Below are 144,179 nucleotides of genomic sequence, written 5' to 3'. Positions count from 1 at the left end.
AAGGTCTGGGTTTTTCAGTCTTTCTACTTTTCTGCCTTTAGTCTTGGGAGTTTGCTGTTCCACTGTTATATCTCCATGGCTACTGAAGTCACAAAGAAAACATCCTAGTATAATGAAACTAAATTTGGGAGACAATAATGTCATTAATTTAGACATCATGAGTTTATTGTTGGTGGGACACACAGAGTCCCACCAACAATATGTAATGAAATAGTAATTATGTAATGAAATAGTTCTAAATGTCAGGGGAATGGATAGGTCTGTATATCACTGTGGCAACAGTGACGTCATGCTCTCTGAGGCTGCCACCCTAAATAAACACTCCTTTCCACCTAGAGCTACTTTAGTGCTTCATGTTCATAGAAACTTATCTCCAACTTTGACTGTAAATGCTGGCATCTCTGTCTTATAGAGAATGCTCCCAAGCCTGCTGATGTTACTTAAAATAGTTTTTGGTGAGGCTCCTCTGGAAACACATACCTTGTTTGTGACAATTTCAGAGACTCATTTTAAGTCATCCTTGGTGAAGGATCAAAAGGAACTTTTCAAATTCCAGTATGCCATGCTCAAACTCTGCCCTCAAGCTGCCCTGACCAAGCTCATGAGCTTTTACCAGCTTCAGCTGTTAAATATCGTGAGGCTGAGTTACAACAATGGCATGCAGCTGTTGGCTTTATATGAGCTGGAGAAGTTCTCTTACAGATGAAAGATTTTCCATTTCCAACTTGGACACAATATAAGTTCACTCAAGCAATTCAATTGTTGATGGTTGGCCTGAGGTGTGTTACTGGCCCTCAAGACCCGGTTACACCTCTCCTTGTTTCGTAAACTTGCCTAAGACATATCTGATTGGTTGATTAAATAGGGCAGGGCAGAAAGGTGTAGGTGTGAATAAAGCTCACTGGCTTTGAACGGAGATAGTCACGGGAAAGAGATGGACAAGAAGGGAGGAGGAAGGAGGACTCCATGATGGGTTAGTGTGGAAAAGAAACCATGCAAGCCAAAAGAAAGAATTCCAATAATGGTACAGAAAGGCCCAGATGAAGAATAAAAGCAAGTACCATGGGATTATATATGGAAAGCAGACCAGATGGAGAGGATTTAGGAGGATGGCACATAGATGGAGGCTGGGAGATGGGTGGTGAGGATATTGAGACAGTGTAAGGAAAATATCTGCCTGGCCCAAGGCAAATAAGGCAATTCTAAATCTAGCAGTTGTCTGTGTCTTATTTGTGATAGCAGGTTAAATAACACCACCGTGATAATCATAGGGCTGATAATAAACATTATATAGCCCAACGTTTTAAAATTACTACAACAACCAATAAAAGGCAATTTCCACTAAGGTGTCACTCAGAAACCCAGGCTGATGCTGTCTTCAGTATGTGAGCACCACTCAGAAACCTAGAGTGATACCATCTTTAGTGTGTGCCTCACTCAGGAATCGAACCTAACACTTGACAAGGTCTCTGCAGGTGTCAAGGCAGGCAGGAAAGCAATCCACAAAGATGTGAAAGTGAAAACTTGTTTCCTCACCCTTGGATCAAACTTTGGGGAGTGTGATGCCAGGCAGTTTAATTTCAGCACACTTAAATATAATAAAATTTTGGATAAAGTTTCCAGGCAACAATCATTCCCATTCCAGGTTTCTAGGCAACAATCATTCCAGGTTCATAATAAAGCTTAATGTGTGACTACATAAAATCTCCTTTACAAAGTACATGTGACAAGGAAGGTGGGTTCTATAGCTTAAGGACCTAGGATGTGGTGTAGTCTCTGACAGAGGTAACACAGAGATCAGTGGGCTGTAGAATATTGTGACTTCTCCACTAAGGATCGGTTCTGTTAACTGGGGGTTAAAGAGCAAGGTCTAGGGAGGTGGAGTCCAGAAATCATTCTGGAGGATTTTGCTATAGCAAAAGATCACCAGGTCATTAGCAATATCTACTATTAGCTTTATGGATGGAATCTGGTATTTATTTTATTTCTTATATTGAGGAGATCCCTGTTGGCCCTCCTGCTCAGATGGAAAGGTGTGCTGGGACTCAGAAGCCCAGGAACTGCACAGCCCTGAGGGGAGAAGGTATCCCACTGGAAAGGCATCCTGAGACACGGGTGCCCAGGAACCACACAGATTGAGAGGAAGCCTCCTCAGCAGAGGTGTTGCAGTTCCCAGGGAAGGTATCCCGAGCTGGGCTCAACTCTACTCCACTTCTTCCCTTCCTTGCTTTTTTGCTTCTTCTGATGAGAGGGTCACACCAAACAGCAAATCTCATAAAATTATTGGGAGAAATGAATCCAGGGTTTAGAGAGACAAATCCAGGTGCGGCTGCCTCTGTGCCAAGAAGACAGCCAGGAACTGAAACAGTAGGTAGGGCTTATATAGGATTTCTTGGGGAAGGGGGGCGGAGCCTTCTAGGGGGAAGTTTTCCAGGGTAAGGATTGGTGGGATCTCAAGTCCTGAGCTTGGGGGACCTCAGGGATTGGTGGGATTTTTCTTGTAGGGTGGGGTCTGGGCACTCTCCCACATTGAGCCTGGGAATGACAATTACAACTGTTAGAAAATAACAGGGCGGTTAGGGAAACTGGGGGGCGGGGCCTGGCTGCCGGAACTAAGGACCTGTTCACTTTCCTGCCTTGAGGGTTTACAAAGTTTACAAAGGGAGTTCTTGGCAGGGAAGGCTTTTCCTGCCACTTGAGTGGGCATGAATAGCCAACAGTGAGCAAACTAGATTGACCTTGAGAATGTGAGTGGCCATCCAAACAGCCGAAGGCCTGAAGAGACTAAGACTCATCCTTCCATGAATAAGAAGTCATTCTGTTGGGCTCCACATGGGACATCTGTCTTTTCCTGCCTCGGAGGCAAACTGAAATATTAATTCTTCTTGGGTCTCAAGATGGTTAAACTTTCAGACCTCATGCTCCCAGATCCCCTAGCTCTCCTGTGTGCTGAACTGATGCTGTGAACTGTCCGCTTCTGTAAGTGTGAGTTGAGTCTTTATAATGCATATGTGTGACTATGTGTGTACAGACATGTATGGATGTTCACGTGTGTCCACAGATACATACCCTGATGGTTCTGTGTCTTTGCAACACTCTAGCTAGCTCATTGGCAAACAGAAGGGTAACGCAATTTCAACATCCCCTAATCACAAATTCGATTTTATTTATATTGTTCCATAGCATCCCTTTTAGTATTTTTTCTAGAAATGAACGTAATATATCTCCAAATATATAAGAATTGGGCGTGGTTTCTAAAAATATTGCAGTTTTAGTGACTAATTGATCTCTAGCGGATCATAGAGAGCACAGAACGAACATGCTGAGATTTTTCACAGTGGACAAGACACCCCCATGCAAGAAAAGCAAACAAGAAACAGAAAGAAGGCCACCATTTAAAGTCAATCAGTTCTGGAGGAAACGCGTGGCTGCCGAAGCTGAAGCTTCGTTGTTGGTTAGAGGCCCACCCAGTAAGTGGGGCCTATGCTTAAGTCTGTCGTATGCTTTGATCCAAATTACTAATTACCAGTGAACAAGTGTGAAAAGGAGAGACAGTCATGTTTTCCAGCTTGACACAGAAACCACCAAAGGATGGAAACAGGAATTATTATATGATCTGTTGTGTAAAATATGTCAGGACATACAGATAGACGTGCCTGGACGCTTACTACTATTCACTATGCAAGGAACAGAATGAGAAATTAAATTTTAAAACAGTTGACAGGAGAAGGAAAAGTGAAAATGGACACCGGACATAAAGAACTAAAACCAAAGGCAAATCGGCTTAAAACCTCCCAGCATGCCCTGGGGCGGAGGGCGGCACTGCCTTGTCTGAGTGCTGATCTCTTTGGGAATTCCCTGCTGGCTTCTCCTGACTGTGAGAGCCGTCAGTCAGAAGCTGAAAATGGTGATGATGAAAGTAAACCGTACTTCAGCTTCAGGACATCCGGGAGGTAGAGATGCAGTTCTTTTTCACTTAAAGAACAAAATCCGCCTGCTCCGTGGGAATGCTGACTGCCTTTCTCCCACCCCGCGGGACTTATTTTACGCAGCAGCGCGGAGCGACAATGCCCAAGTCTAGTTTCTACCTTTTATTTAGTTTCTTCGAGGAAAGCCAAACAAACAAAACCGCACATGCTGATCATTTGTCAGAAACTGAATTTCTACCTGTGTGTCCCTTCTGTTCCTTAGAAAGCAGGGTGGTTTTTTGTTTTGTATATCCAGTCCTTTCTTTTGAGAGATGCAGTGGCTTTGTTGTCTAGAGCTGTGTCATTAAACAGTGCTGCACGAGACAAACACACAGATACGGTGTATTATACGCACGAAACCCAAAGAAGGTAAAAGTAAACTTAACTTTTCAAGGAAAACATAGATATATAACATCAGATACTAAGAAGAAAAAAAAAGTAATTGATAAGGCATCTCTGTAGTTTGGGGTTGGAATTTGAGGCAAGGCAGCCAGAGATAGTAATAGTGAGCATGAGTTAAAAATACAAATAAATAAATAAATAAAATGACAGGAATGATGCATATGGATTGCTATGGGAAGACTGACGTAGGTAGGGAGAAGGCAGCAAGCGGGAAAGCTCCGAGGCAGATGAGTATAGGGCAGGCCAGAGTAATATCGAGAACACTAGAGCGACCACCGCCAAAGGAGCAAGGGGTTGAGGGGAGAAAAACTGAGGAAAAAGAAGTGATTGGCTAAGGACCTCAAGAGCCCATGTTACTGCTAGAATAAACTCAAGCTTTGCTCCAACTAAAGTGAAAACCCATCAGGAGTGCCAACAGGAAAGTGAAACTACAGGGCTATCCTTAATTTGGTTGTTAGCACATGAAGTAAGTGTTTTCCTTACAGAATTTTCATAGATACTCTCTATTTTACTTGATCTTTTTTTCTTCTTCCCTCTCCATCTCCCTCTCTTCTTCGCTTCCGTTAGATTATTGAAGAGGCAGCGGGTGGAGACACAGAAGGCAGAAAGGGGTGTGGTCTAACCTTAAGCACCAAGGGAGCATTTGGTCAACCGCGTGTGAGGATGGCCAAACCGCCTACACAGGAAGATGGGATGAGGCCCTTTACAGGACAGGAAGTAACTTCTGTGGTACGCAAGGGAAGCTGGGAAGGGTAGTCTTTCAGCAAAACACAGGGAATCAAAACATAGCTCTCCCCTCAAAAGGAATACAAAATTGTTTATTATGTATCCAAATATGAGTGACCATGGCCTGGAAAGACAGATTTAAATTATTCCAAATGCCATATTATAATTTGATAATAGTTTCATAAAATTTTTAGAGAAATAAAGATATTCACAAAACATACTTTTCAAATATTCTGGTGGAAACATCATGCAGATGGGCTTCGGCTGCATGAGAAATCTCTGATCTAAGGATTGGATGTTATCTGACGATATTCTTAGCTTTGGTTAATGGAAACTAGGGGAGCTGATGTCCTACAGAGAGGTGGGCAATTTACATGGTTAAAATATCTCAAGATATTTGACCTAGCTCTGCAGAATTTCAACATCTGCACAGTCACTGAAGTTCTATTCCATCAATCAGCTTGCACAAATGTACAATGTCAGTCTGGTTTCTTTCTGGGAACTTTAGTTTACATATACATGCACACACACAGACAAACAGACAAACAGACACACCCACACACATTAAAATTTAGGATTGGAATCTCTATGTGTGGTTATCTTTCTGGTCTGGCTTGGTGACTTCCACTTTCTTCCATCTATTTTTTGGCAAATCTCATGATTTCATTTTTCTTACAGCCAAATAAAACTCTGTTGTGCATACGTGCCACATTTTTCATAATGCATTCATGTACTGATGGACATCTAGGGTTATTCCATTTCTTAGCTATCAGAAACAGTTCAGCAAGAAATATAGCATGCAAGTGTCCCTGTAGTAGGGTTGGCAGGGAACAAAGGAAGCTTCTTGCAGGTTTTGTAGCGATAGAAAGAATTTAAAACAGAGTCAAAGGGAAATTCAAGGTCAATTAGGTTGGAATTCGGGAGGAAAACAACAGGGTAGGGAAGCTGGAGAGCCTAGCAGCTGGCAGCAGGAGGAGGATGGCTATGTGGAAGAGAAGAGATTTGCTTTTAATATCAGAGGACCAGAAAGCAGACAGCTAAGCAGCAGAAGTTTATGAGCAGCTGCACAGGAGTGACTTCAGAGAGAAATAATGCTGAGTGTAAGGTAAACAGGCTCAGGGTTTTGGTAAATATCATAAAAGGAAGATAGAAAAATGGCAAGGAAAATGAGCTTTCCCGAGGCAGCCCAAGTAGCAAAGGGTCTACAGGGTCTGTAAGCAACTGTGCAAAGAGAGGGGCTCCGGGGCATCTACAAATGGCACAGTTGTCACTTCTCATGTCCTCCTAAGATGTCTTCAGGTACTTAATGCTTCTTGGCTGTTCTGGAATGGGCAATTTTAGTCTCTAGGTGATTGACAGGCCCATTAGTTAATTACGGTCTGTGATGCCTAGAATTCTGTCCCATAGGTGATGAGGATTGTCACCTGTGAACTCAAAAGAAAGAGCATGCAACCAGCTACTTATTAGAAAGTGATAGAGCCTCCTACTGGTTGGGAAGTAAAAGAGGTTCTGAGAGGAGACGCTTTCTTAGCAAGAACTATGTTTTTTTTTGTTTTGTTTTGTTTTTTGTTTTTTGTTTTGTTTTTTTGTTTTTTGTTTTTTCAATGCAGTTTATTCAGGAACCTTGAACAATCATCTGACCCTGGGGAAAGCCAGCCCACAGCTTAAATAGCCGCTGGGTAGCCAACCCCAGCATGCCACGTGGGCAATGCAGATAGGTCCACATACATGGAAGCAAGCCAGATCCTCAGCCTTAGCCAAATGTGGAGTTGTTCGTGACAGAGAGCACTCACCATCGGGAAGGTGGAAGGCAGAAACCAGCTCCATCTTTAAGGCACGGCATTCCGCAGCTCTCTACAGTTCCCCCTTTTTGTTTTAGACGCATCAGGCAAGAGTAGAGGTCTGATCTCTGATATTAGAAATAAATTGGGACTTTGTACTGATGTTCATTTAGGTGTCATCCACCCAAAGAGCATCAGACCCTTCCGATACCTTTTTCTCAGAGGCGGGACCTGGGGCATCAACCCGCATGCAATCAGACATGCTCTTCTCTGGATCCAAAGCGGCTGACCCTGAGTGCAGTGCTTAGCCTCGCATCTTGAGCGTAACATTTTAGCTTTTTATGGTAGCCAACCATGCTTGGGGAGACTGTCCTGCTTCAATGGCTGTAAAGGCCGGAATGGTCATGGCTGCATTACGCTGTTGTGAGACTCTAATCTTGCATATATACCACAGGCAAACCAAGGAGACCAACACCAGAAGGCCTGCTAACGCTCCCATGCCCGCCCATTCCTTCAGATGATTCATGGCTGCAGCAATCCATGATGATAATCCTGTGGCTAGTCCTGCGTCCACTCTGGTAGAATTTACTGTGACAATGGCCACTCTCAGCTGCTCCATCGTAGTATCGAATTCTCCAGTCCAATTACCTAAAATATAGCTCGACAATTGTTTAGACAGATTTGCAGCACAGGAAAAATTCTCATGTTGTATGCTAGTGACTCAAAGTCCAGCATACTTTCATTGACAGCCAAGTTGAGCGATTTGCCATAGGGTATCAATTTGCTCCTGCACGAGGTCAATCCTCTGATTGAACACCATCAAGCCTCCTTTTAGTTGAGCATTAATTCTTTTTTGTACATCTAAGGCATGAGCTACATTGGCTAAAAGGTTATTCAGGGTCTGAGCAGTCTGCACAGTATGACTCCTGGCTAATGTCGCGGTGGTAGCTCCAACAGCCGCCAATGAGATGGCAGTAACAATGGCGGCTGTAGTTCCAAGATCCCTTTTCTGTCTGAAGAGAGTCATAGCATGAGGGGCATCAACGGGCACAGGCACCCAGCGAGGCATGCGAGTAACCAGCTAGTAAATTTACTAGCATTCCAGCATTGGGCAAAAAAGCAAGTATCATTACCACAATTACTTGGCTCTATCTGGCCAATAATGAATAAAAATGGGGGATATAGACAAACAGGTGTGGGCTTATAGGAAATATTATGAGAAGCCTTAACCCCCTCGTTGGAACATCCTGCGTCAGTTCTAGAACTAGCAGTGGTGGTGTCCAAGGTCTGAGTAGGTTCAGGAGACCATTGCCCCCAGGGACGAGACGTGCTCCATGCCAATTGACTAACTCCATGTTTTCCTCCACTTTCGAAAGTCATTTAAGGTTCTTAAATTATTTTTTCCCTTTTTTAAAATTTTTCATCAATTACACTTTATTCATTCTGCATCCCCCCATAAGCCCCTCCCTACTCCCCTCCCAACCCCACCCTCCCTCCTCCCTCTGCATGCATGCCACTCCCCAAGTCCACTGATAGGGGAGGTTCTCCTCTCCTTTCTGATCTTAGTCCATCAGTTCACATTAAAAGTGGCTGCATTGTCCTCTATTATGGCCTGGTAAGGCTGCTCCCCCTCAGGAGGAGGTGACTAAAGAGCAGGCCAGTCAGTTCATGTCAGAGGCAGTCCTTCTTCACATTACTATGTAACCCAATTGGACTCTGAACTGCCCTGGGCTACATCTGTGCAGGGGTTCTGGGTTATCTCTATGAATAGTCCTTGGTTGGAGTATGAGTCTCTAGGAAGTTCCCTGTGTTCAAATTTTCTTGTTCTGTTGCTCTCCTTGTGGAGACCCTGTCCTCTCCAGCTCTTACTATTTCCCAGTTCTTACATAAAATTCCATTCACTCTGCCCAACAGTTGCCCATCAGGCTCAGCATCTGCTTTGATAGTCTGTAGGGCAGAGGCTTTCAGAGGCCCTCTGTGGTAGGTTCCTAGGTTGTTTCCTGTTTTCTTTTTCTTCTGATGTCCATCCTCTTTGCCTTTCCGGATGGGGATTGGACATTTTAGTTAGGGTCCTCTCTCTTGCTTAGTTTATTTAGATGCACAGGTTTTAGTGGGTTTGTCCTATGTTGTATGTCTATATGAGTGAGTATATACCATGTGTGTCTTTTTGCTTCTGGGACAACTCCATCAGGATGATCCTTTCCAGATCCCACCATTTACCTGCAAATTTCATGATTTCCTTATTTTTCATTGCTGAGTAATATTCCATTGTGTAGATGTACTACATTTTCTGCATCCATTCTTCAGTTGAGGGGCATCTGGGTTGTTTCCAGCTTCTGGCTATTACAAATAAAGCTGCTACAAATATGGTTGAGCAAATTTCCTTTTTGTGTGCTTGAGCCTCTTTTGGATATATGCCTAGGAGTGGTATGGCTGGATCTTGGGGAAGCACTATTCCTAGTTGTCTGAGAAAATGCCAGATTGATTTCCAGAGTGGTTGTACAAGTTTACATTCCCACCAGCAGTGGAGAAGGGTTCCTCTTTCTCCACAACCTCTCCAGCATGTGTTGTCACTTGAGTTTTTGATCTTGGCCATTCTCATGGGTGTAAGGTAAAATCTCAGGGTTGTTTTGATTTGCATTTCCCTAATGGCTAGTGAGGTTGAGCATTTCTTTAAGTGTTTCTCTGCCCTTCGGTATTCCTCTACAGAGAATTCTCTGTTTAGCTCTGTTCCCCATTTTTTAAATGGGTTACTTGGTTTGCTGCTTTTCAGCTTCTTTAGTTCTTTATATATACTTGATATGAGTCCTCTGTCAGATAAAGGGTTGGTGAAGATTCTTTCCCAATCTGTAGGCGGTCGCTTTGTTTTGATGATAGTGTCCTTTGCTTTGCAGAAGCTTTTCAGTTTCATGAGGTCCCATTTATTGATTGTTGCTCTTAGAGCCTGTGCTGTTGGTGTTCTGTTCAGGAAGTTGTCCCCTGTACCAATGAGTTCTAGTGTATTCCCCACTTTTTTTTCAAGCCGATTTAATGTGTCTGGTTTTATGTTGAGGTCTTTGATCCACTTGGACTTCAGTTTTGTGCAGGGTGATAAGTATGGATCTATTTTCATTTTTCTACATGTAGACATCCAGTTGGACCAGCACCATTTGTTGAAGATGCTATTTTTTTTCCATTGTATGGTTTTGGCTTCTTTGTCAAATTATCAGGTGTCCATAAATGTGTGGGTTTATTTCTGCGTCCTCTGTTCGGTTCCATTGATCCACCAATCTGTTTCTATGCCAGTACCATGCAGTTTTTAAAACTGTTGCTCTATAGTACAGCTTAAGATCAGGGATGGAGATACCTCCAGAAGATCTTTTATTGTAGAGGATTGTTTTAGCAATTCTGGGTTTCTTGTTATTCCATATGAAGTTGAGAATTTTTCTTTCCAGGTCTGTAAAGAATTGTGTTGGTAATTTGATGGGCATTGCATTGAATCTGTAGATTGCTTTTGGTAAGATGGCCATTTTTACTATGTTAATCCTGCCAAGCCATGAGCATGGGAGATCTTTCCATCTTCTCATATCTTCTTCTAGTTCTTTCTTCAGAGATTTGAAATTTTTTTCATACAAGTCTTTGACTTCCTTGCTTAGGGTTACTCTGAGGTACCTTATGTCACTTGTGGCTATTGTGAAGGGTGTTGTTTCCCTAATTTCTTTCTCAGCCCTTTTGTCTTTTGTATACAGGAGGGCTACTGATTTTTTTGAGTTAATTTTGTATCCGGCCACTTTGCTGAAGGTGTTTATCAGCTGTAGGAGTTCCCTGGTAGAGTTTTTGGGATCACTCAGGTATACTATCATATCATCGGCAAATAGTGATAATTTGACTTCTTCCTTTCCAATTTGTATCACTTTGATCTCCTTCAACTGTCTTATTGCTCTAGCAAGGACTTCCAGAACTATGTTGAAGAGATATGGAGAGAGTGGGCAGCCTTGTCTTGTCCCTGATTTCAGTGGGATTGCTTTAAGTTTCTCTCCATTCAGTTTGATGTTGGCTATAGGTTTGCTGTATATTGCCTTTACTATGTTTAGATATGTGCCTTGTATCCCTGATCTCTCCAATACTTTAAACATGAATGGATGTTGGATTTTGTCAAAGGCTTTTTCAGCATCTAGGGAGATTATCATGTGGTTTTTTTCTTTCAATTTGTTAATATGGTGGATCACATTGATGGATTTCCGTATATTGAACCACCCCTGCATACCTGCGATGAAGCCTACTTGGTCATGGTGGATGATATCTTTGATGTGTTCTTGTATTCGGTTTGCGAGTATTTTATTAAGTATTTTTGCATCAATGTTCATAAGGGAGATTGGCCTGAAATTCTCTTTCTTTGTTGAGTCTTTGTGAGGTTTAGGTACCAAGGTGACTGTGGCTTCATAGAATGAGTTTGGTAATGTTCCTTCTGTTTCTATTTTGTGGAATAGTTTGAAGAGAATTGGTGTTAGCTCTTCTTTGAATGTCTGGTAGAATTCTGCGCTGAAACCATCAGGTCCTGGGCTTTTTTTGGATGGGAGACTTTGATGACTGCTTCTATTTCCTTGGGGGATATAGGACTATTTAATTGATTTACCTGGTCCTGATTTAGCTTTGGTAAGTGGAATCGATCAAGAAAATTGTCCATTTCATTTAAATTTTCAAATTTTGTTGCGTATAGACTTTTTTTTTTTCAATGCGGTTTATTCAGAAACCTTGAACAATCCTCGGACCCTGGGGAAAGCCAGCCCACAGCTTAAATAGCTCTGGGTAGCCAACCCAAGCGTGCCACGTGGGCAATGCAGATAGGTCCACATACATGGAAGCAAGCCAGATCCTCAGCCTTAGCCAAATGTGGAATTGTTCGTGACAGAGAGCACTCACCATCGGGAAGGTGGAAGGCAGAAACCAGCTCCATCTTTAAGGCATAGCATTCCGCAGCTCTCTACAGTTCCCCCTTTTTGTTTTAGATGCATCAGGCAAGAGTAGAGGTCTGATCTCTGATATTAGAAGTAAATTGGGGCTTTGTACTGATGTTCGTTTAGGTGTCATCCACCCAAAGAGCATCAGACCCTTCCGATACCTTTTTCTCAGAGGCGGGACCTGGGGCATCAACCCGCATGCAACCAGACATGCTCTTCTCTGGGTCCAAAGCAGCTGACCCTGAGTGCAGTGCTTAGCCTCGCATCCTGAGCGTAACATTTTAGCTTTTTATGGTATCCAACCATGCTTGGAGAGAATGTCCTGCCTCAATGGCTGTAAAGGCCTGAATGATCAAGGCTGCATCACATTGTTGTGAGACTCTAATCTTGCATATATACCACAGGCAAACCAAGGAGACCAACCAAGGACTATTCATGGAGATAACCCAGAACCCCTGCACAGATGTAACCCAGGGCAGTTCAGAGTCCAATTGGGTTACATAGTAATGTGAAGAGGGACTGCCTCTGACATAATCTGATTGGCCTGCTCTTTGATCACCTCCCTCTCGGGGGGAGCAGCCTTACCAGGCCATAGTAGAGGACAATGCAGCCACTTTGAAGTGAACTGACAGACTAAGATCAGAAAGGAGAGGAGAACCTCCCCTATTAGTGGACTTGGGGAGTGGCATGCAAGCAGAGGGAGGCGGGAGGGTGGGTTTGGGAGGGGAGTAGGGAGGGGCTTATGGGGGGATGCAGAATGAATAAAGTGTAATTGATGAAAAATTTAAAAAAAAAGGGAAAAAAATAATTTAAGAACCTTAAATGACTTTCAAAAGTGGAGGAAAACATGGAGTTAGTCAATTGGCATGGATCATGTCTCGCCCCTGGGGGCAATGGTCTCCTGAACCTACTCAGACCTCGGACACCACCACTGCTAGTTCTAGAACTGACACAGGATGTTCCAACGAGGGGGTTAAGGCTTCTCATAATATTTCCTATAAGCCCACACCTGTTTGTCTATATCCCCCATTTTTATTCATTATTAGCCAGATAGAGCCAAGTAATTGTGGTGATGATACTTGCTTTTTTGCCCAATGCTGGAAAGCTAGTAAATTTAGGTATGCCCTGGTTACTCGCATGCCTCACTGCGTGCCTGTGCCCGTTGATGCCCCTCACGCGTATAGACTTTTGAAGTAAGTCCTAATGATTGCTTGGATTTCCTCAGTGTCTGTAGTTATGTCCCCCTTTTCTTTTCTGATTTTGTTGATTTGGATGGTGTCTTGCTGCCTTTTAGTTAGCTTGGCTAAGGGTTTGTCTATCTTGTTGATTTTCTCAAAGAACCAGCTCTTGGTTTTATTGATTCTTTGAATTGTTTTATTTGTTTCTAATTGATTGATTTCAGCCCTGAGTTTGATTATTTCCAGCCATCTGCTCCTTCTTGGTGTGTCTGCTTCTTCTTTTTCTAGGGTTTTTAAATGAGCCATTACGTTACTTGAATGCACTGTCTCAAATTTCTTCTTGAAGGCACTTAGTGCTATGAACTTTCCTCTTAGCACTGCTTTCATTGTGTCCCACAAGTTTGGGTATGTTGTGTCTTCATTTTCATTGAGTTCTAGGAAGATTTTCATTTCTTTCTTTATTTCTTCCCTGACCCAGCTGTCTTTTAGTAGCAAGTTGTTCAGTTTCCATGTATGTGTAGGCTTTTTGCTATTTCTGTTGTTACTGAGGTCCAGCTTTATTCCATGGTGATCCGACAGGATACAAGGGATTATTTCAATCTTCCTGTATTTTTTGAGGCTTGCTTTGTGACCAACTATGTGGTCTATTTTGGAGAAAGTTCCATGAGGTGCTGAGAAGAAGGTAAATTCTTTTGTGTTTGGGTGTAAGGTTCTGTAAATATCTGTTAGGTCCATTTGATTCATGACCTCTGTTAGAGATATTGTTTCTTTGTTTAATTTCTGTTTTGTTGACCTGTCCTTTGTTGAGAGTGGGGTGTTGAAGTCTCCCACTATTAGCATGTGGGGATCTATATGTGGTTTAAGTTTTATCAATGTTTCTTTCACAAATGTGGGTGCCCTTGTATTTGGGACATAGATGTTCAGGACTGTGATGTCTTCTTGGTGGAATTTTCCCTTGATGAGTATGAAGTGTCCTTCCCCATCTCTTTTGATTAATTTTGGTTGAAAGACTATTTTATCAGATATTAGAATGGCTACTCCTGCTTGTTTCTTGTGTCCATTTGCTTGAAAAGCCGTCTTCCATCCCTTTACCCTCAAGTAATGTCTATCTTTGTGACTTAGGTGTGTTTCTTTTATACAACAGATTGCTGGGTTTTGTTTACGCATCCATTCTGTTAGTCTGTGTCTTTTTATTGGAGAATTAAGTCCATTGATATTGAGAGAGATTAATGACCAGTGGCTGTTAGATCCTTTGAATTTGATGTTGGCTGTGGTCATATGGTTGTGTGCTCGGTTGCTTTTTGTTTTACTGTAGTGAGGTTATTTATTTCCTGTGTTTTCTTGAATGTAGCTAGCTTTCTTGGGCTGTATTTTCCCTTCCAGTGTCTTCTGTAATGCTGGATTTGTTTGTAGGTATTGTTGAAATTTGTTTTTGTCATTGAATATCTTGTTTTCTCCGTCTATGAGGACTGAGAGTTTTGCAGGGTATAGTAGCCTGGGCTGACATCTGTGGTCTCTTAGGGTCTGCATGATATCTGTCCAGGCCCTTCTGGCTTTCATAGTCTCTGTTGAAAAGTCAGGTGTGATTCTAATGGGTTTGCCATTATATGTTACTTGGCCTTTTTCTCTTGCAGCTTTTAGTATTTTTTCTTTGTTCTGTATACTTACAGTTTTGATTATTATGTGGTGGGAGGATTTTCTTTTCTGGTCTAATTTATTGGATGTTCTATAGGCCTCTTGTATTCTTATTGGTCTCTCCTTTAAGTTGGGGAAATTTTCTTCAATGATTTTGTTGAAAATATTTTCTGGGCCTTGGTGCAGGGAATCTTCTTTTTCCTCTATTCCTATTATTCTTAGGTTTTGTCTTTTTATGTTGTCTTGAATTTCTTGGACGGTCTGTGTCAGGAATTTTTTAGATTTAACATTTTCTTTGACAGATACATCTATTTCTTCCATTGTATCTTCCACACCTGAGATTCTTTCTTCCATTTCTTGTAGCCTATTGGTTATGCTAACCTCTGTAGTTCTGCTTTCTTCCCTAAGTTCTGTCTCTCCACAATTTCTTCCATTTGTGTTCTTTTTAATTTTTCCAATTCTATCTTCAGGTCTTGAGCTATTTTGTTGGTTTCCTTCCCCTGTCTGACTGTATTTTCATGTTTTTCCGTCAATTCCTTCACTGTTTGTTTGAACAATCCACTGTTTCTTTTATTTTATTCAGTGATTTAAGAATTTCCTCTTTAAAGGCCACATACCGTTTGGCTTCAGCTTCTATTTCTTTTTGTATTTTATTTGTTTCCTCTGTTATCGTCTTCTTGAGCATAGATGTTAGGTCGTCTCCTTGAATTTCATTTATGCTGGGGTGTCTAGGGCTATTTGCCCCTGGATAACTGGGTTCTGGAGATGCCATAATGCTCTGGCTTTTGTTGGTTGAACTTTTACGCTGTCCTCTACCCATTGGGCTATCTTAGTTGTTTGAATTTAGTTTCTGGTTGTTCCTGGTCTGTTGTAGTGGAGAGAATCCCTTTGGCAGGAAGATGGTTTTTCCTCAAGGAAGCCTTCCCAGCTTTTTGGGTATAGTCCCTGGATGTCTGGTGTTTTTCAGGAGTTGCTACAGCTCAACTCAGGCATAGAGACCAGGGTGGTAACTGTAGTCCTGATTAGTCAAGAGGGCTCTCCTCTCACCGGGAGAAGTCCTGGAGACAGCTGCCCTCCTTCTGGGTTTCTTGCTGTAAATTTAGTGATCAGCTGCGGTAATCTGTGGTGGGTGAGTACTGCTCTGGTGTCTTGGGGCACTCAATTCTGTCTGTTTGCAATCTGCAGTCTGCTAGACTTTCCCTGGGTGACCCCAGTAGCACGGTTTCTTCCTTCTCTGTGGGGTCCTCTCGGGACAGGGGTTCCCAGTCCCTGTTGTACTGGGACTAGCAGCTTGTCTGTACCGCTGAGCTGAGCGCAAAGCTCTCTGCGCGCGGCAGGAGCTTGGCTGTGATGGCGGCAGAGACCTTCCGGGGAAAGACTGGGTGACCTGCGATCAGACCCGCAACCCTGCTTCCCCGTGGGGTCCCCCCGCGACTCGGACTCCCAGTCTCAGGTACCCTTGTGCCCACGGATCAGCCTGGGAAAGTGGCTGGGACACGCCCGCTCGCGGCTCCAGCCCGGAGACCCAAAGCCTGCGTTACCCGGGATTTCTTCCGGGTTCTGGCTGGGTAGCCATGAGTGGACCCGACCGATTCCCACGCCGTGGGAGCCTCCCCTCACCTGGGAAACATGATCGATGTAGTTTCAGGGCCCCGAGTTCAGTCTACTGGTCTCTGCACAGAAAGTGCTGTCCTGCTCCTCAGACGTGCTGTTTTCCCGGCGCCGCAATCTTGGCTCCCCCCAAACTATGGGTTTTAAAATGTGCCTTAGTCACTGTTCTTTTGCTGTGGAGAGACACCATGACCACAGCCACTCTTACAAAGGAAAGCATTTAATTGGGGCTTGCCTGAATTTCAAGATTTAGTCCATTATCATCATGTCAGGGAACATGGTGGCCCTCAGGCAGACACGGGGCTGAAGAAGTAGCTGGGTCAGCTGGCAGCAGGAAGAGAGAACCACTGCACCTGGCTTGGGTATTTGAAACCTCAAAGCCCACCTCCAGTGACACACTTCCTCCAACAAGGCCACCTAGTTCCTGTCAAGTATGGCCACTCCCTTAACGACCAAGCCTATGGGGGCCATTCTTATTCAAACCACCACAAAATGGTTACAGAAGAGAGAGAATAGAGGGGTAAGCTGCAAGAGGTTATCTTTCTTCTCCCAACACACAAGATGGCTGGTTTCTTCCAGGTGTTGGAGCTCTGTCAGAAATGGACATAATTACCTAAAGGTCACCAAGAGAGAAGCCTCTTTAATCCCATGGTCAGCAGACTCAAAGGGTAGTAAACCAAAAATTAGGACAAGCAGGAAAAGGAATCCTACAGAGTAACCTAGTTTGCCCAGCCATTAACAAAGCATACAGAATGAAGGAAGCTGTTACCAGATAACAGTGCAGGAAAGAGGAAAGGAGACAACAGCCAGAGAAATAGATACCAACCTGTACAGTGAGGCATTCTGGTAGGCTTCCAGTGGCATCAGTATGTTGGCTGTTCTCTTCAGGAGAGTCTAAATTTTCTTCTTGTTCACAAGGAGGAAGCCTCTCTGGAGTTGGGAGTCCTTAGACAGCTCAGGACAGACTACCAGCAATGAGCCCAAAAGGTTACACAGCTTGGTTTTCAGTTTCTTTATAGTAATAAGTCATTGGCGAGAAAAGCCTCCCTACATCTTCTCACAGGGGCTCAGCCCAAAGTAGTAAGGATCTAATTTGGATCAAGGCCAAAGGGAATACAGAAGTCCCAGAGAAGCTAGATTCTTGAATCAAGTTCCAGAGATGCTCCCTGAAGAGCCCATGGCAATTTTATTCTACCGTCACGAAGGACTGAGGTCTGTAGGCACAACAGATATTAAATTGTATTCTTGAGACAGGTGGCACCTGTTTTGTCACCAAGTCTGTGAAAGTCAAGTCCATTAGCAATATGAAGTCTGCATAACAGTCCAAATCTTGGGATGATTTCCAGAATTAAGGTTCCATCACTCAGAGGCCTTCTCTATCTCATATGGAAAGGTCTCCCATCAATTGGTGAAAAGTCCACCCACACTAACAGTAACTGGTTGCCCACAAGTTTAGAGACATGTGGATGAAATCTAGTTATCATTCTTCCTCAGAATAGGATCCTGTCTTTTGTGTTTCCGGGGAGCAAGCTCTCACTTGCCCTCACTGTGGGGTCAGTTGTTTTAGTGATTTCCTCCCAAAATGAACTTTTTCATCAGCTGCTGAGTTCTAGCTTTGCCTGGAAGAAAAGTTTCAAGAGTTTCTATAATTTTTTTTTCTGTCTACCTGTGGCAGATAAGAGCGATTTTCCAGAATCCTCGTAAACTGCTCTGGTGATTGGATGATAATCTGCTCTTCTGTGCTTCTGTACTGTTTCTTCAGAAGAGCACTGGGGTCACCCCCAATGGAGGCACCATGGTCAGAACTTGATTAGCTGCTGCTTTGATGCCATTGTCAACCCTCCTGTGTCCTTCTTCACCTCTTATGTCCCCTTTTGATGTCTTTTACAATGGATGCCTGTAACTTGCTTGGGTTGAAACATGGGTGAAAACAGTTATTCCGTTTCTTGGTGATACTGAATAAGGAGCTGACAGCAAGAAGAAGGCATGGGCAAAGAGAACTGAAAAGACATGTTTAGAAACAGCACGTATGGTGACCCTCTTGCTTTGACTTAATTCTAGAGCTCCGGTTAGGGCTGTTAGTTCAGCCAACTGAGTTTCAGTCCCTGGAGGAAGGACCATGCTTTCCAGAATGTCAGGAGGAATCCCTATAGTATATGTGACTTGATAGACTTCAAGCTTAGTAAAAGCTGTCATCTCTACATGCAACCGAATCAGGGTTTTCTGAGGGAGTTTAAGTCTTCGCTGTTCACCAAAGTTTATAGAATCATTTGTTCACAGTCATGCCTGGGTCTTTTGTTATCTTCATCTTTCTTTGGAACAAAGAAAGTGTGATTGAAGGAGGGCCCATTTTTCTATTTGAGTAGCTGGACAAACCCAGGTTAAGTTCTGGTATTTTAGAGTTTATGTCTGTTAAGCAGAGGTTCCTTTTTAGTTCTAACAGTCCTGCTGTATTATGTGCAGATAGCACAGTCAAATCATTTCCAGGCTCACTTTAGCCACCTCTGGAACCCACAGTGTGACTGTGGCTCTAGCTCTGGGCCTGCTAGCCACCTACCACAAGGCCAGATCCCAGACTATGGTAAACGATGTGTTGCTCAGCGGGTCCCTGAGCATTCTCAAAGCTATTCTTTTTCACTTACGTAGAGAGGGAAGTCCGTAGCCAGAAGGAAGATGGGAGTCGGGGCTATGAGGAGTAACTGCTTGAGGTAGTAGAAGACCCAGCTCACTCTGGCCTCCAGGTCAGAGTTTGTGTTTTTGTTTTGTTTTGTTTGCTCCATAGGTATCTTTTAGGGACTGAATTTCAGGCAGGCAATTTCTGCATATCTGGGAACCCAGAGCTTGAAGACTCCTGCCGTTCTTAAAAATGCTGTAAATTGTTTGAGCATTGTTGACAGAGAGAAGGAAAACCTGAGGTTCTCCCAGGTGGCGTTTTAGCTTCCTCTCAGATATGGTCAGTCCTCAGGATTTGACTGACAGTTGGTACAGCTAGCTGAGGCTTTGTTGGATAAGTCACAACCCTTACCTGCTAAAAGATGGGGTTCTTTCCTAAGAACAAAGGAGAAAATTTTCCAGATAGTGTAGGACATTGAATCGACAGCTCAAGTAAGTTACTGAAGATTCCACAGAATTAGTGGCAGAGCACAGCGAGCTACTTCCTGCTTTCACACAATCCTCCCACCCTCTTTTAAACTATACCCCCCCCGCTTCTTCCAGTTTTATTAAGAGCAATGCCAGTCAGACTCCCCTATCAGAAATGCAATTCCATTCTTCCCGCAGCCAAATCTCTCCTGACAAGCTAAGGTAAAATTAATGAGAAGAATTCATTAAAAAATCTGAGTGCTTCATAAGCTATCCTCTGCCCCTTGTCACCCATTCTAGAAACCTCGCCTCTGTAGTTTCATGGGACAGGTGCCTTCTGCCAAAGCAAAGTCTTTCCACCTCTTGAGACAGCTAAACAGAAACACTGAGAATTAAGGAACGCCAGGTCAGCCAACTGCTCAAACTGCTACTCAGTTTAACCAAATGTGACAGCTGATTTCAAAGTGGTCACTCTGCTGTACACATGCTATTTAAGCATTCTGTCCTCTGCGGGAACTTGGTTCCAAATATGCCCTAATGTCTGTGGGCAGTCATGATACATTAATGTTCCCCGTGCACACCTACTGAAGTTCATGCACAGGCTAATGAATTTTCTAGCCTCAATCACCAACATGGCAGAGGACATCACTGCCCCCTAGTGGAATCTCTGAAAAGTGTTCCTGAGAATGTTTCTTTAAAAAAAAGTCCCGGGTAAGAACGCTCCGTAGTTTATCAAGAAACCACAAAACAGCTTTCTGGAATCACAGACTGAAAGGTCAGCGTATCCCAACGGTCATGCTATTTCTCCACATTGTTTTCCTCCCCATAATCTCTCATGCCGTAGAGCAAATTGCTTCAGGTGCCGTCAACGTTGCCTGTCTCGTCGTTGAAGAGCTCCGGGTCGATACTGGGAGACTGAACCGTCCTCAGCTAGAGCACACACAAAACGTCAGCAACCCCATCACACAAGGCAAACCTGTTCTTGTAAGCCAAAGCCAATATGCAGTTGAAGTTTATGGAAAGCTTTAATTTACGCGTCTACCACAAAATCTATAATTAGAGAAAACTTGGCAAGTTTGTTAATGTCCTTTTAACTCCTCTGCATTTTTTTTTGTCTCATTTTTGTTAACAACCAAAAAATTATTTTGTTATTTTGTTAAAAGAGTCGGATTCTCCCTTCCCCCCCAGTCCCACTGTCAGCATGAGCATAGGAATGTGCCAGGAGAGTAGCTGCCACAAAAGCAGCCAACACCAGTGACTTATCTTTTGAGCCTGTGGATATCAACACTAGATGCTCAGCAGAACCATCCGGGAAACTGTAGTTTTATCATTAGTATTATAACTTTTTCTGTTTCATGCAGACACCAAATAGAGATTTCAGAGACTAGGAATTCAAATTGTTTTAATGGATGAGTAAAGTTTCTAAGTAAACTACAAAGCTTTGGAGAACATGGTCTTACATTACCATGACCATGAAAAATTTTATTTTTCTCAATTGCCACTGCTTATCCCAACCCACCCGACCCTTCAAGATTAAGGTTATGCGGTCATCTTAGGCTGTAAAAGGTGATTTTACACGGAAAAGCTAAGGTATAGTAAGGTTGGTTACATTGTTAAAGGCAAGTGGGAGCTAAACAGACCAAGTACATATTAAGATAGCAAGTCATGCACAAGATCTTACCGTAAATCAAGGAATGCTATCAACTTGGCTGCAAGGTCCAGAAAGTTTCCATCTCTTTGGGGTCAAGAGATATTTTTAGAAAAATGTATCACTACAGTTCCCCTTTTGACACTTTTATGCACATGTGATCTGTTGTTACCATTATGTTATGTGATAGACTTTTTCTTATCCCCAATACCAAATAGCTAGATAGCTAGGTAGGTAGATAGAGAGATACATACATACATACATACATACATACATACATAGAAGAATGAAAAAAGAAAGGGAGGAGGACTATGTCCCTTGTTTATTCCCTGAAAGAACAACCCATGGAAATGGTTTCAAGTCTGAGCTCTAACTCAGAAATCACCTCTGTGATGGGATCATTTAAGAGACCTAGTCACAATGGCACTGCTGAATATCCGGAGCCACGTGCCAGCACGCATGGCTGAGCAATGACTTACAAAACCTACTAAGACGCTTACAGGGAGAAAATGATTAATCCTTTTAAAGATAAACTGAGTTAATAATTAATAACCTTTCAAACACAAGTACAGCAGCTCAGGCTGGAGAGATGGATCAGTGGTTAAAAGCACTTGCTGCTTTTGAAGCATATGGAGATTTGGTTCCCAGTCTGCATCTCCAATTCCAGGACCCCATCTTCTGGCTGCCATAGGACCCTGAGTGTGCATGACGCACACACAGACAAGTGGGCACATACACACACACATAAAGGAAATTTAAGAAATTTAAAACAGTCCAGCTTTAACGATGTTCCCTGGTGAAGTGTGCCATTACTTGGTATTGGTGGATCATGACTTCATAAGGAGGTCATGTCTAAAGTAAGTTCTAACAAGAGGGTTAAGAATCTAAGGATTCTAAGCAGAGGACAGAAGTTTATGACAGGCTGGTCCCAGAGGCCTTTTGTTGTTGTTGTTGTTGTTGAGAAGCACAGGAATTCTCCAAGTCCTTCTAAGCATAGGGAACTTGGATATGGTTTTGCTTGGAAATACCATTCTAGAGACATTTGAAAGTGTGACAGGAACAGATTGCAGCCATGGTTTGAACGGGTAATGTCTGCCATAGACTCATGCAATTGAGTGCTTGGTGCCTGGTTGAAGGCGTTCTTTAAGAAGGCAATGGAACCGTTAGGAGGCGGAGGCTGGCTGGGCGAAGTACATGGCTTGAGATTTTACAACCTGGTCTGCTTTGTGTCCACTTCTTCTCCAGCGCATGATGGAGTGTGATCACTCTGCTTCCCGGCTCCCAGCAGCCTTATGCTCCTGCCGAGATGACTCAGGCAACGCCGTCCTGTTCCATCTCCATTTTGTGTTTGCTTAGACAGTTGTCAGACCTCTTCCCCCAATGGTCACATCTGCCTTGGCAACACATTTGAGATTTTCACAGCCTTGACTGTGTTTTAACCAAAATAACTGTCAAGTCAGGTCTCAAATAACTACTATACTTTTCCAGGAATGACATTTCAAGGTTACCCTGGTCCTCATCTAACTTTGATGCAAATTATGGTCTTCATGGTTTTTACCTTTAAAAACTCTGCATCTCTGAAGAGATTTTCAGAGGCACAAGCCAGCTCTTGGTCTGGCCAGCAATAAAAACCCTTAGAAGCTAAATGGCTTAATCAGTGTAGTTGTCAATAACTGTCTCCCCTGACCTTCCACTGCTGCCATGCCTTCCACGCTATGACAGATGCCCTCTCCTCTGGGATTGCAAAGCAAAATAACCCCTTCTCTTCCTGAAGTTGACTTTTGTAATTAAATTTTGTCACAGCAACAGAAAAATAACTAATTCAACCACAGAAGGCTGGAATCCAAGTAGAAGCGGGGTTGGAGGAAGGGTAAGACTGTACAAGATCACACACAGCAAAAGATGGAGGTGTCCAGGACAGCTTCCGTATTTTAACCTCTTTCTCCTTCTCAGGACACTAAGCATCAAACTAACTTGCGGCAGAGCCACGTGATCTCTGTCACCATGTACTGCCACATCCAAAAGACCCTTAGGAATCCTTTCTCTCTCCAACCGTGAGCTTCCTTTCCATTTGCAAGCTTGGCGCATACTTTATGCCTGGGAATCATGCCCACTGGATCAGCCCAATGGCCGCTAATAAGTTTTGCTACATAAAAGGTCTGTTCCCTCCCCTCCATTAACAACAGGATAGTTTGTCACATAAGCAGAAGCATGTCTCAGCTTCCTCAAGGGAGGCAAAGCCCAAGCTCCTCAAGTCACCAGGTCCATAACTCATTACACTTTTTATAGTTTCTGAAATCCCTATCCTCTTTTTCTTTCCTTTGCACTTTTATTTCACATTACTATTTCTCGATGATAGAATTCAAGCGTCACCTCTCAGAAAGAGAGAAAACAATCTTTGGCTTTCTATGTGTTTGACATAAAAGGTAAGTGAAACCTGGTCCAGGGGTTTTAGGCACAGTACTTTTCAGAAAGCTGCTCCTGGAACTATTAAATCCCTCCAAATTGTCTCTCAATAAATTGGTCCTTTAAGCAGACAGCAACTGATAACATGGGGGGTAATAACAGACCCTAAAGATTAGAGAAGAAGCCCCAGGCCCAAGAAACTTAACCAAGTGCACTGGCACTCTCTCACAGTGGGGAATCGTATGCTGATGTGGTATCTTCCCAAGCTGCTATCACTGTCACTACTTGAAGGCGGCATCCCTCTCAAACATGGCCTCCAGGGATGGTGGGGGCCATAGGCATGTCACAACATGGTAACACTCACCCTCAGATAGAGCAGAAATGAGGCCAGACCAACAACACAGCATTTCAGTGGATTTAAAGTGCTTCTGCTGAACTGTTTCTCCGTGCTGTGGGGAACAGAATCCCCTCAGAGCGTTGAGTCTCAAAGCCAAGGCTCTCCCCGTAGTGCCTGAGTTAACGGGAAGTACAGTAGCAAGAGACAGACACATTCTTGTGAGTCAAAGTCTGGGAGAATGGAACCAGACAATGTGTGCTTTAGCGGGCCCTCCGGGTGACAGATTAATGCAGTTGACAGGTAAAGCAGTGGCTCCCGCCTACTCTGACCAATCCTGAGCTTTCCTGGTGCCACTTGGACTACAAAGCTGTCTGCTTTAGAACCGATTCCCAAATCCTGTGGTGTACGTGTGTGTCTCAGGGGCTGCTCCTTCTTTCTCTGCATTAGGCTGAACTTTGATTTTGTGTTGTAGCAAGAAACTCCCATGAACAATGAAAGACAAGGCAGTTTGCACATGTCTGTAAGTCCCCAACACCAAGCAAAGCTTCGAAGTTTTTTATCTAGTTTTTTGTTTGTTTGTTTGTTTGTTTCAGCTGAAGCTGGGCGGCTAGTTTTTGTTCATACCTTTTGTTCAAGCCATTTCGCACCCTGACTCTTGAGGGTTGTTCAAACCACGTTTAGTAATTAGAGTGTTCTTGTCCCAGAAAACACTTTCCTTAATAAGTCAAAGATCGTTTCATGGGGAGATCTATGTTTATCTTTGCTTTATTTGGGATCAAAAAAAAAAAAAACTTAAATGGTACAGTAGCATAGCCCTATAATCCCAGTACTTGGGAGGCAGAGAGGCAGGAGGATCATATTTTTGAGGCAACCTGATTCCCATAGTAAAGCCCTATCTCAAAACAAATGGCAACCCCCCCCCCACCAACAAAAACAAAAGCCTAAAACTCAACCTTTTATTTGTAGGGGATATCAATGTCAAATACAAGAAATAATGAATGATACGTCACAAAAAGATTTTTAAGCAAGACATTATAGGTGCAATTGTCCTCAGATGACCAATCTCCTGCGAAGCGTGCAGTAATCTGAACTTAAAAGCATCCTCAACTGAAAAGACCTGGCAGACCTGGAGACTTTCCTCTAAGATGAACGAGGTGAGGCTGCTTGACCCCAAGGCAATATCTGAAGTAAAAGCTAGACAATAAAATCGCTTCAAGTTGTTGATTCTCTGTTGCTGGTGTCTGTGCCACTTCCAGGGGCTGGAAACTCTGTTCCCAGGACCTTGCATGTCTTGTCTTAGCTGCAAGACCATCAACCAACTTGGGCAGTTAAATCAGGAAAAGAACTTAGTGGAGTTACTAGGAGAAGCAAACAGTTCCTAAATTTCCAAGACAATAGGATTTGGTCATTGTATAGCCAGTGTCAATGTCCAAAATCATACCCCGTGGCAGTAGCTTTTGTCTACTAGATGGACACCTACAGCTTGCACATGGACCGTGATGTCTCCATTTTGTTTACCACTTCCATGGGAAATGGTCTCAACACACACTAACCACATCAAATAGATTCATTCAGTGAGGATATTTTTAATCACTAAATTATAATTCATAGTCTGTTTTCTGTAGCTGTATAGAGCCATTTCTAAGATACATTCCACTCTAGGCTCAAGAGGAGAGGCTGGCATCAAGAGTTAGGAGCGCAATTCATAAAGAGAAATGACTTCAGTAGAAAGCTGTTCAGTGGGTGGCAAGTAGCCCATGAGGATGACAAGAGTTTTAAGATCCTGTACATCTAACTCTCTTGCCTTCATTTGTTTCCTCGATCAGGCACAACAGTGGGGAGAGAGCATAGGAGCTACTGTCAAACTCTCTCTGTGGCCCCACTAGCTGAATGTGTAGTGGCATGAGGACAATGTCTTAACAGGGATGGCCACTGCTAATGATTTGGACCATGAAGACAGCATAAGGAAATCTCAACTAATCAAAGTTCAAATCAGAAATTTCATTTATATTCACAGAATAATGGGTTGTTAGTTCTAGAGAAACTATTGAACGTATTGTTAGAATATATTATGGGGTCTCAAAGTTTGAATTTTTAATTGCAACACAAGAGGTCAATACCTCTCCAAGAAACTAATAGTTTTAAAGGTAGAAACTCAGCATTTTGAACTGGCCTTGTTACCTAGAGCCTATTTTAACCTCCAGTTTCAAAAAGCAAAGGCTAAGCAAGTACCATCGTGCAGGCTGGAGAAGCTAGCCCCTTGAGTACCTATTACTTTCATGGCGGCAAACTTGCCATTGTATTGTTCGATTTAGGCTGTGCACATATTTAAACTGTCTAGAGTAAGTGGCGTCTTCCTGTGATGAACATTGCTAAACAGCCATGGAGGTGAATCCTCTGTATATCTAGTTTGTGTTCTGTATGCAAAATCCAGTTGTATTATGCACAAAACACTAGGATGTTTTACATAAGTCATTCACTACATGGGCTCATGCTATTTTTTTAGACTACTATGGAAAAGAATCTTAAAATTTAGACTCAAAAAGAATAAATGTTCTCCCAACTCTTAGCAGGAAAGGGAAAATTACATAGCAGTAGGTCAAATTGGGTACCTCCCTTGCCTCTCCTAAATTTAAAATCACAGTCACTGAACTCATAATAACTTTGCAGATCAAAGGGTGTCCTTGTTACATTTCCATAGTCACACATAGCTTTGCTTAAATCCTTCCTCCCTAGTTGGCCCCCCTCTCTTCTCCTCCTCTCTCTTCTTTTCCTCCTATTCTCTGATTCCCTAGTCTGTTCTCAAATAACCTTAAAAAAACAAACAAACAACAAACAAACAAACAAAAACTTTTCTGCTACTGTTCTGTTATGGAAGAAAGCATATGATACTTGTCTGTGTCTGGCTCCTATCCCTTACTATGATGACTTCATTTGCATTCATTGCCTAGCGAATGATGTGACTTCAATCTTCTCCATGTGTAGGTATGCTGTTTTATTTCTCCATGTGCTGAAAGGCACTAACCATATCTTAGAAATCGTAATGGTTGCCATCTTAGTTAGCCTTTATTGCTGTCAAGAGACACCGTGATGACAGAAACTCTCATAAAGGAAATCTTAATTGGGGCTGGCTTCCAGTTCAGAAATTTAGTCCTTTATCACCATGGCGGGAAACATGGCAACACACAGGCATATGTGGTGATGGAGACGTAGCTGAGAGTTCTAAATCCAGATCAGTAGGAGGTTAGCGCCACACTCGCCCTGGCTTGAGCATTTGAAACTTCAAAGCGTGTTCCATAGTGACACACTTCCTCCAACAGGGCCATACCTCCTAATAGTACCACTTCCTATGGTCCTATGGTCCTATGGGTCCACAGGGGCCATTTTTATTCAAGTCACAACTGTTGTGAGAATTTCCTTCAGGCATATATCCAGGAGTGGTATAGCTGGATTATACAGTTTAGATTTCTCTTTGGGGTGTTGTTTTGATGCATTGTTGGGTTTTGTGGGGGACAGGTTGTTCACTTTTTGTTGGTGTTTTAGTGCTGGATTCTCACACGTGCTCATAGTTCTATCACTCAGCCTCTCTCTCTGGTCCTTTACTTTGGAACGGTCTGGCTGGTCACTGAAGCTAGCTTTGAACTTACTCAGGGCCTTTTCTCTGCCTCCCTGTGCTGGGACTACAGGCCTCTGCCATCACACCCAGCTAATTTTAGTGTCTTGAGTTTGCATACTATTTCCCAGAGTGGCTCGAGTAATTCACACACACACTTCTACCAAGCATTCCTTCTTTCTAAGTCTCACAGTAGCCATTCTCACAGAGGTGAGATGACAGCTCAGTTTTGGTTGGTATTTTGTTGATGCCTCACCTACTTTTGTGTGGTATTCAGGCACAACCATCTTTATACATATATTTTTTAAAGCTATAAAAAAAAAAAAAAAACAACAAGAACAGAGCCTGGAACTGGAGCTCAGTGGTTAGGCTCTTTGGCTGCTCTTGCTGAGGACCAGGAAAATATGTCCCTTAGTTAAAGAAAAAAAATGTTTTCCTACAAACACCATACAAATGCACAAGGGAAGATGGAGAAATAGATGTGCAGCTCAGCACACTAAAAAAGGTAAAATTTTGGACCTAAGTAAAAAATATAGCACAGAGCTTGGGCCTTGAAGTCTTGTCTGCAGCTTCTGACTACTCTGCCATCTTGTTCCTGTCCATTCCCTTTTCTTTCAGGAGGCATGGTCGCTGCCTTCACATTTATCATAATAATTTGTTGTATTATTATCTATGTTCAAAGCACTAAGTCACATAAATTGATTTAGTTTCTTTAAATAGCATTTCCACTGTTCATCCAGACCTATTTCATGTCTCAGGAGCAAGGAAAGGTGCAGTGAGACAAGCTTTCCTGACCACCACACATGGACAAAAAAGATGTACCAACACTGGACTCTTCTAACAATCATTTAAAAATTAACAGAATGAAAACAATTCATAGCAACGTGTTTATTTAAGCACTAGCTAACCTTTCATTTACAAACAAATATTTTCAGGGCAAAAAAAAAATAACACAAGACAATAATTTCAAAAGATTTTGCCATTACATAAAATTAAACTTGCAGAATTTACAAATTAATATTCTGAGTAGACAGATAAATTATACATCTTGTAACAAAACCTAATCAAACAGCATTTAGAAATTCATACAGTCATAATGCAAGATAGTCTCTCTTTACAATCCACCAATATTTACACTGTTTCCCGCCACAAGTGATAACAGTCTACCGACGTGTGCAAACACATCATAGCTACCGATGTGTGCAAACACAGTATATTTAAAATATATTTAGCAGCATATAAAAATCAGACAAAAGATAAAGGAGCTATTACTATTAAATTAAAAACAAATTAAAAGATAATAGAAATAATTCCATAGGAAAATAGATCAAAATATCTTTCTGTTAGGAAATCAACAGCTCGCCATCACAGAACACATGCCCAGCACTAACAACGCAACAGTTCTGTGGCGTCTTCCTCGTGAGCACAGAATGCAGAACAACTGAAAGCTTTGGTCAATATAGGTAAACATGAGCATTTTAGCACAGACTGTTAGCTTTCTTAGTAGACTAATTTCAATTATGAGAAATACCCAGTAATAGTTCCCTCATCTTATTATTCCATTACACTGAAAGAGTGTTGAAATTTAGAGCCCCTTAAAGACTGACAAAATTCTGGATGAGCAGACTACAGTGTGATCAACAGCCCCAGTGCATGTTTAAATGTGTAAGTTGTGAACACATCATTTGAGTTAACAGGTGGGAGTGTTTTACTCTGGGTATGCTTCTGACTGTCACAAAAGCAGGTGTCTTATAACTCAAACAATTTGAAAGTATCTTTTTATAGCTAGGCACAAAAAAATCCAGCCACAGTAAAAGTGTGATTCAAGCAATACATCAATTTTAGGAAATATATGCATTGGTAGATATTAATATTACACACATAAGAGAGAACAGCTTTATGTTTCCAGTTGGTTCCATTAATGAGTGCAGGACATCATTTTCAATACAGAACACAGAGCATCATCACAGTGTCAAGTTTATGCGTCCCACCCCCGTTCATGTTTAATTACTGGCAGTATCTTCCCCCAGGTCTCCTGTGTCAGAGATTTGACCATCTTGCAAATTGTGGGCCTTCCAAATTCTCACAGTTCGATCACTACAAAACAGTAAGTTTAAAATAGACACATGAACAGAGGCAGAAATGTCAATCGATAGTTCCCAAAATCACTTAGGGAAACTTTAATAATGCAAGTAAAACACGTACAATGTTGCATAAGAAAATCAAACACAAATTCATAGAATGTTTTCTGCCTGCCACTTTTCTACAGCACACAGCACAGGGACCCCCTCAATATTCACTCTGCTTTGTAACCCCAGCCCTGCTGAGTTCTCATCACTGCAGTTTTTCACCTTACTATTTCTTGTGCTTCTGGCTAGAATAGAAGGCAGAAGTTGTGTCTGCTCTGCTTTCTGCTCCCTTCCTAAGAGTCTACATTAAGAGCCAGCACACAGAAGATTCGTTGTGAGTAGTCAGACAAACGAGAAAGGAACTTGTCAATCCTGCTATTCAGAGCGAGGAAACATGCTGCTACCATATTCGTATATTAAATGGAGAAAAAAAAGCAGAGATTGTTCAAAATAACTTTCTAAATATAAAGAATAGCAAATTAGCTGCTTTTCTGAAGACAAAAATTAATTCAAAATTAGTCATTAATGAATGATTTTTTAAGTCAACAGGAGAGATCTGACACCAGGCTCCCTAATACCCAGGGAACACAGAAGTAGCCTAACATCTGAAAGCTAGCCTAACCTCAAGGCTCGGCAAGTAGATCCAAAATTTTAATTTGGGATCCATGAATGATGGTTCACCTCTAGAGTCCCATCTTTTGGGTATCTGAGACAGAAGGAAGACGAATTCTAAGCCAGCTTGGGCTAAACAGCAAGATCATATTAAAAATAAATAAAAGTAAATCAGTCATCTTGAACCAATTGCTAGGATGACTGTAATGAAAGAGAGACTCCCTGCATTCAGTGTTTGTAAATGCTTATGGCCTACAGTATGTTAAGTGCAAGCACAAGCAACCCACCCAGAGCAAAGCTACAGAAGGACACTTACTCAGCTGCAGTGAAAACGTGACTGGAGTTAACACATATGGCATTGATCGGACTGTCATGACCTCTCATCTCTCCAACGGGTACAAAAGTATCCACATTCCAGAGTTTCAAAATGCCTCCTCTGCAGCCGCTGAGCAAGACTGGGTGGCCTGGCACCAGGCCCAGAGCACAGACCCAGTCCTTGTGTGCGTTTGGGACTTGCTGAGAGAAAAAAAAGCAAGCAACACTTAAGAGGAACCTTACAAAACCAGTGGTCATACCAAAATTGGTTACAGTACTTTCAGTGGTGAAACTCGGCATCAGGAATGAGAGCGTCCTTACATTTCTTCCCAATTTCCCAATTTGCTTCCCACTTTCCATGACCGTTTTCAGTATTAAAGATAGAACTGTAGTAATCTATAGAATCTAAAACCACTCAGAAAACACAAAAAAGTTTCCTCCTCTTTTCTTACTCACAACATAATAAAACAAGTTTGTAAACTACAAACTAGCAAATGGATTAAAAGAACTGCCTTATGAAATCATTCATATACTTTGCCAGAGAACATGGAAGCCTAAGGAAACTGAGTCTATCTATCTATCTATCTATCTATCTATCTATCTATCTATCTATCTATCTATCTATCTATCTCATGATAAACACAAGGACTTAGTTAATATATGACTATATTTTATGCCTAATCATATTTATATTCACAATATGAAAAATCAAAACCATGAATATATGTCTATGAAGAAGTCTGAAGGTGGTAAATGCTTGCTGCCAAGTGTTTTCTATTCATATTTCATGCTACTTGCTCACTTTGTACTTAGTTAGAGGTTGAAAGCAGGGAAGGGGTAGCAGTTGTAATCCCTCCAAAATGCATCCATGTAGCAACAAATAGTTGCAAAGAATTATAAACAATTTTATCTATTCCCTAATTTTTTTCCCCTTCAGAGCTAGTAGTGAAAGATACACCGTAGCCCACTAGCATTCTGCAGGAAATGGAACCACTGCCTATTGGACTCAAGAAAACACTCCCGGGACTAAGAAGTCTCTTGACTCCAGATAGTCTTCGTGCTTCTTAAAACATATGTACATTTAAAAACAACTACGACTGTCCTACCTCAAGGTGATTGTATTTAATAAACAGATCCACATAAAATTTCTACTCTGCCCTAGCATGTATTAGTTGAATGTTAGCCTTCTCCCAGTTATACTCTGAGGATAAACTACATAAACTATATTTGATATTGAAAGTGTAGAATTTAAGGTGAAGCCCCCAGCTTCCATCCCAAATGCCTATTCTAACTCTATAGAAGATCACTCAGTTCTTCAGACTTTGGGTCTAGTTAAATTTGATATGTGCTATGTAAATTTATTTGCAAGTTGTTTTAATAATAAAGATTATAAAATTGTTTTAAAAATAAAAAAATACCTTTACGAGAAATCTTTCATTAAACAACGAGAATCTAAATAGAAACCCAAGCTGTAGGACAGACTCCTGTGTGGTTCTAAAATAGCCACTTCACACCTTGCTGAGTTCCTGAATTACCTGAAGAAGACCTTTCTGAGCTAAGTCCCATTTCTTGATTCCGTTGTCTCTGGACCCACTGAACAGGTTATCCCCTTGAATGGCCAGTGCTTCTATACCATCATAATGAGGAGGCTCAAAGTTGTGGGTGGGGCTTACAGTCCCAAGAGCCCCTTCGGTCACATCAAACATCTACAAGGGAGAATCAGAAAGAAAGCAGTTACCCAGTTCCACTTTTAAATAATCGCCTCTTCCATGCGCACATTCACAGGAGCACGAATGTGCATTTAAATGATTTGCTAACTGCATTAACTCTGTAGGAATGACCCCAAGGAATGCTCTCAGCGCCATTTCACACTGTCTTTGTTTGCATGTCACACCTTCTGCAAACTTCAAGAAAAGCAATTAGATTTTTTTTCATGTATGAATAAACAAATGAGTCATTCAAAGCTAAAGATATTATGTATCAATGCATTTAAAATTGAAATAAATCACATTATTTAGTTTCAGTTAGGTAGGTTTTCAATCCCAGATTCCTTCTCCACCTTCCCAAAGCTACCCTCCACACCTTTTCACTTTGGCTTGGTTAAAAAAGACCACTTGATTGAATAATATCAAAATCAGTCAATGTGGATAGGATATATCTCAGTTGGCAGAGGTCTTGCCTAGTATGCATGAAGCCTGGTGTCAGTCCCTAGAACTGAATAAAATTGAGTGTGATGACTAATCTTGGTTGTCCACTTGAGACACCTAGGAAGAAGGAACAACAGTTGATGAATTGCCTCCTCCAGATTGGCCTGTGGGCATATCTGTGGGGCATTTTCTTAATTTACAATTGATATGGAAGAGCCCATTCCAAGTGGTACCATCCACAGGTGGTGAGCCTGGGCAGTATAAGAAAGATAGCTAAAAATGAGCATTGGAGAAAGCCTGTAAGCAGCAATCTTGTGTGACCTCTATTTCAGCTCCTACCTAAAGGGACCTGCCTTGAGTTCCTAACTCGTATTTCCTTGATGTTTGACTGTAATCCCACTATAATCCATATAACTCTTTCTTCCCTGTAGTGAGAATTTTGATTTCTTTAAAAACCCAGTTATGTCATGTGAACATGTTTTTGTTTTAACCCCAGGTGTGGGATATGGGGCTGCTTCAGATTGTCCTCAGCCACTAACTATGACTGTCTCATGCTTTAGGAGAGGTGGGTTTTTGCCAGCTGCAGATAGTTTACTTTTGGAATTCTGGGGACTCTAGAGAGGGTATAAATGCTAGAGGCTGCTTCTGCTGTTGCTGCTGCTGCTCCCGCTCCTTCCATTCCCCCTGCTGTGGTTTCTGCTGCTGCTGTGTTTGCTGTTGAAGGATTGCTAGGTTACTGGCTGGAGATAGTCTGATGACAGACTGGACTTGCCCCAGGGAATGCAACATCTCTAGCCACCAAGAAGTTGGCTAAAGAAGTCCCTGCACCCTCTCCCCTAACCTTCTTTCTCTCCTGTCTAGTGTTGGGGGCTTGGAAGGGATTAGGGTGGATTAAGAGTTGAAAGGGTGATATGGTGGTCTAAGTCAGAAGTGGGGAGGCTCACCTTATCTGAGGAGTTAAAGGAAGGGGGTTAGGCAGAAGTGGGAGGGAGAGTTGGAAGGGTGGAAGATACAAGAACCCAATAAAGCAGACCAAAAAAATAAGGCCTACACATCTCTAAGTAGGTTTTAGTCAGTGGTTTTTATCATAGAAACAGAAAGCAAACTAGGATACTGGGCATGGTGGTTCCTGTCTATAGTTCCAACAATAGGGAGCTACAGGCAGGAACATCATTCTTGACCACAGAGGGGGCCCAAGGCCAGCCTGAACTACATAAGACCCCTTCTCAAAGCAACAAAAAAGGACAACCAAATCAGTAACTATAAATCAAGAAGAGATTATAAACAAACAAATAAAATAAAGGGTAAAAAATGGGGGATAAAGACTGGTTGAGAGAAAGTGACCTTGCAAAGTGCTGAGAGTCAGTGACTGCTGAATGATCTCAGCCCTAAGGACATCTAGGTCATGGAACGGAAGAGAAAGCAAGAGCCAGAGGACGGGGTGTTGTGAAACACTGCCTTCCAGACTTGACATGGCCAGTGCACACACGAACCCTCAGTCACTGTGGTTACCTGCAAAAGACCTGCTAGAGAGTAGAGCCTGTCAACACCCCTTCATGGATGAAGGAGGCGTTCACGAGATGCCTCCTCCCTTCCCCAAGGAGCAATTGACAGCTAATACTTGCTGGAGGAGGTGGAGTATCTATTCTAAATAATATAGCCACTGAAGATCCTGGCAAGTTACCCATGATCCAGGAAACAATCCACACCTATTCTCATGTGAAACAAAAACCTAATTAACCTCCAATGTTCACAAGGAGAAAGAAAAGAGAAGTGAGACAGGACTTAGATTAGTGACTACTTTGAATCTATCACTCAAGAAAATGTAATTCAAAATCTACTAATACATACTTTGATGTAGTGGTCTTTTGAACCCGTGATGATTAGATCCTGTCCATTGGAGATCTGGTCTACCGTAAGGCACATAACAGGACCCAGGTGTCCAGTTAGCTTTCCTGTAGACTGAAACCTTAAAGAGAAATAAAATGACCGTTGAAAGCATTTCGTACCCAGACAGAAGACTCATATAATCTATATTTGTTCATAATATTGTTTATTAATTTCCCTTTAGATTTCAGCCCTGCCTTTAGAAACTCTGGATAGAGTAATTAGAAACCGCCAAACCAACATCCTAGGATAGAAGCTGGGAAATACTTAGCTCTTATCGCAAAGCTTAATATAATTTATAAAGTAAGTGCCAAATTTTGAGCAACTGTGAAAAGATAATCTTAATTCCTCCAAGTAAACTTCATCTACTAAACACATAATTAATCTTCTTTGTGACTCAATTTGTATTTAAATAAAACATTAATCTCACTGCTGACAACACTGATGAAGCTATCGAGAAAGTGGGCTTATTTTACTCTATACACACACATGTTATACACAACACATGCACATACATCATGCACATATGTCCATATATACCAATGCATCCACATCTATGTGCAACCATGTGTATGAGAAAATCTGTGAGTCATTTCATTAGTCATTGTTAAGACTGAAGATGACTAGAACAGATATCTGACAGGCGTAAGAATAAACAATGCTACCCAGGCATAATGGTTCATAGCTGTTATCCCAACCTTCATTTGAGCTCAAGAAGTTTGAGAGCACTCTGGGCTAAATAACAGGACTTTTTTTTTTTCCTTTTAATGTGTGCAGTCAGTTCTCAGAGGGTAACAATGAATGTAGGTGGCAATCCTGTCTCAAAGCAAGCTGCTGAAATACAGCAATGCTTTTAACTTCTAGCATATTAATAATACAGTTTCTTAAAAACTGTTTTTAGTCACCTTATTAAAATAAACTTATATTTAATCCTGCTATTAAAATACATTATTATTGCATTAACAAAGTAACTAAAAGAACAGTTTTGTTTAAATCTTATCAAATCATTCCTTTTTCGCCTTATTGAATATGTAAATTGTATTGCTATATACAAAATAAAACAGTTTGAAACATTTTTTAAATGCGAGCTAGAATGGGCAGTGGTGGCACAGGCCTTTAATCCTAGCATTCTGGAGGCTGCAGGCAGTGGGTGAATCTCTAAGTTCAAGACCAGCCTGGTCTACAGAGCAGCACCACACAGAGAAACCCTGTCTTAAAAGCAGAAACAGAAACAAAATAAAGCAACAACAAAAATGAGCTAGAGGACATGCGGCAAACAGATCTCACAAGCGTTAACGTTATCAGTATCTAAAGTCGTATTTGACATGCGCAAGAGACAGGAAGTTCTACCTTTTAAGGTCCCACATTCTGACAGCATTTCCAGAGGCAGCGTAGAGGAAAGTGCCAGTTGGGTTTAGTGCGATTTGATTGATCTGGCTCTCTCCGGACGGAATAGCTACTGTCCGGCTGGTGCTTGTCGAACAAGCTTCTCCAAGCGTAACTTGACCTGAAGACCTAGGAAGTAGAAAACGAAGCAGAGTGTAAGTCGTGCCTTCAGATGTGAGTGAGCTTGGCTTGCAGCTGAGTTCCGAAGAGCCTCGCTGTGGACAACAGCTGGAGCTGCTTGCGTGGCACAGCACCCAGCAGACAGGAAATATTGGCCAACTGAGAAATTACCTGAATGAATAAGCCAAGGCAATATGGCTTAAATTCTTTCTTTGCAATTCTTTTTAAAAATTAAGTTATATGTTTACTTCACATCACAATGCAGCTCCCCCACACACACCCTCCCTTTATCCTAAGAGAAGGGGAGGCCTCCCATGGATATCAACCCCTTGGCTTATCAAGTTGTAAGGGACCCAAAGGCAGGCAACAGACTCAGAGACAGTCCCTGCTTCTGCTGTTCAGGGTCCCACATGATGACCAAGCTGCACATCTGTTACATGTGAGTAAAGGGCCTAGTTCCAGCCCATGCATGCTCTCTGGTGGGTGGTTCCGTCTCTGTGAGACCCTATGGGCCAAGGTTAGTTGATTCGGTAGGTTTTCTTGTGGTGTTCCTTTGACCTCCCTGGTTCCTTCAGTCCTTCCTCCCCCTCTTAAACTCTTAGTGTATGTGTCTATCATGCCAGGAATCCCAGACCCTGAGTTAGAGATGACTGAAAACATCCTTTAAAAATGATTTTACATCCAAGATTAAATCTCAACATTGTAATGCAATGTACAAAGGCAGCTCAATCTACTGCAGTTGGCAGGAGCCCTCTGCTGGCTTAGCTTACCTGTATTCATTTCTATACTAGAATTGGTTTCTGGGTGGGACCTTTTAACTACTCACAATTTTTGTTTAATGGATTCTGTACTTTAGTTTTGAAAAGTTAGCGTGGTTTGCTTATTTTTCGTTCAATACATTTGCCCAAAGAGATGTTTTTAATTTTGGCTTTTTTGTTTTTTTTTTTTTTTTTCCCTGCTAACATCTAAAATACTGAGTTAAAACCAGTCTTTCTGATTTGACATTAACAAGTAACCTAAACCGAGAACTTTCCAACTGGAGATAGGGCATCCTTTTTCTACAGAATTTCCTTGCAGGGTTTCCATCCAGTGCCTTCAGAAGAAACTGTCTCTTACAGTAACAGCCTCTACTGTTTACTGGAAATGAATTCAGCGTTGCCTTTTCTCACGTATGTAGTTACTGAGTTTGCTTCAATGTTAATTAGGAAAAAGTCTGTATTAATAACCAAATAATAATTATTTGTTTTGTAGTTTTAAGACATAATGACACACACTAGGAAGACTCATACCCAAACTGCCCAGCACAACTTTTAGTTCTAACATCTGGAAGTAGTGCCATCCTAAAACACAGCTGGTTATTTCAAGGTTAATTAAAGGTTGTAAATAATTCCTTGCCACCAATAATACATTTTCCAAGGACTGATTCTTATTTAAATCACATACTTCCTTAAAGTAGTACACAGCGTGCTCAAGCTTTGCCTTAGCACTTAGGAAAGGGAAAATAGGAAATCCACACTAGGTAACTGATTAATCGAGTCTGTCTTTTCCTTTCCACATTTCATTCTTTGTTATTTTCAACTTTTGCCTCCTTATTTTGTCTGTTATTTTATGGTGAACACTTCAGCAGCCTTTGAGAAGTGGGAAGTGTTTTTAAAAAGTGAATCCATATATACAGCCTTATGTTTCCTTATATTTTATAAAAACAAAACTATTCACTCTTGGTGTTGTTTTCAAACTACTTACGTGAGTGTTCGGATGCACTTTGCTGCCTCTCTGATATCCCACACCTTAATATAAGATGTTGACACTGTGAAGACCAGGCTGGTATAGTTACAGTATTTGACAGACACAACGTTGTTAGGGTGAACCCCTAGTGACATAATTTCCTGTCCAGTCACGAGATTCCATACTTTACAGGTACGATCTAAAACAAACAAAGAAACACAGAAGAAATGCTGTTAACATGAAATATTTGGGGTTCTTTTAACAGCAAAAATTATTTAAACAACATTCCACCATGGGAATGAAACAGCAAAGGATGATGGTACTCTCCAATTATCTCACACTGGGAATCACAGTACATCCTTGAATGTCTGTGATAATTTCATAGCCAAGGGAGGTAAAGAGGATGAAACAAATGTCAGGGGATTCTGGTATTTGCCTTATTATTTCAGTTTCTTATAATGTAGCACAGGGACTAAGGGTGCAGGTTTAGAGGTCTCTAAATCTGGCTCAAACTACTAGCTAAATAAACACAGGAAAAACATTTTAATTTCTTGAGTTTCTTCATCTGTAACATAAGGCTGCAGCATGAACCTCATGTATTAATACACAATTGTATCATGCCTCACAATCTCTGACATGTTGGTAAGAAATGGTGGTTGCTATTGTCTTTTTGCCACATTGGATATTTTAATGATCTTTTATAAAACTGTCCATTTCAAAATCTAGAACATGGTGAGCAGTGTCAACCACTGAAGGGAGATGCCTTCTCTCACCACTGCAGTCACAAATCCAAACAGTGGATCTACTCCTTTCCCTACTAAGCAAAGATTTTATATTTTCTGCAGTTTAGGTACTAAACCAGCATAGCAGACTCATTTGAATTATGTAGCCTTTTAATGATCCTATCTAAGAGTTATTTTTAAATATATAATATGAGCATTAGAGGATTGCTAGCACCCTTTATTCTTTTTAACTTTATTTGAAAATTACACCTTTCTGGGAAGACTTGTACACATGAGTGCAGGTATTCATGGAGGCCAGAAGAGGGCGCAAGAATCCCTGAAACTGGAGTTACAAGCAGTGCAAGCTGCATGGGATGCTGGGAACAACTAAAATCCTACAGACATGCACTGTACAGTCTTAACCACTAAGCTGTCTCTCCGTGGCTAGCACCTTTTGATCCAGTGAAGAGGAGGTCATCAGTAGAATCCACACAGAGCACAGCTTTTGTGTGCCCTTCAGCTATGTGAACACACTGAAGTGAAGACGGTCTGATTCCTTTGGAGGCAGGAAATGGGTTGATTATGCCCCTGAGGTGGGGGGGAAAAAGATTGGCTTTAGTATCTTTATCATTAAAGTGTGTTAACTTTTCCCCATAGTTTCTTAAAGAGCCCTTATAAGTAATTACTAATAATATCCAGACTGTTCCCTTTATTGTTTTAGTCAAAAGGAAGCTGGTAACGTGTGAGGCAACAGCAGTGGAGTAAGTACATCAACTAATTAGGCGTCCACTGGTACCTAGTTCTGCAAGCACTGACAGTGATGAGGATACACCTGGATTTTCAATTCTTCCTTGTTACTATCAACAAGGAAGTGGAAATGAGAATTAACTGAATGAAATGGCTTTCCATCAGGCAGAATGGAGTCCCATGCCTAGGTAAAAATGCTGGAGAAAGTGTAACAATAAGACCTAAGCAACACAGAAAGCAGCTCTCAGAGAAATATGGAATGTCGGATGGAAAGAAATTTAAAGAAAAGATGATTTTCAAGCACCAGCCAAGCGGTGAAAAAAAAAATTGATAATCTCAAAGATTTTGCAGTGAAAGATGTAAGTGGCAGCCAAGCTTTGTGGGAGCTGCTTACAGATACTATTTCTTGAACATCTGGTCTATGGGGTGGGCAGTGCACAAGAGACTAAAAAGATTATCAAAACAATGTCTGCTCCTAATATTACAAAGGATTAAGATGAGTTATAAATTCGAATGAGTGTCAGGAAGAGTGATGATGAGAATGAAACAAGACAAAACACATGACTCAAATAGAGTAATTTTTCTTCTTGCTGAGAGCTACAACATCAAATGTTTCTGTTTTTAAATTATTAATATTGTTCATATTCTCTAAAGGAAAATTCCACTGAAGAGGAAAAAATATTGTCAGTAATCTTAGAAACCAAAGATTAATAAACGGGACAAAAACACCTCAGACATTAATGTCTTGTTGAGTTTCACATGGAAAAATACTGGGTAAATCATTATAAACACATTTAAAAGAAAAAGTTGATCAGTAGGTCATAACACTGGCTTGGCAGTCTTATGGGGTGTTCCCTGTAGGGTTATTAGACAGTGAACAAGGATATACAGTGTGCTCATTTTATGTTGACTCCAATAAGGTCTGAATACTAAGTCAGTCAGAGAATGCCCCTGAGAAAAAGTGAGGCAAATATGAAACCGATGAGCTAAAGCTGCTGCACCAGGGCAAAGGGTCAAACTGGAAGACCTTTGGCATGTAAACAATCTTTCCCTGGCCCTAATAACAGAAATGGCTTGCCAATTAAATTGACAAATTTAATAGCTGGGAGGGGAGTGTCACCCAAGCAAGAAGGCAGTTTTGTGTAGCACTAGCATAATCATTGGGTAAAATTTAAACCTAGCGCTACAGCCAAAGATAAAAGAGAATAATAGAAGTGAAAACCAGGACTAACTTCTGGAGAGAGGGCTGTCCCTGCTGAGTACCCGATAAAAGCTTAACTATTGGTGGTTCCTCTACTAAAATTGCCCATGGTTTGCTCACAGAAGTAAACACTTTAGGGTGACGTCACTCCAGCCTATCTACATTCTTCTCAGGCCACATCAGGAATGGGCTTTAGCTCCAGATGCTGGGTATTAAGAACACTGAATACTGGACTCTTTCCAACTTAGAAAAATAAAATAAAATAGAACAGAACCCTCAACATGATAAAAGTACATACTGGAGAGAGGACAGAGTCATGAAATTTAAAAGGTTAAGTATTTAGAGAGGTGTCACATATACACAAAAAGGCAGTAAATTAATTCTCATATAGCTACAGAAGGCTGGCCAAAAAAGGATAGAAGTGTAAAGAAGGTAAACAGGCTTTTTTTTTATAAACATTACATTAAGGTCTTATTATACTGTACTTCTTTTTATTTTTATTTTTTATAACTTTGGAGTGAAAGAAAGAAATTCCATGTCATTAAAAAGGACCTTTGAGATTGTCTTTGGTTATTCAAAGACAAATATGTATATATATACCAATTTATCTGCCTGTGTGCAAAATCTCAGATTAAAATTAATACCAATAACTTGTTTGTAATGTAAGAATTTAGACAAAACTGAAATGGGAGAAACAGTACTCTCAAAAGGGTGAGCACCATTAAGTTTACAGACATTGCTTCACGTATTTAAGAGATATTTTTCTGGAGAAGGCTGCTGCAGCTGCACAAATTCACAAGAATAATTAACAAAACCATGCTATCAGCGTAAAGGTTGTCTGTGAGTCAAAATCATCCCCAGAACACAAGTGCACAGTAAAATCACTTAGGTGATCAGCCCTGTGTCTCCAGACTCCCTCCCCACGGGAGCAGCTGTGTCTCCTGATACAGCACCCAGGAATGTTTAGCTAACTCCCCAGAAAGCAGGAGGCTTCTGTTATTCCTACACGGTCTTTGTTGCTGTGCCTGTTCGTGTGGCCTACACATGGGTGTGCATGTTCCGACATGGGTGGGCCCGTGCGAATGGGGCAGGGGCATGTGCACACTCTGTGGACAGGCGTAAGGCTGCGGTCAGTGTCTTTCCAGGCCGCTGTGTGTTGAGGCAGCACCGTTTGTTTCAGCCATGCGGGCAAGCCGCCTTGCCCAGGCAGCTCTGTCCCTGCTTCCCGAGCGCTGCGCAGTCACTGTGTGGGTTCTGCAGACCCCAACTCTAGTTGCTATGCCTCCACCAAGCACCCTCCCTTCTGAGACAGCACCCCAGCCTGTTCTACTGTATTTTAATACTGATGGTTATTCGGTGTTCAGAAGAAAAGTATCTCAGTATTAAAAAATTAAAAATATTCTAAGTATTTTCTAGGCCATCAAACTGTTCTAAAACACTCAGTATATTAGAGTTAATATTTTGTAACAATCACACCATACCACTAAAGATGATAGATAAATATGACCTATAGAACATTAAATTAAATTATGTGAATTTGTACAACAAAGCTGATCTGAATGGAGAAGAAAAAAAATCTTTTTTTTCCATGCAAACGAGTAAAGTCATAACACTGAGATTAATTTATTCTCCCTTCCCCTGCCTACCTTCTGGAGGATCTGCTGATGTTCAGAAAAATGACCATAAAACAAGGAAAACAAGGGTGAGGGTAGGGGGAGACAAATAGATAAATGTGGAAAGAGGGAACAAGAGAAAAAGAAAAAAATTAAGGCCGTCCCCAAATCCATAACATGAAAAAATGTAATGCTATTGGGTTTTAGAACTTCATTTATCAGTTTAATAAAGTTAAATATGAATCCCTTTACTTCCAATTTTTGCTCAATTTTGTCATGACAGTATCCTTTTATATTCTAGTATGCTGCTATAAAATAGGTTGTTTTTTTTTTTTCCAGATTGCTAAACCAACCAGAAAAGATACCTACGTGACTCCTAGACTTAGAAGCAGCAGAAATGCTTAACCCTGAGGCTCAAGCCTTTCTGACAATGGTGCTGGGGAAACATGAGTATCATTTGCAGCAACAAACAAGGTTCCAAGTGTTCATAATGACTGTTTGCTACCATTTTTTTACAGGATAAATGCAAACAGTACATTAAAATTAACATTTTAAAATATTAGCGCAATTACGTGGCTTATAACAAGTTATTCATGCAATGAAAAAACTGAGACTTTGCTTAGGATTTCTGAGAGGCGTTTAGGACATTAGTGGAATGAAAGGACATAGGAGAGAGAGGAAGAAAGTACCTGTGTACCTCCGACAAAGAGGAGTCACTTTCATCAGACCTACAGCAAAAGAGTTAGAGTCGTGAGGAAAGGAACGGAGGCCAAAACAGGTAAAGACACTGACGACAGACTGACAATCAACAGCATGAATAACAGCATTTTGTAAGCATTTTCTCTTCAGTCTCTGTTTTTCTGTTTGCACTGGAAATCAGCAAGTTTAAAGTACAGTTAAATTCAACAACTATACATATATATACACTCTTGGTTTTCTACTAACTTTAGGGGGCAAAAACTGTGTACTTATTACTGACCCATAGATTCTACCTTCACCTCTAAAACACAGGTCCCGGCAAGGAGACATATTAAGTATATGAACTGCGTCACTGCCAGGTTTAACTTGACAACTATCTAAAAGAAAAAAAAAAAAAAAAAAAAAGGAAATCCTCATTCTACTACCTATGCATGAATTCATTTTCCTAGTTACTGTTTTAGATAGAGTCTTCTGTGATTGACACATTCTTGGCTGTTAGGGACTTAGGTCGTGTAGTGTTCCTGGGGAGAAGGTTAAAGGCAGTGTTTGACAGACACGAAATGTGAGAAGAACCCAACTGTGAGGTGTGCATGTCACAGATGAAATAGGATCGTCTCAGGCCCCCACACCAAGGAATACAAAATGAAGGGAAGTTTTTCCAAGTATAAAGTTAGTGGACTCAACATATTACTTATGGGAATAACAGCAATAAAAATAATGCAGTCCATAAAACATATTAGGAGCAAAATAGTAAACCATGATGAGATTATCAAGATTATCAAGACTGACAGAAAAAGAAAAGAGAGAGACAGGTTCTTACTCCATACCTCAGGCTGTCCTGACACTGACTATGTAGCCCAGTCTGGCCGTGAGCGTACAGTGGTTCTCCCTAAGGAGCCTCTCGCATGCTGGGTTGCGCTTGTGAGCCACCACACCCAGCTTGTGATGGAAAAATGTATAACTACTGTGAATGCAAAGTGTGTGAAATTCAGCAACTGTTCACAGGTTAGTGAGGGCAGACTTCCGTGACATATTCCTAACGCCCTACCTTCCTCAGCTGATAGAGCGCCTTCATAACATTCAGGGCTGTTTTCTTCAAGAGCACAATATACACCTTTCTAGGCCAATTTAAAGGACCCATCATCTACTTAATATATTTTTTAAAAAAACTAATAAGGAATATATAAAGAACTGATTTATGAATTAAGCATATTAAAAATGATTTCCAAATGATGAGTGTAATTACATTTATAGAGCCATTTAATACAATCTTAAGCATACTAGACAGATCTTTTAAATGGCATCCTATAAATTTTAGAGATGTTACATGCGGGAAGACAGCAGCATAGGAAACCAACAGCTGTAGCTGGGGGGGGGGGTGCCAAGTGCATCCGTTCACAGGGTATTATTCAAATTCCAAGCAGACAGGCCAGAGCTCATGACTACATTATGGCGGTCGTATTTAGCACTGAATGTTTAGAAGAAAGATTGTGTCTCAACATAGGGATATCTTTTTACTTCTGCGTTAGTAAAAATGATATTTTCCACATCCTAGCCTCTCCCCGCAATGCCCTTCCAGTCCCGCATCATCTGTCCATATGGGCAGCAAGTTAGTGGCAAAGTTATCTGGAACCACCAAATCACAGGAGCCCGTGGTCTTTGTCAGTTGTCTTATCCGCAAATGGTAAAACATTCGACATGTTTCAATGTAGTGTGACAGGGTTGGACACTCTTGTGAGTTTATAGAAGCTGAAAAAGCCAGAGGCTTTTTTATTTTTGGCATCAGTTGCTGAAAGATTCATAAGTTCTAGCCTACTTGCACAAGAAAAGGTGAGCTGAGAACGGAAAGCACAGCCGTGCACATTTACTGCAGGGAGCCATGTTCAGCAGGGGACTATCTTAAGTTTGGCCACATGGTTCCTTCCGTTTGAATGAGACAAAAATATGGCAAGAGTTTACTGTGCAGACTCCACCTCCCAAACAGCGAGGGCGAAAGGTCCCCAGACTGTTCTGGGGGTGCGGAGTCCCGGGTGAGAGGCCAGGGCTCTCTTCCACGACTTACTTATCCTGCTGAACTGAGGCGTTTCCCTGAGAAACAGTAAGGCGATTAAACACATTCAGATCGTTACGGGGCCGGCTTGGTGGGGAGGAAGGAGGTGAGAGGCTAGCCTCGGAAGCGCCAGAATCTGAGCTACGAGAAAAAAAGAACATTAAACAGGTGGCTTTAGTTGGTTATGCTTTGTTAGGAAAGTTCTGGAAACATGCTTTGTTAAAAATATGCTTTTTATGATAGAATTCCTTCTTTTCTTCCTCTCTTCCTTTTTTTTTTTTTTTTTAAGATTATGCTCTCTCAACAAAGAAAACGATTTTACTAGAATTTGTCACGAAGGCCACAAGATGGCAGTATGGAGGGCAATCCCAACTTAATTATAAATCTAGATAGACCTGAGAGCAAGTGCAGGCCAAGAGGCTGGCCCAAAGGGCTCCAGGGCAAATCGCCTCATCGGTTGACTCTGTAATTTATTTTCCCTAGTTTACCGTTTTTCAGTGAGTCCCTGAGACACTGGATTCAATTAAAAAACAGGGCAGATTGGTTCTTGAAAACTAGAGAAAGCAAGGACGAACAGAAGGAAAGCAGGTAGCTCCACCGACGGTCAGCGGTGGCCGACGTGTAAGTTATCTCTTGGCACCGAGGAAGAGGGTGGTAGCATAAGAACGCCCCCTGAGGGGCAGAAAAGATAGGAACATGTCTTAGTGTTAGAGAAAAGCACACGGCAGTGTTTCCTGCTACTTGAGCGCAGGCTGGTGGGAGACGCGGAGGCGCTTGGCATCATTTCGTTCATCTCAACTTCTGCGCTCCTCGGGGTGTAGCCTCCAAGCGCCCATGGAAAGGGATCGGCAGACCGTCCTCTGCGCTGCTACTGAACCCCTCATCAACCATACAAGAACCGACCGAGGCTGGCATCCACAGTCCAGATGCGAGGGGAAGCGAGAAGGCGGGGAGGGAAGGTCAAGGCAGCTGCAGAGGACGGGAGAAACGAATTCCGCGTCCCTCTGGGGGACCACCTGAAACGTCAGCTTCCTAACTTTCCGTGTGGAGGCAACTGAAGAGAACGCGAGTGACGTGAGGACGGAGACAAGAGCTCAAGTGGAAGGAAGGTGTGTGAGAGACCAGACAGCCAGGAGACCCCTGAGCCAAGCCGAGAGCTCGCTTGTCTGCAGTGTCTGCGGAGCCAGGCAAGCGCGCAGGGTCAGCAGAGCGCAGGCCCTCCGCACGCCACGCGATGCTGCCGAGGACCCTCCAAGCCAGGTGAAAAGCACGGGGCACTTACTGTTTCTGCTCCTTGGCCTTTGGTTTATCTGCTTTCTCATACGCCTTCCTCCTTGTTACAGGGGAAGGTTCGGGGATTTTTTTTTCTGATAGAGATGACTGTCTGGAGCTAAAATAGGAAAGAACTTTAATTATTCTTATTTTTCTACTGTTTATTTTTATTTTAATCAGTTTTAATATCTTTAAGTGTAAAAAAAAAAAACACCTCGATAGCCAACCTGATCTAAAAGCTCTAATTTATTTATTGTGGGGTGGTAGGGGTGGGGATAGAACTATGAAAGGAAAACAATGCATGATTTATTTCTTGTTCCTAGAAGCTCAATAATCACACATTTTTAAGTTAGCGATTTTTTTTAAATTATGTGCCAGCCGGCAACTTTTAATGTAAACATAAATAATAATGTTAAATAAATGGAATAAATATCTTAAGTATCCAAATTTTATCAGAAATTGTTTGAGGAAAATTTATCTTAAAAGTTTTGCAAGAAGAAAACTATTAGAATATGAGACATAAAACAATTTACTAAATATACATTAAAATGTGGATATAAAGTAGCAATATCAGTAGTTACACAAAACCAATAGTGACAATTATTTTTACTGAACTAGATATAGACAATAATTAGTAGTTTTATATATTTTAGTAATAAAATATTCTTGTGATGCACCTAACTTTAGATAGTAAAAGCTAGGTGTGGTAGCTCAAGCTCATAATCCCAGCATTTAAAAGACTGGGATGAGAGGTTGTTTTAGTAAAAATCTGAATCCCACAACCATAAGGAAAGCCAAATTTAAAATGAAACAACTTTAAATCAAACCTCTCATAGTCAACAATCTTGAGAGCGATCTGCCTGTTCAGTTTATTCTTAAAAATTATTCTTGAGATATTGAGTTCAGTAGAAACAGGGAATTAATTATATTTCTAGATCCTGGGCTACATAGTGAGTTTTTTTGTTTGTTTGTTTTTTGTTGTTTAAGGCCAGTCTAGGACATAATGAATGAGACCCTATTTGATTAAAAAAAATGTGGAGTGGTTGCTGAATAAATAAAATTTAAAGACTATGAGTACTATGAATGCAATGACGCATATTACTATTCTCAGCAAGTTAAAACCAATTAAAAAATAGGAAATGGGTTTGGATAAGTGAAACGTCACTAAATTTCATGTGCCTGAAGAAAGCATAATTTAATAATTTTGCATTCTACACACGATAAGAAAATGAAAGTGGTGCATTAATATCTATAGGAGCTCCCATACCAAGCACATGAACAAACTTAAGTTTGTGAGAACCTAGGCCTGACAGGCATGTAATCTTCACACTTAGGAGATGGAGGCACCAGCCTCGTCTACATAGTTATTTTGATGCCAGCCTAGGCTCCAGGAGACTGCCTCAAACAAGGAAGAGAAAGTTTAAAATTGCAAGCTCAGCCCACTACGTTCGTGAAAACTTTGAAGTAAATTGTATGATGAGGCAAAATAAAAAAAAGACATTTTCTACAACTTGTCATAAAGAATACATTTATAAATAGACATATTACCTGAGGGGGATTCCAGGCCACAGACTTAGTCTTGAAGTTGCTAAAGTGCAGACTAAACACTGAGCACAGGCGGGTCCCTAGCAATCCTCTATCTTTTTGTCTCTTATCTGTGATTGAAAGCATCTGTTCCGCGCTCGGCCTGTCACAGCTTTGAAACCATGGCTACACTTGTTAGCAGCATCCAGCATTAATTACTTAAGCTCCTCAAGCACATGCAAGAAAGTTCTGTCATTAAAATTAATTTTGTAACTAAAGGTAGTAGATGGGATGGCTGACGGAAAAGGATAGAAAGGCCTTCATAAAATGAAGAATATTATGGAAAACAGACACTCGCAGGTAGCAGTTTATTACTCTGTATTATCTGACGCATGCTGCTTTAGGGCGCTATTTCTCATAGATGTGTATTCATATCAGAAATCATCTGCTAGATTATACATAAGAGTTAATTTGCATTAAAAATCTTTGTCCATGAGGAGCTAGAGTGCTGCTGAGTGGGGAAGAGAACTTGCTCCTCTTTCAAAGGACCCACATGGTGGTACAGAGCCATCTGTAACTGCAGTTCCAGGGTATCAGACACACTTTTCTGACCTCCGAAGGCACAAGGCACACACAGGCAAAACATACACATAAATAATAAATGAAAAATCTAAAAGAGAATTAATGTTTTAAAGGGAAATAAAGTTCTAATTTTAATTCAACCACCAACATACAAAAACACACACACTCACAAAGGCACACCCATGCAAAAAGCATTTTTTTTTTTTACAAATGTTTTTCAACAGAGATTTCCTTATTCAACTGCTCACTGACATTCTCTCCAGACATAACGCTTCATCTTGAAGGGTTAGAAAAGGTGGGCGTGGTAATACACCTATTTCATCTCAGCACTTGGGAGCCAGAGGCCAGCTTGGTCTGTATAGCAAAGTCCATGTCAGCCAGGGTTACATAGTGAGACCCTGTCTCAAAAAACTAAAGTAAACTAAAGCAGGAAAACTCGAAAGGCACAAAGTTTATGATTCGTTTTTCCTTTTCCTTTTTTTCCTTAATAGGCATGGCAACAATTTACTATCCTACCAAGGTGTTAGGACTAGGCCCTAAATGATTTGGGGGCAAATTTGGGTCTTTAAAGCTTCTGTATTTTATTTGTATCACTTAACCATATGTAAGTGTTTCTAAATAAATCGCGCCTATAATCAGTACTCAGAAAATTATGGGCCCTTAAAATTATCCTAAAACTTAGAGATTAAGCAAAGCAAGTAAAAAAAAAAAAAAAAAAAAAAAAAAAAAGAACAATATTTTGACTGTCCAAAACACTGTGGTTGGGCTGGAGAGAGTACTCACTGGAGAAAGTACTTAATGCACAAACACGACAAACAAAATTTGCCTGCCTAGAACCCGCATAAAAACAGGAGCGTGGCGGCCCTCCCACAATCCCAGCCCAGTGTAGGCAGAGAAAGGGAATTCCAGGAACAAGCTTGCTGGGCTAGAGCATGAACTCTGAATTCAGAGAAGGACCATGCCTCATTATGTGTGCTGAGAACAATGGAACAGGACACATCACTTCAACTTTGCCCTCCCATACACAAGAACACGCACGCACTCACACACACACACACACACCACACCACATATACATATGCAAATAAAAACTAGGGCCAACAATACCTAACAGAAGTGACTTTGAGAGCAAGAAGACTTATTACCTATTTTTTTAACATAAATAAGAAATTAGCAACATGCGTATTAATAAACATATCAAAAAGCCAAAAGAAAGGGAGTTAGTATAGCGGGGCCAGACTTACATGCTGCCTATCTTAGAAGGTAAGCCAGATGGGGGCAGAAGCTCTTTGTCCCTAGCAGAAGGACCACTTGTCTCTGTATTCAGTCCAGTCTCTTGCCCTTCTGCCACAGGTGTAAGAGGGCCGGGCAAGGACGCGTCTCCTGCGCTAGTGTCTGAGGCTAGTTCACTGCTGTCGGCGTACAGCAGTTCCATCTGAGTGGTGGTTCTCCTTCGAGCCTAGTTAAAGAACGGGGAGAGAAGCAGTCAGAAGCACACAGACTTAAAAAGCTTCAGCTCATCCTTTCCTTGCAGGTGTGCCAAAGAGAGCATGTGTGATAGAGACAAGGCAGATTTATAGCCAGGCACCACCTTTCAAGGCCGCGAGAATGGGCAGCATTTGAACGGCACACTTGTGCCAGAGGCAGTTCTAAGTCTTTGTTATGTCAGCTGTGGAGAGCTGAGTGGTTCACTAGTGAGGATGTGAAAGCAGGGATGCTGTGCGTCTGTCCGTGGTAACTCAGGCAAAATCAAAGGCAAGGGATCTGCCAGCACCATCACTGTGCTGTCCAGTTGGAAGTGGCCAGCTCCCTCAACCTGTAACTGCTCTCACACACAGAGAAAAGACAGGGAAATGAAGAAAGGGAACAGGAAGGGATTAAGCCAAAGGAAAATCCATTGTAGGAAAGTTCAACTAAACTGCAATGTTGCCCGTCTTTAAAAGCTCTCTTAATATAAACTTTAGATTTTTATTGTCAGTGGGTTTTTTTTTTCCTACTGATAACCTATACAGTGAGTTTATTCTGCCCACTGGAAAACCGACTCTGCTGCATTGAAGTTTTGATTCTGTGTCGTTAACACAGTACCTGTTGTGGCCCCTTATTAAAATCATAAGATGACTTCATTATTCAAAGACTGAAAAAGAAGTAAGACCTCTGTTGCATCTTTAAAATTAAAAAAAAAAAATGCGTTTTAGAATTTTACAATGAGAAAGCCCAGGGGCTTGGCAGGGACACAGCACTTTTTACCCTCTCAGTTCTTCCCATTCTGAAGGTTCTAGGGCAGAGGCCCCTCTCCCTTGCTACTTCCCAGCCTTAGTGGTTTCTGATCATGTATGATCATCGCTTCACAGGTCTCTCAGGCATAGGCTTGCCTGAGTAGGTTTTCACAGGGCCCAGAAGATAAAACTACCTTACAACATTCCCCTCGCTGCTTATGCTGGATCCAAACCACAATGGAATGTTTTGAGTTTTGGTAGCTGGTTTGATCATTCAGAGCAAATTACAAACTGTATCCTGAAATGCCAGTACCCAAATACCGCACAAGAATCTAGAGATCTATTTTCATTCACCTCACAAGTATTTTAAAAAAATAAATTTTACACTAAAAATCCATATTGAATAAAGACTTATCATGGGGGGGAGTGGAGAATCTCATAGCTTTCAGCTCATATTCTTACAAAAAAATGACCAACACTTAATGATGTTTATTGCTAAAATAGGGAATGACTTCCCATTCCCTCTCCCAAGCATTGTGGGAAGGCCAAACTACCCGTTACATTACTTGATTAACTATGGTGGTCCTTAAAACGCTCCTGTTCATTCATACAGCATTACCTTCCAAGATGTGAATCTATGCACTTATCAAGGTACTGCAAGTACCTTGTTTTAAGTTCTTTGCTTTCCACTGACTTAACACCATTAGTTAATTTATCTAATATCAAACACAATCATCCAGTCTCAAAAGGACCGTGTGATTCCTACACATTTAATAATATTTGTCATCTCCTTTTTAAATCCCTATAAGTACACATCATAACCCCCTAAATTTCTATTTTCAATAATCTCAGAATACTTGACAAGGAAGAAACACTTAAAACAAAACATAAGAAAAAAAAAAAAGCTGGAATTTCACAAATGCCGTGTCCATTGAAATGACTGATACTGCATGCCACTGTGGAACCTACTACTTAACTAAGGAATGGTTTAAAAATCAGCCTCCATATTGCATTTCATCAAGTATAAGTAAGTGTAAAAATTTAGTAAAGCTTAAGTTTCAGCTGAGAAGCTTTTCAAGATATTTTTCAATTATTACTTATACAGACTATAAGATAACTTATTGAATAAAAGTACTCCCACTTCCACTTCACTAGATGCCAAACTGGAAGCCTATGAGTTTGATAGTGACAGAGAGAACAATGGAACATGTTTGCCCGATATTTGTAATTTTCCTTACCTTGCTCTTAGGTTTCACTTCACCACAAAGCTTCATAAGGTCTGAAGACAATGTGCTGCATAGAAATTAGGATCAATTATGAGTCTGAATTCATACTCACTACCCAGACTTGCATACCCCTCATGTTTATGACTATGAAAAAAAAATTATATGCATGGAAAACCCAGAGAGGTAACACTTAAAATCTAGGTGGATTGATTAAAAATTGATTCATTTTTCTTCCTTAACTATTCCCATATTTTATTTTAAAAATTATGACAGGCATGGCTTTGTTTGACTTTCAAATTATCTATCTTAAGATAATTGCTTAATACAGTAAGACTCAAGTTTTAGCAATCCTATAGAACAGGCTGGGGAGATGGCTTGGTCGTTAAGAACACTTATTGCTCTTACAGAGGATCTGAGTTCGGTTCCCAGCACTCCAGTGAGGGGCTTACAGCTGCCTGTAGCTCTAGCTCCAAGGAATCCGATACCCTCTTCTGACCCGTTTCAGCTCTAGCACTCAAGGAGACATATCTGCACTGACATACACAAATACACATAATGAAAAAAAAAAAGCAAACCTTAACAGAAACTGTGACAGAAGCAAGCCAAGTGTGGTACTGTGTCTCTTACCTTCCCTCTGACCCTGGGCTGTTTAAAGGAGCATCTTCATCACTACTGTCCTCTTCATTTTCTAGAAAAAAAGTGAAAAGTGAAAGTGTTGCACAAGTTGGATGGGGTCCTAGTTCCTAGGCTAACCATATAAACATCAGCTCAGCGTCTCAACACAGGCGCTTTGGTTTGGACTGCTGAATCAGAATAAACAGTGGAGAACAACGCTTCTAAGAAGTGCCTCTAGTTTCCTTGCTAGGATGAGGAGAAATACGTCCAACATGGAAAAATCATGAGTTTGAACGGTAAGACATGGAAAAATGACATTCGGAGAACGGGAATTAGATTATGGATTTACCTGAGTACATACCATTATGCTATATATGTCCTATCCAAACACGTAAACCTACTGATTAAAATGAGAAGGTCACAATGAACGCCCCACGAGTTCCCGTCAGGGCAGTCGGTCCGTCACTACCACTGTGTATCCATCAGCATTCTAACACTGCACCCATACTGCATCTGAGTAGACTATCTCCCCCTTTTAGAATCTGGAGTAGAAAGATTATACACGAAGCCATCCAGGTGCCACGCAACAGCATGCATCTCTGTCACAGGTACACAGAAGACAAAGACAGTAATAGCTGTGCATGCAACAGCTCCGTAAACTACCAGGAGTAAACGGCTACCCCATCGGGAAAGCTGCGGCAGGCTAGAAGAATAACAAAACAAACCCAGAAAGACAGAGACATGGAAACCAAACATCAGACTAAGAAATCAGTAGATAAGTAGGAAATCAGGAGCTAAAACAGCTATAAAATAAAGCAAATAAACTATTTAACTGTCAGCAAGCCCCTAACATACATGCAGTTTTTTTAAACTCAGTTTTTATTTTAAAAAACTAAATAGTATCATGATGTAATTTAAATGTATAGGTGTGCGATTCACACCTTCATATTAGGTAAGACCACTGCAGACATGAGTCAACGCATCCCTTCTTCTCTAATGCTCCCTTCCTTCAACCACCGAGGATATGTCACGTCTCGGTGCAAGTTTAGTAATGTTTGGAAATATTATCTAAGATAGAACCATATTTAAGATTCACAGAGAGGGCAAGGAAATGGTGGTCTTGAAGGAAATGTGCATCTCAAAGGCATTCTTTCAAAGGAGGCTAAGATGACTGATTAGTTAATAATATAAATAAGGTTAAATAGAAGTGACAAGCTATGCTCCTTACAAACTCAGGGATTTGAACAGTCGGTCCCGGCGGTGGAGTTGTATGGCGAGGTAGCGCATCCTTGCATAAGGAAGAATACCACAGGGGGGCGGGGGGTTGGCTTTGAGAATTTACAGCCTTCCCCTGCCCCATCCCCAGTTTGTTCTCTCTGCTTGGTGTCTGCAGTTGAATGTGATTTACTACCATTGTCCTTTCAGACACTGGTAGAAACAGACAGAACTTAAAACATTAAGAAAAAATAAATACTTAACTCCTGTTTATGAATATATGTCTTCCAGAGAAATAAATTAGACTTCATATAAACAACCTGGCCAGAGCCAAGATGGCCAACCTCACCCCAGTTCATCACCAACTTAGGTATAGCCCCAAAACTAAAACTGATGCAAAGCATTTTATCTGATGGCTCACAGCTCTTCACTCGAGCACGAAACCATCAGGTGTGTTTCTCACCTAGCACCATTTAAATGAAAGCACAGAGCTCTCAGGTGTCCTGCTCATCCACACTGGGGCAGAGATTTATGATTTAACACCACTGGAAACTAACCAAGGGTTTGTGATTTCCCATCTTTTTTTTAAAATAAAGTTTTTAAATTTGAGGTGTACCTTTGTGTTAAAACGTAGTATACGAAATAGAAGTAATACAGCACCCCTGTGACTGTTCCTTTAGAAACTCTGGCTTACAAACCTGTATACACTTTAGATGACTTCCAAAAACTTAACTCAGATATCCCTGGTCAACAACAAACAACAAAATAAAGGATGCTCAGTAGGTCTGGATGCAAACATATGACTGATGCTGACTGCATGTTTTCTTTATGGGGGCCTCGAACCTGGTACCTATTAAGCATATATGCAAAAGACCCTTGGTCCCAATAATAGCCTTGGGTGGTGACAACTGTCAGATTTCCCTCATGCGAACTGCTGTGCTTTTATCCCTTGGCCTGCATTCATATGATCTCTCATGGCTGGGAGAAAACAAACAAAGGAAGCTCGAACATGGACTCCTATAGGCTCATCTGTGTCTTTTTCCTGATACTATAACTGTATATTCTTATCATTTTTTTCTCAATAAATATTAACTATAAATACAACTCTATGCAGGATCCTATGAGGCTCCTAGCTAATGTATAGTAGAGATATGGGTATAGTAGAATTCTTGGGTCTTGGGTGCCCCCAGTAGAGGTAGTGTTAACATGGAAAAAACAAAAATATCTCTCAAAAGTTTTAAGATCTTAAGTCTAGGGGTGGTGGTCCCAGCTTAGCCTCCAACCTTAAGTTTCATCATTATCAACCACATTCTTGTTTCTCCAGAGCGCTGACTCGCTGGTCAGCTGTCTCTCCCCTCTCCTTAGCTGTGTGAATCCCCCAACCTCTTTTTGTTTTAATCTGATAGCTCAAATTCCACAGCCTCCAGGCAGTTGTCATCAATGCTGGCACTCTGGGTAGTTCTACTCTGTGCTCTCACACGCTTTGCATTTACTCCATTCTCCTCACTGCACTGCGATGAGCTTGTCATGGTCTGTGACCCTCAACGGAGCGTCATGAGAAAAAGATTAGCGTGGCAACCACCTCTCGGTCCAGTTCTCAGCCTCAATGTTTAGGGTAAAATTAGAAAGCTGAGCACAGTTTATGTAAATATATTATCTATGACTGTCTAGCTTTCCAGTTGAATATCCATTTCTATTGTCCTTCCCTGCCTCGCCTCCACTTTCTCTTACTTAGACTGTAGCCCAAACCTCTAGGGAAATTCTGCCCTGAGTGACAGATTCTGTCGACTGATAGCATTTGCACTCTCTGCTTCTATAAGCAGAACACTGTAAAATTTAATACTATTCGTCAAATAAGCAGTCTGATATTTATCTACACAAAATGTCACTTAATAATTTCCCTTCTAGGCCATGGAACATGTGTTAAGCTGAGACACTACAAAGAACAGAAAGAAGGAAGATGAACAAGGACAATGAAGAAATAGAAAGCGGAAAATGAAGAGAAAGAAGTGGAAGGGGGAGGAGCAGAGGACTACAAGAAAAGGCAGGAACAGAACAAAGCCAAAACAAGAAGGAAACAGAAGAGGAGGAAGTGGGGAAAAGGAGACAGAAAAGGAAGAAACAAGGCTGGGGATGGGAATGTAGGAAAGGAAACACGTGTGCTTGACATGTCCTCCATAGCACATGGTGTCTTTTAATCAGACCTAATTGTTCCCATAGTCTGTTATTCATCCTTGTCATAGCTTGACAAGTAGCTTCAAATAGCCTCATATACATGTTACATATACACCACGGTTGATCTCACAGAGTTACTGTTTTCACGGTAACATGTGATATGCGAATCAAATCAATCCTGTATTTTATATGTATCAGAGCTTATCATTTCAAAAAGTGAAGATTTACTGTGTTTAGTCTTAATGACAGAGAGGGCTTACTACATTTAATTTTTGAGTTATTTTCCTCTTCTTTACCAATAAGCATTCAGAAAACTTTGAAGAGGTGTATAATTGGGGAAAAGAAATTTGTGGTCACATTTGTATAACTTTAATTAAACAAACTTGTTCCAAATTTAGCACTGTAACCTACCACTAATAATAAAATTCCTCCAGTCTCCTGGTTTTACACACATCATCACTAAGAGGAGGAAAAGATATGACCAATGAGAATGCTTCATATAGAAGACAGGAAAAAGAAAAAGGCTAAAACTTCTATGTTCAATGATCTCCATAGCCTCTTTTAGGCTGAAAATATGTTTATGATTATAAACATGATATGGTATGTTCAAATAAAGTCCTTGCATTTTACTCAATATATAAAATATACATCCCTAATCTTATTTTTAGAAGGACTAGATGAGAATATATACAAAAGAAATTTATGAGGTAAAAACAATGGATGAAAGATAACAGATATATTTAAAAATTAAAAAGGAACATATATTCCATGTTTTCCTTCAAGAAAGGGAAAGAATTCAGAGAACTTATGAGGTTGTAGAACTGAACTCAAATGACTATTAGCTCAAGCACACCTCTTTTACACATCTAAGAATTTCAAAATCAAGAATGTTTAACATAAAAGATTTAGTGGTTTTTTTTATCATGCAAAAACAGTGGCTACTAATAAACATTTTCAAATTTGTACCACAATTAGTGCACAGGACAATTAGTGACTCATGCAGCTGTTGGGTACACAGAAAGCTAAGCATACTCACCTTGCGGGGCGCTATCTAGATCTGGATAAACAACAGCAGGAGGAAACAAAAAGCAATACTCCAATCAAAACAAATCCAAAGTTAAAACTCTCACATAGCACTAGATTATGTACTGATGTTTAGGTATACCGAATAGATGCCATAACAAACACTTACAAATGTATTTTTAGCACAGTTAGGGATGCAGCGGAAAGGTAATGAAAACTGGTTAATCTTTTAAGTAACTTAACCAATTTAGAAACAATTTAAAATTCCTAGTCTCCTTTATTCATAAAAATCAATGATTTAATATGGTTAAATGGCCTTCAGTTGGTGATGTTTCTTTGAATGACAGTAAGTACTTCCCCCAATTTTTCATACACATGCAAATTAAAGTGAGAATATTTATTAAAAGCATAAGTGAGTATAGCATCTATTCAAGCAAGCCATAGAGGAAGGATATATAGATACGACGACCAAAGAGCAAAGCTACCATGCAACTCGTCTAAGTAAAATGTAATCCAAATTACCTTGCAATGCATGGCCTAGCAAAGCATCCAGCTCCGGGTTCAACTCCGCTTTCTCTTTTAACATATGAAATAAGAGTTGATTCTGTGTAGCACTGGTGATTTCTGTCTGTTTGAGTCGACCTTCAAGTACTTTAATCTGAGCTTCTTTCTGGGCAGCCTGAAGACCCTGAAACAATGACCACAAGAGTGAACTGTCTCACATCTTAGAAAACAGGGCCCACTATGAGAACACACTTAATGCTTGGACTTTGACATCAGACAGACGTTAATGGCCCTCTACTTGCTCTGCTCAGAGATCTCAGAGAAAGTTTCCCTGTCCAAGATATCATTACCCTGCAGACACCCAGTTCCTGTGTGTGGAGTGTTATGGATCACGGCACATGGTAAAGATGATTTGTGAGAACACGGTATAAGGGCCGAAAACAGGTCCAGCGTGAGTAGCAAGTGACTCAGCTGTCACTGCCTTCAACAAAAGGGAGTACGTGTCCTTCTGGTGACAAGTCAGGCTTACATTCAAAACGGAAGGGTGCTGCAACTGTATTTTTTCCTCTCTGATTTTCTTTTGACTTGTACCGAATTAGTAGCAAACCAATTGTGATACAAAACCTGTTTCCTTGAGAATCATTTATTAAGACAAAATGGGCTTCATTTCTTCTTTGTTTGCTGTCATATGCAAGCATAACAGAGCCAGTAAACCTCATATAGATGTTTACAGCATTTTTTAAAACTTTCTTTTCAGTTAAGAATTTCATTTCTTTTTGCTAAGAGGAGGGTTGCTGGTGAGAGACAGGCAAAATCGAATTGGTCAAAACTTAAACTTTCAAGAATAGGGGAGTCAAGTCTCACCTTGTTGATGCCCATTGACAGGAAGTGATCTAGCAAGTACCGAGCTTCCGTAAGTGTACAGGCATTAATGACAGCAGTGACATCCAGTGTCTCCCCTTCTTCCTACATCAAACAGGTGTGTAACAACCACTACTTTAGTCTGGACATATTTAAACAGAAGGCAAAAGGCTATTATATTTACTTCACAGTACCGGATAAGTCAATGAGGCTGCTCAGAAAGATATAACACGATTCCCATACTAAGAAACGTGATCTAGTCGAACATAGACACACCTAAGTAGTTAAAAATTCAAGGCAAGATGTAATAAATTACACATATAATAAAAAACATGTGTGATATAATAAGGAATATCACAAGGTCAGTAGAAAAATTCAGACAGAAGATGGTATCTGTTATATGCATAAAACCTAAGAATCAGATTAAAATGCATTAAAAATGCATAGAAAATACCTTCATATAAAAATTCAAAGTGCTTTTGAAGATATACAATACAAAAGTTCTAATCCTTAAGCTATTAAATATCTTTAAGATCCTGAGCATCATATAAACTCATACTTGTAGCATCTGGGATGTAGAGGCAGGAGGAGCAGAAACTGAAGGTCATTATTATGTACACACACAGAGTCTGAGGACAGCCAGGACTAGAGACCGTCTCTCAAAAAGAAACAAAAACAAGAAAAACTGTCTTCTAGGTACACACCTTTGCTTCCTCCATCTGCATGATGTTAGCTTGACAGTCAGCAATACTATCATTGATGTAATCGATATTCGCAGTCAGGGACTCCATCTCCTCACTGATGTTAACCACATTTTTATCTCCCTCTCCACTCTCCTTGATTATCTTCTCTCTCCTTTTTGAAAGTTTCTCTCGCCTTTTTGTGAGTTCTTCCCGTTGCTATGAAAAAAAAAATATATATATATATATTGGATTTTAAGAAATGATTTTCATCTACCCGTACAAAAAACAAACAAGACAAAATGAAACCATAGAAGGTGCTCAATGCTTGCGGAATAGTAAGGCTAACAGTCTGTCAAAGGAGGGCATGTCTAGTTTCAGTTTTCCATACCCTAAGGAGTCTATTCATGTCAGCCTCCATGTTGGAAATGGTCATCTTCTGCATGATAATGTCAGTCACCCGGCGCTCAAGCAGCTGCCACTTCATGCGGGCGGTCTTGGAAGTGAAGACCCGGCCAGTTAATCCTTTCCTCTGATATATTTTCCTGTAACCATTTGCAAGGATAAAAACGATTACTTGTGCCTTTATTTGATTGTTGGCAACCAATAACAAGACCTGTTTCACTTATGTAACACTCAGTGTGGACATGCAGAGTCAGCAGGACCTGGTTCCGTTGGTCATAGGGGTTGGTAATGCCTGGACCCTTGCCACAGGAATTCTCATTTTCTGCTGGGTGCCCGCCCTTGACACATCTGCTTCCCCTGCAGCCGCACCAGAACCTGGGTCCTGGACAGGGCTTTCAGATGAGCTCAGCTTCCGCGTGACTTTCCCCGCTACTTTATCAGACATGGGCCTCACTTGCCGACGGAGAGCTGTGACCTGAAACAGCAACAGAGGTTGATCTGATCTCCATCTGTAGGAATGCCCGTTACAGGGGTTGGGTAGAGAGGTAGAGGGTTTGTCTATCCCACACAAAGCTCTAGGCTTAACCCCTAGCACCGCAAAGTAAGAAAGAAAGAAATACATCATTTATCCCAAAGCCAAAATGTTCCCTTTAAACGGTTCTCCCAAAACTTGTGTACTGTACCTCTTCAGTTTTGCGTCGTAGAACTACTTCTTGATTTCTTTTCTGGGCTTCTAGAAGTCTAAGTTGATGCTATAAAATGAGATTAAATATGTTATAAATGGCCAACTGAAGCATAGTATGCCCCCCTCTTAGGCTAAAACACTTTGTCTCACTGCCAGAAAATGCGAGTTCCTAACATAATCTGGGTTAGCAGCCTGTGTCCAGCATACAGATGTTGTTATACAGCAAGCAGGGACACGTACTGAAACAGCTATCTCTGGGCTGCAGAGATGGCTCAGCACTTAAATATAACAACCTGAGTTCAAACCCCCGAAACTACCTGGTGGAGGGAGAGAACTGGCTTTTTAAAGTTGACCTCTGATCTCTCCACACTTGTACCATGGTGTGTGCAGGGCCATACGCTACCGGTTCATCAAATGGAAACCAAACCAAACAAAGCCACCCAACCCTACTCGGAAACAGAAAGCCGTCCGTATGCTTCCTCAACCACAGTGAAGCTTCCTAAGTGTGCGTACTTTTCCAAGTGCTTTACAGATGCTTCTCATTCCGTCGTTCTTAGACAGCTTAAGTATTCACTGAGGCATGAATTCAGTGCTTAGAAAAGCATCTTCTACCGAGCGCTGGCTATCATCCTGAGGCGATGCATCCCTGCACGCACCCCTTGCGATGAATCTGCCCTAACCCTTTATACTGCATTACTGCAATCTGCATGTAACAATGAATGTCATTTTGCCTAGCTAACGCCTAGTTGTTTTCCTCCACCTATACTTAGCTATAGCTCGAAATCTTCCCTCCGTTTATAAAACTGCACAATGCAGAGTGTTCTCACATGCCAGAGAGCCTCTACTCACGTCTCTTTTGCGCTGATCCTTTTTCAGCTGTGCAATTTCCCTGTTTCTTCGAGATTCCGTCAGTCTCGCTTTCTCCTGTTCTTCTTTCATTTGTTTCATGAGGCGAACCTAAGGTTAGGAACATACAGTATTGAACTTACTCCACCAGGTCAGTAAATTACACAAACGGGAGGGTTTTTTTGTTTTGTTTTGTTTTTTGTTCCAAATACTTCACGTGGAAGCACGTGGCATTCACTGCGTATTTTAGTCAGTTTGTGGTTCTGGATTATATTTCCAATACATTTTGCCAAATTGATTAGTGTCTTGATACTTATTATCAGTGCCCATGTGAGCCTGAACATGTGAGATGGCCTCTGCACGCTTTGACTCTCTCATCTACAATGCCCTTGTGGATTGTGAAAATTAAATGATACCTGAAGGTGCTTATACCAGAGCCTGGTACAGGCACTGAACCAAGTGTGGCAACTGCACAACATAATTTACTCACTTCTTACGTCATCTCTCTACGGTAATTTCAGGGAAAGTGCCTTGATTTTGGTACAAAATTTATGATAATTTATGAAAAACTGATACAAGCGTTCACATGATCTCTTTGGCTTTGTGCTTCTCCAGGCAAGAAAATGATATATACCCAACTCCAGATGTTGTCTCTTAGGTGAATGAGAGTACATTCAGAGAGACATATACTGGAAGCCAAACATCTGTTTATAGCTTAAGATGTCGGTAAATACCGTGAGTTATTATTTTATGGGCTCGGGAAATAACCACAGTGATAGTTCAATTCCAAGATATAAAGCCTGAAGCCATCCAAGACGAATTAGAGCCGTGTCCGCACCTTTGTTTTCTTCATTTCCACGACATCCTGCTGCAGCTTCTTCAGCTGTTTTTCATACTGAGACTGGTTTCTCAGCAGCCTGGCATGCTCCTTCTGGGCTGTCTGAAGTCGCTGAAGCTCTTTGTTCATGGCGTGGAGCTTCTTTTCATACTCGCACTTGACCTTCTTGGCCTTTTCTTCTGAGTATGACTCCACTGAGCCTGGGTGCACATAAGGGCATAAGCGCATTGTTTCCGCTTTTGATGTTTGTTTTGTTTTTTAAATTTATTTTGTATATGAGTGCCTAATCTGCATGCCAGAAGAGGGCATCATCAGATCCCATTCCAGCTGGTTGTGAGCCAGCATGTGATTGCTGGGAATTGAACTCAAGACTCTAGAAGAGCAGACAGTACTCTTTACCACTAAGCCATCTCTCCAGCCCCAAATGCATTGTTTCTGTGGGACACAGAATTTCTTTTGCAGACTCAGAACAAACACTCATTTCCCGGGACTCAAGGATGTCTGAGCTCCCTTGGAGATTTTGGCTCATTTCTGTTTTATTATCTATGCAAGACATTTAACGATCACTAAGCTTTTAGACTGAAGACGCCACAGAGGACCCACCTAAGTTCTGGAGCACCTGGTCCCTCTCCAGCTGTGTGTCCCGGATCTTATGCTGCAGCATCATCAGCTTCTCCTCATACTGCCTTTTCAGCGTCTGCAGACGTCTCTGGCTGTTTTCTAGTTCATCAATCAGCTTCTGCTTAATTGCAATTTCACACGTGATGTTTGCTAAGTCGGCTTGATAGTTAGCTATTCTCGGAAGATAAAGAGACCGAAAGAAGGCCAAAAGATAATCATTGCACCAAGCAAGAATGCAAAGCCATTATCTACATTCAGCAGCTTTGTGGGAATTTTCCCGGGCGTACCATAGTCTAAAAAGACAGACTGTTCACAGATGCTGCATCATACACCAAAGAAATGTGGAAACCACACTGTGACTAAATCTAGCACAGAAAGGAACGTCTCTTCTGCCTACAGCATGCATGAGTCTAGGGTGGTCTTACAAGTTGGGAAAATTGCCTTCACTGGGGATAAAATAGGAAATGTTGAGTTTCCCACCAACACCTGAGCAGCTTATGATTAGGATTTTTCTGCCTTCATGCTAAGGGGCAGGTACCTTTTTCATCTGATTCGGAATCTGACTCGTCAGAGCTATCTCCTCCTTCAATGTCATCCTCTTCCTCATCTTCATCGTCCTCCTCTTCTTCCTCATCCTCATGATCACTTACTTCTTGATTCTCTTCCTGAAATGTGATTTGTGACTATTAATAGCACAGTACTGGCAAGCGAACTGATCACCTCAGTAAGAGATGCTAGAGTATACACGAGTCTATCAAGTGTGAGTGTGCGTGTGTGTGTGCATGTACACATGTGTATGCGCGTGTGTGCATGCTCCTGCGTGGTGTGTGCACTAAGGATTATAAGCGCAGATGCCAGAGCAGGATGTCCAGTGTCCTCCTCTATGACTTTCCACAGGGCCTGCCACTCAATCTGAAATCTCTGTTTCGGTTACACTGGCAGCCAGTGAGCTCCCAGGTTCTATCTGTCCAGACTCCCCACCTTGAGTTACAGACCGTGACCAGCTTTGACAGAGATACCAGGGATCTGAGGAAGTCCTCATTCTCACCCATGGAAAGTGCTTCTGCCCGCTAAGCTACCTCCCCAGACACTGGATTTAGCTTTTCTTTAGTTCAAAATCACTACTAAGGTTATTGAGCAATAACTTTGCCTAAAAGACTTCTTCATCTCTCACGGCACCCTATCTGCACACACACACACAATTCTCACAAAGCACCACACTGAGACTTGCCAGGACTTCACAGTTCACAATTCTGAAGCAAAGTCTTCAAGGAAAGAGGAAACCATGGGTATAATAAGCACTTCCTTTTGTTCATATAAGTTAGTGACTACAATTTCTAAGTTTATTCTCCCATTCTTACCACTTCTAATTCATTGTTTTCTTTTTCTGAGACACCCTTTTCTTCTTTCTTCTCCTGGTCGGTGTCTGTATTATCCTCTTTCCCAGCCACACTTTAAAAAAAAGAAAATATGAGATAAGCACAAAGGGAAAGTCTTTACTTTTTTTTCCTCAGAACTTTTTAAAAACATTGACAGTTTGTAAAAAACAAAAGGAAAGGGTTAATCACTTAACTAAGCAACGCTTCCCTGTCTGATGAGTACAGAAAACCAGATCTCACCACTTGACCAACAATATAGTAACTACATCACTGAAGGAAGCTTTTCTTCTAGTAATACTGACCCCAGGTCACAGAGCGAAGTGTTGGATCAGCTGAGACAGCTAAGCCACCACACAGAAGCAGCCGATTAACTGCAACGCACTACAGCTTAAATATAACAGAAGCCAACACAGGAAGTTTGGGCTCCCTATCTGAATTCATGAAAACTTTTTTCACATAAACAGAAAGCGATACAATGATTCTCATAGTCTAATAATTGGAAAGGTTCCAAATCATTCTGCCCACAGGGAGTTGGCCTGCATGGGCCGTGTCCATCATTTCTGGGGTCTTTTCACAGCATAGACTGGTTTCTCATGTTCTCTCAGAGTGGGTCTTTGATTTCCAAAACTGTCTAAAGTTTAGGCTGCCCTCTTACTGAATCAGAAATTCCAGGTTCTACCACAAGTGTCACCATAAAAACTTAAGCCTTTCTCTTCAGAGATGCCTACAGATATAATTACACAATGGTCATGGCTAAATTCAGCTCTGGTAGTCTCAAGTAAAGGTAAATGACTACTGTGAGTGAACTTTTTGCATACCCAAATCACTCTGATCTTTCTTGCATTCACTAAGCATGCACAGAAGATACACTTCAGCTCACTAGACTCATACATTTAAGAAAAATAGTGTTCATACAGCAAATCTTAAGTAATCCATAGGGTTTGTGTTGTAGTGGAATTTTAAAATCATGAAGGTTAAAAAGAATATTCAAGTTAAGGCAATATTTCCAAACAAAATCCCCCTAGAAAGAACATTATGATAGCCACTGTTTCCATGTCTGTTACATTAAAGAGCTTGCTGGTTGATACTTGGATTTATTTCTAGGTTATAAAAATAAGTAATTTGACCTCATTTGGGCCCTGTTATTATTATTTAACTCTAACATTTAACTCCAGGTCCTTATTCTTATATGTAGTTTTATACTCAGAACAATATGACTATATCTTCCTCCTAAGTACTTTCCAGTTTTTGTTTGTTAACATGATTATTTATTTGCTGTCATTCTCACTGAACTAAAAGTCTCTTGAGAATAAGAATCATATGTAGATGACTTATCATTCATTTACCCAGGGCCTACACATTATAAATTACGCTACTATTTTTTAAATAAATCAATCCCTGTGAATTATGTGAACAGCTGTGTTTGAGTAGTCCTGTGTATCTCACATACCAATTAAGTTAGAATGGAAAAGTACGGTTTGATACATTATAAAGATGCAGAGAAGACAGTATGGCCTTTGGAATGAGAAGTAAAAGCCAATAAGAATGGCAGTAAAATAGTCATAATTGGAGTCAAAAAAACTGCAAATGATTTTCATGAATGTCATTAAATCACTGTATTAGAGGAAAATAAACTAGGAGAAAGCTAGGAACTATTCAGGGTGAACTAGTGTAACAAGCTCGATCATTTTCAAAGGCCAGTAATACATACTAAAAACTACTGTACTAGAAACTGAGACCCAAGATTTAATGCATGAAAAGGATGTGTGAGGGAAAGGGACACACATTTCCCATTAGGTCTCCTCCTCGTCATGCTGTCCCCTTTCTCACTCACCACTAGTGTAGTGTATTATCTCCACTATACTTGGTTCTTATATTTCCGTATCATCTAAAGTCCCTTTTTCTTAGGAATATGGCTACCCATCTTTATTATGAATGCTTGGCTAACACACAAGTAGCTAATACCCAGCCTAATGAATGTTGTCATTGACTTATATCTCCAATCATAAATTCTCCTTGCACTCTGACACAGAAAACTCAGCACCATAGCTATATTCTAATATGCTTCTGAGAATTACTGTTAAAGCTGAAGCTTTAAAGGTGATACTAATAAATGCTGTATCTCAAGGACTCAATTTTTCTTTGATAAAGGTTAACAAATTGATACTCTGAATAGCTACCTAAAGAACGATGAATCATTTTTTTAATTAAATTTATGCTTTACACAAAATCAGGATTGTGGGAACTGGAAGGAAGATAAACAATTAACCTTTTCATCTGGCAAATAAAGAAGGAAACTGTGGCCTTGAATCGCTTTCCACACAAGGGACTAAGAGCAGATGTCCTGACTCTCAGAGTGAATCACCCACACCCCAGGAGCTTGTCAGTACAGAAGGGCAGGCTCCACCTCTGTGTTCCTGACTCCGATCTTCATTTCACTGAAAGAGATGTGTGCTCATGACTGAGACATAGTCCTGCTGTGTAGTAGCCCTGCTGCTACTGTCCTCTGTCATCATGCGTAGTCGGAAGCAGCTTAGACTCACTAAGTCCGTATGTCCATTTAAGAAACTGATTAATTTAGTAACATGTTTCCAGCATATATTTAAAGGTTCATTGTATTGTGAGGTTTCCAACTAGGAGAAATTCTGTATTTGTAATTTTTTGGTTCTGCTGGTAAATACATTGTCCTAAATTAATGACGCTTAGGTGAGTTCCAGTGTGAGCTACAGATAATTAGGATCACCTTCTAGTTACGGGATACTTTTTAACATTATAAATTATAGAATGTAAGCTCAGAAACTACACTCAACATAGTATATCGAGTGTAATTAAGGGTAAACTACTATAAAGTAATTTACGATTTAATTCATTTAAAGTAAATCAATCATTTAACTACTTAGTACAACATTCTTTTTTTAATGTTTTCTTGGTGGGGAGGAGGGCTTTTCGAGTCAGGGTTTGTCTGGGTAGCACTGGCTGTCCTGGACTCACTTTGTAGACAGGCTGGCCTCGATCTCACAGACATCTGCCTGCCTCTGCCTCCTGGAGTACTAGGGTCAAAGGCGTGTACCACCACAACCAGCTCCAGTACAACTTTTTAAATTGACCTTTAAGTAATAGATGATACATGATCTCGAATGCAAAGCTTCTAGGATGACAGCATTTGTTTTGAAACTTCTTAATCAGTTTGGATATGATTTGGTGACTTGTTCAAAAAACTCTAAGAAGAAAGGTTCTAATCCCAAGCAAACATTTACTTATCTAAATAAATAATCATACGCAGTCAAGCTCCATGATACTGAGATCAGCAACTCTCTTCTAGGTATTAAGGGGAAAAAAGGGAGCTTTCCATCTTTTAATGCTCACTTGAAATACATTTGAAAAATTAAAAACATTTTTCTAGTTTGAATTTCAGAATTCCTTGTCAATCTGACCTATGGGAAGGCCACAGTTCCTTTTGCTCTTTTCCTGTTTTAATGTTTCCTACAAAGCTTATAGTGTAAGAGAGATGCTGACCCGTGAGTTAGCATTTGCTACAAGAAAAAGGCAATCACTGCCCAGCTAACAACTCCCACTCTGCTGCATGCTCCCTGTAGATATGGAAATGCTGATTTTTTTTGTTTTTGTAAACTTATAAATCTGATAGTGAAGGTTTATTTAATTTTACTAAAAGGGGTTAAATAATCATCATACTTCTAGCAGTTTATCTGAAAGTTAATGACATTGCTTGCATTTTAATTCAAGTAAATACGGAGTTCTTTATTCTTAAACACTTTAATTTTTTTCTGCTATTTTTATAAAAGTCATTATTTTAAGGAGCGCACAGCTATCTAGTCGGAAGCAATCTACAATTCTATAGCACATTTTCTTGCAAATGGAAATTAAGTATTCAAATGACATTTTAATTTAAAAAACAAAAAAAACCTGGGAAATATTCCAACCTTCTTTCTTCTCGATTGCTTTCCTCAAGTTTCTGTAGCCTTCAAATCACGAGGCACAGTATGGGAAGGCCAAGCCAATGAAGGGCAAACCAGACAGTAAAAGCAAAAGTGGTAAGAAGGTAAAATGGCACATGAGCTTGAAGACGTTAAAATAAATTTTAAAGATATCATTAAAGGACAATACACAGTAAAAAGGCAATACATTTTCTATGAATACGAAGTAGAAAATTAATAGTATCATATCTAAGAAGGAAATACAGATAATCAGTAAAAATTGTTTAATAGTAAAGTGCAGTTTCAATTTACATGAGTTGATAAATCCTGTTTGGATGTCATTGCTATTTTTAGCCAGAAATAGATCAATTTTTCAAAATTTTCTCTACTAAGTAAAGCCTACTTTCAGCAATATCATCTCCCCTTTAACTCTTTCAAAAGACTTTTTATGGTATGATTAAAAGACTTTCATTAAGTAATGCCTTTATACCATAATGATAATCCTAATACAGCACACAAGTCACTACTTTAAGAACTTGGCTTCATTTATTTTACTATACATATAATCATCACTAAATCTAAATTAAAAAAAACTGATATCAAAATTATATGAGATGGTATTACAGACAAATGAATATGGCTGTTATATGATCAATGAAAAATACAATCTTGTTAATTGAAAATTCTCACAAGGTTGGAGTCAAAATTTCACTACTAACAGAGCATATAACTAAGACAAAGGGAGAAATAAAACAGGAACTTTAGTACTTTCCATTAGTAAGTTCTTTAATCAGAATAGAAAAAAATTATAAATTTAGAGACACACGTCTCAAACTTTAACTTAAAGAATACTCAATATTCAAAGCCTGGGGCTCTTTACTCAATGGAATGTACTATATCTGAATATTTGTCATGTGACAATGCAGATGTGCCAGGCTCTGATTAGGCATATTGCAATCTGCACACAGCACACTCTGTCTAGAACCCCACAAAATCCTCTTGGAATCCCCAATATTTAAAAATAATAAAAAGAGAGCTGAGTTATGCATTGTTAGGTCAGCTCTCTTTTAATCTTATGATGTGTGGTTTAGTATAATATTTATTGCGTGGGCTATAATTGTCTCATAACCAAATTGCATACTGCTATTATAACATGAGACTAGCCATCTGAGGAAAAAATTCTACAAATTGATATTCACCAGGGATCAGGTAGTCGAGCACAGAGACTAGAAAAAGGGAAAGTCCACACAGTTCTGTGTTTCCAGAGTTTCAGTCCAACACCACAAAGTCCAGGTACGATGCAGTCTGAAAGGCGATGAAGAGTTTTGTATCGCAGGGCACTTAAAGCCACATACCCAAAGGACTGAGTGTGTGAGTGGTAAATTTTCTTTTTCTGTACACACAAAACAATCAGTGTGATCTAGGCTTGCCCTGATGAAAATGAACTACATGGTTAAAGTATATGGTCTCCTGGTAAAGGATTCACATTTTCTACTTATTATTATTATTATTATTATTAATTATTAATCATTATTGCTGAAACCCATTGTTTTTTGTGTTTCCTTTATTTCAGGCCTTTGTCTAAGATGGGAATTTATTTCTATTTTTGTAACAACAATTTATAATCTAAAAGTTACTTCGACCTAAATGTGATTAGTAAAATGCTTCTGGTTTGGGTTTCCTTTGTGTGTGTGTGTGTGTGTGTACGTGTGTGTGTGTGTGTGTGTGTGTGTGTGTGTGTGTGTTTTGCTATGTGAATGGGATGTGCCTGTTTCCACAGAGAGTTTTTCCAGGAGGTAGTTTTCTCCTTCCAGTGAGGGTTCAGGCTTGGAAGCAAACATTCTGTTTGTTCCTATTTGTTTCTCACTGAGCCATCTCACCAGCTCAGGTTTTCAGTTTTTGTTTTTGTTTTTTGTTTTGTAATACAGAACACTTGTCTACAGAACAAGACAGATGTTAAAAATTCTGTGAATTTTGTGTGCAATTAAGTGAGTTCACAAGTTGACTCTCCAGACTTTGATAGTGTATAGTGTACAAAATAAACATGGTCGGCCCACGTGTGTGTGTTGACAAGGGCACACTGGAGCATGTATGCACAATGTGCTCAATAAAGCAGCTGCAAGCACTGCATGCGTGTTGACTTTGGGGATTCTAACTGGTTTTCTCACTACAATCTTTCACACATCTGGCTGGTTGAGTTTGCTCACAACTGTTTGACCCTATATATTATGTATGTAACTAACGTTCCTCTTTTGGCCATTTTCGTGTTTAGTCTAGCCATTCGGTAAGTCATTATGAGTAACATATGCTATTTCTTTATCACACACTGCCTGAGTCCATCCCAGAAAAGCAACCTGAAAGAACTGCTGCTCGAATAGATAATAAACATGAAAAAATAAAAAAATAAAAAAAAAAGAACTGCTGCTCCATTTTCACTTTGTTTCCCTTACAATGGACAAAGTTCCAGGATAAATAAAGCAGGACAAACATAACAAGGTATTTTCCAGTAGGCCTATTTATCAGCCGAGTGCTTGTTGGCACGCATTTTCACAAAAATAATCCGAACCAGAGCTACTGAGTGCCTATAATCACTATAAAAATACCAAAGACATTTTATTAGAAACCCTATTTTATCGTTCACACAGACTCAGCCCAGGACCTTGATAAATAGACTCCTACTCACAGGTACTTACTCATGAACACACAGACTGCCTTGGCACTTAAAAGCAAGTTGTGCCAGCTACAGAAGTGAATTTTGTAAGGCCCCTATCGTGGTGGAGCTGTCCCCCATCAACAGAGAGCTAGTCACGACCCATGTCCTACAGCTGCTGTCCTCATCCATGAGAAGTCCCTACGAAAAACACTAAAGAACACTAAAACACTAAAGTTATACAGCTTGTTTCCATTACTTTATCTAATCTTTTGTACCATGAAGACACAAGGCGGCGTTAACCTAACAGATTCAAATTTCTGGTAACTTTCACCCACTGAGTGTTCAAGGAAGAAATGCCCTGTTTTCTAAATGCAGTTCTAAGTAGACTGAGCAAAACAACTGGTAAGAAGTCTACAATGTTCCGGGGCCTCCTTGTAACAAAACGTCAGAAAAGAAGGTAGCATCGGATTCCTTAGTGTTTAGTGTTTTAGTGGCCGTCCTTTGAATATCTAGCCGAAACATTTAAATTGAATTTAAGTGGCATGTTCAAATGTATTCTTTGTAAATAGTTGGACTGTAGTATAAAATCGGTAGATAAGTAGGTAAGGAATTTGAGTATTTAACCACTCACATATCACAAATGGTCAAGTTTTCAATTTTTCCCTTTTCTTTTCCCAGCTGACTTTGGGGAGAGATATTGTCTTGACAGAGGCAGCCTATTGCAGTGGTAGAATGCTAAATAATTCCCTGAGAGATTCAGAAAACCTGAAATCACATGAAGAACGTTTGTGTAATCAAATTAGAAACCCTGAAGGAACTATTTAGAGACCAAATGATGTTCTGATAGGTTAGTCCTCCACCTTCAGTTAAACTGATTCGTTAGTGGGATTAAAACACCTGTGAGACACTCTGCAGCGCTATTAGGAAATGAGAGGAGCGAACAACACACCGTTACAATGGGACATAGACACTTCACAGAAAAGCAAGATGGATGGAATGCAAAAGCAGCAATTTGAAACAACAAAATAATACTCACAGTAAACTGGCCTTGTCATAGTCTAAGCACAATTCATCACTACATGCTTAGAGCTAAACATAATTTTCTAATATATAAGTAGATACAAACCATTAGAAAGCATATAACTGTAATTGTAAGCTAATTTAAATAGTTTTTCATGCATTCATATACTTATGAGACTATTGTACATACTGCAATTACCAATCAAATGTCCTGAAAAAGAAAAAAAATGGTCAGTTTTATAATACTACCTTTTTTTCTTCTTCTTCTCTTTCCGTCTTAGCTTCTCTAAATCTTTCTTTGCTAGATCTATGATTTCAATGGTTTCTTTGTCTGAAGACAGTACAGTAGGAGAGAAAGCTGTTGACCCACTGAAATATGGCGACCTCGCTGTTGCTCTGGTCAGGTTTTTTCGAAGGTTCTCATTCACTGCTTCACTTTCTAATAATTTTGCCCTAGTGAACAAAAATATTTTCAAGTAGAAACATTTTTATTACAGCAAAGCATTTTAAATAATTATTATGCTGGCCTCTCTAGGCTCTGTAGCATTGAGCTCCAGGATACTGCTATGCAACCATCACCACCATGTACACTGGAAACACATTCTCCTTGGCTAATACCTTATGCTTTTCTGTATTTACAGTGTAGCACAATGTACCAAAATGAAAGCATACGAAAGTGTAATATGCCACCTACGAACAATAGATATTTTAGACTCTATTATGTAACAAACAGCAGCTGATCTATTGTTCTCCTTACTTCCAAGGCTTGCACTTAGTAGGGGCTGAAACCTTGAAGGCTCATTTACACAAACTCCAGCCACAAGAGCAAAGGCTGCGTTTTTTATAGGCTAGAGGAAGAATGTGCCTTTATCCCTCACTTTCTACTCCCTGTCCTCCAGCGCACAAACACACTTGGTGCTGCTGGAGTTTTACTGACTAGACAGATGGCAGTGTGACACAAGAGAAAAGGTCCTAGACTTTCCAGAGAAGGAACAGAATCAGGGCTTGGTTTTCATTGGACACTCACTAGATCTGACCTCTCAGTCCCTAAAAGCACCTACTCTTCCCTGTGTAAAACAGGGATTAAAATATTTTCTATAGGATTGCTATGAAAATCAATTATGGAATGAATTTAAAACCTGCCAAACTACAACTATACCAAAAAAAACAGTAATTCTTATAAAAATTATAAATATCATTATCCAACAGTAGTAAATGAAATTAATTATGAACACTAAATAGTGCTATTGAATCCCAGGGACGGGGGGGGGGGGGGAGGAAATCATCAGAAAAATGTTGTAACATTAAATCAATGTCCATGGTGCAGTTGTATTTCAAAGAACAGCTGGATGACAGACACGCTGTTAGGACAATGTAGCACTGAAAATAACTGAAGAGATAAACAAAATGTTAACTTCAGTTCTCAGCTCTGGAAAAAGGCAGAAATGTAGTGACTTCAGTGATCTCTTTCTGTATTTTCTTACTCCTACAAAAGTTTGAACCTCCCCACATTCAAGGACTAAATGATGACTGCTTCAAAAGTCATATCTGTGATTTCATCATTTGAAAGTACCCAAGTTGCCATACTTAGAGATAAATTTCACTCAGTTTAGGGAGTTGGGAATAAATCTTCATGCGAGTAAATTTTGACAGAAATATGGATTAAAGAGGGATTAGTAGGTGAAAAGAGAACCTGAAGGGTGGGTTAAGTGATACATTGGACCTGTACAGCAGCCTTCAGCTTAAGAACCCTCACATTCTATTGTTTCACTCAAGCCCATAGTAACTTCGTGAGGCTTACAAGTATTATCGGTTCTTCTAGACTAAGAAACTTAGAGATGTCAGTTAAGTAAAGATGTCACGTAGCACCTTATTAATGCAGAGGAACCTCAGTGTCAATCCTGCTCCCCCCAATTTGAATTCAGAGTTCACTATGGTAATTCAATATGTCAATTATTTCCACCTGGTACATTATAAACCTGGGACTCTAGGAGAATACTCCTCAGGGCTGGGACACATCTAATTAAAGAGCTACCAAAATGATATCAAAGTTGGAAATACGAAACTAAGTATTCGCCCATACAAGGAAAGGGTTTGACAACTGACTAAACTTGCTCTATGTCATCTCCATCCTGTAAATGCCTCAAGGAAAATCCTTAACACTATGAACATGAAGGTATTACATGCTGCTTTTAGTCATTAGGAGTGGAAATTATCCTGGCAGTATCCTAGAAGATAATCATGCAGCCATGCCATTTGGCCAACGGTGAGATCAAGGTTTACATGCAGCTTAGAATAACAGCATCAGGGAGAGGAAACAGACCACGAGAACCAGAAAACATGACCAGCAGCAATCACTGGCCAGAAACTAGGAAGTAAAGGAGGTAAGAGCAGCTGCCCACAACTGGAAGAGAACTTTCGGGAACTAAGAGATCAGCAGTTTCTCCAGGCACAGTAAAGAAGAGGGCTACAAAGTGAGGAAAGATTGGTCTGAGAATAAATTCTAGATGGCCAAGGGAACAGCACTACTGGTCAGGGTAGAACTGACAGGTTAGGCTGGATGCTGTGCAGAACCAGGACACAGTACGCAAGGAGCTATGTCAAACATTGTCTCTCTCTCTCTCTCTCTCTCTCTCTCTCTCTCTCTCTCTCTCACACACACACACACACACACACACACATTAAAGTTATAATAAAGTAAATACACGTATTGCCACACTAGAGTGTCTTACTTGTCTTTGACTTTTGAAGCAGTAAAGAGATGAAAAGAATTCTGTGAAGGCAGAAATGGCAAGAATATCCAGGGACAAGAGTGGAGAAATACCACAAGTTCAAGACAGGGAAATATGAGGGGAGTTATGAAGAGGACCTCCTCCCACTCGGTTATTATCTGAAGACATTTCCCCACGGAGATAACTGGGGCTTTACTCCATGAGAAAGGAACTAAGCATCAGAGCAAACTATAGAAACTAAAAATCTCCCACGAGGGCTTAATGTCCCTGTCCCTGCTTTCACTCCTATTCCCCTAAATGCTTTCTTCCAGAGACTTCTCCACATCCATATCCCATGGCTAGACTTTGTTTTATTTTACTAAGTTACGGAATTTCTAATTCCTCCGTGTGTCTAGTTATAATGTTCTACTACACTGCAGCCTCTTTATGTCATGGCTGTCTCCAACCCAGGGCATTCATGCGAAAATGTGAGCGTTTGCAGAATGTCTAATGAAATGTAAATGGATGTACAAGAGAAGGCAGGAATGCAGTGAATTGCATAACAGCTAAGGAAGTAGAAGAGAGGAATAGAAAAGCCAAAAAGTTAAAGACGATTCATAGACTCTGATCTATTTCCGAGTGATGGGAAAAGAGCCACAGGCATGAAAGACAAAAAGGACAACCTTACCAGTTATCATGCATGTGTGCGTGTCCTACACTCTGTGTTTCGTGATGCCTAATAGGTCCAGCAACAACAGTAAGAGGATAATAAGGGACAGTGACATGGGAAGGGAGACCGGGAAAATTAACTTTGAAATATGACATTACGGGAGAGCCCGCTATCCAGTCCTCCGAAGTAAACATGATCACAGGACGGAAATATCATGAATAGCTCTTGAACAATCATCCCAGCACACAGAAATATTATAAACAGTGCAAAATCTAACATGCACTATAGTAATAGAAAACTGTACCTGAGATCTTCAATTTCTTTGATATAACTATGAATCATATTGCTAATCTCTTCATTCCCTTCACCTGCGAGATAAAATATGAAATGAAATTTTTATTTTAAAATGAAGACTCTGTTATTGGAAGTACAGGTCAATGGCATAGTACTTCTCTGGCTAGCATGAGGCCCCAGCTTTGACAGCTGGTACCAAAATGAAACAAAATTCCTACAACAGATTTCCTACCCTGAATTACCATGAACAAACCATGAAAGAAAATGTTACAAAGGGCACATTTTATTTATATAGGAATTTATTCATTTTTAAAAAGTAGGTATTTAACTTGAAATTACACGTCATATATAAAAGCTTGACACTTCAACATTAACCATGTTAAGTAAATAATCTACACAGAGAATGTTTCATACCCTTCAGAAGTTAAGCTCTCGTCTACCCCGCCCGACACATACCTGCTCTGACAAGAACTTGGTTGGCCTGATCGCTGACAAGCTGTGTGATCCTGGCCCTCAGCGCATCAACAGTCTCCTGCATGGCTTTTATTCTTACGCGCAGATTAGTATTTTCAGTCTGCAGCATAGCATTCTCGTGAAACATGTCATTGATGCTTTCCACGCCATCCTCATCAATTATCCTTTTACCCTTGAAGAAAAGCATTCCCTTGTTGGTTGAGGCCTTAAGTATGCGAGGGTTTTCTTTAAAGGCACCCCAAGATCACACAGGTCTACACCAACAGCCTTTTTATCTTCCCAGCCCCAAGGCAAAAAAATCAATTTCCTTCTACTACCATCTTTCATGGTGCATTAGCTGGTAGAATTATAGATTGGGTAAGACGCCTTTGGAAGGCGTCTACACGATCTGACTCCCCAAAGACTACCTCCAAAGAGAAGTCTATGCAGCCACTCCTTAAAAGGCACGATTATATTCACAGCCCAGAGGCTTCCACAGGTCAGAGAGTGCAGCCCATGCTTTCAGCTTACTGTTTTGTACTCCATGAGCTCCATCTGAAGGCGCGTGATCTCGCTGCGGAGGGCGTTGATCTGCTGACTAGCTCTGTCTTGATTGACCATCACCTTGTTCTTGATATTTCTAGCTCGATTAGCATATTTCAGAGTGTTTAATGTCTCCATAAAATCTCTGTCTGAAGGGCTGACACATGCTATCATGATTGTTTGGCTGAAATAATAATTAATTGTACAAGCAAAATCAAATAGTGAGATACACATTTTAAAGTTCCTGCCATTTAAAAAGCATCTTCCCTTGAAGATTAAAAAAAAAAAAAATGTAACTAACTTACAAATAAAGTCAAGTTTAAAAGTTTCCATGATTTTTGTTTGTTTGTTTTGTTTTTGAGACTGGGTTTCTCTGTTTCAGCTCTGGCTGTACTGGAACTCACTCTATACACCAGGCTGGCCTTGAACTTACAGAGATTTGCCTGCCTCTGCCTCCCAAATGCTGGGATTAAAGGTGAGTGCTGCCACCGCCGGACAAGTCCCCATGCTCTAAGACCATTTTAACAAGAGGGTGTTGTTTACTTAAGCAACACAGGAAAGAAAGGATACATATTGTGCTCTTTGATGCACAATACTTTGAAAATGTATAAGCTTATGTTTTTGTTTCTCACATCTATGCAAGCTTTCTGAGGTAGTGCACACAATATTTCCGTAATTACTCTAGCCACAAATATGTCAAGTTTAGAAAATAATTTCATATGGTTATTTTATTATTAAAGAAAAAAAATTCTCCCAGGGCTGGAGAGATGGCTCAGCAGCTAAGAATACTGGCTGTCCTTGCGGAGGACTGGGATTCGATTCTCAGCAACCACATGTCATCCACAATCCTCCAGAGTCCAGTGCCACGGGATCCAACACCATCTTCTGGCCTCCCAGGGCACTTCACACATATGGTATGAGAGGCATATATGTAGGCACTCACACATACACATAGAAAATAAATTTAAACTTTTAAAAATTGTTTAAGACAGTTCTTCCTTTTCACTGATGCTTTGACTTGATTCAGCTATGAATTTTATAGAAAATGTAATCATATTCAAACAAAGGAAGCATAGAGTACATCCTCACTTTTCACAGTATAAAAACATGATTTGTGGTTGAACACTCCAAGTTTATTATTTTGACTTCTGGCCAGATTACACAGGAAAACAGTGGAAAACACAAGTCATGACAAACTGCCTCATCAAAACAGAATAGTCAAATGCTTATATAACCCAGCTATTGGGTCTGTCAATGAATTACACGAAGTTTCTCCTGGACACTTGCAATCCAACTTAACATGATATGTGAACAGTGGAGTGCTGGCATTCTTATCTGCCTCCTGGTTAAACGCTAAGTAAACAGCATTCCTCTGCCTCAGGCTCCGACTGCCACAATGATTTGCCTCATCACGTAATGTTGAGCAAACACGAACTGAAACATTTGAAACGGTTCAAGCTTCTCTGTTCTGCAGAAGCCTCACAGCTTACTGCATCCTCCTAAGAAGCCACTATTTATAGGGAAACATGCTGGGGACCCGAGGCCAGACAATATGGATGCATTGACGTGTGCTTTAATGTCACCGTTTCTTAGCATTGATCCCATGGCCATCTATTGTTGTATAAATGGAAATGGCTCAGTTGGTAAAGTGCTTGCCACACAAGCATAAGGGACTAAATCTGGATCCCCAGCAGATACTTCAATGAGTTTGCAGCCTCAGTACTTGGGAGGTAGACAGGAAGGATCCCTAGGGCTTTCTGGCCAGCTCACCTAGCTAATCAGTGAGCTCCCAATTTAGCAAGGAACCCTATCTCAAAAACTGATGTGGCAAGCAACTGAGGAAGACTCCCACACCAATGTCTGCCTTCTACATGGACACACCTACATCGGAAAGTGTGAACACAGTAACGCATTAAATCTGCATTTAATGACCAAATTGGCCTACCCTGGTAGAAAATTTATGGCAAATAATCCTGATCAGTGGTCTCCTTGACTGCTTCCTTCTTCCAACAGGGTCATAGTGACCCTTTCTATAAGAACACCATCAGTTGTTGAGGAAGCTGAAGCTGATGCAGGAGGATTGCAAGTTGATAACAACCTATGCAACACAATGAGAACTTATCTCAAAAACACAGCAAACTAAAAGGTTTTATTCTATATCTTTTCTCCCTTTACTTTCATATAATTTATTTACTTGTTTGTTTATTTGTTTACATTTTTGGAGGCAGTCCTTGGATGACCTGGAACTCAGTATGTAGCTGCCTCGAACTCATAGAGATCCATCTGCGTCTGCATCCAGAGTGCTTAAATTAAAGGAATGTGCTACCATGCAGGGCTCTTCTACCAACTCTTACTTTTTCATCTCTGCTCTTACTACTTCTTAGCACTCTATCATCTCACCCTTCATTTAGCTGTATTTTCCTCTGCCTTCTGCACCATTTGCTCATTTCCTTTTTATTCGGTATATTACTCTTGTTATTATTATTACATAAAAGTTTTACATACTCTAGACCCTAAAGGCCTGAAGGAGAGGGCCCACAGAGTTTTATTTCTTTTTCAATGTACTTCCAAATATGTAATACAGTACTTTGTTGCTTTTTAATATCAATAATTATATTGCACTATATAAGTACTGCATAACTAACATGATTGACATATGATGTTTTGGAGATATTATTAGATTGAGAAAATCCATGCCTCTCTAACTATGTCCTGATAACAAAGATACAGAAGTCAATTAAAAGAAAGAAGTGATGGAATGCCGAGTAGAGAACAGGACATTGTGAAATGTAATCTCCAGCTCAGCAGCATTCTGCAAAGAACTTACTCCAATCACGGTAAGAACAGAGACTGAGAGTGAGCACATTACAGCCCTTTGTAGCATCTGACCTTCCTGTAATCAATGAACTCATCTCACTGATGACCGTTTAGACTAGTCCAAACTCACACAGTGAATCACAAATAGGGAAAACAAATAGGACAGTCATGGACATTATTAGCCAACTGAGTATTGAAAGGCAGGGAGGCTTACTCTTCACAAATATTTTGAAAAGCACTGAGATCATGGACATATTAAAAACTACAAAAGTCAGGAAGGAGAGGGGCTGGCTATAATTGACAGAGGAAAGAAAATATCGCATATTAAACAAAATTCGAAAGTCTATTTCTCAAGAGTTTGCCAATTGCTCTAAGAAAACATCAAAAATGTTTACTTTTTATAATTCTATTTTAAAGAAAGCATCTTTAACTTAGAAGAAACTATTGATAATACAGTGACCAATTTCTTCCAATGTACCATGTAGCATAGCATTAACAATGTACCCAGCACATATATTATACTTTAGAAATACAATAGTTTTTACTCATGCTTTATATTTTCCACTATTTCCAGAATTTTTGACATAAAATTTTAAGTTCCATTATATGGTATTAAAATAAGACATTATAAACATATAAAAGCTGGTTTATTAAAAACTGTAACTTTAAATTACGTGAAACTTAAACTTTATCTAATTCTTCTTTTATCTTTCTTTGATTTGTATAAGCTACAAAAATGGGGTTTAGTGGGAGCTATTTTACTTCCCAAAATTTAAGCAAAGTACAAGGCTTTTGAATTGCGCCCTCAATTCTGAAAGCTTAGGCAGAAGCTGGGGTGCACTAAGGCGGTGTCAGCCAGGGTCATGTCCTCTAAGGGTTACCTGTCATTAGGAACCAGGTGAGGAACCACTGACTGAGCCACAACAGAGAGGCAAGCTGCACAGCTTGCAGAACAAGCAACCTTTCAGGTGGGTGAAGTACTCAAACTATGTCAGTGTGCAAGGGGCAGACATGCCTCTGGTCTGCTTTGTCTCATAGTTAAAGAAATACAGGGCTGGGTGTGGTGACACACACTGTAAATCCCAGCACTTTGGAGGCAGGGGCAAGTAGATCTTCGTGAGTTCAAGGCCAGCCTTGTCTACATAGGAAGTTCCAGGACAGCTAGGGCTATACAGATAGATACTGACACACACACACACACACACACACACACACACACACACACACACACACTTAGGAAAGTACAAAAAAACTTTTTACTTTGTTATGAAACCTAGCTTGATCCTGAAATACAGACTGAAAGTACTAAAAACAAGTTAATAGGCAACAACGAAAGCCATATTGCATTCTCACATAGGACAAACTTAACGGGAGAGAAGATCATGCCAATATTATAGAAAAGGAAGAAATATTTTCAAATGCTGCTGAATTTAACAAAGCTTATTTCTAAGCCAAACTGATTTTAAACCTGAATTCAAAATTATTCAAAGTTCTTTTTTAAAAAGTAGCTGTTTAAAAAGAGATCTAATTCCCAGACTGTGTATTGTATAGCATCTCACAATTTTTCAATAAACATGATTTTTAGACCTCCATAAGGAAATTTGCTGAGCTCCTTTAACTTGTTGAGTTATGCTCTGAATGATTTCAAATGCCAGGAAAAAAAAAAAAAAAGGTTTCCATTTATATAGTCAGTGAAGTAGAAAAAGCAGATTACACGCAGAAGGAAATGTTTACCTATGAAGCCAGACAGTGCAGAGGTTCAGAGGGAAAGCCCAAAGTGCAGAGGTTCGGAGAAAAAGCCCATAGAAAACAGCAGTTAATCAGCAAATACCCTGTGTTTCACTCAACTGACATTTTTTAAAAAACCTTTTCCACATACAAAGAGTCTGATTTTAGACTTTGTAGAAACTGTCAATAATATTTACACTACTTTGTAGTTCTTAGGTTCCTTTCTTTTTCAACAGAATTTTTCTTGACCTCTCCTGTGTGCTAATCAGGAGCCACGCTAGTATAGAACAAGCATGTATTACAGATTTTCTTTAAAAGTCCTGTGATTTTGACTCGGCGGTGGGGGTGTGTGGGCCCAAGCTGCAGCTTGTAATTTACAATAAAAAGAACCTCATGTATTTAAAAAAAAAAAACAGTCCTGTGATTTTGAATAAATTGTTTAACCTCCCCAAACTTTAACTCATTATTTATAAAACAGAAATACTAGCACTACCCCAAAGACTGTGAGAAGTACTACTTGTATATATAATGACTGACACCTTTTAGGTTCCTAATATAAATTATCACCTTTTAGTCCTATTGATTTGCTTTAAAATAAAAAGCAGTTTTTATAAATCAACTTACAGGTATACTTAAAAATATAATGCACACCTCCCCCTGAGCGGGGAGCAGCCTTGCCAGGCCACAGAGGAGGACAATGCAGCCAGTTCTGATGAGACCTGATAGGCTAGGGTCAGATGGAAGGGGAGGAGGACCTCCCCTATCAGCGGACTTAGAGAGGGGCATAGGAGGAGATGAGAGAGAGAAGGTGGGATTGGGAGGGGATGAGTGAGAGGGCTACAGTTGAGATACAAAGTGAACAAACTGTAATTAATATAAAAAATAAAATTTAATAAAAAATAAGTTACAATAAAAGAAAAATAATAATGCATATTCAAAACCCAGAATAGTTGTGAATTATTATTACCTGTTACCCCCAAGGGAATCCTGCAGGAGTCTTGTCAGCTTGGAATCTCTATAGGGGACGTGGGTGGCTCTCTTGCTCTTATCACCCAAGGCACTGATTACATTTCCAAGAGCCAACTAACAGGGAAAAGGAAAAAATTGCATGTTTATTAATTGTAAATAATAAACACTTTTAAATAATAAGGATAGCCTATAGGAAATAAAATGAAAACAACAAAATTAAGAACCTGTGTCTGGATATAATTCACATTTGTATTTTCAAAAGCATGTAAGCTTAGTAATATATGTGTCACTCATAACACTTAAAATCCAGAGGTTTTTCTTAGAAACAGCAATGTCAAACGACTGACAAAGTCTGACCATGCATGGATTTCAGGTTACTTACATCTTCACAAAATTACTAACTCATATATTATACATTTTATCAGCTTAGAAAAAAATCAAATGTTTAGTCAGTTCCCAACTCCTTGAAAGTTTCTTGTTACAATACAGATGTTTTAGGTAGCTAAAACTTCTGAAAGCCACAAGAAAAATAGTAGTCCTTTCCCTGAGCAAGGAATCCCTACACAAGTAAAAACTGACCTTAGGTATAATGAAATTATGTGTATTTAATTTCCAACTTTTAAAAAGGTAAGTTGTTACAAATTCTATAGCTGTACTCACTCTCTGGCACTGCTACTGTTTTTCCTGCTATGGATGGGTTAGTGTCTACAAGGAACACATTATCCACAGTAGTCACACTAGCTTTCAGTAAACATGGATTGTCAGGACCAAGCCTTTATCCAGCCAATGGCATGACAGTCATACTGTGTGTTGGCCTCTTTTTCCAGAAGGTGCGGATTTAAGTAGTGGCCACATCAAAGTGGCCTCAAACAACCTCAACAGGAAATAGAGCAATGGATTTTGTCCATTTCAGAACTTACATCCTAATACATCATCCAAACAATATTCAAAGTGTAAGATCCAGGCCTGCCTGCTAAAACACTAGGTGAGACAATCAAGGTAAGCCTCGATATTGGGAGGTTAGGGTCTATCAAATAAGCTTTTTTGAACAATTCCTAACCAAAATGTAATCATACAGGAACATTTGGGCCCTGATTATAAACAAAAAACTAAAAGGTGTGTTTAAAGGTGCACCTGCAGGACAGGAAGGATACAAGCAGACAGCACAGGGCTTCAGCAGTGCGGTTGCTTACAAGGGAACTGATGTCTAATTTTATAGTGAGATAAACAAGAAGAAAAGTTTTGGTATACAAAAGTGTGTTCTAAAACTTAAGCTAACTCAGCTACAAGGCACTTTCCTATCAGAGTACCACTAGGTGGCATAGTATTAAAGTTAATTCCTGATACAAGCTTTTTTTTTTTTTTTAATCATTGCTAAAAAGCTTTTGAATAATCCACAGTCAATAAAAGGACTGTCTCAGAACATCAGCAAAGGCTACCTTTATGTCTTGTCCAATGAAATACTTGACTTCAAGGGTTTGTTTTGAATGCATGTTTTCAAATGCGGAAAGAAGTTTAAAAGTATTTTTTTTCCTATGTATAACCCTTTGCACATCCTATAAAACTTGAGCAAGCCAAATTAACATAGTGGAAAAGCCTGCGGCGTGGGGTTGGGGGACATATACAGTGTGGTCAGAGGCTCGATGACTTACTGTTTACCTCATCCCTCTCATCAGTGATGAAGGGTTTTCATGAGATATATTATGAATTACAGCAGAGAAAGGAAAGCTGGGCCTGCTAACTAACACCTGTAACTCCAGGATGGCAAAGGCTGAGGCAGAAGAATCGTTGTGAGGCAAGCCTGCACTGCAGAGTGAGCACCAACAGAGAAAGCACAGCGGAAAGACCCCTGTGTCTCTGCGGGAAGTGTAGCCTTACAAGTCCACAGTTGATGGAAATGCCCTCTTTTGCCCTCTCGCCAGTAGCTCCAGTTCTTTTCAATCTTTCTGATCCTGCCAGATCAACAAAATGAAACTTTGCAGTCAGGGTTTCAAATTCATTCATCTGCGACGATTCGGAGATCATCTTATTATCAGTTGCATTCTCCTGTGGTTACGGAAAAGAATTGAAAATGCCTTGTTACTGTGCTGTCAAGAACCCTGTAACCTTGCCCACACCTCACTCCCTAACAACAGCCAGAGAAATAGTCATGCAGCCACACAAACATAAATGACAGCCTTCACAGCAAAGAGTTCAGGGGACAACAGCTCCACTTGGTTGTAACAAACAGATACTGTTCGTCATGTTTGCTTCCCAGAGTATTATACAACTGCCCAGCTTTGGTTTAGTAAATGAGAAAAACAAATTGAGAGACAGAAAAATAAAATAAAATAAATTTGGATCAAACGCCTCTCTTGAGATCTGTGTAGTTTAAGGATCTAGAGGCAAAAAAGCCTAAGAAACAAGAAAACTGAACTCACGGCATCTGTTTGGGGGCACACTCTGGTTTGACACACGTGGATGGTAAAAATAGCGTGTGAGCGAGAGCTCTGAACATTCATCTGGGTGCTGGCGGTGGTGCGTGACAGAGCGCCCAACTTCAAACACTGCATCATCTGTGAAGGGGAAGAAAGGCTTGACTAGACAGCATTCAAGCGGGCACCACCCAACCTCTGCCCGCCCGAGCTGACGGCCAAAACCTACTGTGCTAAGGGATCTAAAGGAAGATTTCTCATCCTATCGTTTTTGTTGCAGGCACATTTGAGCTGGACGTCTCAGTAATAATGGTGCATTCTTTTGTAACAGGGAGAAAAACACTAAGCCTCATTGTGTCCTCTGCTGACATTTGCAGCTTCCATTCCGAACTGTTACAGTAGAATGCTCCAGGACAAACTCCACAATGATCTGAATAAGTCAGGCTACTCTACAGCTCGTTTAAGTTTTTTCTTTTCATTTTTTTAAGAGGTTTTTTTTTCTTTTCCCTGTACAAGCCAAGACACAATCCTAAATGGCACAGCAAAGGAGAATTGGACTTCGTCTCACACATCAGCTCTCTTTAGCTCTCTTCATGCTGCAGCAGGCTCTCTCAGGCTATCAGGGCGGCCTGATACATGTTATGCTAGGAGGGAGTGAGCCTCAGCATCACAGTAAGTCTGTGTCGGCATTGAGTTACTTCAGCGTGTGATGTGTCGGATCTGGGAGTTTGGGAGCTGATTTTCCTTCCACCACACGAATCCCGGGGATGGAAGGCTGGGCACCAGCTGCCTTTGCTTATACGACCTTCTCACTAGGCCTCTCGTATTTTTATAATAATGCTCTTTGGCGGGGTGGGGAAGCAGACAAGAATTTTAACCCTGTTGTCCTGAAGGAAAGCCATTTTATGTATTAATCTTAAGTGTACTATTGGTAAAGGCAGCTTTTATCGACACAGTCACCTCCGGCTCTGTGTTCACTGTGCGTGTTGTGACTCCCACGGTATAAATCCCTCCAGCTGAATCTTCGTGAATTCTTATATTTGATTTTTTATTTTTTGCATCGATATCCCGAGTGGTATCAAACAAGTCAAGGACCTCTTCATTATAGAGCTATGAAAAAGACACATTAAAAGGTTAATTCTGTAGAAGTGGTTCTGCGAGCCTCCAACATGCTTCACACAGTATCTTCCATAGAAAGACTTGGCAGCCCACAAAATGACAGCTATTTCTTCAAAACAAAACACAGCGATGAATTACTATATTATCATAAATCATGAGTACCAAGCGGATGTTAGATTTAGCAATAAAAATAACAGGAAATGACTTAATCGTGACAAACAGGCTAGGCACAAGCTATGATGACCTACAACCGCTTTGCAAAATAGAAGCTATATATATATATATATATATATTTTTTTTTTTACATCATTGTTATACATATATAAGAAAACCTGGGCCACTGTGTACCAGATGCCAGCAAAGCCAAAGGTTAGAGCAGAGATACTTTCTATTTGGGGGGAAGATTGGAGGTGAGGGGTGGGGAGTGGGGCAGGGTTTCACTGGAAGTAGCCCTGGCAGGCCTGGGACTTCACGTAGATCAGGTTGCCCTGATGGGTAACCAGAAGTCTCACTGAGTAGCCCTGGCCAGCTCAGGACTCAGCACACAGAGCTCCAGAGATCCTACATCAGCCTTGCAGATGCTGGGTTAAAGAAATGAGCCACCGCACTCAGCCTAAAGGTCAGAGATTTTAAGAGATATAGAGTTTTTACAACTTCAGCTTAAAACTGTATTTCTCTTTCCTAACAATTATCCCTTTATTGTGCTTTCATTCACTAATTGTTTTCTTATTCCTTATGTAAAAAAAAAATGATGGGTTTTATTCTGAAATTTCACGTACATATATAATGTTCTTCAGGCATATATTCATGATATTCCTCCAGCTCCTTCTCCTCTTTCTCACTTCTGTTTCAATGCCTTCCTTAATTTTTGTTTAACAAATATAAAAGGAACCCTGGTATTTATCTTTGAGCCTGGCTTATTTCCCATAACAGAATTATAATACTGCGGTCCACCTAACTACAGTATCACTCAGAAGCCTACATTTTCTTCTACTGACAGAACTCCATACCAGAACAGCCACTGTGAGTTTACCCTATAATCTTTGGACGCTGCAGGGACACCCTCAGCTTCTGAAGCTGTTTCTCAACTTACCCCTCCCTATTGATAAGAATGTCTAAATTCCTAGCACTTTGTAAACCATCCAAATTCCCACGATAGTTAAAGAAAAGGTTTTGAAATAAGCAATATTAATTTTGCTTTTAATTTATATACTGTCAAGCATGTACGGTATAAATGTCAACATTATTGCATCCAAGAGTAAGGTGTATTTATTACCTATTAATTAATGCTATTTTTACTAAATCAACACTGGCTATTGTTGATTGAGTACTATCTGCAAAGCACTATAATAAAGCCCAGCAATATAAAATTAGAAGGATCTGGTGTTACAGGTGAAATTTAAAGAAAATTAACAGTGAATCTCCTACCTCTAAGAACTGGGCATTCACTTTGAATTCAGGAGGAGGGGCCCCATTTTTAATCGCGGCGGTCTTTTTTTCTTCAATGCTCCTGAAAAGGTGTTTAACAGCGCGAGAAATGATACCCTGCTCTTCTTCCATGATGTTAACATCAAATCCTGTTCCCATTGTGTAAGTTTTCCCAGCTCCAGTCTGAACAAAAGAACAGGAGAAAAAAAATAAATAAATGACTGTTCATATTAACATGGCCATGAGACGCAAAACAGAAATGCAACTGAATTATAACTCCCATGAAAATAATAAAGTGTTTACTTGTCCATATGCAAAAACTGTAGCATTGTATCCTTCAAAACAGCCTTCAATGAGCTTCTCAATGCACTGAGTGTAGATCTGCTCCTGCTGGGAGTCGATGTCAAACACGTAGTCAAAGGTAAAGGCCTTATCTTTCCCCAGGAAGACCTGAGGCTCTCCTGGCGTGACCGACGTGCAGATATGGCAGCCTTCAATCTTTTCTTTGGCAAGCTGTGGTCTTATTCTGTGAAAAAAAAAAAAATGACCAGAAATAATGTAAGCGGGCAAACTCAGTCCTCAGAAAAATAGAGACTTGAGTTCTTGGCCAAAATAAATAAATAAATAAATCGTCCTCCGCTGAATTAAGTTCAGTATTTAAAATGATTTGCCTAACAACACCAACGGGTTATGTAGTCACCCCCAAAATAATGAAAAGGAGTATTAAGTTTTTCTTAAAATTAAATCCTTATTGGGTAAATACTTTTCATTAGTCAGTCAAATATACTCTGCCACCCAGTTGCTCCTCTTCTCTTTACTTCCAATGATCAGCATAAAAACACAATATTACAGAATATTCAACCTTGATGCCCTAGTGCCCTTGACTCACATTTTCCAACTCTTCACCAGAGGTTTCTGAACACATATGACCATGACTTATGGAGTCTAGATCTGTTAAAGTATATTTCCACAATACACACATAAATCTAGGTAATCATTTGTTAATGATATGAATGTGTATACAACTTTACTGTTTGGTCATATAGTATATGAGAGTAACTGGGTGAAAAGAAACAGCTTAAGAAGAAAAGGGGCATGGGAGAGGGCATCTGAGGAGAGGAACAAATGTGAATAAAAAGTCTAATAACACATGGTATAAAAAGAAGATGCCAGCTGGGCTTGGTGATGCATGCCTGTAATCCCAGCATTCAGGAGGCAGAGGCAGGCAGATCTCTGTGAGTTCGAGGCCAGCCTGGTATAGAAAGCAAGTCTAGGACAGCCAGGGCTACACAGAGAAACCCTGTCTTGAAAAAAAAAAAAGATGAAGATGCCATGACAAAGCCTGTCTCTCTGTATGCTAACAAAAAAAAAATATTTTAAAAAAGTAATAAATTTGTGAAACAGCCCATGGTAAAAGCACATTTGACTTCTGTTCCATGTGTTCTGAATAAGCAATCTTTCTCAAAGATTGCTCCTCTTGTTTCTAAACAGCTCCTTTCCTATTTCAGTCAGCTGCAAGAAAGAAATCAGAGGTTGAGAGCTCTGCTTGCTCCAGAGGTCCTGAGTTCAATTCCCAGCAACCACATGGTGGCTCACAACCATCTATAATTAGATCTGGTGCCCTCTTCTGGCCTGCAGGAACACATGCAGACAGAACATTGTATACATAATAAATCTTAAAATAAATAAATTAATTAAAAATAAATTAAAAAATAAAAGAAAGAAAGAAATTATATCACAGCCCAGCTGTCTTTGGAAATGCTGGTTGTTGTGGAGACAGAAACAGAATAGCCAGAAGTACTGCAAGGGAATATCAGTTCCATCCTCTTCCTTATTCCACCCATCTAATCTAGCTCAGGAGCTACTACTTATTCCTGAAATAGCTCTTCAGTCCACCACGTTCTCTCTCACCCTTCACACTGCCCTAATTAAGGCCCTCACCATCTCTTACTGAAAATATTACATTGCTCTTACTCTCAAAGCCTCCACCCATTCTTGCCCCCAGAAGCCGGTTCTGCACAAGGCGTATTGATACTGGTAAGACAAGTGACTCAGGGAGTCACCAAATGCCACTTCTGCTTTGCCATGCTACTCCTTTGCATTGAAAGAGGATTTCCACTGAATAGTGTTTTCATCCTTTCACGAAGAAGCTGGACTCTTTTTGCTTCTGTGACTTCAGATCCATATTGCCTTTCCCTGAACACTCCTCTCCACCCTTTCAATTCCCGGCTACTTTGCCAAACTGAGCCTCTCATTTCCAATCTCCATTCAGGTACCAACTAATCTGTACACTCAGATGACCTCTTTGCCCTCTTGCCCTCCAGCACAAAGTCATATCTATCTCAGTATGCTCTCTCTCCTGGAGTCCACCTCATTAACGCCAGGTCCCTGGTCTCTATAGGCTCCTCTGAGAACATAATGAATTCTTTGTGAAAGAACAAAGGTGCAACCATATAATGGAACAGCACCGGGACTCTCCTTTGAAATCAGCTACTTGATTTTAAGTAAATTATTACAACCATAAGCTGATGTACTGGATTCTTTGCTTTCAGATTTGTTTCGACATAACTAAGGAAAATTAGGAGTCATTTGAATTGCAGATGTGCCAGCCAATTTTAGAACGCCACTGTCATTCTGTCCTTACATTGACCTCCTAACCTACACTCATCTGATCACTACCCTTTGCTAACAGAAGGGTGGATCTGTTTAAAATACAGATGAAACCCCGTTCCACTCATTTGCATGGGTGGAGAAGAAAGCATGGTTTTAGTTGCCAAAAGACATGCTCGCTGAACTCTTTTTCTCTCAGACACAGGCAAAGGCAGTTTCTGAGATGGTCTTCCATGACACAAAGAAGTAGGCACCTTCTTCGAAGCTTCCCTATGTAATTCTCTTTTGAAAGCTTCTTCAAAAATTAGTCTTTTAAGGTGGCCAAATTCCTAATCACATCTGGGTGAAAAGCCCAAGCCAATCCATTGTTTCTAAAGAGAAGAACTTAAGATGTATGTAGCTACAAACTACAGTATTGAAACTGCCTGAGAATTAGACAAGAAAAAAAAAATTGCCAATCCTTACAAAAGAAAATAAGAAGATTCTGAGATTTGCCTCTGCATATTTCCAAACTTTATTTCTCAGTCGCTTTATGTTTAGTATCACATCATTAGGCATACTCAGCTCAGCCCAAGACTGTGCTCTACATTTTGTAATACAAACACTTTGGCTAAAATAAAAAAAAAAAATCCTTCAAGTTTTGAATATCTATAGTCATACAAATAAATATACTTCAAGTGGCTTCTTAAAAAATTGTATAAAACAAATGGCATTAACTATTTAGAATAAGATAGTCTAATACTGTATATTCAAACTATATTGGTAAACTATATATAACATAAATAATTATAGATTGCTTATCTATAATTATATCTATACATCTAAACTATTATAAATATATAATTACACATATAATTATGCCACATATATAATTATAAAGTACTGAAAACTATAATTTGTTGTAAGTAGGTTGACAGTGTGAAGGGGAACACGACACAAGCTTCTGGATTTTCAGGTGAAGAAACAGGAACAGGCACAGTGCTCCTTTCAGTGCTCCTCTCCAGTGTTCCTCTCCAGTGTTCCTCTCCGTGTGCACCTGTCCTTTAACACGGAGCAGCGTCTCTTATTCGTGCATGAAACTGAACGTGTTCTGACAGAATGCAGGTCATCTTATCTCTCTACTCTTGGAGAGCCGTTTCTAGGCCGAATGTGGTGGTGTATGCCTTTAATTGCAGCAGATGACAGGGGATGGTGGATCTCTGTGACTTCCAGCCCAGCCTGGTCTCCATAGCATGTTCCTGGATGCCCAGAGATGCATTACAAAAGCCTAACTAAGAAATAAACTAACAAACAAATAGATCAGTAAGAAATGTGATTGGATCTATAACTTCATATTTTTTTTTCAAACCTCTACTTCAACTGGCTGTTGTGAAATCCTTGTTTTCTAAATTCCAGTTACATAACCAATTGCGCAAACTACCTATGAAAGTCAGTCTTTGCCAGAAGAACGTCCACATTCAGCTTAAGCTCTAACAAGTTCTTAATCTGGATTCTTCCTCCATTTCTCTGTCTACAGCGAGTCATTCTGAGCTGCTGTAAACCTTCTGTCACTGCTAGGTCCATATTACACATGCGATTTGATCTCTATCCGGAATGTTGATCCCCTATTTATCTGCAAACTCTAATCGTTCGCAGACTCGCAGACTTCGACAGCCTGTCCCTTTCTGCAAGCTGCATCGTTAACACTCACAGACACCTGTTCGAGATTTTAATATAGTGTATATCAAGCTGAGTTACTGTTTCTCCAGTAACGAGTCTCTGAACGATAAAGAATATATCTCATAAATGCATAACATGGAGTGACTGCACAGATGTTTCCTAGTGGACTCACGCTACACCAGCTAAAAAGAGTCAGGTTCAATACTGTGCGCTGTCCCTGCTCTGTTGTAGCTCATTTTTGAACAGTGTCCAGTGATGCTCTATCTCTAATCTGCTATAAGCTATAAGAGGAAGAGCCTAATTTAGTATTTCTAAGGCTCAATACAGGCTCAAGTTATATTTTAATTAATCAAGAAGACAAATGTTTTCTGTGTCAACCCCTTAAAGATAGCTATAAACTACATTTTTTTTTTCCTGCTACACAGTACACCCATCATTAGTTATACTACTATTTCCTTCATTCATTGTAAACTCCGGCACAATATAGTCCATGTTCTGGTGGCCCCTGGGGAAAATGACTATTGACTCTAGTGGTGCCATCAGGAACTCCCAAGACATTCTGAGACCGAATCTAGTAAGTTTGTTGAAATTGTGCCTTGCTTCCTGGTTTTTGCCTTCACAAAAACCAAACTATTTTTTTCCAGCTGAATATACCAACCAAGCCAAGAGACCTAGTTTCAAAATAAACTGGTGTAAACAGATAAACACACTTTACAAGAAAGACTCATACTTGCTATTTGTTAAGCTAACGTTTCAGGAAAGAAAGGCAGCAGATTCAAGCCTGCAGTTCAAGCCTGCCACATGATTATCAGCAAGGTATGGAGGGACCTCAGCATCGCTGCCCACAATGCAAGTCCCTGACTGCTCTCTTGTGGGTCATCTCTCAAATCCTGCAGGGAGGGAGCATCTATCAAAGGTTGCTTTGCTCCTGCTTCCCATGTATGCACTGAATTCCCAGGCCCTCCTGGGAAGTTTCTCGGGACCCTGTGTGCACAGCAGCCATGGAGAGGGAGCATCTGCACTGCATCTAGTGGATCAGGAGGGAATGAGAAACCGGCTTAAGAGACGTAGACGGCAGTACTGACAGCAGCGTGAGTGAGAAACGACTCAGCCTCCAACCCAAGGACTGCATCTTCTGCCACTGCTCAAGAACTGTATAAAAGCTAGCTCGCCGCCTTGTGAGCAGATATCAAACATCAAACTCTTGTAGGTCTTTACACAGTGACTTTGGGCACACTCCTCTCTCAGCCTCAATTAACCCACCCATAAAGCACGTATGAGATATCACTGCCAAATCCACATTGTGGCACCTTGAACAAATGAGACTGTGTGGCCATGAATGCCTAGGTAGGTATAAAGTGTCGGCACGGTTACTACTGGGCCACTGGAAAGTTCCCTAAGCCACTTTCCCCTCCAGGAAGCATAATATCTTAAATGAGTTTGAGTCTTTCACAAAAAAAAGGGTGATTGACTTTTTGTCTCCTTTAACTATTGCTTTATTCATTCATTCATTCATTCATCTATCTATCTATCTATCTATTTTTCTATTTATTTATTTTTAGGTTTTCAAGACAAGGTTTCTCTGTACAGCCTTGGCTATCCTGGACTCACTTTGTAGACCAGGCTGGCCTCGAACTCCCAGCGATCTACCTGTCTCTGCCTCCTAGAGTGCTGGGATTACAGGCGTGGGTTATCACGCCGTGCTTTAACTTTTTTTTTTTTTTAAAGCACAGTTTGAACGTCCTTAGTGAGGAATCTAACTGTGAAACTGCTTCTCTATGTATATGTAAATACAGGGGTTTGATATTTGAACATTACCTGCCTCTCTATGTATACAGGCATACATACAACTGTGTTTATACATAACACTAAACAAAGATAATCAAGTCAAGCATTTTATACCTTCACTTGAAAAGCCACAACTCCAAAATTATTTTCTCACAATAATGATTAATCAAGTCTTATCCACACCATCATTTGTGTCAGTATGAGATAAAAGAACATTTTTGTGTATACTTGTGTGTGTGTGTGTGTGTGCGCGCACATGCGCGCGCACGTGTGTGCGCGTGTATACCACATGTGTGTGGGTGCCTGCAAGGGCCAGAAGAGGATGCCAGGTCCCAGAGCTGGGGTGATAGGAGGTTGCAAGCCACTTCTTATGGCTTCTGGAAGCTCAGCTCGGGTGCTCTACAACAGCAACTAGTTCTCATAAACACAGAGTCACACCTCCAGCCCTATTAGGAATTTTATGACTTTTATTTTTAAATTCAATGGCAATTTCAGATACGTCTCTAATGACCTTGGTCATCTTCACACACATCCCCATTCCCTTCTCTCATGCCTTCCCTCTCCCACTGAAACCCTCTTCCCAACCAGTCTCCCACTATGTTCAAACAGGCTGTGTGTGTGAGAAGGAGAGAGAAAGACAGACAGACAAAAAGAGACAGAAAGACAAGACAGAGAAGAGGGGGCGTGTTGCTGGAAACAGAACTCAGAGCCTGTTGCACATAGAGCAAGAACACTACGCAATTTAGCTACAAGATGAGGGTTCTCGCCCATCATTACTATCATTTTTCTCTCCCTCTAGAGCCAATAAGAGAACCTCGTTCAGAAAGGAACAGAATGCCCTAGATAACTAGTTTGGTTTAAAGGTGAACTGTAATTATTATGGTACAGTAGGTCCTTATACTGAATTGTGTGACTTAAATGCTAAAGACTGGAATATTAGTGGACTGTAGGTACTGCAGAAATGCCTGCTAAGAAAGAATAAGTAATAACATGCTAATAACGTAAGTAATAACATGGAATTTATAGCATCCTGTTGTGTATGCAGGAACCTGTATTTCTTTCCAAAATTAGACAAGTAGCACTAATATTAACACAAGTACAAGGATGCAGATGATCAAACCTGTATTTTCAAAGGCATTAGACGTTCTCTGACACTATCACCTCTCCAATTCCAAGGGATAACGTTCTTTTTTTTGTTTTTTGTTTTTTTTTTCGAATTGACTTTAAGATATTCTCCAAGAAAGAAGAGAACCAGCATACAGACACTGTTGGCCACTGTTGATCCCTTACCATGTTAGAAAAAGCACTGTTGCCCCTGATCCAGTGTCATGAGTGCTGTGAGCTTCCTGTGGCCTGCAAGTCTTTGTCAACACTGTTTCGCTTTGTTTTCCTGCCAGAGTTATTTTGATCTCATCGCCATGCCGCAGTGGCAGTTTTCTAGTTCACTCAATAAACCTGACCTGATTCCCGCTCTGTGAGGCTCTTTTGCTCACACCTATTTGTAACCTGCTCTTCCGGAACCTCCGCACACCGCTGCTCTTCCAGTGCCCTGTCCCTACCAGATCCTCAGCACTGACGCTTGCTTGTCTTTCTTACCCCTGCTGCTGTGCTGCGTGAGCAAGAACACTGGCTACTACTTACTGGTTTTCCGTCTGCTTCTTAGTGTGAATTATTTCTTCTTTATTTTTAATTTTTTAAAAGTTAGGACAGCTATTATTTTGTCATAGTATCAAGCCCCTGAGATTTCTGGTCCTCTTTTAAACCTTCTCTGGTCTGTTGTAGTAAATAGATACCACATCAAGGCAACCTCTATCCTGCTAAAGGCCTCTAGCCTTTAACCTTCTACTATCTGTTTTAGACGTTCCTAAAACACTATAGGAACTATAAGAACCTTTTCCCTCTTGTTTCCTGAGAGACAAGACGCTGCAGACATACGAAAGGCACCAGTGGCTCACACCTGTAATGTCAGCCAGCACTCGGGAGGTAGAAGCAGGAAGATGCAGAGCTCAAGGTCAGTCTCAGTTACGTGGCAGCAAGTAGAAGGCCAGCCTGGAGCAGAGAAAACTATTTCAAACAAAATAAAACAAACCACCTCGGTCCATTACAATTGTACATGGAGTTTCAAAAATCCTCTTGTAAAGTTATAAATGAAATTATACATGCGTCTGAGAGATAAGAGTATCTTTTTATACTGCCTAATAATGCTATCTTTTGATTAGATAATTTCTTTACAAGAAAACTGATATGACTCTATAAGAATAACAGGGAAAGGCAAAGAATGCACGTGGCTCCATACACATGGAAAGGCAGCAATGGAAGATTCTTCCCAAAGCTTCCCGAAAGAATGCAACCTTGCCAACCCACTTTTGGACTTTGATCTCTAGGAAAGGAATCTCTGTGTTCTTTAAAGCCACTGTCCTTGTGACAACTTGTTACAATAGTAAAGGAAACTTACACTTGACCTCCAGCTTCATATGACCAGGTAGTGGGTGCCTAAAAACGTAAGGCATCGTTACAACCATCTTACAATCTACTGTTCAAACTAGGTCACTTCTGAAGGAGAAAAGGACACTAATAGTAACCATTCCAAGGTAACAGTCACAAATTAGGACCATCCCGGGTACACTGTAATGTATCCTCAGTTTGCTCATGAGGAATAGCAGATAATCCTATAAGATTGTGGAGATGCCCATTTCAGTCAGAAAGAGGGGGAACTTACAGACAATCAGCACAGCAGAAACAGCCTGAAGCCACGGAGGGAGTGCCGAGCATAGCTCCTGACAACGGGTAGAACAGTTCTATTCTCAGGCCTGGCCCCAGGAAGGAATCCCTGGTAAGCTCAATGTGTTCGCTTTGTCCTCAGTACACATTAATTCAGATTCCCAGGTCCCAGCCAAACATGTTAAATCAGAATTTCCAGAGGTGGGGCCCAGAGTCTATATTGTTAGTTAGCTCTCCAAATGGCTCCAACACACTGACAGGCCCACACCAAACTACCACAGCACCGAGGAGCAGCAATGCGTGGAAGAAGACGCTGACCCCACCTGTTAGGATGCTCTGTCCGCACCCCCAAAGCAAGGCCACTTCTTCCGGTGTTATGTTTTCTATTACATACAATACAATCTTAGTGGGGCTGAAGAGGTAGCTCAGCAGTTAGGAGTACCCTGGAAAAGGAGCTGGGTTCAGTTATAAGCATCCACATGGTGAGACGTGACATCCTCTTCTGGCCTCTGTGGGCACTGCACCCACACAAACATGTATGCAAGCATGACATTAGTATGCATATAATAAAAACAAATAAATCTCTAGAAAATTGACCTTATACTGTGGCCAATATGTCTCAAGCAACAAGGTGGATGTCTTCTGAGGAATCCATCCAATGTTGTCCTCTGGCCCCCATACCCACACACGTACCTTATACCCAGGAACAAACACACACACACACACACACACACACACACACACACACACACACACACAGGTGCACACACACACATCACACACCACACACACACAATCACACCACACGCCCACCTGAAACACACACCCACACATAACCACACATACCACACCACACCACACCACACACACACATACACACACACATACACACACACATCTTCATATTGAAGTGACTCGAAAAACAGATATAACCTACTTCTATTAAAGGCATAAATCATGTTGGCACACTCTTAATTTCCCAAATCACTGTGTATTTAATTATGTTAAAGATATGTTATTAGAGATATTTCTAAGAGGTACAGTACGCTAGCATAATTTTTACATTATTTTTGTATTGCATTGGATTCACACACACACACACACACACACAAAAGCAAGTCCTGGCATCTTGCTGACTGTAATGAGGAAGACCTGACCTGAAGAATATCAATAAGACACAGGAACAAGTCAATTTTTGTTAAATAATAATAATTTTCAAAAGTCTCCTACACAATTAGAATACCATGTTTTTAAAGATGTGCACAGACTGTGCGACAGCACGTGAAGGGAAATTTCCTTTCAATAAAACCAACTTTTCAATAGCTAACCTTCCACAGAGTTGCTTTGTGTTTCAGATTGTTTGCCAAGAAGAAAGCCAGGCGTTCTGATGAGTCTTGCCTATTTAATCTGGCCCATTACCTTTAAAATGCCTATTGCCATTGAAATGTACTCAGAATTCAAAGTGAAAGGAAAATGAGCAAGGCAGCTTTCCCTCTCAGACTTTTTAGCTCATGAATGTTCTAAAGAAACATTAGAGAATGGAGTATCTTTGATAAATGCGCTGAATCTTTTTTTCTGAATTAAAGATCTGGGGAAACAGATAATGTCTTCCATTAGCTCTGTCACTAAAGGTCAGATCTGAGACTTAGACACTGAGTAAAAATTCCATTAGAGGTTTTGTCTTGTTTTGCTTTTTGACACTAAGTGCCATCTAAAGCCATTAGCTTCCCCTTAGAAAATGTGACTCTAAGGGTTCTTGCCTTATCAACAAAATGGTGAGCTAAATTAGATTTGAGGTCAACTCTAAGAATAAATTGTTTCCAGAAAACGGGAAAAAACAAAAACTTCCCAGAATCGATTCCATTTAAAAAACTATTAATCCTTTATCTTTATACTACTGTGCTAGGTAATATAGGAAAAATAAAGAATAAACTTCAAGTTCCTACCACCTGGAGCTTTGTTATATCATATAAGAAATAAAACAACAACAACAAAAAAAAAAACATGTAATTCAACATGACACCCATCTATACAGATCACACAAGAGCTTATGACAATACACATTATGATACTGAAGACCTGGCTGATACAGAATAATCTGTAGGTAGTACTAATTCCATACTGTTTCAAAACCTTACACGGAAGGTGATCCCTTTCTTGAAGGGAAAAAAAAAATGCTTGAGAGAGGCAGGGAGAGGAAAGTGCCAAGTAGCACTTTGACGGAAGCGTTTTGAGGAAACAGAAACATAAAAAGAATCGATCAAGAAGGGTGTACCTTTTTTTCAGCTAAGAAACCTTCTGCTTATATCCCAGTCTGTTGTTTACACAGAGCCGGTGAGATGACTGACTCAGGGGGTAAAAGCCAGCACAGTGAAACACAATTTCAGCGCGGCCATTAAAAAAGTGAAGTAGCCCACTTTACATTCATCTACAGCAAATCAATCAAACCAAAACCCACATGGTTCACAAGCCGAACCCAGGCAAGGAAATGAGTTAGAACTGGAAATCTGCAGATACACCAGCTTTGGAACATGCGTGTTTTTTGGCCTCTTAACCAGCAGAACTTTTTATATTCATTTTTATTGCTATGTTACAGATTACTATAAACTTTAGACCTAAGAAAACACAGGGGTTTTTGAAAGATGGTTCGGTTGGTAAAGTGTTTGCTACCCAGGTGTAGGACTGTGTTAGATTACCCACTGCTCACATAAAGAAGCTAGGCACAGCCATGCATACCTATAAACCCCAGCATGGGAGAGACAGAGGCAAGAGGGTCACTGGAGCTCACTGGCCAGGCAGTCTAGCTGAACCGTTGAGTTCCAGATTCAGAGAAGATCCTGTCCTCCAAAACAGTGAGTGATAACGCCGGCCTCAATATGCACATATGTCCACATGCATGCACACAAGTACACACACATGAACACATACATACATACATATATATCCATCTATCCATCAATACACACACATACATACATGCATGCACACCCAAAGAAACACACATGTCAGACCTGAGTTTCTGTGTTTATGTATGTATGTGTGTATGTATATATGGGTATACATACACACACAAAGAAAACACACATGCCAGACCTGAGTTTCTACACGTCAAAAGTCACAACACTGCTAGAATTCCTGCTGTGTCTCAGCACTAGGCTCAGGGTGGTTCCTAGCTGGAGTTCAGCTCATTTAGGCTGTTGAAGAATTCAGCGGCTTATTGAGTGGAACAGAGAGCCTCATTTTCTTGTTGGCACACAATTATTCTCACCTCTTAAATGCCACTCTAACATCCAGCCTGTTGGACCTCCCACAGTGCAGCACTTGCTACAGGAGACACTCTTGCTCCAAACTGCCAAGCTTTCGTCCCCATACAAAAAAAGGACATCTCACCCCTTTGTCCTGTTCTACCAGCTACCAGCAAGCCATAGTTACTGTCTGACTGAAGTTGAGGGGATTACAGTGAGACACAGGAGGGGAAGGATAACTGCCCCGCCTAGGCGCCAGAGTCAAAACTGTTTCTCAGGGATAGAGGCAGAGAGAAACGTTTGACTCTGTCTGAAGAACCCAGTATAGTGACGGGAGAGCTGAACAAGCAGGGAAGAGGGCAGGTTGCCGCTAGCAACCGCAGCAGATACCTGCTAGTTCCTCATTAGGTGCTAAAGAATACAAATCCAATATGTAGAGTGAGTTTTGTGAGTTTTTCCCTCCAGACTGAGTGCTGCATCAATGGGAAAAGGGGAAACATTCTGCACATCCTCCTGGAATGTCAACTATACATTAGACAAGTAAGAATTTTAAACATTACGATGACGCACAGTGCTAGAACATACACACCAAATGGAGAATACAAAATGTGCACCAATTTTTTGAGATGAGACTTGAAGACTCGGAAATTTCAGGTTTAGCTATGCTTTGCACAGTTTACTTCACTGTCGTTAGAGGGATCGTGGTGTAAAAGCTGAGACTCGACGCTGTCTTGGCTCTACTCTGTACTTCATTCCTCATTAAACATTAATGAGAGGAAAAACCTCACAGGTAAAGAAATAAATTTTTAAACACATGGTTTCAAGTACAACGCACAAGCACACGCTCACCATGGTCTCTAGAAGCGAAATTGCAAATGAAGCTGTTAGAAAGGGAATTAAGCTTTCTACGTCACACAGGCAGGGGCTAACGCCTAGACTATCATGGCTTACAACTATCCTACCCGACCATAAATCTTCAATGTGGTAAAGAATTTCCTTTTCTTTATTTATTTAGGGTTCAGTTTGCTCCCATTCTTCAAAATTCAAATTTTTTGTGTCATAAAGTGCTAATCATACTCCAAAATTCAGCTTCTTAAGTTTCACTTATTTATTTTATTTTTGCTATTAATTAATTGTTTACCCAATTGCCCTGAACATCTTAGGCCTCCTTGTAGCTAGATGGTCAAGCCCGGGTTAAAACCAGCAGGATGTTCTTATGTACAAAGGATGAATCATCCCTCTCCAGAGAGCAGACTATACTGATAAACCATCTTGAACCATGTGACTAGAGCCAACAATTAAGGAACAGTGAAACAACAGAACAGGATCCGGGTCGTCAACACAATGAACCTACCAACTGTAGGCTGTTTATAAAGCACCTATCATGCAGAAGAGCAGGAGACTTCTATTTTAATGAAGCCCTTATAATTTGGCGTCTTTGTTCAGACAGCCCTAACTAACATGGACTGGAAGTAGTTGTCACCATAACATGGCAGACATAGAGGCTGAACAGCAGGCAGTGAGGAAATTGCCAGGTGAAAAGCCACTGAGCTTTGTGATATAGGAACAAAACATCCAATTACCACCTTGACCGTTATGTAACCAGTGTCAGTGCCAAGCACAGCTTCTTTCCTCAATGGGACCAGGAGAGAAGCCAAACAGGAGTCAGCATAACCTGGGAACTTAGATTCAGGTTAGCTGCAATAACATGTTCTCAAACGAGAACAGTTACATGAGACCTTAATAGTGACAGAAGAAAGAACATCACATTAAGGCATTTACCGCCTACACGGTTGGGGGACCACAGTGTCAATTACAACAAAGTGCAGGGAACTCTACTATAGGCCTCCTGATGACAGTCCTCATGTTTTGGGAACTAGCAGTCAGCTAAGACTAATTGCAAAGTGTCTACCTGACGGTTAAAAAGCTGTGAGGTGAAACACAGAGGTGGACAGTGAGTGGCTATTACGGGAACTAAAAACTGCCCAAGATAATTTGGATCTGGAGCTGCATCATCTGAATTTTCAACAAGCATGAATTTCTGTCCGGGTGTTCAGCCTTGTAGACTCTCTGCAGTTTTCTGAGAACTTCACTTTGTACTTGTCCTAGTTAGAGTTATCTTAGTTGTGATGAAATATCATGACCAAAGAAACTTGGAGAGAAAAGGGTTTATACGGTTTCCACGTCCACATTTCTGCTCAACATCCAAGACGTCAGGACAGAAACTCAATCAGGGCAGGAACCTGGAGGCGGCAGCTGATGCAGAGGCCATGGAGGGGTGCTGCTTACTGCCCTGCTCAGCCTGCTTTCTTATAGAACCCAGGTCTACCAGCACAGGGAAGGCACTACCCACAATGGGCTGAGCCTCCCCACATCAATCGCTGATTAAGAAAATGCCCTACAGGCCTGTGTACAACTGATCTTATGGAGGCATTTTCTTTAATGAGGTTGACTCCTCTTAGATCCAATCATCCTGCACAAAACTAAAGTCCAAGTGGATCAAAGACCTCAACATAAAACCAGACACACAAAACCTGTTAGAAAAAGTGGAAGAGCCTGGAACTCATTGGCACAGGAGACAACTTCCTGAACAGAACACCAACTGCACAGGCTCTAACATCAACAATCAATAAATTGGACCTCATGAAATTGAAAACCTTCTGTAAAGCAAAGGACACTGTCATCAGAACAAAATGACAGTCTACAGATTGGGAAAGGATCTTCACCAACCCTATATCTGACAGAGGGCTAATATTCAAAATATATAAAGAACTTAAGAAGTTAAACACCAACAAACCAAGTACTCTGATTAAAAAATAGTTTACAAACCTAAATGGAGAATTCTCAATAGAGGAATATCAAATGGCAGATAAACACTTAAAAGAAATATTCAATGTCCTTAGTCATCAGGGAGATACAAATCAAAATGACCCTGAGATTTCACCTTATACCCATCAGAATGGCTAAGATCAAGAACTCAGTTGACAACACATGCTGGAGAGGATGAGGAGAAAGGGGAACCCTCCTCCTTTGCTGATGGGAATGTACAACTGCTTTGGAAATCAATCTGGTGCTTTCTCAGAAAATTAGAAATAGTGCTACCTCAAGATCCAGCTATACCACTCCTAGGCATATATCCAAAATATGCAAAAGTATACAACAAGGATTTTTGTTCAACGATGTTCGTAGCAGCTCTATTCATAATAGCCAGAATCTGGAAACAACATAGATGTCCCTCAAAGGAGGAATGGATTGAAAAATTCTGGTAATTTACACAATGGAATATTATTCAGCTATTAAAAACAAGGAAATGATGAAATTTGCAAGCAAATGGTAGGTAGAAAAGATTATCTCCAGTGAGGTATCCCAGAAACAGAAAGACACACGTGGTACGTACTCACTTATAAGTGGTTATTAGACATATAATATAGGATAAACATACTAAAATCTATACTCCTAAAGAAGCTAAACAACAAGGAGGACCCTAGGGAAGATGCTCAATCCTCATTCAGAAGGACAAATGGGATAGATATCAGAAGCAGGAGAAGACAGTGAACAGGACAGGAGCATACCACAGAGGGCCTCTGAAAGACTCCACTGATTGAGGTATCAAAGCAGAGACTGAGATTCTTAGCCAAACTTTGGGCAGAGTGCAGGGAATCTTATGAAAGAAGGGGGAGATAGAAAGACCTGGAGGGGACAGGGGCTCCAAAAGGAGACAAAAAGAACCAAAAAGAACTGGGCCCTGGGGGCCCTGCAAAATAAAAAGCACATGTCCTTAGCAGTTCAGAGATCACATGGTGCTTTCTTTTCATGTCTCCAAAGCACAGAAATATGCTTTACACAGTCAAGAATTTGATATCAAAAAGCAAACGTTCTATTGTGTACAGCACAGACTTCAGAAGAGGAACATGGGGTATCAGTTCATAAAGAATGTGTCCGATGGCACATTTGGATGTCCCAATTGGCAATAAAAACTGGTTTCTACACATCTTTTTCCACTGAGGTCTGCCTGCCATTGCCCCAACCATAAAACCCCCAAAAGCCAAATAATATTTTTAAGCAATTTAAAAGGCATAAACGAATTTTGGAGGGTTAAGATACATTTATTCAAACTGGATGGCATTTCTGCGGCCTGTCAGCTTCCTAGACTATGGCCCATCCTCTGCTGAAAGTGTATTCCCACCCACTACTCATGTTAGAATAATTCTTTAAATTTTTTAATTCACTGCACTTCATTTTTACTTTGCCTCCATATTTTGAAAGGTTATAAGCGGTTTTCACCTTCTGCCCCTAGGTTTTATGTTTTCATATCTTCCTTCTCTCCCCACTACTACCTTATCACTGCACACTTTCTCTTTGGCTGATATACTTGCCATTCTCCCACTCAAACCGATCTGCGTTTTATGAGACTGTAAATGAATTGCTAATTCATCTTTGTTTCTCCTCTCCCATACACTGGCCGCTCGTACCTGACACCATTATTCCTACCCAGCATGCCCTTAGAAGGATAAAGAATGAGAGTGAGTGCAAGCTACTTAGAGAAAGATCACATGCGTACTCTCCCACTTGTGGAATCCACTTTCTATGCAACCCTTACAAAGCATGGCTGACTACTCAGAACATCCTACACCATTTTTGTATTTGTAGATGATTTAAGTAACAGCCTTTGAAATAACTTTTCTTTACTTGAGGTTTACAACATAGTTATGAGAAATATGTAGTATAACTATTAGTATGTAATAAACAATAGAGGTCCGTTCTAATAGGAAACACATGAAAAGCCCCACTCTACAGTGGAAGGCAAGAAGATTTTCTTTTTTTAAAGGTAGTTCTTGAAGGCTGGGAGGTTTCTTCAATGGTTAAAAGCACATTCTGCTCTTGCAGAGGACCCAGCTTTCACATCCAGCACCTACGTGGCAGCTCACCACTGTCTGTAGTCCCATTCCAGGGCATCCAATGATGTCTTCCGAGCGCTGTGTGCACCAGACACATACACACATGTAGCAAACAGTCATACACTCAAATAAAAACACATAAATCTTTTAAAAAGTAATTCAAAGTAGTTCTTACTAAAGAGAGTAGAAGATATCCCCCCACATACACGCACACAAAAGACAAAGAGCCTTATTATACCACATAACTGTGGGCTGTGTTTCATTTACACCATGAAATTTCATGTATGATTTGTGTTATATGAATTTGTTACATTAAATGAACTTCACGTATAACATGATTTATGATGCACGTTATATCATTTAAAAATTAACAAAAAGTTATGTATGTAAAGTAAGAAAGTTTTGAGTATCTAGACCATAAAACTTATTCATTAAAAACTGAGGGCTGGCAGAGCATGGTGGCACACACTTTTAATCCCAACATTCAAGAGGAAGAGGCAGAGACAGGGTGGGTTTCTGCGTTCCAGGCCAGCCTGGTCTACAAAGTGAGTCCAGGACAGCAAGGGCTACACATAGAAACCCTGTCTTGAAAAACAGAACAAAACAAAACAAAACTCTGAGGGCTGGGCATGGTGAAATATGCTTTTAATCCCAGCACTCAGGAGGCAGAAGGAGGCAAATCTCTTGGAATTCAAGGCTAGCCTGGCCTACATAGCAAGTTCCAGGCAAGCCAGGGCTTTAAAATTTTTATTTTTATTTACATGTGTGTTTAGAGTCACATGTGTGCAAGTGCCAGAGAAAGCCAGAGAAGCAAATCTGATCCCCTGGAGCTGGAGTCACCGGCAACTGTGAGATCTTCAATGTGGAGGCTGGCAACCAAAGATTGATCCTCTGCGGGAGCAACAAGCACCCCTAACAACTGAGTCCTGGCCTGGCTGCTTTAAAGGCATGAAGACCTGTACGTGGCAGAACCAAATGAGATGATAAATGGTACTGATGAAAAACACAAGACTTATGATTCATTAAGTGTGTATTACACAAGCAATCATTTTACACATAACTCTTTTCAAGCTGGACAGCAGTCTGAAGTAGATATTATTCTTCACTATTGTAAACATGAGAAAAGTAATATACAAACTACTAAAAGCCAGAACTCAAGTCAACACACAGCTCTTCTTCAACACCTATAACCTTCTCTAGGTCACAGTCCTAGCCTGGCTGCAGTCCTCACCATGGCAATAGTGTGGTTGAGTAGCTATCATTGTAATAATAGAGTATAATTATTTATTAGATTCAAGACACAGGAGTCATGGCTGGGATCTCAGTCTAATGTATGCTGACCTCATCTATGAAGCAGGGATCTGGAAGATGAGCAGCTGACACTAACTTCCTGAGCTTGAATAAAGTTCTGACAGCAAATTTCAGGAACAAATCTCAATCTCATTGATGCTGAAGTTTAGAATGTAAACAGTGAAAGTGTGAATACCAAAGGATTCATTCAGAAGTGATCAAAATTACCTTTCAATTCCTAAATTTAGATAGCTGGAGTTCAACTGATAAGAGATTTCCTCTAAAAGGTACAGAAAGATGTAAACCTTGATTTGAGTTGACAAAAGATTACGATTTAGTTGGGAAACATATCTGTATTACGAATATTAAATAACAGCGATGATGGGCTAACATAAATGCTACAAACTGAAATAATTTAAAAAAAGAGTGATAAATACGGAAATAATCACAAAAGCCAGGAAATAAGATACATAGAAATAAGGATAAGCAGGACCTTGAGGTTTTTTGTTTGTTTGTTTGTTTTTAAAGTAAATGAAGATATGTAATATACCAGTGAAAGAAGGACACAGATATTTCCAGCTAGATGGGAGTAGACACACTTTGAAAACTACAGCGGATGGTCAGACATCTGTCAGGTTTCACATTGCCCACCACACCACACATCAGTCACCATTTCTTACAGTTCCCACCACTGATACAAGTCTTGGTCCATGCCCTGGGACTACAGTCATATGCATGATGCATTTTGCTGTGCCTGAAGGAGATTCCCTGGGTTGCTTAGCATTTCCTCACAGGCTCCCTCAGAAGACCGGTTGCATTGACGAGCCAGTTACTCCTTTGTTTCTTTGTTGAATCTTGTAACTCGGCACACAACTCCTGTCAATCATTTATGCTTGCCAGGAAGCAAATGCTAAGTGTAAAGGCCAAACTGACCACAGGAGGAGCCCCCTCAGCCGGGAACAAAGAAGCAGTCGGTGCTCTTGTGGGAGCATTTGTGGCACAGTGCTCTCATATGGCCGGGCTGAGAGGATTCAGAACAGTCATTTCATTGCTCAGTGGTCAAATAAGGTTGGGCTTGTGGGAAAATATGTCCTATAAGAATGATTTTGATATCTAGATTCATCAAATGAACATTTTCACATGGAAATCTTTCAGAAATAAGTCGCACCAATAAGAATCTGCTGTGTTCGTAACTCGGTCTTGATCCTCCACGGATCTCTCAGCGCCTCCTGCTCTACGTATTTAACCATGTAATCGGTCTCAGCTCCAACCAGAGAGAGCCTATGGAACCGCACAAGACCTATGGCACCTTCACTACAGACACCTCCTACCATTACTAGACCCAAATGGAGGCCTACTCCATGGGTGGCAAGATCTGACTCCCCAGCGGCAATACACAGATGCCCAAGTAGCAGGATCCCTAAGGGCCATGTGCAAATACGGGGTAAGGAAGAAAGATAAGCAGTTCCCCTTTCCTTCCTCTAACAGACTGTTTTCAAATGGCTATTTCCATGTGGCTCCTTCAGAGGCAACTGTGACGTTCTCACAGATAAACAACGTGCTGCCTTGTAGTCTCTTTTCTGCTTTGCTTCATTTCCCCCTCAGTCTCGCTGCACCACGACTGCACTCCTGGCTCTGTTGTCTAGAAAACCAAGACCAAGCTAAGCACTATTAAGCTAAGAGACATTATTTTTTATATACTTTCTCCAAAGACTGATGGAAAGAACTGAAACTTTCATTATTGCTATGTCAACAGTGAAGGGAGGATAAAAAAAAAAAAATTACAAAGAAAGGTTGGCCACGGTTGAGCATCTAAGCATGTACAATGGACCTGGCACTGTACAGAGCTTCCCAGTTACTGGATATAATGTCATTTCAGCCTCACAGGGAACCATCCAACTAGTGACGAAGAACACGGAAAGAGAAGTAAAGTGGGTGAGGTTTCAAGCTGTACAATGTTGAATCTAGAAGAGTCGCAGAAGTGTAAGAGCTTGGATTCAGTGGCATGGCAGACCAGATAAGTCCTAGCTATTCCAGACCTTGAGTATCTAACAACAATAAATCAATCTGGAAGAAATCCTTAGTGCGGCTCATTGTGGAATGCCTAGTTTCAGCTCTTTTCATTCCACCATTCAGATGCTAATCAATGCTTAGGGGCAGCCAAGCAGGGCTTCTTCTAAGCCAATTTTTTTTTTTTTTTAAAGTCTGGTACAGTCTGCAATGCAAATGCCATGTTAACATCAAATACTGTTGTTCTTTGTCTACTTATCTTTCTTACTAATTTAAATTTCATTTTCTTTAACCAGATCTTAAAGAAATTATGTATTTCTTCCAGATAATCTCCCTTGCTACCCTGGGCAAATAGTTTTGCAAATAATTAGATATAAATAAAACATTAACAGGAATTTTCAAATTTCTTTTATTTAAACATAAAACTGTCTAGTAATTTTGCTTTTTTTGTATATTATTGTGCTTCACAAACAGTATTCCTACATCTAAATTGTATCCAAAGTCAACAAAAACTACAAATATTTTACAGATCTTTTTTAAATGTCAAATAACTTTATTATTTTTTATTATTTTTATTTTTTAATATTAGTTACAATTTGTTAACTTTGTATCCCTGCTGTATCCCACTCCCTCTTTCCCTCCTAATCCCACCCTCCCACCCCCTTTCCAAGTCCACTGATAAGGGAGAACCTCCTCCCCTTACATCTGACACTGGTTTATCAGGTGTCTTCAGGACTGGCTGCAAAGTCCTCCTCTGTGGCCTAGCAGGGCTGCTCCTCCCTGGGGGGCGGGGGTGAGGGGGAGGTCAAAGAGCCCACCATCGAGTTCATGTCAGAAACAGTCCCTGTTCCTCTTATTAGGGTACCCACTGGATACTGAGCTACCAAGGGCTACATCTGAGCAGGGGCTCTGGGTTGCATACATACATGGTCCTTGTTTGGAGAAACAAGTCTCATAAAGACCCCTGTGATCAGATATATTTGGTCCTTGTGGAACTGCTGTCCTCTCCAGGTCGTATTTTACAGATCTTATTGATGAATATCTGTTTAATAGATATAAACACATATACATATGCACAACATTATCTTATATGTGTATATGTGTGTGTATCATTTATTTGGTTCTTTTTATTGTGCACATATTACTTTAGTTTGCCTCTTATAAGGTAATAAAAATACACTGATTTTCTACAAAAAATAAAACAGAAAGAAATTGGTGATGGAAAACAATATACATTCGCTGTGTATAAAATAAAAATCATCAGTATCAAAAGTGACTCAGGCAGGCTGTGAGGATCTGGCCATTGGAAGGCATTGGAGGAGCTCAAAGGCATACACACAGATTCTTGTCTACGTCGTATTCATTTCAGACATATTTCTCTCTTTCAGACTCATTTTGTATGTGTATGCAAGTGTTCATGTGTACAATGTATGCCTGAAGGATAGAGGACTAACTCAGCATCTCGCCTACTGTTCCTCAGCCACTGTCTGCCTTATCTAGTATTCATTGTTCTGTTCAAAATTCATATATTCTGATGATATTCTTCACCGTCTTCCAACTCAACCCAGATTCTCTTCACATCATGTTCCTTCTCTCTAAGAAAAAAAGTCAAAAGAAAAAGACAAAAGCAAAAAAAAAAAAAGCACCGGAAAACAAACAAACAAACAACAACAACAAACAAACAAAAAAACAAGGAATCCCATTTTGAGTTGGCTGCCTACTCCAGAACAAAGGGCCTACCTGGAATGTGGTTGTTATACCATGTTACTCCAAAGGGAGAAAACTGACTTTCTCTCTCCTCTCCCAACTACAAGCAGTTTTTTGGTTAGTGCTGTGACTTTGTGGTCACTTTACCTTCTCCATGCTGAAATTTGGCCTAAATAGAGCTTGTGCAGGTCTTGTATATGCCGTCCCAGTGGATTATGTGGAACCACCATGTTGTGTCTAGAAGATGATGTTTTCTTGAAGTCAGCCACCTCTGGCTCTTACAGTCTCTCCATTTCCTCTTTCACAGAGATCCCTGAACCTTGAGCAAAGGTTTCTTGATAAAGACATCCTATTTAGGGCTCGCTACTCAAAAATCTCCTACTGTCTGTACATTGTCCACTTGTGGGCATATCTGTTAATTACTATCTACTACAAGAAAAAGCTTCTCTGGTCAGTGCTGAGCAATGCACTGATCTATGGATACGGTAATATGTCATTCAGAGTCATTTTTTTGTTATGTTCGTTTAGCAGACTAATGCTAATAGCTTTGCCTCATGTTCTTACCTCTTAGCAGTGTCAAGCATGGGTTCATGAAGTCAGGCTTTAATCCAGTCAGAAATTAATTGGTTAGTACCATAACACTTATGCCACTATTGCACAAGTATATCTTACCAACAGGCCACTATTGTAGATCTCAGGGTGTATGTTTGGGTGATATTATTTTTCTCCTCCAGTAGCATGCACAGTACCTGCCAGCACTGTGAATGTTAGTCAGTAGAGATGAAGCTTCTAGATGGGCAAGAGGTCCATTTCTCCATGTTCACCAATGGAGGTTGCAGATGGTAACCAATAATAATAGCAATCACGTTAATGTTTGAAGGGACTCTTCTGGTGATCAACTGAAGAAGTAACCCTTTCCTGGTATTGAGGATTTTACTTGATGGCATATAATGACTAGTTGGGGCATTGTTAATGTTAGGTCTCAGAAAAAGCCAGGATAAGTCTCACTCAGTGCTTATGGCTCCTCCCAGCACTTCTCTCCCTGCCCCCAACCCTAAACCTCTCCAATCCAGGGACTGGGCTTTGCTTCTCTTCTCCCAGTTTCTGATACCAAATAACTCAACCATTGTGCTCTCTTGGTTCTCCTCTTGGTTCCCATGTGCTCTTTGGTCCTCTTAGCCCTCTCCTCTCTCTTCTCTTTCTCTCTCACTCTCCAAAACCAAGAATTGGGATATATGCATTTCCTTCGAAGGGACGTGGCCTCTCTGAACCAACCAAGTCTCCAAAGGTTTGTACAGATCATTTGATTCAGCTGGCTTCTGCTGCCAACCAAATTTGACTCCAAATCCAAGAGTCGACCTCTTCAATTGCTTCATTCCTCCACCTGCTCTAACCATCCATCTCTCCCCACCTACCTAGTAAGTGTACCCCGTGTTTCAGCACCAGATAATAAAAAATGAGAAAATGGCCACTCCCCAGTTTGGTTGCAATTGTAGATATTGCAATTGTTTGGTTTTATTGTAGATATCAGGAAGAGCACAGTGAAAGACATCTGGAAAAGTCCATACTGAACAGAGCCAGCAGACTGAACCAGGCCATATGAGGAGAAGGGATGGGGAAAGAGTGAGAGAGGAAGAAAAAAAAGAAAGAGAAGAAAGGGGAGGAGAGGGGACCAGGAGCCAAGAGGCAAAAAGAATGAATGGGAACCAAGAGGATGCATAGTCAAAATGGCTGAGTTATAGGGATCAGAGGCTGGGGAGAGGAATCCTAGCCCCTAGGCTGGAGGTTAGGGTAGGGGAAGGATGAGAAGTGCTGGAAGGAACCATGGTAGTTATTGAGATTTGTCCCATCTTTTTTAGGACCTGACAGTTACCTTGACTATATGGTAGCTAGATATGTATAAATTTTAGGAAGTGGCTAGTAGGGTCTCATTTAGCTTTTCAAAAGGCCTTTAGTGTTGGCTATCCATCCCCATATTCTCCCATTTACCCTGCACTTCCCTCCCCTGCCCAATTTAATCCTTACTCTAGTTTCTTCCATATCCTGTTGAAACACTATATTCAATTTCCTTTCATTGAATGGTGATGTCCTTTGCTGTACAAAACTGTTTAGTTTCATGAGGTTCCATTTACTAAGTGTTGGTCTTAGTACCTATGCTATCAATATCCTGTTCAGAAAACCCTTTTCAGTGCCAGTAAGTTCAAAGTTATTTCCTATTTTCTCTTCTTCAGAAAGAGGGTATCTGATCTTATGTGGAGGTCTTTAATCAACTGGAGTTGAGTTGTGATCAGGGTGATAAATACGGATCTGGTAGCAATTGTTAAAGATGGTGTCTTTTCACCAGAGTATATTTTTGGCTTCGGCCAAGTCAAACATCCATAGGTGTGTGAAGTTGTGTCTGGAACCTCAACTCTATTCCACTGATCAACATGTCAGTTTTTACGCCAATACCACACTGTTTTATTACCATAACTCTGTAATAAAATTTGTAACCAACCTGAGGTGGTGATTGATACCTCCAATGTTTCTTTAGTATTCAGGACTTTTTCCACTCTCCTGGAATTTTGCATTTACATATGAAGCTGAAGACTGTTTTTTTTTCAATTTCTGTGAAGAATTGTGTTGCAGTTTTGATGGAGAGTGCAATGAATCTGTAGATTGATTCTAGTAGAATGGCCATTTTCACATTAACGTTTCTATCAATCCATGATCATGGAAGATCTTTTCATCTTCTGATGTTTTCTTCAGTGTATTAAAGTTTTTATCATACAAGTCTTTGACTTGCTAGAAGTTATTCCTAGAAGGTTTTGAGGCTGTTATTAAAGTTACTGTTTCCTGGATTTCTTCCTCAGTATGTTTTGTCATTCATATATACAAAGGCTACTGGTATTATTTGTGTTAATTTTTTATCCTGCTGCTTTGCTGAAAGTGCTTATCTACTGTATCAATTTCTTGATGGAATCTTTTATGTATAAAATCATGTCATCTGAATATAAAGATACTTTGACTTCTTCCTTCCTTATCTGTATCCCCTGGATCTCCTCCAATTGTCTTAATGCTCTAAGACTTCAAGTACTGTTGCATTGAATCACTATTGAGAAAGTGAACATCCTTGTCTTGTTCCTGATTTTAGTTGAAATGTTTTGAGTTTCTCTCCATTTAGATGATGCTGACTGTGGGCTTACTGTAATTACCTTCATTATATTGAGGTATGTGCTTTGTGTCACTAGTCTCTACATGACTTTTCTGCAAAGAGATGTTAGGTTTTGTCAAAGGCCTTTTCTGTAGATAATGAATAATCGTATGTTGGCTTTTTTTGTTTGTTTGTTTGTTTGTTTGTTTTAACCTTTTATGTGGTAGATTACATTTATTGATCTACATATGTTGAACCATCCTTGCCATCTCGGGAATGATGCCAACTTGATTATGGTAGATAATCTTTTTGGTGTGTTATTGAGTTTGGTTTGCATATATTCTATGGAGAATTTCATAAAGGATACTAGTCTATAATTTTCTTTTATTGCTCAAGTGTTTATGTGGTTGTGTTATCAAGAAAATTGTAGCTTTGTAAAAAGAATGTTTGAAATATTCCTTCAGTTACTGTTTTGTGAAATTAGAGTATTGGCATTAATTCTTCTTTGAAGGTCTGGTAGAATTCTAAACTGGTATGAGTCTTTCTGGCCTTGTTTTTGTTTCTTTGCTTATTTGTTTGTTTGTTTTGATTTGTTTTCTTCTGTTTGTTTTGTTGAAAATATTTAATTACTGTTTCTAGTCCACTGGGGTTATGAGTCTGCTTGAATTATTTATTTCATTTTGATTTAATTTTGGTAAATCTCCTATATCAAGAAATTCATCCTTTCAGGCTTTCTCATTGGTAAAATACAGATTTTTTCAAACATGTCCTTACTCTTAGAACTTCTTGGCTGTATACTTTAGTGTCTCCCATTTCATCTCTAGTTTTATTAATTTGGACCCACTCTTTCTTTTGATAAATTTGGCTAAAGATTTGCCAATCTTGTTGATTTTTCTCAAAAAACCAACTGTTGATTTCACTGATTTCAGATCTGAGTTTGATCATTTCTTCCCATCTACTCTTTGTGGAGTGTTGGTTCCCTTTTGTCTTTGTCAAGGCATCAAGTCTACCATTAAGGTATTGTCTTCATCGGGGGTTTTTCTAATGCTTTGATAAAACACCAGGATTAAAACCAAGTTTTATAGCTTTTAGTCCATCATCCAGGAAAGTTATAGCAGGAGCTCAAGGCAGCAACCTAGAGGCAGGAATTGATGCAGAGGCCATGAAGGAGTGCTACTTACTGGTTTTATGCTTGTGACTTGCTCATTCTGCTTTCTTGTACAGCCCAGAAATACCTGCCAAGGATTTGCCCCACCCACAATCATGTAGGCCCTCCCTCATAAATCACTAATTATGTACATGCACTACAGACCTGCCTGCAGGTAAATCTTATGAAGATATTTTCTCATCTGAAGAGTCCATTTCCCAAAATGATTATAAACTGCCTTCAAGTTGATATAAAATCAGCCAGTAAAGTCACTAATGAGATCTCTTTGGGTTTTGATGTAGGCACTTAATGAATCATTTCACTTTCATGAGTTTGTACACTTTTTGCCATTTCTGTTGTTGCTGATATCCAGCTTTAATCCATGGTGGTCAGATAGAGTGCAAGGTGTTATTTCAATTTTCCTGTATCTACTGTAACTAGTTTTGTGTCATAATACATGGTCAATTTTTGAGAATGTTCCCAGGACTATTGAGAAGAAAGTATATTCTTTGGTGTTTGGGTGGGATGTTCTGTAGATATGTTAGTTCAATCAGATTTATTATATTAGTTAGCTCCAGTGTTTCTCTACTAAGTTTTTCTCTGGATGACCTGTCTAATGGCAAGAGTTGGCTATTTAAGTCATCTACTATCACTGTGACAGTTGCAGTGATATCACGGGGTCAACATGTGATTTTTAAAAGTAGGAGTAACTAAAGTAGTTTGAGAAATATGGGCAGAATTCATAAGCTGTGACAAATGGTTTTTAACCATGGAATATATCCCTTGACAGAGACAGGAAAAGAAAGACCAAGAGAAGCCCAGATTCATGAGGCCCTAAACATGCAACTACAACTAATATTCGTGAATCACAAATATAATAAAGAGCCTAAGGCACTAAGCATCCACTACATACTCAGCAGTTGTGAGACAGAACTGTCAATCTGCATATATGAGGTCTTGGTGTGGTAGCAAACATGTTCATTCTCTGCTCATGGAACAAAACTTGAGGCGCCCATCAGGGCTAGTTTCAGCTGAGACTATGTATTCTTGTGCCTGTCATGCTCAAATACATCAAGTGTATGTCAGCTCTGGGCATCTTCTATGTGTGTAGGCCTCTCACTCACCTCAAAGCTGTTCCTCTCTGTTGGCATGGCACAGAAGAAAAAAAAAAACAAAAACAAAAACACAAATGAACACTACTCACAATAATTAGGAAGTATGACCATTCAGCCATTTGTGCCCTACTCCAAGTATGTTAAAGTTATCCTATGTTTCCCTTCTCGGGGTATATTTTAAATTCATATATATGACTCTACCTCTTCATTTGTTCTATGATGCTAATACTTCATTAATTCTAGGACAGATTGCCTGGTACTGTACTTGATGTTTATGATTTCCAAAGCAACAGGCTTAGATAGGGGGAGATGGGGTAGTTATTATTGATTTATGCATGTAGGAAATTATAAAGGAATAAACGAAAGACTTTAAAAATTCACTGGACTGCCCAGCCAAGAGAGGAAGAAAATTCACAAGAAATCCGGATAGTCATGCCAGCATGCAGACACAGGTTTTGCACAGGTAGTCAGTACTGTAATACTGTGCTGATGAGCAGGCTCAGCTAAGAGCTTAAATGATCAGGATTTGAATCCTGGCTCTGAGCCTTCATGGTTGAGTGAACAAAAGCAAGAAACTGGTTCCCTTATGCCATTGTTTCTGTGTCTCAAAAGTAAGAGCATCTGCTCTCTGTGATTCTCAAGAGGGCTAGCTGCCTATTCAGGCTCCCTTTTAAACAGGCTTGGATGCTGGGCACAAGGTCAGAAACAGCCCAAAGCAACACAAAAGCAGAAGAGAGAAAAGGGAATGCTGAGGCCTTCCACTATAAAGGCAGCTAGGCTCAGCTTTAGTTTGATATTTGATGAAAAGAACCAGCATCATGAGAGAGCTCCAGAGTAGTTAGTGGTCAAAAACTGATGTACTATTAATCTACTTCTGGGCAAGATTGAAGAGCATAAGATATAAAAAAAGACTAAGAGATAGATATATCTACCCAGAACATCACTATTGCAAAGGAGGCAAACAAGAAAATTAATTGAGGCTAGGAAAGCCAGTCCTGAAGATACCTGATAAAACAGGATCAGATGAATGGGGAGGAGGTCCCCCTCTATCAGTGGACTTGGAAAGGGGCACGGTGGAGATGAGGGAGGGAGGGAGGGACTGGGAGGGAATGAGGGATCGGGACATGGCTGGGATACAGAGTTAATAAAATGTAACTGATAAGAAAAAAATAAAATTAAATAAAAAAATAAAAATAAAAAGTTCTTACATGTTCTAAAAAAAAAAAAAAAAAAAAAAAAAAAGGCAGGTCCTATAAGGAACCCAGTGAGGGCACCCTTAGAAAAGAAGAAGGAAACTGAAAATGCTGAGTAACCTATATCCCAAGCTACAGCCAATTCAGCTGTGGTGCACAAAAAGACCTGAAAACTGCAAAACCTTTAGCAATAAAAGGTCAAAATTTCTATTAGAATAATATTAGCATAAGATGTTTAATGTAAAACAAACAAACAAAGAAAAAGAAAAGATATTATGCCAGTTTCCCTATCAAACATCTGTTAAGTCAAAACTGACTCTCTAAAAAAAGAATCTACCTAAATAATTTATTCCAAATACTAGGGGGGAATGAAAGAAAAAGACAGGGTGAATTAACATTATTGTCATCTTTTAAGTGACCAGGATGTCTCCCGTGTAGAGCCTGGCATCCATGACTGAAGTCTACTCAGAAGGGAATGAGAACAACATAGATACAGAGTTTAACATTTTTTTCTAATGTGCTCTTCCTGTGAAAACCCTCCTTTAGTGCTTGGAGGCTTTTTCTCCATGTTTACACTTCTTGCTCAAGCGGGAGTGGGACACCCAGATCTTTTAAGGGCAGGCCTTCAGATAATGCTATTTTCATGCTAATTGTAGTAATCGTCTAGAGGGGCAACCTTATTATTAGATTCTAAATTAGAGAAGGGATGGTTTAGGGTGAAGCTCTTCTATTTTACTCCTACTTAAAAACCGGAAAGTAATACATCAATATGTAGAGCTCTGATGATTTATCAGAAATCAGGAAAAAAAAAATCTATCATGTTAAATAGCCATATATAAAACAAGAAAATCGTCTTTTACCTAAATTTTATAAGGAAATTTTCTGAAACAAGTGATTTTTACAGCAATATATTAATGGTAATTGAGAAACAAAGATAATACAAGATTTTATCCTCCCAGTTTGCATTTCAGAAAGTGTCAACCTGTCACTTTAAAAATGTGAGATAAAATGAAGTACTACCAAAGGAATTCATAAATGTTATGGAAAGTTAAAAGGAAAGTAATTATTTTTAAAATCAAGAAAAAAAAAACACCAAAAAGCACATTAAGAGGGGCGCCAAAACATTTACACAGAATAACTGCTGCAGAAGAAAGTTTTCAGAATTTTCATTAGAGCTAAAGGTTAGAGAAGAATATCAAAAGCAGAATTTACTACCAGGTCAAAATGACAAGACTGACAGTTGGGGAAATGAAGTAATAAGCAAAACTCAAAGTAAAGTCTTTATCCATTTGTCTGTAAAAAGGGAATTTCTGGAAAATGTGTTTTAGTGTGAAAATTGCTTTTAAGGCAGAATTTTAGGGTATTAGTGCTTGAAGAGTGATCACCGTAAGATGTTACTGAAAACGTAAAGGCCAGTTTCCCAGGATTATACAGACACTGGAACAAACTCCAACCAAGGCCGGAAACAAGCTGAGGTTGCATGGAGGAGCTCTAGCTAAGCACCAAAAGCTGAATTAAGCCACTGCCCAGAATATTAAGCAGGCATAACTTCATAGGTGTTTGACATATTTCCTCCTCTTCAACCCTTCCCAAGGATTTTTCAAAAAGAGGGTATTTTAATTGACACAGACCTTCACAAGAAATAACATCTCAGGATTGCGGATTATATAAAAAAGAACAAAGCAAATACTTAGAAACCAGTTTATCTAAAATTTTAATTTGAACCTGGAGGCAGGAACTGAAGCAGAGGCATGCTTCCTGGGTTGCTCCTCATGGCTCACTCACCTTGTTTTTGTTTTTGTTTTTGTTTTTAACCTCTCAGGACCACCTGCCCAGAGACAGCACACCCACCGTGGGTTAGGTCCTTCTGCATCAATCCTTAATTAAGATGAAATTTCCAGTAGATTGACCTATAGGCCAGTCTGTGGGGCATTTTCTCAACTAACATCCCCTCTTTGCAGATTACCCCAGCCTGAATCAGGTCAATAAAAATAACCAGCACAGCTTGTATTTGCTGAAGGGAGAAGTCCCCATGAAACTTAAAAACTGTAAAGCAACTCTACAGTGCATATTTTTATGAATATATACTGCACTTCTTCAAAATTAATCTTTGTCTTCACTTGTAAAAATACAATGTCACATGTACTAATGATTCAAGAATGTGTGTCATCCCCACTTAGAAACTGAGAGTTCAGTAATGGACCTTACCCACTGTGGCCCAAGAATATGGATTTTTCAAATGCTCCTTCTTGACAGAAAAACCTATGAGTCTGTCATTCACCCATTTATCCATTGAAGATTTGTTGAATACCTTGACATACTCTACAAAAGACCAGACTAGGTAATGAGAAACAAAGATGCAAAATATTTGTGGCCTTTGCCCTTATGGAACTCAATCTAAAGATTTTAAGATAAGCAAGTTTTATCACCTAAGAATATGTTGAAATCACCATAATCTCACAAATTAGAAATAAAAATTGCTAAAATATAAGCCATACAGTAAATTTTACAATTAGAATTTTCTTCTGTGTCTAGTAACAGCTGTAATATATATAAGACATATATATGTGTATCCACGCCTTTGTACATGTATGTTTTTGACACTTCCAGTTTAGAGAATTTACATTATAGTAGCATGGGAAGAGCATTGGCCCAGGTATTGAAACACATGTTCTAGTCCAGCTCAGCTGTCACTGTCTAGGTGGCTTAGGGGAGGCTGTTCAAGTTCCATTAGTCTAACTTCCAGTAACATAAAACGATGATGATATGATGATGATAATGCCTGTTTACCTACCCCACAGGCTTGCTGTGATGATAAGATGGCAACGTGTATCATGGTGTCCTTTCTTAACAACAATGCAATCTTGCTATGAGCTAAACAAGAGAACTCACATAAATTTAAAACATTTAAGTGCATTTCTAAATAAAACAATCATCCTAATAGCAAAGCCGTGCTCCTTTGAAGACCAGTATAGAACATGTAATGAAAAATGAGTCAATGCTGAGTTAATATTAATAAGTTAACTTTGAAGAGATACCTCCAGGCAGAAGTGTGCAGCACATGGGAAGAGCTTGCTACACACCCTGACCCCTACTTGTGAGTCCTAGATGAACACTTCTGAGGATCCATGTATTTTATCAAGCACCAAAACACTGATACACACTAGAATGTAAGCTCCACTGACAAATGCTGAAAGACCACCTAATTCTTTTGACCTTGTTAACAAATAAAAGCAGAATAAAATACCTAGATTAGAAAGAAAATTCACATGAAAGAAGTACTTTATTTGCTACATTTTCTAGCTCCCTTAAAATATTTGTTCTTAATTTAAAAAGGACAAGCTGTTTTAGGTATTTGGTTTGCCCCTTTAAGTAGTAGAAAAAAGTAATCTGAGTTATGGCTTTTTCATAACTAAAAAACAAAACAAAACAACAACAACAAAAAAAAAAACATATCCAAAGCAGTTCAAAAATAAGCCAGAGCTTTTGCCATTAAAGGCAAAAATTCTCCTTACCCATAGAATGATACTCATTACCATAAATGTTTGTACTCTTACAATGTAATGTATCGCCACTGTGAAGAGGCACATGACCACAGCAACTCTTACAAAGAAAAACGTTTAACTGGGAGGGCCCATCGTACATAGGTTTGGTCCATTACTGTCATGGCGGAAAGCATAGCAGCACACAGACAAGGTGCCAGGGAGGTGGCTGGATCTACATCTGGTGGTGCTCTACATCTGGATCCGGAGGCAGCAGGAACAGAAAGTGACCCTGGGCCTGGCTTGAGCTTCTGAAACTTCAAAGCCTGCCCCAAGTGACACACTTCCTCCCACACAGTCACCTTCTAATAGTACCACCCCCTATAGGCCAATGGAGACCGTGTTCACTCAAACCACCACAGTCACCATTTAAGATGCAGGTAACACTGGAAAAAGACATCAACAGTCCTGAAGGTGTGCCATCCATAATTTTAAAATAAATATGGCTATTACTATATTCCTAAGTTGAGTGTTGTAAATTTTCAAGAAAATTATATAACCTTGAGTTACTTTTATTGGCAAATTGACATGATATCTGATATTTTCACACTGTTTTAGTAATATTGATAGCATTCCAAGTAATATACATTCCTCACTATTTCAAGTGTACAATGTTAGAGAATTCTACCTACTGAAAAAAAAAATTTCCTCATACCTTTTCTCCAAGTTAAAAACTAAAACAAAAACAAAAACCAACTAGAAGGTGTCTATTAAAATATGTAACAGAGAATCTTGAACTATTTATATCGAAAAATAACACTTGGCAATTTATTTCTTAGTTTTCCTTAATATTAAATGGCTATCTTTCAAAGAGATTAAGTAGAATCAAAGAGATTAATAAAAGATTATTTTAAGTGTCTTTACAATAACTGCAACATTTTTAAGAATGTCTACTTTTTATTTTTAAAATATGTTCATATAAAAGAAATCAAGGATATGATCTAAAATGTAGCCATCTAGTAAAATTACAGTAGAGTTGAATGGTGTTAGCCAAGCAAAGCACCACTGGAAAGTTGATACAGTTCTTTAAATAGTCTAGATTAAGCCGGGGGAGGCGGGGAAGCTGGGAGCACTTTTCCTTGTATACACACTTTCCAAAACTGACTGCTAAACGGGTCCCGCCTCGCCGTCACATGTTCCCTACCAACAGACGGCTCTGTGTTTGAGACAGAGAAGGGCCTGTTCATCCTGCTGACTGAAAACATGGAGCTGGTCAATCTTAACTCAGCCACGAAAATAAAAAGAAACATGGAATAAGGAAACGCAGTCAGTGACAGACAAAATAGTAACTGGACAGTTACAAACTGTCATTATATGTATGACTAATGTTTTTATTTTGTATATAGATTCCCAGCCTTCCTGGACATCCTATTCAAGTCAAAGTTGAGAACATCCCCAAACCCTTCTGTAAACCTAACAGCAACTGGAAGTTGCAGAACATACTACTACACTTAAAAAGAAAGAAAGAAAAAGAAAAGCTATTACTCTATGTCCAAAAAAATTTCTAGGAAATTTCCAAGTGTCAACACTTTTTAAGTAATATATTTTTAGATACAATGAAAATTAAGGCCTTATTGTATTTCAAGCTCATTGCAATATGACTGTATCGCATTTAGCTGTAACAGTGTTCTCTTGCAGGCATTTAATTCCAAGGCCACAGAAAGTACAAACAAGTGATAAGGAAGTCAAGGACTGAATTTCTAAAGCACCACACTAAAAAGGGAGATTCTAACTGAGTTTCTGTACAGGCTGTAATGTCCAATAAAGGCTCTCTCACTCCTCTCTCTGAATGGGCACAGCCTGTAACACAGGGAGACTGCAGAGATGAACTATTTGCTTCTCTGTGTTCTCTTTTAGACCTCTATCACTTCGCATGCAGTCAGACTTAAAATTTTTTGAGGCAAAAGACTGCTCCCTTATTTCTTGGCTTCATTTTACCAATTCACGTTTTGCTGCTGTTTCTCCTCAAAAACATCTTGTGTTTTTGACTTGTTCCTCTCTAGCCCCACTCAGCAAATTTCAATCTTCCTCATAGAAAACCCTATTATTTTTTAACTATATTCAAGCAGTAATTTTACCAAATTGTGATGATTTGAAAAAGACTTCCCTCCCCGGGCTCACATATTTAAATGTTTGGTCCCTAGCTGATAGAACTATTTGAGAAGGACTGGGAGACTGGCCTGGAGGAAGGAGGTGTGCCACAGGAGGTAAGCTCTAAGCTTTCAAAACCCCCCTCTCTGTCTGCTGCCTTCAGATTAGTATGTAAGCTCTTAGGTACTGCTCTAGCACTAGGCCTGCCAGCCACCATACTCCCCACCATGATGGTCATGGACTAACCCTCTGAAACTGTAGGCAAGCACCAATTACATATTTTTCATAAGTTGTCTTGATCATGTGTTTTGTCACAGCCGTGGTAACCCTAATATACACATATCTGTCTACTCAATTTCCTCACAAGCAAAAGCTTGTGACCTACCGTGTCACATATGGTGGTTGTTCTCACAGATCATGACTTGTTCTGAAATTCTATAAAGTCTCCCAATGTTACCATATTTGGAGAAAATTAATTTCTTTCAGGAATAAAGAGGCAAAAATTTATCAGAGATACAAAAGATTTAATCAATATTAGTAACTATTTTTATCTAACTGGTATCGATAGAACACTAAACGTGCCACCGTGGAACTCATACTCTTTACAAGTATATATGTAATAAGCTATTCAGCTTGTGTGGTCAACACCCAGCTCACAGTTGATGGTGCAGTTTTGGAAGATTGCGGAATTTTGGAAATGGCACCTTGCTATCAGAACAAGGTCAAAGGAGCAGGCTTGAGGGTTCTAGATCAGCTTTACATTCACCTGAGCTCTTTGCTTCCTGTTAACTCCCTGTACCATGAGGCAAAATAAATCCTTTCTCTTTTCAGTTGCTTCCATGTGCCAATCTGTCACCGCATAAAGAGTTGTCTTCATTTGAGTTACTGTTGCTATGATGAAATACCATGACACAGGTAGCTTAGGGAGGAAAGGTTTATTTCATCTTATACTTCCATATTGCTGCTCATTATTGAAGGAAGTCAGGACAGGAACTCAACAGGGCAGGAACCTGGAGGCAGGAGCTGATACAGAGGCCATGGCGGGGTGGTGATATTGGCTTGCTCTCCATGGCTTGTTCAGCTTGCTTTCTTATAGAACCCAGGACCACCAGCCTGGGAGTAGCTCCTCCCACAATGGGCTCGGCCCTCCCACACCAATCATTAATTGAGAAAATAGCCTGCAGACCTGCCAATAGCCTGATCTTATTGAGGAATTTTCTCAATTGAGTCTCTCTCTTCTTCAGTGACTCTAGCTTGTTTCAAGTTGACATAAAACTAGCCAGCACAAGCAGAGTATCTAATCCACACCTCACATGATGGCCATTAAGAGCTGGAATTCATCCTACTTCTGCCATGGCATACATGAAGTGGAAATCAGCCACAGAGATGAGATAAAGATAAAACAAAATTTTTCTACATACTAGAAAACTAAGAAACTGTTGAGCTCTCTCCCTCCACAAGCAGCGAGAAATCCCTGAGAATTCACAACCCTCAGTCAGTCTGGTTTGCCTTTGATACCCTCTTCCTCTTCTCTGTAAAGCCTTTCCCAATTCTTCCTGCCTTCAAGGCCAACTTTTTATCGTGAAGCAGTCCCTGATTGCTTTATGTCCATGTCATCATTATCCAAATTCCAGCTCAAATACTGTCCACATTTAGCTCCCAACCACCTCTTGTCACGAAGAATTATTTAAAGTCTGATGTGTCGCCTAAACACTAGTTCTCAAATACAAATATTGACTATATGGTGATATAATTTATGTCTCATAGCCTCACTATCCATTGGCTGAGCAGCAATGAGGAGCTTAGTAGGTAGCAAGGTCTCAGGTCCAACCCCAGATTTCTTAAATTATATGTGTATTTTTTAAATTTTGTTTTATTTTGCAACAATGTCTTAGGTAGCCCAAGTTGGCCTCAAGCTTCATATCACTCTGAACCAGTCTATTACCAAGTCCAGGATGACAGGTCTCCATCACTAGTCCCATCACTGTAGTGTAACAAGAGACACAGGCAAGTAGAAAATATATTTACCGTTATGCCTTACAGTACTTCTTTCAAATTCATCAAAAGATATTTTAACTAGAAGCAATTTGATAATTGTCATTCAATTTATCTAAAAATGGGCTGGGTTTTGTTTTGATTTTTTTTGAGACAGGATCACACTGTGAAGCTTTGACTGACCTGGAATTCACTATGTAGAACAGGTTGGCCTCGAACTCATAGAGATCTGCCTGCCCCCTTCCTCTCAAATACTAGACTTAAAAGGATACATCTCCACACCCAGAACGGTATCATTTTTTAACAGAAAGAATTTAAGGCCAGAAAATTGTTTTTTCAGGCATACAATGTTTAATGGTGTATTGACAGCCCACCTGCAATCCAAGCTCATGACAACATAGTATGACCATACAAACAGACTTTACGTCTTCATTACCTGCTCTAGACATCTGCTAATAAATGGTGATGGTTAACCAGTCACTAAGAATAATGGCACATTACAGGAAGTAGAAACTGGATGGTGCTTTAAGCCTCTTCCTCCATCAAGTAGATGAATGTTGACATTACAGATTTATCTATTATAACTGGTGCATCTGGTCTAATTGGATGAGTAATTTTTATAAATATTTACTTCTAAACTGCCTTGGTGCCACCTTACGCCTCAAGATACAATGCTTTGGCTTTAAAATGCCTAAAACTACTCCAGGGCTTACAAGTTTATATAGTGTACAGGAACACTGAAAATGTGCATATTTATAGAAAAAGGAAAATACAGTCTCTCATTTAACATGGGTAAATATGAAGCCCTTTTCTGCTGTCCTGGAGGACTTGTGATACAGTCTTGAGATTTGAAGCCAAAAGTGCCTTCACTGAGCTCCTCCCTTTTCAAGACCACACAATTTTCTCTTCTACTCTTTACTTCAAATACAAATCTGAATTACCTGCCTCAATTTTACCTTTTAAAAGAAGAAGAATGTACTTTAAAAGGCATCACACAGAATAACCAGAGTTGGTGATATAGTTCTTTGGTAGAGTGCTTGCGTACTTTTACAAGGCTCTAGATTCAAGATGGGTAAGGAACAAAGCACACTGAAGTTTATAGTGACAAGGTGGTATTCAAAAGCCATTGTTTCTGGGTTAAATGGGTAAAGTAATAGCTTGTATTGCATGCCCAGGTTTTTTTCTCCCACTTTGAAAACAACTAGTCTGTTCTTCCCCCTTGCTGCTGCCTATTGTTCCCGACCCCGCTTAAACAGAGCACCAACACCTAATCCCTGGGCTCTCTGGCAAGGAAGAATCCTTTCAAATGAAAGTATTTTAGGGACAGGCAGAAAGTGTCACCAGATGCCCCTATCCTCCTGCATCTCTTTGTTCTGTGAAAACAAGATCAATTCTGACAAATACTAAACACTACAAGGAATCATTGACACGAAATATTTCAAAACTGACCATGACATGGGAAGTGAAAAATCATATATGCACTAGGGGTTACATGTCTTCAAGCAGCCTTTTTGTTTACCCATTAAATGTGGACTGTGGGGTTAAAAGTTACATAAGAAATTCTACGCACTATTCCACAAATCGGCCAAAGTCTTAATAAGATAGTCATCATTTTATGTCCTTCAAAAACTTGCCTTTGCTTTTGATGACTTTGGAAGGCTCAGCCTCCACAAACAACACGGAAACTGGGGCTTGCACTCCCTTGCTTTTGTGTAACAAAAGAAACCAGCAGATCCCTTCACTGAATGTCTTAGATGTTACTCTCCCTCTTGCAAGGAATAGTGACAGAAAGTTTACCTTTCAACTGAAGTCTTTCACTCTCCGGCTCTAACGTTTACTCAGTGACAATAGTGCAGCTGTCATGGGTCTGAGGTCACTAACTACTCTTACATGACGGGTGGGTGCTATTACCATGTCAAAAGATCTTGATATTACACAGTTGGCATCTGCGTAATACACACACCATCAGAAAAACCACTCTTTTTAAAAGCTTCTAAGTATTTATTAAAGGATTTTATATGGGCATGATAAGCATCTGATCCAACTAAATGTTATACCTAAAGGACTAGACAGTCCCACAGGGTCAGACAATTAGGGTGTCACCAAAGCACCCATAGGAAAAAAATCCCCTCAGGAAAGCAGTTCCAAATCAAGACACGGTAGAGAGCGAAGAACATCCTGAATGTGAAGTAAAGGTCTCAAAAGATTGACAACAGTCTCAAGCAGATGTTAGCAGGTGTGAGACACTCCACAGTGGCCTATCCTGATTGACAGCAAAATTTCAGTCAGCCCAACAAATATTAAAGGTCTCTCATGAATTAATCACTGTCCTGGACACTGTGAGGCTAGTTATTAATCGACAAAAAAAATGCTTACTTTCATATGTGGGGGAGTCTGTGCTAAGCATTCCTTGAATACACTGATGTTTTGTTGTTGATGTTCGTCCAGGACAAAGCTCAATGATGAACTGAGCAGTAAACACAGGCAGTAACTAAGGCACAGCGAGTGGCAAAACAGCACAAGTGACTGGAACAGTGAGACAAGGCAGGGCCGAAAGTTCAGTTCCTGGAATCAAGCTATTGAAGGGCCCATAATAAATAATAAAGGTTTAGTTCATTCAGCAAAATAAGTTTATGCCTGCATTAATTACAAAAAAAAAAGAAGAAGAAGAACAATAATCAAACAGAAAGACTATGCTGTTCTTCTGAGCCTCTCCAATGGACCTCTGGAGAGTGGGGGGGGGGTCTTTGTTTAAGAACAGCATCTGGCCAGACGTGGGAGTCAATAGAAATATGTTAATGTTAGATGACCTAACTTCAAAACGTAGGCGATGTCAGGAAGAAAGGGGCAAAGAGATCAGTAGAGGTGTGTTTAAAGTGTAGTGAAGATAGTAAACAAACAAACAAACAAACAAACAAATAAATAAATAAATAAATCTGATGGCAATGAAATAGAGAGCGAGAGAAGCCCCTGGGAAGGCAGGACAGGTAGAACACAGGGGCCAAGCCAGAAGACCTGAGGCAAGTCCCTGACTTCCAATTCTGTCTAGACTCATCTGACTCATTTTTTGTTTTGTTTTGTTTTGTTTTGTTGTTGTTGTAGGTCTTTCAAAACAGGGTTTCTCAGTGTAGACCAGGCTGACCTGGAACTCAGAGAGAGCTGCCTACCTCTGCCTCCCAGTTGCTGGGATTAAAAGCATGAGCATGAGCCACCATCATCTTAAAATTTGAAAACATAAGCTGATTAGAAGACTCAAATAAGAAGTTAGGAGTGTTCACTCTCTAACCCACAAGGAATCAGGCGCTTTATAAAATGTATTTCTGTCTTTGGTTAGCAGACTGTAGCACTGAGTCGGTCACTACACAGGAAAGAGCAGAGCTAGAATCATGGTAATGTGAACTGCTAGTCCGGGGAGAGGAGAAAAATACAGTACATGAGACTTTGCTAGGACAGACGCTACAGTATTGGTATCTAGGAGTACATGAGAGAGAATTCTTATGAAAACATAAGAATTAGAGGCTACGGTCTTTACAGAGAAAGACGGATATCATATTCAGGCAAGCTGGGTCATTCAGGCTTACAATCCAAAGCTACTCTGGAGGCTGAAGCAGGAGGAGTGGAGAAGTTCAAGGTCTTCCTGGGCCATAGCAGAGATTCAAAGTCCTAGACTATTTAATGAGAACCTATCTCAAAGTTTAAATAAGCAAAAAAAAAAAAAAAAAAAGGGGGGGGGGGAGCAGTTGTCAATTCCAAGCACCATTAAAAAAAAAGCCCACTTTTTTATTGTGTATGCACCCTATTGTACTATCAGACTTAGTCACATGAATCTAATTTTCACTTTTCCAGGGTAAATTTGCACCCATTTCCCTAGCTGCAACCAACTAAATATCATTGACTCTTGAAAGTTCATCTTCAAAGCAGATACATTCCCTGTGATCCAAGCTCATATGTGCAGACAGCTTGACATCTTTTTAGTGCAATGCCCGATATTTAGAGCACAGAATAGAGCTCTTGATCTCATTCCTCTCAAAAACATCCATTTCCTCTCAAAACTCATTTTCCATGTGTCTGCTACTATCTTATGACAAGAGCTGCTTACTGTTAATGTTCACCTAACAGAAGACTGAAGCCTGGAGCTGTTAATGACAATAGTACTCTACCAATGGCAAATATTAGCATACCTTGGATCCTTGTTTAGATCTTTGTATGATAAAACACATCATCATTCTATCCAGGAAAAAAAAACAAACAAACAAAAGTAACAACTCTATAGGAAACCAGGATTGATGAGGATACATAAGAAAAAAGACATGCAAATAACAGGACTTTTAAGCTGTACCAAAATGATATTAGAAAGGAAATATTCTAGAAAAATCCCACAAAGGCTTCTTGTCTATCTCAATCAAATCAAAGCTGGATAAGCAGTAAATGTTAGTGACTATCAGGAAAAGAATATGTAAATTATATGTGAGTATGTATGTGCACACTCAGATGTATGTGTGTGCTTATGTCTCTATGGGTATGAATGACCACTGTTGGTAAATCTTTGCAATGAAATTTATACAAAGAAAGTGAAAACAGGGAGAATTAGTGCTGAACCTGGGAAAACATTAAAAAGGTCAAGCATAATGCTAAAGATTAGGAGATTGCAAAGACTGGATTTCATGAGACGTAACCATTAAGCACTTACACTGCTACTATGGAAACTATGAAGTCTTTCCTTCTGCCTACAAAGGCGGCTATTGTGGTTACAGTGGCTGCCGGGGCAGACTCCTCCAACAGGTTGCACATAGCATGTACACATTTGTTTTTGGCCTGTTTTATGGAATAGCCACTAGGTCTTGTACTGACAGGCAGGTTCTAACTAAGGTGAGTTCATATTTCTCTCCCTTGTTTTCCTCTCGCAGAGATTAAATCTGGAGCATCACACATGCTAGGCAAAAAGTCTTCTATGGAGTTACATCTTCTGCCCTTGGACCAAATTGTTTAAAAGGAAAATCTATATCCAGTTCATCTTGCACTTCCCCAGCAAAGCATGCTGAGTCATTTGTTCTTAGCAACCAAGGTCTCAATAACAAATAAGCTGAATTAAACTGAAGTGATATAAATTGATCTGAGCCAAATTTAAATGGACTGGTTAGAGATGAGAACCTCACAAATTCAATTTTGTTGCCACTAGGATATGTCTAAGCAATCCCTGCTATACCATGAGCTATTTTTGCACATTTTTACTTAACGTAATATACACAACAAAAATAGAATTCATGTCACGTTCAAAACCTGAATCATAAGTAAGGTATCACATTATTCTTCTACAGTATACTTTTAGAATATCATCAGAATAAATCAGGGGAACTCACTTAAGAAAATTTAAACTCAAAAACTAACACTGGCAAAGTCGTATTTTAAAGATTCAGTTATAAAAGAAATCTCATAATTCACAAATAATCATATTTAATACTCAAGAAAAGCACAAAGATGATTGCTTTTGGAAGCAGAAATTCTTGTTAGTGCTTTTTTTTCAGGTAATATAGAATATGACTCTGATTGGAATGTACAGAAAGCAAATAAGATATATCAGCGTGACCTGTAGTAAGCATGTGGGGAACTTAACTACTCCTGTGAATGCCACTTGTCTTTACTTACATCACACTATTTGTAACGTGGGTGCCCAATTTCAACAGCTTTATATTCGAATGATTCTTCTGCCTAAGATAGCAAACTGTGTTCAGTGTGTTCATTATGTGAACCAGTGAGTTTAGCTTTCTCCTCCAGTCGTTCATCTTTCATCACATTGTTTCATTTCATTGTGAGTCAGCTTGGGTTGCTGACACAGCTCAAGGACTGAGCTTAGGCTTGATCCCTGTGGTGGTTTGAATGAGAATGCCCCCCCCCCCCTCATACATATTTCAATGCTTGGTCCCTAGTCAGGGGAACTATTTGGGAAGGATTAGGAGGTATGGCCTTGCAACTGTGGGTATGTCACTGGTGGTGGGCTTTAAGGTTTCCAAAGCTCATGCCAGGCCTGGTCAGTATCTTTCTCTCTCAGCCTGCTGCCTTCAGAGCAGAATATAGAGCTCTCAGCTACTGCTCTAGCACCATGCCTGCCTGCTTCCCACCATAATGATCATGTACTCATGCTGTAAAACTGGATGCAAGCCTAGCTAGATGCTTTCCTTTCTAAGAGTTGCCTTGGTCATTTGTCTCTTTACAGCAATACAACAGTGGCTAAGACAATTCTCAACATCAAAAAGGAAAAAGCATGTTTGTTTTCTAAACAGATCTATTTCAATTTTTTGTTTTGTTTGACAGAGATTTGTTTGGTTTCCTGTTGTAGCCCTGGCTGTCCTTGAACTCAGGGGATCACTTGCCTCAGCCTCCTGAGTGCTGAGACTAAAGGTGTTTGTCACCATGCATGGCAAACAAGTTTATTTTAAAACAAAAAAAAAACCAAACAAATAAACAAGTTAAAGATCATGTAAGTTTCAGACTTCATTTGTTGATATATATCCTATCACAAACTTGTTTTCAATGTAAACTAGCCATGCAGTTAAAGGTTTGAGCAGCTTATACTATATAAACATTGAAGATCCAATTATTGAGAAAAAGAAAGAAAGAAAGAGAGAGAGAGAAAGAGAGAGAAAGAAAGAGAGAAAGAAAAGAAGAAGAAGGAAGGAAGGAAGGAAGGAAGGAAGGAAGGAAGGAAGGAAGGAAGTTGAAAGCAAGGGAGGGAAGAAGAAAAGGGAAGGAGAGAAAATGGAGGAAGGGATCAAAATGCTTATTTATTTTACATTTAACCACAGAAATTAAAACAAAATTATAAAACATTATATGTCTCATAACTACAGAGGAAAAAAACAAAATTAACCACATAACCAAAAAAAAAAAAAAAAACTAGGAAACCGGATCCTATCTTCCAAACTTCAAGGTAGGTATGTCACACAGAAATAATTGTGGGATCTTAGCAATAAGTGGTTGGTGTAAGTGGAAATGCACTCATGTTAACAGCATACTGAGGAATACATCTTAAGAAGTTTAGGGATTGACATGGTAGTCAGCTCACAGGCCAAGTTAAGCAACTGAAAATCACTAAATACCCTCTATGTGAAGCGAAAAAGAGAAGAGCGACACAATTCTGCCAATCGTCCATATCAACCAGGGGCAAAACCTACAAAGACACTTTTTCCAAAATGGCCTCCACATCTAATCATTTTGATCTTGACTGAATGGTTTACCTTGTCAGAAAAGAAAAGCCAAGACACTGTTTTGCTGTACAAACACACATTGTATTCAGCTTCTGTTATCTAGGCCATTACCTGCTTCAAATGCACCATTATTTTCCCGCATCGTTAGAGGCAGAAGGAATAACTGGAGAAAGGCAACCCAAATAAAGATCCCAAAGAGTCTCTATTATGGACTACATTTTTATAAATTAATCCAAGCTTACATTTATTGAGGATAACCATGTGTCAGGTACTTTTAGAATGCTTTATAAATATGTCAGTTAAATCTCATAACAACTATAATCACCTTCATAGACAAAAACCTCAAGATGAAAGTAGAATTTCATAAACAAGAGCTCACCAATGCCTTATATCTATCTTGAGGTAAGCAATAAAAAAGTTATATGTAATTACTAAATAGTACCTGGAAGAGGAGGAAAAACAATTTTCTTTCTAGAGAAGAGAGAAAGAAGAAAAGGACAAAAGGAACAGGGATGAAGCTTAAAAAAAAAAAAAGTCCAGCATCTCCCAAATATTCCTACCTGCAAAGAATCTACAATATTATGATCCTGACCCTCTAAGACAGGTCCTAAAGCCTCTTTCATTCATGAAGAAAAATAAGACTGCCAACCATGACATTCTGAATTTATAACTTCGTGAGTCTAAAGTCTCTGCTCTTTTTGCTAAGCTATGTTGCAAAAGAAAATAAAATTGAGGAGACGAGGGGTTGAGAGAAACAAAACTAAGAGGGAAAGGTGATCGCTCAGAAGAAAAAGTGAACAGAAATCTCTGAGGGTGAACAGGGGACGCAGACAGGGCAGGGACCATGGGGACCCAAACACAATTAAGGAGCAAAGTAGTTCCAGTGCTAGAGGGCACAGGACCTCTACAGTCTACAGTTTACTTTACAGAATAACCAAAGATGAGTTTGAAGGTCCCAAAGTCCTTGATTTAATGACTACATGTTTTATAATTTATTAAATTACAATACTGTACCTCATAAATAAGAATGATGATGTCAACTTTAGAAAGTATAAAACTGAATTAATAGGGAATGTAAAAGCAAAAGGAGAGAAAAGATCAACTAGTCCTTAGAAGTTCTTCAGTAGATACTATATTAAAATGGCACTGTTGTCTCAGAGTTTCCATGCTTTTGCTTGGGAATATAGGCTACCACAGCACAGAGCCAAAATTGCTTCCTTCAGCCCTTTACATTCTTCTTCTATACCCCATCCTGTGGTGGTTTTAAAGAGAATGCCACAACCCCACCCAAGGTCCACATACTTGAATGCTTGGTCTGTAGTTGGTGGAACAGTTTGGGAAAAATTAGGAGGCTTGTCAATGGGATGAGAGCTTTGAAGTTTCAAAAGTCTATGCCCTTTCATTCTCTCTCTCTCTCTCCCCTCCCCGTGTGTGTGTGTGTGTGTGTGTGTGTGTGTGTGTGTGTCTGCCTGCCTGTCTTGTGCCTGTGGATCAAGATGTAAGCTCTCAGCTATGGCTCCAGCACCAGGCCTGCCTGACTGCTGCCATGCTCCCTGACATGATGGCCATGGACCTCAACCAACCCTTTGGAATCCTGAGCTACAATAAACTCTTTTAAAACTTTAGTTACTGTGTCTCTTCACAGCAACAGGAAAGTAACTAAGACATACCACCAATCAGTCGCATTTCTTTGAGAAAAGCAAAGAGTGACCTAGACAGGCCAGCTTCTCACTGAACAACGGCACTCCATAGGTATCTTGGCCTAGTACTGCCGGCTTTATGAAAAGGTGCCAGCTGCCCCTGCACACACATTATAAGGCTACAACAGAAGCCAGTCAGACCATTATTTTTATATTTATGCAAAGGTAAGCACAGTTTAGACGTGACCAAAGTTTTCAAGTTTCTCTATTAACTCTAATCACTGAATATTAGAAAACGAATGTCACTTCATTTTATTAATGTTAATGTTTTTGTTTTCCATTATCAAGGTCCATTCAACTTGTTAGTGAATTTTGTTCAAGAGTACATGCGTATGGTTGTCTGTGTATGCGTCTCACACTATTTTCATATCAAAGTCACAGCTTCTTGATTTCAGGAGACTTTGATCCCAAAATATACTACAGCCTACAGGGTGCCAGACACATGCACACATTCAATAAGTGCAAACAATATGAGATTTTAACACATTATTCCTTTAATTCTCATAGCAAACATATTCTGTATTGTTTTCATTTATTTCGCCCACATAGACGGTCCACGTTTATGGAGGCACTGCCATGTCATTTTCACTTGTAGCACTCTAGGGAAATGGGTGAAAATCTTGGGACATGGATGAAAAGGTCTTCACCCACCTTAACAGACTGTACTGAGTCATCTCCATTCATCTCCAGCCCCTGCTGCTTCTGAACAGGAACAGGTGTCATACATTAAGAATGAGCAAGGCTGACAAGTTCATTGAGGCTCCAACCCCTCCTAATCTTGCCTAACGAGCATTACCGTGACACCAACCAAATTGATAGATCACAGCCACTCACAAATTCAAACATCCTGATGCCATTGTTTAAATAGAATTAATGTGATCCAAGTATTAAGAGATACCAAATGCCACAAATGTAAAAGTCCAAAATCATCAATAGTCTTTGAATTGTTCAATGTTGAGATCAACAGTCATAGAATACATGCGAAAGATAGAACAAAAAAAAATGAAGATATGATATGCATAACAAATGAGACTGATTCTCCAACCAAGGACCATGCATGGATATAACCTAGAACCCCTGCTCAGACATAGCCCATGACAGCTCAGTATCCAAGAGGGTTCCCTAGTAAGGGGAACAGGGACTGTCTCTGACATGTACTCAGTGGCTGGCTCCTTGACCACGTGCCCCCGCCACCCCAGAGGGAGGAGCAGCCTTGCTAGGCCACAGAGGAAGACAATGCAGCCAATCCCGAGACCTGATAAACTAGGGTCAGATGTCCTATCAGTGGACTTAGAGAGGGGCAGGGAGGAGATCAAGGAGGGTGGGTGGGGATTAGGAGGGAATGAGGAAGGGAGCTACAGCTGGGATACATAGTAAATAAACTTTAATTAATATGAAAAATAAAAATTTGGGAAAAAACAATATAAAATTATGAAGTAAAGCTAACTAAGGGAATTTTACACTCAAAGACAAGAACTGAATGGGGAGAAGGGAGGTGTAAGGTCCACTTGTATAGAAATCAATTTTAAAGTAAAGCCAAGAACAACTAGGATGTACTGCCAATTAAAGGGTCCGTTGGCAAATGAAAGTTCAACATGTAATACATTACCGTATTGTGCTGCATAAATTGACAGTCAAAGATGTAGATGTCACATTTGCGTTGAGGAAGCTTACACAACAGGCCAAACAGCCAAGAATGAGATCTGTAATCTCAAATTCAATGGGTCATGCACAACTTCCATGCTGGGACAGGACAGATGCAAGCTAGGTGGACAAAGGCTGCTGGAACCAAAGTTCCCTGGACTAAACTGAGGTGGAAAGTTAAGGAAATGCCTTAAAACATTTCTTGTTTTCAAGGAACATAATCTAGTTAAAATCCTATATTTGGCTCACCATCACTGGTTTAGAATAATATTTAAGGACAGTATCTATAATACCCTGATACAATATGTCTTGATCCGGGAATAAGTGAAAAGTTCAAATTAATCATCAATTTTCATATTTCATTATCATCTTTCTCTGAACAGCATGCCTACTCAGGGTGAGCAGCATCCCCAACCTTTGACCCCCAGGAAAAAGTCACTTGTAAAGCCACTGCCAGTAAACATACATCATCAGCAATAACAGGAGGTAGCACAGTTCCTGAATTTATAGCCATGTTAAACAATGCTTGCTGATTAAATTACTGCTTAATTTACTGAATTTAATATCTATCATTAAATTATTGAAAGAAAGAAGGTAACTTATCTTTAAAATATGCTTTCTTAATACAAGTTTCTGGCAAATTCTTATCCACTCTACAGTGAAAATGTCAGACTCCAAAGGATACATGCTGATTATTACTGAGGTGGGAAAACAGAGAAACACATATGAAAATAGACTGAAAGAGATAAACCAAAATCCTAACAGTAACTGTATTAGACAGGGAGCTACAGCACATTGTTTTCTTCATCAGCCCTCAGTGCTTTTGTTGATGTGGTATGACGTCAACAATGGAGAAAAATGAGTAAAATAATTTCTTTATAAGATTAAAAACTGACTTAGAGATAATCAGATGTGAAAGAGCTACTGACGCATTTCCCGTCTCTAAGTACAGATCTTTGAAAATGTCCACAGAGAGGGCTTCCCATGGCTCTATCTGTGCATCTCATCACAGCATCCTCTCCAGATACCAGAGAAAATGGACACAGGAAAAGTGCGTTTATGAGGGCGAGTCGAGCAGCTCAGAGGCTAAAGGCACTTGCTCAGGAAAGGCAATCATTGCCCAATCCTGATCCTGAATTTGGTTCCCAGACACCGTATAAAGTTGGAAGGAGACAACTGACCCTACAAAGCTACCCTCTGATGTCCACCCAAGTCTCCAAACGCATCATTTATACACACGCAATAATACAAGCAAACGAACAAGCAAAAAAGAGTAGTGTGACACGGGTATCTCGGGCCCTACTAGTTTACCTCCTAAAGTATTCTTGAATCTATTGTACAAGATCCATGAGAAAAAATGTTGCCAACATCCATGAGAAAAAAGCATGGAAGAAAAAAAAAACATTAGCTATAGTTTCAAAACTCGGGGGTAAGCCATCCAAAAAGAACACTCACAATTTTATTATCTAATTTCGTCCCTATCCTCTTACATTATGTGAAGCAAATTAACAATAGTTCAACTAAAAAAAAAATGTTATTATGATAGTTACCTTTCTCTCTCTCTTTTTTTTTCTCTCTCTCTCTCACACACACACACATACACACAAACTATTCAAAACTATGCCAATTGAAAGAACTAAAATTGAGTATAATAAACTCGTAAAAAAATAGATATAGCAGAGTAGGATGGTATGTGGTTATGTATTTAAAGCTGGGAGGCTAGGCAGGGAGAGGTTTAGGATATATTTATGCATTGTTGTACCATTCGCAGTGATAAAAATAACCAAGAGAACAATCAAGAACATCACACAGTGATGCATCACATCAGTGCATCACACAGTTACAATGACTAAGCTGTTCACTAGAAATTGTAATACAAACGACCTAGAAACCCTACCAAATTCATCTCTAATATCAATTTTGCATCTATGGCAAACCACTTTCCAAGCGCTTTTACATCTTCATCTCTATGATCCTTTCCTAAATCCCCTGAAGTAAGTGAGGAAGCTACCTAGCCAAGGCCAAGTTCGTCACAGGAGAGAATCCCGACGTCAACAGGTATCTGATCATCTATCACTGGATAGATCCTATTGTTTCATTTCCTTACTAGCACTTACTCATTAACATTTACTATCACAATATTTTACCAGAACATAACTGACATTCAAAAGTCATGTGATGAATAAATTCATTGTGATACAAAAAGTAAAGACGATTAGAATGAATACACTGAGGACAGAGATGCTCTGTGCCTTATCGCCACACTGTAGTAATGGACTATAGCATCTTTCCTATACAGAGCTAAGCCCTCTTATATCTGCTGGTTGGAAGGAAACCTCTGAGATTCACAACACTAGTTGGCTTTGTACCTGTATACTTTGTTGTATATATACTGTGTGTGTGTGTGTGTGTACATATAATTTCTTCACTATATGCAGAGATCTGTGATACTTTCATGGCTAGTGACAGGCATGTCTTTCCAAAGTTGAGAATGATATCTAATCCAAGAGCAAGAAACAAACCTTGGCCTACCATTGGCGTTTTAGTGGCTGATGGAGACCATGACTCTTATTTATCCATAGCCAAGCTGAACACTTTTCTTGGTCTTTGCTCTTACTGAAGCTGAGGATGTTGCCAAACAATCACCCACCTAGATTAACCCTGAGGTCAAAGTGTGGATGACCTCTGAACATTTAGATATCTATTTGATTTGTGTCAATAATAACAATGATCTCCAAATATTCCATTGTAATAATGCTGTCAATATAATACATTACCATCTTCTTTATAAAAGAAAAAAAAAGAGGGAGTCAATATTCTATTGTAGAGGAAGGGAGAAGGTATAATATGAAAAATGAGTGTGACCCTAAGAGACAGTGACTCAAAGGCTCTCTATAAAGGGATACATACATTTTAGATGAACAAACTCCCCTTTCAACCAAACTTATTCCCTCTGAAATAAGATTGAGAAAAGCGGAAAGGGTGAAACAGGCTGCAACCAGGGCGCTTAGAATCGGGCTTCCATCTCTGTATTCAATCTCTACAAAAGGACCCTACCCTCTCCCATTCTACTCTCCAGCTATGCTCCCTGAAGTAAGATTATTACTGGAAGGTGTGATAATTCTTTAGTATATTGGAGGAAAGGGGAAAAAAACAAAACAAAGCATTTATGAACCAAGATGGGGCTTAGGCGGTAACATATGCCCCAGGCCTAGAATTCATAGGGGGTGAAAGGTAGGCATGCTTTAAGTTATTTCATAATTAAATTATTATTTTATTTAAATTATTTTATAATTAGCTATTACATTTATATGGCCATTATGAAAGCATCAATATGTTAGATGTCAATACTAAATATACTTTGTATGATTTTTTTTACAACACAAGCTTCTGAGATTGTTTATATTTTAATAAGTAAGAATCCTCTAACTTCCATTTTTTTTTCCAGAGCTGAGGACTGAACCCAGGCCCTTGTGCTTGGTAGGCAAGCGCTCTACCACTGAGCTAAATCCCCAACACCCCTCTAAATTCTAGAGCCAAGTTTCTGCCACTAAGGTCTTTCTCACCTTTGCAGGGTCTCCTTAAACTTACTAGTCAAGTCTTAAGAGTTGAGGACTCGTGAAGCAAAAGTAATGGGCATCAGTAGTGGAGACACTCGTCTACCCATTTAAGGTTTCAGTGTATGTCCAGTGTTAAAACGATGGGTGTTTAACGTTATCAAACATGTGATATTTTATTTCTAGGTGTTTCAAGGAAAACACAAAGTTCTAAATCCATGGTGCCTGTCAACAGGAGACTGGATCTGACAGTGTGTGGCCTCAGCTAGTGCCTCCTCCAGCTCTGAGCCACCACTGTTACCTCTGAATAAATGGCCTCCTGACAGGGCCTTCCTGTTTTAAAGTCTACTTTGCTAGCAATTCTAGTAATACCAGAACTATGTTTAATGCATAATTTCAGTGATTTCAAGAAACAAATGGCAAGTGAATTTTAATGTAATTCTTAAACATTCAGCAACACCTCATAATAGTCATGGAGTGGGCATAATAGTCCATTCTCCGACTTGACTGCCCTTTGCTTGAAACAAAGCTGCAACCACAGGAAAGCTATTTTAATACTCTGAGAAGATTAAATAGTTAATCCACAGCAAAAAACCAGATGAAACACAGTTCATAAATATCCTATCCAAAGGGAAATACCAAAATACCAGCAAATTTGCTGCTTATGATTAGAACTGTACTAATGTATAGTATATATCTTTTTTGCCAATATGCACCTTGCTTCTTAAATGAAACTTGAATGATGCCAGATCATGAGTGGCTTTGACAGGAAACAGTGATTTCTAAGCCAGAGCCTCACAGGCAAGCTGTAGTACGTCTTACGGAAGAACGTCCATGATAACGAGTATTACATTCTTTGGAGGAAAGCTTGGTGAGAATTGAAAGAGAAGATTATGGGATTAACCTCCAGGGTAATTTTTGTTTTCGTGGCTTCACTAAACTGAAAGTCCTGGTACATGTTCACTACCCCATAATTACACATCAGAGTAGTAACCAATTAGCAGATCAGATGGTAGGAGTGTGAGCAGCAGGACAGCAATGATAATTAAATATGAAGCCTGAAATCCCGTGCCATCCTAGATAATACGCTCTTTCCCACCACACCTGTCACACTTATGTGCGGGTAAGTTTTTGTCAACTTCACACAAACTCCAGAGTCACCTGGGAAAAATGAACCTCACTGAGGAACAACCTCCATCAGGCTGGCCTGTGGGCATGTGTGTAGGGAATCTTCTTCATCAGTGATAGATTGGGAGGGCCCAGCATACTCTGGTTGGTGCCTCCTCTGGACAGCTGGCTCTGGGCTGTGAAAGAAAGCACGGTTCCTCCACAGTCCCTGCCTCTGCTTCAGTTCCTGCCCGGGCCTTCCTCAATGATGGACTGTGATCAGGACGCATCAGGCCAAATAAACCCTTAACTCCCCGAGTTAATTTTGGTCATTGTGTTTATTGCAGCAATAGAAAGCAAAGTAGGGCAGTCATTAACCCATATTTGAAGAAAAAGAATGAACCCATGTTTTATATTTTTGGTTGTGAGCCTAACCTTAACAGAAAAGTCATCTCTCTCCAGCCTTAACCTACATTTTATAAATAAAAGGATTTCATTGACTGTCAACTCATATCACCTATCACCTTCTCTCTCTTTAGTCTCTTCTCTTTCATTTCTAGTATTTCCAAAACCAAAGGCTTACAGGGGAAATGCTCATTTTATCAAGTAGGATACATTACAGATAATGTCCTCCCTAGCAGACAGGCTTTGGAACTTAGTTTTTCCCTTAGATCCAGAATATGCATTTTTAATAACTGTTTTTTTAACAATGGATGAACTTTTCAAACATTATTTAAAAAAAATAAAAGGAATAAAAAGCTCAATTACATCAATTGTCTTTCATTTTCACTCTGTGCTGTTTGCTCTATTTTGTGTTGGTACTGTGAAACCAGCAAGCATGTGGCTCAAGCGCGTTGATGGGCAGGCAGTGAACACACAGGAAACACTGAATGAATATTTGTTGAATCAAAGAATAAACAAATACGCAAACATCAAATGTTTCCATGTCAAGAACCTGCCCAGAAGTCTTTAACCTTGGCATCTTCTAAACAGGAAACTGTTTCAGAATACCTACTTCAGATGTTACTTTGTGTTCCCACTAGCGATCTTTACTGGAGTTAATAGGTAAAATGTAACACTTGGAAATACAATGGAGCTGGAGAAGTCTGGGTTTGATTTCTAATCTTGAAACTGACTTTACCTAGTGATTTCCAGATTCATCTTGCTCCCACACAGTAAAGAGGATGTCTACCCAGGCTATCGCCTAGAAATTTTATTAGCCAAAAAGTAAAATATTCATTTATGTTATAACCAAGGAGGTAAAGAGGTAACAACTTAAATGTTTCTTCAGTAACAAAGGTAATTTAAGTAAATAGATTATTAGAAAAAAAAAAAAAAAACAAGTTTGAAGTTCTCAAAACAGTTCTTTCCTGTCAATCCAGAGGCATCACCAAGGCCAACAGTTTGTATCATTAACCAATGAAAGTCACATTTAACAGATGGCACACACAAAGGTTTTTATAATCTTCATAGCTTCCATTGCTACCTCAGTGTGGGGGAAGCAGAGGAAGAATACAGGAAGATCACATTGCAAATCAGTAATGGAGACAGACACACTTGAGGCTGACTGTCCACCCCAGCCCCTTAGGTCAGCTGAGCAACAACACTTCATAAGAGTGGTTCAGGTCAGGTGTGCTGGCTCCTGCCTTTAATTCCAGCACTCAGGACAAAAGAGGTTGGTGTCGGTGAATCTGTGAGTTCAAGGCCAGCCTGGCCCACAAAGCCAGTTCCAAACCAGCCAGAGCAATGTTGTGAGGCCCTGACTCGAATGAATGAATGAATGAATGAATGAATGAATGAACGAATGAACAAAGGGCAGTGGTGATGCATGCCTTTAATCTCAGCACAGGAGGCAGAGGCATGTGGATCTCTGAGTTTGAGGCCAGCCTTGTCTAGAGAGAGAGTTCCAGGATAGTCAGGGCTACACAGAGAAACCGTGTCTCGAAAGAAGGAAGAAAAGAAAGAAAGAAAGAAAGAAAGAAAGAAAGAGAGCGAGAGAGAGAGAGAGAGAAAGAGAGAAAGAAAGAAAGAAAGAAAGAAAGAAAGAAAGAAAGGAAGAAAGAAAGAAAGAAAGGTAGATAGATTTAATGTTATACACTAATCCAATATTAGAGCCCTGGCAAAACCAAGCAAAGAAATTTAAGTTGCCATATATGATTATATGAAAACATAGTGGTCCGTTCTGAATCTCCATTATTAAGCAATCTTAGAGAATTCTGCAAGCTAAGGTTTTTGAAAGGGAAAAAGTAACAAATTTATGTTAACATTTAGAGGAAGGAAACAGAAAAGGCCACATCAACTCACAAATCCTTCCTCTCTTGCATGAAGAATCTTAAATGTTTAACTGATTTTACAATTTTTAACTAAGCAAATAGTCAATTCAGTATATGACAACTGAAATAATAAGAATAAAATGTGTGCTGTTTCAGTGTCCACTTTTGTATAAATGCCATCTACCTAAGCCAGCCATGTTCTATGAAGTAGCATTCTACATGTACATATGTTCCTATGGGCACGCATGTACATGTGTGTGCATAGAACCACACAGAAAGCAAATGCTCAGTACTTGGCATATTCTCTGTCTAAGGTATGTTATGGTGAGTAGTTGTACTTGATATTGCTTCCTCGTGTTTAAATCAGAGCAGCATCACCAGTAAACATGAAAGCCACACATGTTTCTATAAAGTTTCTACTAGTCACATTTCTAAAGAGAAAAATCTAGATGAAATTAAGTTTAAGATTTTATTGAATTCAATGTGATTCAAAGTATTTTAGCATGTAAACAAGGTAAAGTTATTGAGATAAGCACTTTCATTTCTCAGACGGGAACCCTGTGTATCTGCGTTATTGCACATACTAATTTTAACACAAAAATTTCATCAGAAATACCTTATCGGAATTTAGACTTCATAAACTTTCCAGCTGAAGAAGTAAATCCATATAACTAAAACAGTCAAGCATGCGGAAAGGTTTCTAGTAACTGGATCAAATTTAAATTTAAATTTGGGCCAATAATATTGCTTGGTGGTAAAAAGGTATTTGCAGTCAAAGCTTCAAACCTGATTTAAGATAGCACCCCAGAACCTATATGGTAGGAAAGAGAAAAATAAATCCCACAGATTGTTTTCTGATTGTCACAAAGGCGTGCATGTGTGTACACACACACACACACATACACACACACCAAAAATAAATGTAGAAAAAAAGCACTCAATTTAAACTTCAACTTATGTAGCATTAACCATGTCAGGTTTTTAACTGCCTCATGAGATGAACATTAGGAGTATCTTCTGAGTCCATATCTTTTCTCAATGAAAGAGAACCTACAGACAGCTCAAGTTCCAAAATTCTCTCAGAAACAGACTAAAAAACATTCTCCCTAAATGAGAAACTTTGTGTTCAGCATTTTCCCTCCCAAAGGTATATGTCTCAGGCACTTATTTTGCCAAACCTCCAATAATATCAAGACTCTGGGCCCAACAAAACACAAACACCTAAAGGAGGCTTACAGCCAAGTCTCCATCGCCTGACATTTCCATTATTCATTAAACAACAAAGACAGGACAAATGCCTCTGTTCATTTTGTGTCTAGACACAACACTGGCATAGATTTACTTCTGCTGATGAAGTTTTCCACAAACAGGAGGATAGACTGGGTTGGAGGACACTGGAAAAGTTAAGTTTGTATCGTCTCTTTGTGAATGCTATCTTCTCTAGGATATCAAGACACAAAGAGTCAGCCAATGCTATTCATTTGTCATTGACCAAGCCCAGGATCAGGAAGAAGCAAGTGACATTTCAAGCTGAATAAAACTTGGCAAGGCATAGTCTTGTCTCTCGCCTGTACAGGCTTCAGTGTTAAGAACCTGGGCTGGGCAGGGCATGGTGTTGTGTGCCGTTGCATGCCCTTAAACCCAGCACTCAGGAGGCAGAGACAGGAGGATCTCTGTGAGTTCAAGATCAGCCTGGTCTACAGAGTGAGTTCCAGGACAGCCAGGGATACACAGAGAAACTCTGTCTCAATAGATAGATAGATAGATAGATAGATAGATAGATAGATAGATAGATAGTGCTGTTTGGGTTGGAACCCTGTTTCTGTCACTTGCTACCAGTTTAATTTTGGAAGGTTGACTTCATAATCTTCCTGTTCCCCATCAGTAAGATGGACATAAAAATAATAGTATTTAAGTCACAGATTATGGAGAATGAGATTATAATTAATATAAAACATATGAACACTGTCTTGACTCTGATACATGTTATATGTGCAACAATTGTTACTAGTTTTAACTCAGAAATCAGGATGACAGACAAGACAGAATGTTCAATTCATATTTTATCAGTGAAAGTCCTTAAGCCTGTGGTTCTCAACCTGTGGATCGTGACCCCTTTTGGAGTCAAACAACCCTTTCACGGGGGTCACCTAAGACCCATTGGAAATCACAAATGTTTAAATAAGAATTCATCACAGTAACAAAATCACAGCTATAAAGTAGCAACAAAAATAATTTTGTAGTTGGGGGCCATCATAACATGAGCGCGTGTCCCACGGAGCATTCAAAAGGCTGACAGTCACTGGTCTAAGTACTTAATAAATATTATAATGGTAGGTGGACGTAAGCTATCTCAGCCTATATAAAATAAGTTTAGAGAGTTCCAATAAGAGAACAACACATTTAATGAAGAAAAACAAAACCCCAGATTCACCAAGCTGAGCCTTCACAATGTAGGCCAACAAGTTCTGTTAGTTTTCATAGCCACCCCAATGGCTCGTCCCTGTTATCCTGGCATTTGGAAGGCTGAAGGACAGATAAACCTTCTCCTCAAAAATCAGACCCGCATCTTTCACCTGGGCTACCACACATAGTAATGTAAGGAATTTATCTGTCATCACCACCTTAGGCCTATTGACCATTGTTCGATTCCACTGGAAGCAAGATCACCTTTAATTTACTTCTGCTGATGAAGTAAATTTTTAATATAATGGTCAACAAACTAGCCAACGGCGTTCTGGAAGATGCACACATTAAAAAAATAAATAAATAAAATCTTTATTTTAAAAAATGGCTTCTTACAAGCAAGTTTTCTGCTTCCATTAACATTTTGTGGTTTTGAAATTTTTTTTCACCATTCATCATCAGAGCTCCTCATAAAACTGGATCATAATGGCCTTCCTGTCTTTTCATTTCTCTGGCCCTGATGCACTCATTAATTCATATTTTAAGGCCAAAAGAGAGGTAATAGGATGGATAGGAAAAACAAGCTCATCTAGTAATGGAAAATAGCCCAGGAATAACAGAAAAGGAGGATAAAATTTTTCAAAGTTTTACAAGAGCAGAGTGTAACGAACGGTAAAACCATCACCTCCATTGGGTGTTTATTTCATTATTCTGCAAAGTAAAGGAATCAAAATACCTTCCAATTTCATTTTATTCTTTAAGACAATTAAAGAGTCCGGGCATCTAAAACTGCCATTTCTGCAAAGTCAATAATTTGTAGTAATAATAATAATAAAGAAAAAAAGATTCGTCGCTAAAATAACCATAGGAACTCTTACATTATGTAACTTTCAATATTTTCAACAAAGAAGGCGTTTACTACCTCTGGATTTCTCTGAAGACAGGTTGTCTGGTATGTAAATTGTAAATGAGTTAACAGTATTTCATCAGAGCGACGGAAGCCGTGCACTTGGTCTAGGATGAATGCTTCATTAATTTTTCAGTGTGGTGATGCTGCAGTTTTCCAGGGGCAACCGTCAGCGTCCTCCCCGCGAGCATCAAACACCCATGTCACCACCAGCCACCGCGACCCTATAACGCACCCAGCGTTTCAAAACCCACCCCCGGGCGTGTATGATGTCAACATCCAGCGCGCCTGGGGTCGTGCCTCCCGGGCTGCCCACCTAACCCCTTCGCCTTGCTGACGTGCTCTGCCCTCTCCAGACCCCCGCGGGTGGACGTGTCCCGCAACGCCCTCCCCCAGCGCCACACCTGCGGGGCCAGGTGCCGCGCCGCGCGGCTCTGCGGGGCTGTCAGCGCGACGCTTTGTCTGCGGCTCCGGGGACAGACAGACAGACAGACACCCCGGGCCGACCTGCGGGGAGGGCGGCGACCGGCGGGGACGCCTGGCGGCGCTCACCCGAGGGCCGAGCGGGAGGCTCCGGCTCCGCGGGCGGCGCCCGAGCCGCGGGGAGTGCGGGGTGAGGGGCGGCCACCGCCGTTCCCGGAGCGAGCGCGCCGCCAGGGCCCGCAGCCGGGCAGCCCCGGCTTCCCCTCCCTCCCTCCGTCCCTCCGTCCCGCGGCTCACCTGACAGCCACGCGCACCGAGCTCTCGTCCGCGGCGCCCAACATGCCTGCGGCCGCCCGGCTCTCAGGGCGCGGTGCTGCGCGCTCCGGGCACACGGCGGCGGCGGCGGCGGCGGCGGCGGCGGCGGCGGCGGTGGCGAGGACTCAGCGCCGCGCTCCAGCCATGTTGGGCGACTGAATGGAAAGGTGGCGGCGCGGAGGCGCGGGAGGGGGCGGTGACTCGGGGCGGCACCGCCCCTTGCCCCCGCTCGCCGGGCTCCGCGCTGCCCTGCGTCAGCCTTGGCCGGTCCGGTGCGCCCCGCCCCGGCGGCACGGTCAGGCAGGCGGGACGCCCAGCGGAGGCGCGCCGACCCTCCCTCCCTCCTTCTCCTGCAGCCACCTGCCCCGGCTGCAGCACGGACCTTGACCCCCTCTCCC

General features: G+C 40.2%; 1 protein-coding gene across 21 annotated transcripts; it reads right to left on the bottom strand.

Annotated features, from left to right (window-relative positions):
• Nucleotides 1-28,199: 28,199 nt before the first annotated feature.
• Kif21a (kinesin family member 21A) lies at nt 28,200-143,940 on the bottom strand. Of its 21 annotated transcripts, XM_060388797.1 has the most exons (38): nt 143,764-143,940; nt 86,404-86,626; nt 86,101-86,283; nt 84,514-84,663; nt 83,560-83,694; nt 83,018-83,185; nt 81,138-81,253; nt 75,614-75,809; nt 75,086-75,275; nt 74,640-74,703; nt 71,204-71,407; nt 67,288-67,326; nt 63,329-63,419; nt 62,506-62,632; nt 61,950-62,138; nt 61,347-61,546; nt 60,512-60,619; nt 59,661-59,729; nt 59,238-59,452; nt 58,964-59,117; nt 58,597-58,791; nt 57,896-57,997; nt 57,050-57,215; nt 56,541-56,561; nt 52,127-52,187; nt 51,512-51,566; nt 49,302-49,516; nt 45,962-46,069; nt 44,692-44,820; nt 42,620-42,658; nt 41,964-41,978; nt 38,821-38,957; nt 37,666-37,846; nt 35,767-35,931; nt 34,381-34,498; nt 31,918-32,088; nt 30,384-30,583; nt 28,200-29,423 (listed from the first exon to the last, which is right to left on the bottom strand). In XM_060388797.1, the coding sequence occupies exons 1-38, from the start codon at nt 143,805-143,807 to the stop codon at nt 29,330-29,332; spliced, it is 5,037 nt and encodes a 1,678-aa protein (XP_060244780.1). In that variant the 5' UTR covers nt 143,808-143,940; the 3' UTR covers nt 28,200-29,329. The 21 variants fall into 21 exon arrangements, with proteins under 21 accessions (XP_060244780.1, XP_060244781.1, XP_060244788.1 ...); XM_060388798.1 differs by lacking the exon at nt 41,964-41,978; XM_060388805.1 differs by lacking the exon at nt 44,692-44,820.
• Between the last annotated feature and the right edge of the window lie 239 nt (nt 143,941-144,179).

The sequence above is a fragment of the Meriones unguiculatus genome, chromosome 8 (assembly GCF_030254825.1).
Source record: "Meriones unguiculatus strain TT.TT164.6M chromosome 8, Bangor_MerUng_6.1, whole genome shotgun sequence".
Taxonomy (NCBI): Eukaryota; Metazoa; Chordata; class Mammalia; order Rodentia; family Muridae; genus Meriones; species Meriones unguiculatus.
Note: the sequence above shows the minus strand (reverse complement) of the source record. Positions and strands in the feature narration are given on the sequence as shown.

Coding starts and splice junctions, on each gene's coding strand:
- Kif21a (XM_060388797.1), bottom strand. CDS start 143,807: ATGTTGGGCGCCGCGGACGAGAGCTCGGTGCGCGTGGCTGTCAG. Junction 49,517..51,511: donor AAGTGAAACCTAAGAGCAAG/GTAAGGAAAATT, acceptor TTCTTTAACTAG/GCTCGAAGGAGAACCACCAC. Junction 30,584..31,917: donor CTCAGAAAGGTCTTCTTCAG/GTAATTCAGGAA, acceptor TTTTTCTCTCAG/CAAGTCCCAAACGCACACAA.